This window comes from Cucurbita pepo, chromosome 13 (assembly GCF_057944985.1).
Source record: "Cucurbita pepo subsp. pepo isolate OVF chromosome 13, ASM5794498v1, whole genome shotgun sequence".
NCBI lineage: Eukaryota > Viridiplantae > Streptophyta > Magnoliopsida > Cucurbitales > Cucurbitaceae > Cucurbita > Cucurbita pepo.
Window position 1 is genome coordinate 11,443,379 of NC_141810.1, and position 141,006 is coordinate 11,584,384.

A 141,006-nucleotide genomic window follows, 5' to 3' on the forward strand; every position below is an offset into this window, starting at 1 on the left:
CCAAACGCGAGATTTGATCAATTGCAAAATACCTCACTAATTTTCTTTACGTTAAATAGATTCGGTCAGTAAAGGAAGAATCGACACCGAAGGTGAGATTTGCTAGTGAGGATTATGATATTATAGTAGGGTGTCTTTATAGACAGGTCATACCTGTAGTGTCATTTTAACCTCACCTTTTAATGTTGTTGTATTGAAAATGAAGTTCATAAATCGTACTTCCAACTAAACGTCTTTTTACTTTTTCGAAATGTTTTTAAAGTTCAAACCGGGTTTGAAAATATTGCACGGGGAGAAACAAATTAGCCGATGAAAATTGATTAATAATATGATTCAGATGCATTTACAAAATTTAAAATCATAGAAAAACTTGAATTAAAAGTTGCATTATCAGATGTTAAAGTCATATTACAATGAATTGAACCCACTCATTTCAATTAATGTCAACAAGTTTGTAGAAAGATTGCTATCAAACTAAAAGGACTCGTTCAAAACAAAGTGTTTGTGGATATAAATGGTAGCTTACTTGCCATAGTGAAAATAGGACCCCAAAAAAAAAAAAAAAAAAAAATCAATAATAGACTTATACAAAATATTTTATGAGAAATGGAGTCGGTGGTTGGAGCATATGTCGCTCGTGTCAATAGCGACATTGTGAGGAGACCCCACATTGGTTGGAGAGGGAAAAGAAGCATTCTTATGAGGGAGTCGGTGGCTGGAGCATATGTCGCTTGTGTCAACAATGACATTGTAAGATCCCACATTGATTGGAAAGGGGAAAAAAGCATTCTTTACAAGGGAGTCGATGGCTGGAGCATATGTCGCTTGTGTCAACAGTGACATTGTAAGATTCCACATTGGTTCGAGAGAGGAAAGAGCATTCTTTATAAGGGTATGAAAACATGTCCCTAGTAGATACGTTTTGAAACCGTGAGGCTGATAACGATACGTAACGAGACGAATCGGACAATATCGACTAGCGGTAGGCTTAAGATATTACAAATGGTATCAGAGTCAGACATCGAGCGGTGTGTCAACGAGGACGCTAACCCTTAGGCAAGAGGGTGGATTGTGAGATCCCACATCAATGGGGGAAGAAAACAAAACATTTCTTATAAGAATATGGAAACCTCTACCTCATAGACACGTTTTAAAACCGTGAGAGACTGATGACGATACATAACAGACTAAATCAGACAATATCTACTACCGATATATATGAAACAAAACCCATTCTGTGGAATCCAAGAAAAAAGAGTGCAAACTTTTTGTCTCTTGTGTTTGTACTACATGTTTTTGTTTGTGTTTTGTGTTTTTTGGTTTGATGTTTGTAGAGAGAGAAAGAGAAAAGCAAAGCATAATCATAGATTTGAAAACTTGTACAACTTTATAGAAAAGATTTGACAAATTTATAAATTTAACAACAGATCCCTCCACACATAATTTATAGTGGTAGGTGAGAGACAGTAGAGAGAGAAACACATATATATATATATTTTTAACTTCCTTCTCGAGCTTACTAATGTTTTGTTCTTCGTCAAACCCACTCATAAACTCATATGGACATCCAATCATCCACTCCCTTGCTTTCAAAGCAAGAAGTAACGTGACCATAAATATGGAGATGCAAGAGAACGTCGAAGTTATTAGATGCCAAATTTAGATTCTAAATCTTGGGTACGGGACGTTTAATTTGAACCCTAAACTCTTAATCGAGAGTATACACCTTATACCAACTTCAGTTGCGCTATGCTTATATTGGTCGAAACTTGATGAGCATTAGGTTGGGTGGTTGTTTGTGGGCCAAAAAAGAGGTTTAGAAAAATAAAAATAAAAATATTAATACAATGTTTGAGGAAGGTGATTAGATCCCCAAAAGTGAGCTCACAAAATGGAAATTTTAGTTGTTGCTTTCTTCATTGCTACACTTAATAAACAAACACCCATTTCCTTTCCAATTTTATATTTTTCTTAGTGCCTTCCTTATTTCTATATTTTCTCCAATAGGGTTGCTCGAGTATCATCCCATGTTTCGATTGACCTAAATTAGCTAGAGTGTGTTTGGTACCTTCGAGAACGCAGACACAGGTGATACATGGATGTCGTCAACTCGTTAAGTCTACCCCATTCAATCTTTCCACCTTCACTTCCATCATGGGTGTTATCGATGAGCACCACCCACCACCAACCTTCGCTACCAGCACTCACCTCCAATGTCGCCACCAATACTTGAGTACGTGTTCGTGTAGGTAGCAATTTTGAATTGTTTTTATCTATTTCTTAGTCATCTTACCTTCAGGATTATTTTTATTCGAATATAGTCTCAACAAATATATGTATTTATATATCTTGGATGCAATGGAGTCTTAACTGCTCCGTTGTAGAGGTCCGGTGAATTTGTTAATGATAAGATGTGAATTTAAATTAGTAGAGGTGGGGTATAATTTTATTAACTCTTAGTCCCTTTTTTGAGCTTAGTATATATGGAACATAATTGATAAAGGCTCCTAGTTTGAGTAGATATAGTGTTATAGAGTTGCCTTTACTTAATTATATTTTAAGGTAAAGTAGCCCAATAATTGCTCTTTGTAGATTGACATGTTTTTGGTCGGGTCAATTCAACCAACCTGAAAATAAGGTTAAACTGATGTTTGTGATGCATTTTGACTTGTGAACGTTTGATATTTAAGTTTGATGGGATTTCGAGTTGAGTTGAGTTGGATAGGGTTGAGTCACTAATCCATCTAATTTAAAATTTCGAGTTGATAAAACAAATTTAAGAGAACGGGTGAGAGACGATTCGGAAGAAATAATTTGTTTGGTTGGGAAGAAAATGTTTTGTAATTTAATGTTGGATGTGAAATGTTTTTTGATTTTGATATCTTAACTTTGGTCCTCTCATCATCCAATCAGCTCTTGTTTAGTACTCCTTAGTAGCTCAAATATCCCTGTCAAAATTAAAATGGAAAAAGCAAAATTTTGAAAGGAATCCATAATATATCTACTTGTCCACATCTTACCTTAATCTCTCTTTTCCTGTCCCCTTTCAAACCCTAAACCTTTTTCAATACCCATGTCTTTTGCTTTACATTCAAAATTTAAACGTATCATTTCATAGATCAATTTAGGTCGTTTCACCATAATTTATTCTTACTCACATATTTTTTTAGAAAAATTTCTCAAAAATCGCTCTAACGAAGTGTGCTTAAATTTGAAGTTCTTATAATTAAGTCATCGAAAAGAAAGATGTATATTGATAGCATAGGTTTCTTAAACCTTCTATTTTTCAGAATTGTTCTCATCCAGATGTGATATCGGTGCTGAAGATTAGTTCTTGGGTCTCTTTTCGTGTCTAGAATGGAAAATGAAAAGAAAGAACATAAAAGAGAAACAATGAATCCCAAGATGATTGGTGGAGGTAAGTGAGGTGAAGTTTGTGTTCGGCTAAATTCATACCTGTCTTTACTCTAATAAGAAAGATAGAAAGGGACTAATGAGAGTACTTTGTTTCCAAATAAGTGGGAGTATGGAAAACTCGGTTAATAACAATACGTAACGGGATATGTATCGAGTCAAAGCGGATAATATTTGTTAGCGGTGGGCTTGGGCGGTTACAAATGGTATCAAAACCAAACACCGGGCGATATGTTAGTGAAGACACTGGATCTCTAAGGGAGTGGATTGTGAGGTTCTACATTAGGTGGAGAGAGCAACAAAACATTTTTTATAAGGTGGTGGAAACCTTTTTGTAGTAAAAGCATTTTCGAGAAGTACATGGTTCCACTCGCACGATCTTTTTTAAATTCTCTAAGTGTCGAATAAAGAAATTGTTAGCCTCGAACGTGTAGTCAGTAAGCCAATTAGAAGCTGGCAGAGCGTGATGAGCCGCGTGGGAGTCAAATGCGTGGAATGAGGTAAGGACGAGTGGTGAGTGGGTTGGGTCGGACCATATGTGTATGGGTTGTGGGTTATGTGTTGTTGGGCTATACAACCGAAAATGGGCTTCTACATGCTTGAAGATTCTGATGGGTATTGGATCAATCGAACTGAATCCAAACCCGAATTTTTTTGACCCGTGTGGACTTCGTCTTCTATTTTATTATTATTATTATTATTATTATTTTGTAATTGTTGTTATATTATATATCTGTAAAAAGAACTTTCGTTATCGAAACTAAATTTGACTTTGCAAAACAGCTCGGAGTATTTCTCTCTCATTTCATCCTCTAGTCTCCATGTGACTACTCCTATTTGGTAATTTTGCCACAATACTTTGACGAAAGTTATGTCCCTGGAGTATAGGACCTTCACTTCTCGGGTTAAGATCTTTATTCATCTCTCTTCATAACTTAAGTTCTCATCTATCTAGCACGTAGATTACGTTGGCACTGCTGAGAGGGATGGTGGTAAGGCTAGTCTGTGTGTCACTGGAGGTTTGATGATGCGTGGACTCAGCTTGCCCTTACGTCTAAACTTTAGGACGCCTTTCATTGGAGCCACCATCAAGTATACTTTGTTTCCTACCTCAAACCCAAGCTTCTATATTTCACGTCAACGTAACTTTTCTATTTACCTGGGTCATACGCATCATTGTCCTAATCTTTTGCTTGACCTCATTGGTAGCTTAACAGACCTAGGTCGTGGCTTGGTCTACCTTGACTCTGCTAAATCATTTTATCCCTAACTTAAGAACTATAAGTGGGTTCATGACTAAGGCTCTTTAATGAAATCAATACCTCATATGGTTAATATACGTGGATACTTTCTCTTCTACCTCTATGGTCATAACTCAACATCATTTAACCATGTTTCGAGACATCTAACCTTCCTTAGAGAAATCACTCTCATGCACATACTAGTGTTAAGTAGCTTACAAACATTTTTGTGGGACTATAACTTCATAATCGCAGTATAAACCATGTTAACTATATACATGTTCGAAATCATCAAAACATCATATAGCATTCACATTCCATGCATAGTAAGACATATCGAACAGTGACCAAGCATTTATAGCAAGATCATGGGGCGAGGTCTCTGGTTGAAGTCTAGGATGGCCCAGCTATGCCAAGGAAAAGAATAAAAGAATAGAAGAAGCATCTGACTCCTTCATGCATGCCCCACTTGGCTCGGGGGAATATAGCTCAGTTGGTGAGCTCCGCCCTTGCAATTGGGTCGTTACGATTATGAGTTGGATGTCTAATTACTTTCTAAGCCTACCTTATTTAATTCTTCTCCCTCAGTTTATAACTAATATTTTTTAAAAAATAATACAAAGTGATGATAAAATGATTGAAAAGTTTGAGCATCTTTTTCTTCCCATTTTTGACCAATTTCAAACTAATCATATATTTTAGACAAAAGTGCTCGAAGGTGGAGATTCCTTGTTCCTAACTTATGATATCTACTGAAACGTTCTTTAAAAGTCTTTTTAGTTCTCAACAAAGTTTTGGAGGAATTCATCGTGTCATCAACTTAAATTAGTTTAAAATGGAAAAAAGAGAAGTTCTAGAGTTCCAAAGTACGAAAGAGAGAAATCGGAGCCAACATTTTAGGGAAAAATATTGAATAATCCTGTACATCCCCTGCAACATGATCATACTCATTCCTTGCTTCGTAAGAGTGAAAACTATCCTCGCAGACCAACACGAGTCTCTCCAACATGTTTTGTCTCCACTTACATGCTTCCTCAAAATTTGTAGGAGGTCACCCAATAGAATTATTTCAAGTAAAGCATGTTTAACCATGAAGTTTTTATAGTTGATCCACTAAAAAAATGTATTTTGTTAATATAAGTAGTAACTTTCATTTCCTTTTAAGTCTTTCTTAGTCATCCTATTTTCAAAGCTTCTCTAGTTCAAATGTGGTCCCGATTTATTTATGTACCCTTCATTTGCTCAGGTGTCATACGCCCACCCGCTTCCGCACTGATTCATCCCTAAACCACATCTTATTAGGAGAGGTACCGCTTTGATATCATTCTCTTAGGACCCATGCCCAAAATTCAAATAAGGATTCAAAATCCATATTCAACACGGATGACTTCAACAATCCCCTACAACATAGTTACGTTACTTATTCTTCGCTTTTTAAGAAAGAAGACTATCACTGCAGATCAACACGAGTTCTCGGACTCACATGTATGATTAAGTCACCGAAAAAAAAGTGCACCTTATTGGTATAAGTAATAACTTTTATTTCTTTTAAGCCTCTTTTAGTCATCCTAGTACGAATCCTCTCATTCAGACGTGGTGTTCATTCATTCATGCATCCCTCCCTTACTATGTATCAAAAATTAAATTGAAAATGGATGGAAAATAAAAATTGTGATAATAAAAGTCAATAAATTGAAAGTTGTGATAAATTTCTTAAATATTAATTGCTAAAATAGCATTAAATAAACATGCTAATTAATAAAGTACAAGAAAAGTCTTTATGGCATCAACTTCATTAAAATAATTTATAAGAGAGGAAAATAGAATAATGGGCAAAGGATGAGTGGATTTTTCCACCTTAATTTTATATGAATGTCATCAGATTATACTAATATTTTATGCTAATATTTCTTTAAGAAAATAAATAAATAAAAACCAATCCAGCAATGAGGCTAGTTGTTTACTATAGACTATACACAAAATATTGATTGCATTCCTTCATAACATCACTAGTGAAAGAATCATTAGAACAATATAGTTTAATATATGTATATATACAAAGACCAAAATGGAATTTTTTTTTTTTTTTTTTTTTTTTTAAGAAAATGGGATAATAATAATAATAATAATAAAAAACCAAAAAATTACTTTTTTTAATCCTAGTGGTTACCTTGTATGAGGCCAGCCAATTGAGGTATTAAAACAAGCATCATCAAGCCATTTCATTCTCAACAAATTATACCTTCTTTTTTCCCCTAATAATAAGGAACCTAAAACTGGTTTGCCAAGCGGGCGAGAAAGTCGCAGAAGTTTCCCCACAAGGCCTTCTCTAAGTAAAACACAGACACAGTCAAACAAAGACTTTCAGAAACACAATCAACACACCCAAATTTGGTTAAGAACAAGTTACAGTAGACCCAACTTGAAGTGAACATTGCTCTGTCTCTATCTCTATCTTTATCTCATGGATTGTTTTTGGAGTCATTTGGTGAATGATTCTCCATTGACTGCAAACAGGAAAGAGAACAATGTATTGACATTGGTGTCTGCTAGAAACAGCAGGAGGAACAAATTGCACCATGAAAAACCAGAGCGAAAATGGCAGGGTTGGGTGGGGGGAGGTGGAGCGTTCTCAGTTATCTGAGAAGGGGGTTGCTACCTACTACAGCTTCGACTTATGACAATCGATCGAGGATTCTTACCTAGACTTTTTTTAAGTTACTGACATAAAAGGGTAGGTTGTTCATTTCCAGCCCTTTGATTTCATGGTTAAAAGAGCTTGGAGAAACTGAGAAAAGACACTAATCCCTTGAGTGAGAGTCACCCGATTCGGTTGACTCACTATCTGGTGGGGCAACTCGTTGAGGAAATCATTCTAGCTCAGAAGTTTGATGAATAACAAACAGAGGTGAGATTGAAGAAATGGAGAACAAGAGGTTTAAAGCTCTATTTCATAAGTTCTCTAAGTGTGGGGATATAACAGACTACAGCTTCAAACTATGATTGTGCAAGAAACTAATTTCCTAGAACTCAACGAAGGCATTCAACTGAAACAAAACAAAAAAGTTGAATATGAACAAGAAATGATCTGTGAAGTGTTAAAACAACAAGTTTGACATTTCTAACACAAGTTGATTGAATCTATTCTGTAAGTAACTACATGAATGTGCATCAATATTCAAGCACTGATATTCCCAAATGATGACAGTATGCTACACATTCATTTCTTGACCAGGGCTTTCCACAAGACATTGTATCACTCAAGATCATACAAGAAAATGTCCTTTTATCCAGTTCCAAATTCCACCAATCCTATTCTTTGTGAATTATTCCACGACTAGCGAAGGCAAAACCAGATTAACTTATGAACAAAAATTAGCATTTGAAAGTAGAGGAAGACCATACACCGCAAGTTATTGGGTGGGATTCAACCGTGGTTGATACCAAACTCCCAGGGCATACAGCATGATCACCAATCAAACCCATGAATTACTCTGGAGTCAGCACATGAATGGGGAAGTTTTTGAATCTCTGCAAAGAAGTAGCACTTTAAACCTTCATCACCTGTGCAACAACAGAGATTGAAGAAAAATCTACAGTATCAGAATCGAGGAAGAATTTTGAAGCTCAATCATGTAGGATGGACGAAGACTAGTTAAACAGAACCACTCATTTTCTTCAGAGATAAACATTTAGAAAATGATCTTTATCGACAGAACGAAAGGAGCATTTACCTTGCCGTTTTCAGGTAATTCAGGGACCTTATACAAATCAGCTGTGATCTCCGACAGCCATAACCCAGGAAAAAGCGTCTGCAAAATGGTACAGATTAAACGTGAATTCTCTATTTCTAAGCAAAAATGGTATCTAGAGGCAGATTAGAGAACTTGAATTGGAAAACTACTCGAAACTTGACGAAGAATAAGGGCAATTTGAACGAACTTACATCTAATTGCTTTTGTACGATTCTGGTCCTCTTCTTGGGCCGCCTCGGTGGTCTGAGTCCCACCATTTCCATGAAATCTTCATCGATCTCTCTCTTCGAGAGCGGCACTACCAATTTCACCTTCTTCTTCTTCTTCTCCGTTCCAATTTTCAACCTAGGTGACTTGGCGCCACCGTCACTACGCAACGGGGAATTGGAATTCGATTTCTTCTCATCAAGCTTCAAATTCTTACTTCCACCACCGTCAACATTCGGAGCCTTACAAGCGGCTCTCCTCGTCCTTAGATTCCAAGGTCTGGTCTCCGCCATCGATAACGCAACCGCCGCCGGCGTCTCTTCCATTCCGGCAGAATCGTTCTTCTCTTCCGCCTCTTCTTCGGCCACCACTGCCTCCTTACTTAAAATCGCCTCTTTCATTTTATCGGCCGCCGTCTTCAGATCAAACATAAGCTTCTCTCTCACCGCCTCGATCCCGACGTCATCGGTTTTCTTGATTATCGATTTCGAAACCTTCGGTCTCATCTCCAAATCCTTGAAGAACATCCGCATCTCTGAGCCCGATTCCCGACTCCTACTCTCCGTAGACTCCTCCGATCTCGAGGAGTGAGATTGTCGATTCACGCCGGAGACCTGTACACCATTAGAATTCACCTTCATGCACCTCAAGTGCTTCTGATTCCCCCACTTCAAACACGGCAACATGAAATTATGAAGAGATTTCGATCTCTCGGACCGCATTCTCATCGACCACCTCCGTTCGTCGTCTCAAGAGACCCTCGCACACACCATTGACCGGAGATTCAAAACAGCCGATTACAGACGGAGTTGCCGGATTTCCATAAGACTCTGCTACTACGAATTTCTGGGCGAAATTTGAGAGGAATAGAGAAGTATCGGAGCTTGTAGAGAGAGAGAGAGAGAGAGAGTGGTTAAGGGCTGTTTTTCCGTCGCTAGTTTCTTTGGTCGCTCTCACAGAATATGGCCGGAAGAAAAAAAAAAAAAAAAAAAAACCACCCAAGTTTATACCCGTTGAGAGAGAAAGACAGAGAGACGGACCGGATGGTTTTAACGTTCGGACGTAGGGGTAATTCCGTCAAATCACCTTCTGAATTTGTTTTCTATTTTAATCATCCTCCAAGATTAAAGTATTAAGCTTTGCCCTAAATTTATAGTTATTTTAAACGAATTTTTAATCACACTTTTGTGCCAATTAATTTATAAAATTAATTAATCAAAATGAGCCTAATTTAAAATAAAAAAATATGAACATTTAAATTTAAATCAAAATCGTATCATATAATTATTAATAAACGATATTAAATATTTAGAGTTTACCTAATATCTTATATTTAAATTTAATTTCTTGATTTTTAGTATGCTCAATTAAATAAATTCAATAAATGTATACTCTTTAGAATTATTTATTAAAATAGTCTCCCAACTAAATTTGAATTTTATCTAATACACATCCAATTATATTCATTTCTATTTTTCTAAATTAATATTTTGTTTTTTGTGAACAATAATTAAAACTCTGGTCAGAATCTAATTAAAATATTTTGAATTACAGAAATTAAATCAATTGTTACAATATATATATATATATATATATATATATATATATATATATATATATATATATATATTGTAAATTAAATTTCTAAATTTTAAAAAATTATTATTATTATTTTAGTTTTAGTAAAAATAATAAAAGAAATTAAAATACCATTTTGATTCTTTTATTTTGTCGATTTTAATGGTCTAAAATTAGTTAAAATTAATATTTATTATTAGTTTAAATTTGATTTGGAACAAAATTAGTTAAATAATATTAAAGTTGAACTGCTTAAAATATTTAAATTATATAATGAATAAATAAATAAAAGATTCCTTTGACCCATCAAAATTAGCTATAAGGTATAAATTTAAGGTTAAAAAAGTTCATTTATAAATATAATAATTTTAAAAACATTGTAAATTCTTGAATTTGATTGAAATGATAAAAAAAAAGATAATAATAAATAAAAAATTAAAAAAAAAAAGTATTTTTTATTTTCCTACGCAATATCGAAATTGGAATGGATTCTCAAATTTTGACTCCAAATCTATATTGGAATAAAATTTAAAAATAATGAATATATTTGGAAATATTCTAAACTTAACGTAGATAGAATTTATGCGTTTCCAACTAAAAAACCTAAAATTAATGAAAATTATTTATTTTTGGGAATATTCTTGAATCAACCCATCTTTTTCTCATGCCATTTTAATTCAAATTTATATTAAAAAATGGGGAAGGAATTTCTTTAGAATAAAAAAAGTATTAAATAAATCAAATTATGGCCTCGTCTTTCCATTTATATCCAATTTTGACATGAAATTTCTAATTTCGTATGAAGTTAGAATTCTTGGTCTAGGTCGTAAGGCCCTACGGGCTTGGATTGACCGAATGAACTTGATCTCAATACAAAGAGTTTTATATCGACCAACTTTCCCTTGCTTTGGAGAACGATGACTAAGGAAGCTTGTTGATCTAGAGCTTGGCTTGAGAGGTTGACACAATGCACGACTTAGGAGGTCAATCTCAACGCTCTAGATTTGGCCTATCCTGATCCACGTATAGGTTAAATCTTAGACTTTCCTTCTTCGGATCTTAGACTTGTTTATTTATGAATTTTTTGAAATAGAATTTTAAATGGATAGTCATTTTCGTATAATATATTTGTAATCTAAATATATTATATAGTTTGGCATATAGATGGTTCAAAGAAGACTCTAGCTACCCTCAAATTAAGAACTTTTATTGCCGTATTAATGTGGTATTAATTATGGTTTAGAGACAAAAAGATGTGACATGGCTAGTTTGTAAATGGGTTTGTATGGGCATCCCGATTTTGAATCATTACCTCAGTGATATTTCTATATATACTTCAAACAAAGTATTCATCATTGTTTTTGTAATTATACATATTTTTTCACCAAAATAATAAAATTGGTCGACTTTTTTGAGGTCATCAAAGAGCCTATCTCAACAATTGAATTTACACTACTCAACTCATCTGTCTTCCGTCTCTGTAATTTATATATCATGACTAACTCGACAGTTGATATCACATTGTTTGACTCATTTGAGCTCATATCTTAATTAGTAATGTCATCATGACCTAGCTAACGACCCTAACACTACCAACCTTTCTAATACAACTACTGACATGTCTGTCGAGACAATTTACTTCTTTAACCGACCCCACATTGTAACTTATCAATATAAATATATAAGCAGTGATCTCGTGCATCTACCATCATATAGTCCCTTACCTCAAACCCATGCAAATCTTTACAAATATGAAATAATAAACATATTAAAACTATATTTTCCCTATAAATGATTTAGACTTATTTATTAAGTTTACATTATAAACTATATTTCCTACGGTGTACATGGTCGGGGTGGGGCGGGTTGACGGATTTTTTTTACTCATCCCAAAAGTTCGCGTTGGTTGGATTGGTAACAACTCAACCCTCTATTTTTCGGTTGGGTTGCCAAATTTTTTTTTTAAATTTTATTTATCCACCATTTATAATTTTATTGGGATATAATCTTAGATAAAATATATTAAAAGTTCACAAATAAACCCAAATCAATCTATAATTATTATAAAAAAAAAAAAAAAACAAATTCAGTAAAAACGAGGGAAAATGATAACATATTAACCTACTTTAAACTATTGTATAGGACAAAAATAAAAAATATATAGATATATTTTAATTGAAATATGTTTACTTGAACTTATGAACTATTATATGAACTATTATAAAAATAAAAATATATATAAATTAGGATATAATGATATTACAACAAATACAATAAATACATTAGAATTTAGAATATGCTTTAAAATTTAAAAATAATATAAAATATATTAATAATTATATGAATAATAAAAAGAAATATATATATATATTCGCGTTGAACTTGAGACATATGTTGGTGTTGAACTCAAACGTGAGTCTCCTTAAACGGCCATAGTATCACTCTGGCAAACTTATTAATATGGGAGGATTCTTAATATATTTTATATATTTTTATTTGGCTCGGGTCAACTCGAAGATTTTGTTCCACGAACTCAAAACCGAACCAATTCAGTTCGGATTCAGAAAAATGAATCAAACCCTACTCGAAATGCTAATCCAACCCAACTCTTATAGTTTGAGTTAAATTGGTCCGATTGTCGGGTTGTCGGGTTGAATGTACACCTCTAATATTTCCTTTAAAATTCAAATCCCTAGATACCACACAGCTAAGTTAATTTTAGTTGGATTTTATTTATGATTTTTCAAAATTACTTATTTATAAATTATTTATAATAAATTTTAAAAAAAATATTCTAAACAAAAATTATGAATTTTTTTTCCCTTTCAGCTTTCCTCTCTTGACTTTCTCTCTTATAAAATTGGCAGTTGTTTGAATATTATTTTCAAATCTTAAATATCTTGTTGACTTATGTGATTAAATAGAAAAAAATAAGTTCTTAATGATATTAAATAAATAAAATAATTAACTAATAACGTATATGAAGTAATTATATTGAAGTAATTATATCATGAGCTTACTCGAAACAATTAATTAAAAAAAACAAGAATTGTTTAATGTGTTTTGTTTGATGATAATGAAAAGCATGAGAATAATTAATTAAGTTATCGCATCAAATAGATGATTTTAACGTGTGTTCGTGATGAATTTTTGTAGGAGATGAACTCGATAGACAGTTGATCTAGAGTAGTATAGAATGAGCTGAAGTTGGAAACCAATATATAGATATAATGATATTTTCACAATACATCTTATTTTCTATTATTAGAGGAAATATATTGTTACTGGACAAAATTTAATGGACTTTCTTGTACTCTGGTATTTTCGATTTTATTTTTAATAAATCTTTCCTAATCTTCCCTCCTCACTTCTGATTGTATAAATAGATTTTCATTTTCTAAACAGATATGAAAAGATGAGATTTGATTATTAGATGCTAAAATATTGGATAATGAAATTTAATTATTACATGCTCCCGTAAAATAAAATATTGGATAAAGGAAGGAACATCTGGATTCTAAATTAATTTCTTATAACAATGACTAGAAAAGAAAATTTGAGATAGGATATACGGTAATAACAGACCAAAATCTTTCTTAAATAAATCTATATCATATCTGCATCAGTTGAAAACCCTTTTACATTTTTTCAAATCTGACATTTTTCTGACTAACTGATATTGTGTCGTGGGTTGAGGAGAGAGAATGGGGTCGAGATGAGAGGTTAGTGGAAAGGGGTGGGTAAGTTTTATTTTATTTTATTTTATTTTTTAAATAATCATTTAGTTATTTATTTATTTATTATTATTAATATTTTGACGTATATTTTTTTTTATAATTATTTTTATTTGTTTTTTTGTTTTTTTGTTTTTTTGTTTTTTTCTTTTGCTATTACACATTTGGTTCGTACGTGAATCAGATGATTCATGTATGAGTATTAGTATTGCTATGCCTATAAGGGTTTATCTAACATTCTAATGAGACGTGCAGTCAGTGTCATTTTGTATTTGCTTAGAGGCAATTTGGAGAAATTTTGTAGGTGAGACTTTGTGACATGAAAGTGTGAGAAATATACCTGTAAACATTTTTGTTATAGTGATTGGTTATTACCCGTGGATATTAAAAAAAAATTGAGAATGCGAAAATGCGTTGAAATTCCAATGCTCGTTGGAATCCTCGCATTATCCAGCGATTGCGCTGAAAACATAATTACTATTTTTTTTATACTATTACAACAATAATCAATCAGTGCATACGTGTTCCAACGTTTATATAATTTAAGTCCAAATTGGTATCTCTAAGCTTGATCTGGTTGAACATTCCTAAGTTCAGCATCATGGACGCGGTCCAATTTCACTATATATTGATATTAATAATAAAAAAAAAAAATTAGAACATTTATTTAACTATTTTATCTGTTATTATGTTAGGTATACAAAGATTGATTTAAGTGATATTTTGAAATCTAAATTTTTTTAGATAACAGTTTTCAAATAATTAAAATGAGTCATAATCATCTCATTAAAAATTTAATAAAATCATAAAACATCAAAGGAAAGAATTTCTACTATCAAGCTTGTAATACAGTTTTGAACTAAAAGATTATTACATTAATAATTATTTACTTCGAGCCATAAGTAACGTGGTATCTATTACTTGAAATCTCTTTCAACTGTATACCAAGATATACCTCCTGTAGAATAAAATAAGAGTATTGTTTACTAATCTTTTTAAAATATAATTTAATTTATATGATAATCGTAAATTATCGTAATTTTTTTTAATAATATTTTCTTATTTTGAATAAGGAAGGAAGACGAAGGTACCTCTACATCTCCTTGAATAGCTGCAGGCCTCTTCTTAGTCCTTAACGGTGGCTTTTTACCCGTCATCTTTAAAAAAATCCTCCTCGATCTCAAATTTGGAGAGCGTCACATTCATATTCAAAGCCATATTCTTTGATTGAAGCCTCCTTGATTTGAATGTTTTACTAATTTTTTTCTCTTTTAATTTTGTATCATTCTCCTCCAATATTGCTTTGTTCTCCTCTTCTATCTTGAATGCAACTGATTCGTGTATGGACAATGCTTTTCGAGACGACGTCATGTCGTGCGCCGAAATTGGGGCTCGTTGAAACTCTAAAGCCATAAAACTAGGATCTTTGCAGCTAATAATCTTCCGGTATTTATGTTTCTTCCAGTGTAGTGGTGGCGACGGTGGTGCCTCCAAATTCTTATCGACGCTAGTTTGAGTCGTCATTTACTTCTTTGATCAAATTTTAGTCGAATCAAAAAAAAAATTGAAGCGAACTCAAATGAAGACGAGTAATAAATAGCATTCGAATTTATAGAATTTGAATTATCCTTATCAATTTAGGAATGGGATTAGTTGGGTTTCTTTTATTAAATTAATTTGGACTATTTAATAACCATAGTTGGAAGCTGAGTCTAAAAAGTTCCTCAAATATTGGCCAGCTCGGCCCATTTCAAGAGACCCAACCTAATTATTTGGATAGTCCAAACCACTCTTATTAAATAAGGTTCAAATTAATATTTAATATTTTAAATATTATATATATATATATATATATATATATATATATATATATATATTTTGAGATATCTTATAATATCGGTTGTTTTCAATCTTACTACAACAATAGGGAAAGAAATATCGAAAATAAATAAGACTTGAAATCATTTTGTGTACAAAATTAATTCAATATACATAGAACATGCATGATACCTCCTCTAAAAGGGTAGGATGATGTATACAATACCTTCATGTTACCATGACATACCTTCTTTATAGAGCTAACAAACATAATAAAGACATTTTTTACATACTTTATAACATTTCAATTTATGGTTCTCGAAACTCATGCACATAGTCATATCATCACAATAAAAACATGCATAATCATATAATTATCTTATAACATGTAATAAACAACCACAGTGTTAATCATATAACAAACCCAATAATTTTTAATAAGTTTGTGAGTGTTCCAACTATTACTGAATTCATAATTTGAGCTCTAAATTTTTTTTGTACAAAAAAAAATTGCAATAATACATGTCGAACACTTCATAATTTATTTATTTATTATTTTTTTTTTTTTTTTTGTAATTTTAGAATTATTAAATTATGTTGCCCTTTTTTCATTCATTTCTTTCTTTTTATATTTCGATTTTTTTTTTAAGTTTCAATTTTCTATTTAAACATAATTAAACATTACAAATATAATCACCCTTTTCTTTCTCACTACAAATTTTTAATATTTTTAACGTTTCTTTTGAAAGTTTATGAAAATATTGTTACTTAACTTAAAGAGGTTAGCTTAAGAGGTTGACACAATGTACGACTTTGGAGGTCAATCCATACGGTCAATTTCAACCTTCTAGGTTTTGCCTATCCTTATAATTATAGTTCACGGTATATATTATATTTGATATTTTATTATAAGGCAAATATCTAATATTTTTCTTATTACAATAAGTATCTTTCCATTTATTATTATTTCCATATCCTTGTAATTTATTTGATTATAAATAAGATAACTTTCACATCATTTAAGTGTGGTGGATTAATCAAACATTCTTATGGTATGAAAGCCCATGATCTTTTTTTTCAATGGCTTTTGAAATCTTCTATTGTTCTTCTCCACCACCACTGGCTTTGACGCCGCAGGGGCAGTCGTCATGGCTGCCACATGCAGAGCCAATTGATTATTCTTAGGCTCCACCCTTTTGACTCCAAATCATCCTTCGCCATACTCTGTACATACAACCTCACCTTTTCCAAACATAGCCTCTTTCATTTTCTTCCCAATTTTTTTTTCATCCTTCATCCTTCACATAAACCTAATCTTAGGATTTTCATCAGCGTTCTCTTCGGAAATATACAGATCCTCGACAAGCCCATCAACCTTATGCAAAGATTTACCTTTAGAATCTGGGCGCCGCACTGGCCTCTTCGCCAACCAAGTTGCCTCCGCCCTTCTCGCCAAAATTGACTCCTTCGCCCAATGTGGCGACTCTTCCGGCTTTAACATTGTCTTTGTCCCTTGCTCTAGGTTTCCCCTTCTACTTCTTGGGGTTAGACATATTCTCACTAGAGCCAAGGCAGCATCGTCGCTAAGCGACAATCCCTCTTCATGGATTAGACATATTCTTGCCGAATCCAAGCCAGCATCGCCGCTGAGCGGCGATCCCTCTGCAATTTTCGATGGCCAAGAAAGTATTTCTCTACACCTCCTCTGAACTAGGTTGTTGACATCTTCACAAAAAGTGTTTCTCAACCTCTTTGAATTTTTCAGATCCAAGCTTCACGTTCGTTCAAATTCGACACTCAGCTTGTGGTGGGGTGTAAAGGATATTTAGTAATAAATTATAGTTTACCATATATATTATATTTGATATTTTATTATAAGGCAAATATCTAATATTTGTCTTATTACCATAGGTATCTTTCCATTTATTGTTATTTCCATTTATTACTATTTTCATATCCTTGTAATTTATTTGATTATAAATAAGATAACTTTCACACCATTTAGGTGTGGTGGATTAATCAAACATTCTTACTTATCTACGTATAGGTTAAATCTTCGACTTTCCTTCATCGAATCTTATACTTAATTCATTTATAATTTTTTTGAAATAGAATTTCAAATGGATAGTTATTTTCGTATAATATATTGCAATCTAAATATATTAAGATAGCTTGACTTGTATTCTTTCATCGTTCAAAGAACACTCTAGCTACCCTCAAATGAAGAACTTTTATTGCCATATTAATGTGATATTAATGATGGTTTAGAAACAAAGAGATGTGACATGGCTAGTTGGTAAACGGGCTTGTTTGGGCATCCCGATTTTGAATCATTCTCCTATGATATTTATATATATGTATTTCAAACAAAGTACCATTAAAGTGCTCATTATTGTTTTTGTAATTATACATTTTTTTTCCACCAAAATAATTAGTGTAACCTAAATTCTTAATTGTAGAACATCAATCAAAAGAATATTATGAATAAAACTCGTCGCTTCTTTGAGGTCATCAAAGACCCTATCTCAACAATTGAATTTACATTCCTCAACCCATCTATCTTCAGTCTCTATAATTTATATATCATGACTAACTCGACAGTCGATATAACATTGATATCACATTGTTTAACTTATTTGAGCAATATCTTAATTATTAATGTCATCATGATCTTGCCAACGACCCTAATACAACCAACCTTTCTAATATAAATACTGATCTCTATGAGACAATTTACTGTAACATGTTAATTGATTCGTTTAGGGACCCCACATAATGTTTAAAATATAAAATAATAAAAATACTATATTTTCCCTGTAATCTTTATCGTAAATATAATGTTTAATGTGTTTTGTTTACTCGAAACAATTGATTAAAAAAAACAATAATTAGTTTTAATGTGTTTTGTTTGATGATAGTGAAAAGCATGAGAATAATTAATTAAAGTTATCGCATCAAATAGATGATTTTAATGTGAGTTCGTGATGAATTTTTGTAGGAGATGAACTTGATAGACAGCTGATTAGAGTAGTATAGAATGAGCTAAAGTTGGAGACCAATATATATAGATATAATGCTATTTTCAACATCTTATTTTCTATTATTACAAGGAATATATTGTTACTGCAAAAATTTAATGGAGTTTCTTGTCTTCTGTATTTTCAATTTTATTTTTAAATTCTGTTCACCCAATCTTTCCTCAATCTTCTAATTGTATAAATAGATTTTCATTCTCTAAACCGATATTATTCCTTACTCATATTTATTTTCTAAACAGATATTATTGGTGAATGGATTGTTTGTCTTCTCTCTTAGATTTATAGAACTGCCAACAAAAATCTAATCCATAGAAAATGAGATTTGATTATTACCTGATGAAATATTGGATAAAGGAAAGCAGATATCCTAAATTAATTTTTTATAACCATGACTCTAAAGCAAAAGTAATTGTGAGATAAGATTTACTGTAATAACAGACCAAAATCTATAAATCTGTATCATATCTGCATATTATGAATAAAACTCGTCGACTTCTTTGAGGTCTTCAAAGAGCCTATCTCTACGATTGAATTTACATTACTCAACTCATCTGTCTTCTGTCTCTGTAATTTATATATCATGACTAACTCAATGATCGATATCACATTGCTTGACTCATTTGAGCTCATATCTTAATTATTAATGTCATCATGACCTAGCCAACTATCCTAACACCACCAACCTTTCTGATACAAATATTGACATGTCTGTCGAGACAATTTACTATAAAATGTTAATTGGTTCCCTTTAACAGACTCCACATTGTAACCTATCAATATAAATATACGAGCAGTGATCTCGTGTATCTACCATCATGTAGTCCCTTACCTCAAATCCATGCAAATCTATCCCTATAACGTTTACAAATATGAAATAATAAACATATTAAGACTATATTTTCCCTATAAATGATTTAGATTTATTTAGTAAGTTTACATTATAAACTATATTTCCTAGGGGTGTACATGGTCGGGGTGAGATGGGTTGAGGGATTTTTTTTACCCAACCCAAAAGTTCGGGTTGGTTGGATTGATAACCCAACCCAACCCGAAACTTTTCACAACCCAACTCGACCCAACCCTCTATTTTCGAGTTGGGTTGTCAATTTTTTTTAAGTTTTATTTATCCACAATTTATAATTATTGGGATACAATCAAATATATTAAAAAGTTCACAAATAAACACAAATCAATCTATAATTATTAAAAACAAAAAAACAAATTCAATAAAAATAAGGAGGTAACATATTAACCAATTTTGTCATAGAACTAAAAACAACTAAGTACCATATTTCATGAGAATTGGTTGGAGTAACAACAATATAAGGATAAGTCATAAAATTAAATAAACAAAAATTAGTTTAAAGGTATTGTATATAACCAAAAAAATATATATAAATATATTTTAATTGAAATAGGCTTACTTATACGTGACTTTAGAGAGTCCTAAATTATTATAAAAATAAGAAATATATAAATTATGATATAATAATATTGCAACAAATAGATAAATTATGATATATAAATTAAATATCTTCGAATTTAGAATATGTTTTAAAATTTAAATATAATATAAAATGTATTAATAATTATACGAGGGTTATTCTAATTATATAAAAGAAACTAAACAAAATAATAAAATGAAACAGGTATATGTTGGTGTCACATTGTTAATTTATATATCATGACTAACTCGATAGTTGATATCACATTGTTTAACTCATTTGAACTAATATCTTAATTATTAATGTCATCATGATCTAGCCAACGACCCTAACACAACCAGCCTTTCTGATACAAATACTGACATGTCTGTCGAGACAAGTTACTATAACATGTTAGTTGGTTCCTTTAACAGAACATCGATCAAAAGAATATTATGAATAAAACTCGTCGACTTCTTTGAGGTCTTCAAAGAGCCTATCTCTACGATTGAATTTACATTACTCAACTCATCTGTTTTCAGTCTCTATAATTTATATATCATGACTAACTCGATAGTCGATATCACATTGTTTAACTCATTTGAGCTAATATCTTAATTATTAATGTCATCATGATCTAGCCAACGACCCTAACCCAACCAACCTTTCTGATACAAATACTGACATGTCTGTCGAGACAATTTACTATAACATGTTAGTTGGTTCCTTTAATAGACCCCACATAATGTTTAAAATAGGAAATAATAAACATATTAAGACTACTTTTTCCCTTTAATCTTTATAGTAAATAATTTAGATTTATTTATTGAGTAAGTTTACATTATATATTTTATTTAAAATTGAAATCTATCCCTATAATATTTACAAATATGAAATAATAATGAAGAAAATACGCTTTAATTTAATTTTAAATTTGTTTATTTATATCAAAAAATAAATCCTATTTCTAATTGAATTATTATTCATTTTCAAATTTAAAAAAAAAAAAAAAAACAACAATAACTTAAATCTAATTGGATTTTATTTATGATTTTCCTAAATTATTTATAATAAATTTTAAATAAAATATCCTAAACAAAAAAATTATGAATTTTTCTTTCTCTATCCAACTTTCTTTCTCTAGACTTTCTCTCCCAGTTGTTTTGAATATTATTTTCAAATTTTAAATATCTGGTTATGTGATTAAATTGGAAAAAGATGAGTTTGGGAATGATAATATGTAATAGCCCAAAAATAAATAAATAAACAAATAAAAATTATTATTATGTAAATAATAATAATAATAATAATATTAATAAATAAGTAAATAAAAAAAAACCATTATTCCCTATTTCTCTCCTGTAAGTTACTTCCTCAATAATCTCTCCTCAACACACCTCACAATTTCTGGAAAATGAAACAGCAATGAAAAAAAATCTCTGAGAAAACAGACATGCCTCGTCAAATTTATAGGAGATGAGTTGAAGAGATGATCAAGATTTACATGGGAGAGAGATTTGAGATGATCTCCTTTTCTTTTATCCAATTATTTTGTTTTATTTAGCAATTTTATTAGAAAGATATCAGAAACAAAATAGAATCATTAAATTGGCCAGAAGTAATTGATAACCTAATTGAAAAAGTAACAAATAAAAATAAAAAGAAAGGATTAAACCGATTTAACTGATCAGAACTTCTTCTCGCTTGCAAAAACAAGCACAAAAAGGTTCCGATTAAGTTTTGCTAGTAAGAGATATTTTGGTAGAAAGATATTTTGCTAGAAAGAGATAGTGCATCTAAAGAGGTCAATAGTTTTCTTTTTATTTATTTACTGATATTAAAAGTCATCCTCAAACAAAGAGATAATTAAAAGAAGGAAAATGGAGGGAAGACTGTGAATATAATTGAAAATTATTTGGAAAATGTTAAAAGGGTATTAAACACCATCAGAGAAAATAGAATATCTGAGAAATTTTAATGAGTATTAAATAGTTTGTATGAAAATAATACTATAACAAACATATATAAATATTTCAAGACCTAACTCAAGCAAAGACTCTAACGTTCAAGACTCTAACGTTCGCATGAAGTATAACACATTGGTTAACATAAATTAGAGAAACAATTTTGTAGAAAGTTAAATTTGAAACTGATGTCATGGGCTCACATAGGTTGACTTGGATTTCATTGGACTTTCATTAAGGATAACGACGGAACATCAGCCTAAGCTTACCAGGTAAGTGACCTTACTATCGGCATGGTTATATTTGATGTTGACATGTGCCCTGTGGTTCTGCACGTGTCATATATATTGATATGTGTGAATTCTGTGTGGATCGATATGCTTCCTATATGTTATGTTATGTTATAATATGTGGGTTGTCTGATAATAATTATGGTACGATGTGCTCAATGATATGTTTGAGATAGGATATGAGAAGGATGCACAAAACGAAATGTAACGATAGGAGTAAGATACGTTCATGAAACGTTAGAGTTAGATTACATACCGGAGTGCTACGGATAGGAGAGATTGATGAAAGAATACGGTTAGGTTATGGGTAGAAAAGGATAGGTTTGTGATAGATTGATAGAACGATAGCGTTAGGGTACGTTCTTGTGACGATATGACTAAGGTACGTTACGTAATGATATGTCTGTGATAGGTATAAGAACGTTAAGGCTATGGTAAGTTAGAGAACGATATGACTATGAAGTGTTTACGTTATGACTTGGTTATGATATGATACATTGTATGCTAGATTATTGTGCTTAAGTATGTAGTTATGTGAACGTGAATGTATATTATGTATGCTGCTTGAGGTGATATGTTATGCATGTGACGACGTGTGACCCTTGAACGATTATGGCTTGTTTGTATGAATATTTGAATGTAACTGCATGAATTGTATGACATGAAATACGGTAAATTGCACGAAACATAACCCCGCTAGGAATATGTATGATATGTAACGAAATGAGAATGAGAATGACATGTAAGCATGAAAACGTGACATGGGGTTATGTTCATTAATGATAACTGTAGGACTAGCGGGACCTCATGCATATTGTGTGTTCATGCATTTGGGGGGATACCCCTATCCCATCACGAGGGTACGGACGCGTACATCTAATGGCAGGACAACGATCGTTATGCTCTGCATAGCGCTGTCGTGACGGTTCTAGTTTTAACGGGTCCCGGTATAAGGGCTCCCAGAGCATGCCCACCGGCTAGGGACAGTGGCCCAGCGGTGTGCGAACTAGCTGATGAGCCCATACTCGCACGTATGAGCTGCGTGTAGAGTATATGGTACACGTCCACGATTACCTGTTAGGATTACACCTAGGAAAAACGAAACGAAACGAAAGATAGGTCCCATCATTTCATTGCATGTGATTGTTGCATTTAACCCCAATAGTGGGGTCACTTAGTGAGTATTTCTTTAAATACTCAAGTCATGTGCTATTACATTTTTCAGGTTAACGCAAGGCATTCCTGTACGGCTGACGACGGCATTGCAACTCGAGACCATGACACATGCATAGGGTAGTGGTATTTATTTTCTTAGTCTTAGGCTAGAATAGAATGTTTTTTTTTTTTAAACTTAAACTCTTATTCATTTTATTTAGTCTTTTGTTGTGTCGTTTTAAAGATGTTTTCGAAACACGTAAGTCCATGACTGTGTTTTAAGATAAAGGTTATGTTTTATGGAATTTAAATGAAGTCTTCTGCATTGAATGTTTATGGTATGTATACAGTAGCGACCTTAAATTAAGTAGAAAATTTCGGGTCGTTACATAATAAATAAATAAAATAAAAGTAATTATGTCATGAGCTTACTCGAAAAAATTAATTAAAAAAAAAACAAGAATTGGTTTTAATGTATTTGATGATAATCAAAAGCATGAGAATAATTAATTAAGTTATCGCATAAAATAGATGATTTTAACGTGGGTTTGTGATGAATTTTTTGTAGGAGATGAACTCGATAGGCAGCTGATTTAGAGTAGTATAGAATGAGCTGAAGTTGGAGACCAATATATAGATATAATGTTATTTTCACTAAACATCTTATTTTCTATTATTACAGGTAATATATTGTTATTACACAGATTTTAATGAAGTTTCTTGTCTTCTAATATTTTCGATTTTATTTGTAAAGTCTGTTCACCAATCTTCTGATTGTGTAAATAGATTTTCATTCTCTAAACAGATATTACTTCTACCCATATTTATTTTAAAGTCTGTTCACCAATCTTCTGATTGTGTAAATAGATTCTCATTCTCTAAACAATATTACTTCTACACATATTTATTTTCTAAACAGATATTTCTACTCATATTTATTTTCTAAACAGGTATTATTGATCAATAGAATGGATTGTTTGTCTACTCATCTTAGATTTATAGAACTTAGATTTATAGAACTGTCAACCAAAATTTAATTAATTGGATAAGGAAAAATGAGATTTGATTATGACATTATTAAAATATTAAAATATTAAAATATTAGATAAAAAGAAGAAGATCTTATCTAAATTAATTTTTTATAACCATAAGAGTAAATCTGAAATAGAATTTACAGTAATAACAGATTAAAATCTCTTCCAATAAATCTGCATCAGCTATTTTACTGGTAGATTTTGTGTTTATTAGCAACTGTGATATTGTGATATTGTGTTAGTGGTTAAAGAGGGAGAATGGAGAGAGGTTAGTAGGAAGTAGGAAGAGGATAGTAAGTTTTATTTTATTTATTTTATTTTTTAAGTAATTATTTTTAGTTATTTATTTATTGGTTTTTTTTATTTGTTTATTTTTTAGGCTATTACATAGTTGGTTCTATCTCTTATATTGATAGGATCATAGAATCAAATGATTCAAAGTATTAATATTGTTATGCCTATATAAAGGTTTATATAACATTACAAATGAGATATGGAGTCAATGTCATTTTGCATTTGCTTAGAGGCAATTTTGGAGAATTTTGTAGGTGAGACTTTTTAGTGTGAAAGTGTGAAAAATACATTTGTAAACATTTTGGTTACAGTGATTAGTTACCACCCCGTGGATGTAGAAAAATTTGAGAATGCGAGAATACGAGAATGCGTTGAAATTCCAGCACCTGTCAGAATCTTCGCATTATCCAGTGATTTCGCTGAAAACATAATTACTATTTTTTTAATACTATTAAGCACAACAATATTCAATGAGTTTGCAAGCGTTCCAAGGATGAGTTTATTGATATTAATAAATAAAATATAACCTTTTTTTAACTTTTATTTATTACTAGACATCTATTAATGTTGAGTCTTTCCTGACTGTGAAGTCTCATTAAAGGTGAAGGAGAAGAAGAAAGAAGAAATAGGATCAGGAGGAGAAGATCAAAGATCGGACGGCGTTCAGTCTTGACTTGCTTGTTTTCACTATAAAGTCTCATTCATCTCTTTTACCCACTCGTCAGGTTCAGTAGCTCAGGGAATATCGTACAAGGAGTTCAATCAGTCAAAAGTTCATGAGTAAGTAGGTAGAGGATCAAGATCAGTTAAAGAATAAGGAGACAGAATATATATAATTAAAAGAGGTGATTTATTAAAAAATAATCTTGTAATATTTTCAAATTTTCTAAATATTACTATTCTAGACATCTATTACTATTCTAGACTAGGTTGATTTATTAAAAAATAATTTGGTAATGTTTTGAAATTTAAATTTTCTAAATTTAAATTTGTTTAGATAACCATTTAGTATATCATTTCAAAAACATTATCTCAATAAAAATTTATATTATTATATTTTCATGTAAACTAAAATATATGCTATCGAACATAAAAATAAACAAGTTAAAATAAGTCATAATTATCGTTAAAAATTTAATAAAATCATAAAACATCAAATGAAAAAACTTCTACCGTCAAACTTTGACTTGTAATATAATTTTGAATCAAAATAAATTATTACACAAATAATTCTTTACTTCCACCAATTAGTAACTTTGTACCTATCACTTGAGATCTCTTTCAACTGCATACCCAGATATACGTCCTATAAAATAAAATAAGAGTATTATCAATTTTTAATCTTTTTAAAATATAATTTAATTTATATGATAATTGAAAATTCATAAAAAAAAAATTTATAATATTTTTTTATTTTGAATAGTGAAGGAAGACGAAGGTACCTCTACATCTCGTTGAATAGCTGCAGGCCTCTTCTTAGTCCTTAACGGTGGCTTTTTACCCGTCATCTTTAAAAAATCCTCCTCGATCTCAGATTTGGAGAGCGTCACATTCATATTCAAAGCCATATTCTTTGATTGAAGCCTCTTCGATTTGAATGTTTTAGTATTTTTTTTCTCTTTTAATTTTGTATCCTTCTCCTCCTCTATTGCTTGGTTCTCCTCTTCTATCTTCAATGCAACTGATTCGTGTTTGGACAATGATTTTCGAGACAACGCCATGTCGAGTGCCGAAACTGGAGCTTGTTGAAACTCTGAAGCCATAAAACTAGGATCTTTGCAGCTAATAATCTTCCGGTATTTATGTTTCTCCCAGTGTAGTGGTGGCGACGGTGGTGCCTCCAAATTCTTATCGACGCTAGTTTGAGTCGTCATTTCCTTCTTTGATCAAATTTTAGTCGAACTCAAACAAAAAAAAATTTCAAGCCAACTCAAATCAGAATGAGTAATAAATATCATTCCAATTTATAGGATTTGAATTATCCTTATCAATTTAGGAATGAGATTATTTGGGTTTCTTTAATTAAATTAATTTGGACTATTTAATAATCTAGTTCGAAGCTGAGTCTAAAACGTTGTTCGAATATTGGCCAGCTCAGCCCATTTCAATCTCGAGACCCAATCTAATTATTTGATAGTCCATACCACTTTTATTAAATAATGTTCAAATTAATATTTAATATTTAAAATATATATATATATATATATATATATATATATTTATTTATTTATTTATTTATTTATTTATTTATTTCGAATCTTGAAATTAATGTTGAGTATTTAGTATGTTAGATATATTTATGGTATTTGATACCTTAAATATTAAAATAATTAATGTACATTAAATAAAAATATATATTTGAGACTCAAATTTAATTAAATATATATTGAGATATCTTATAATATTTTTTGTTCTTCAATCTTTCTACGACGGTGAGAGAAAAAAACATCGGAAATAAATAGAACTTCAAATCATTTTGGGTACAAAATTAATTCAATATACATACAACATGCATGAGACCTCCTATAAAATGGTAGGATGATGTATACAATACCTTCATGTTACTATGACATACATTCTTTATAAAGCTAACAAACATAATAAATACATTTGTTACGTACTTTATAACATTTCAACTTGTGGTTCTCGAAACTCATGCACATAGTCATATCATCACGATAAAAACATGCATAATCATATAATTATCTTATAACACGTAATAAACAATTACAAAATACGTGTTAATCCTATAACAAACAAATGATTTTCAATGAATATGTAAGTATTCCACCAATTAGTGTATTTATAATTTGAGCTCAAATTAATATCTAACTTTTTTTTTTCATTTTGAAATTTTTATAGGTTATTTGTAAAATTTTATTTATGATATCTTATTTATTTAGAAAATTAAGCTCTACCATTCAAATTTATCACCTTTTATAATATTATGGAAATCGTGATTATCGATTTTGTGGACACAAAAATTTGAAGTCCTCCACAACATCTCATAAATGGTTAGTATTATTGTTATTATTTTTTTCCTGTTATTTTAGAATTATTAAATTACATAATGATAATGACTTTTCTTTTTTTTTACTTACTACTAATTTTTAAAATATTTTTAGGAGAGTGTTAGCGTTGTATTAATTTCTTTTAAAAATTGATGTGTTTGGTAAAAATATATTTTTTAGTTTAATAATATTATTGAATTTTTTAAAAATTTAATATATCTTCTAAATTGGTTTTCAAAGTATAAGATAATTTTTAAGTAAAATATCAATGATTTTTTAATTTTATTTTGAATGGGGTTAAAAAAAATGTTTTACAGATGATTGGTTTTAAAAATAATATTTTTATTAATTTAATCTCAAACAAAAGATAGTAAGATTTCTAGATTCAAAAAGTAGAAAATGTATTTAATTTTGAAGATTCAAAAAGTAGAAAATGTATTTAATTTTGAAGATTCAAAAAGTAGAAAATGTATTTAATTTTGAATAAGTACACTTGAGAGGTGACATTCATATTCAAAATCATTAAAGCCTCCTCTATTTTAATGTTTATTTTGTTTTTTTTTTTTTTTCTCTTTCAATTTTGTACCCTTCTCGTTATCAGTTGCTTTGTTCTCGATCATTGGAATCTCCTATTTGATCGTTGTTACAATAGTTTCATTTTTGGGTCTCGAATTCCAAAAAAGTTTATCGTTGATGAATTTTTTTTAGAAGAGTCACTTATTTATCATTTTCTAGTTAAAGACAATAGGTCTCATACATGAATTGACGACATCAAATGAGAGGTCATTCAATGAAGTGACACTAGATATTTTCCACATTTATTCTATTGTTATAAATTAGTAGCATCTTCATCTTTGAACCTTGTGAGATGTTTTTTTTTTTTTTTTTTCGTTTCAATTATGTTTTTAACATGTTTGCAAGCATATGAACATTTAAATCCATGCAATTTTAATATAAAATGTTTTTACCTAATCTTCCACACACACATAAGGAAGCAAGGAGTTTTTTTTTTTTTTTTTTTTTTTTGTTGATATGGACAATGACAACAGCCTCACATAGATTCATGCATATGATCTCTAGACATCGAAACACATCGTATCCAATCAACATTGGTCTGTTTGTTTTCATATACAAATAATAATAAAATACACAAAAAGAAGCCAATAGATTTGTAAGGATAGTTGTGGGGAGAAACAAAAGAATCTTTTCAGTATAGAATGTGACACAAATGAGAGTTAGAAATGATGTAATACAAATATGCCTTTAATTGTCTCATTACCATCTAAAAAATAATAAAGACAAAGTTAAAGCTAAAGTTAAAGGGACCCTAATTTGAATGCCCATTACCCCTTTCAAACTCACTTTTGCATTTACCAATTCTTTAAGAACAAACTGGTTGAAACCAATTATTACCGGGGATGATTGGACATAAAATTATGATGAGGCATAAAAAACGAAAAGAAAGAAGGCTCAATCATTAAAACAATAGGATGATTAATTATTGAAAAAGAAAATGAGAAAAGAAAGAACCAACTGGGAAATGAGAGAAAGATATTGAGGATTGTTCGGAGGGAGTCATACTTGCTAATTTAAGAAATGATCGTGTTTAAGGAATATATCTACGTTCTTATAAGTCTTAACGTGGAATAGTGATTCCTAACATGCTAGCAGATCCATGCCCTAAACACCCTAAACGCCCTAAACTTAGTCATGTCAACAAAATCATGAAATGTGGAACAAAAAATTGTGAGTCTCAGGGGTGTAGTCACAAATGGTGTACTTTGTTTAAGGACTTCCGAGGAGTCAAGCCTCAATTAACGGGAGACTGTTCGAGGGCTCATAGGCTCGAAGGAGACTCTATAATATACTTTGTTCGAGAAAAGGAGTGTGAAAAGTCGTGATGCCTAACCACAAAAAAAAAAAAAAAGAAGAAGAAGAAGAAGAAGAAGAAGAAGAAGAAGAAGAAGAAGAAGAAGAAGAAGAAGAAGAAGAAGAAGAAGAAGAAGAAGAAGAAGAAGAAGAAGAAGAAGAAGAAGAAAAGAGAGATAGGTTCTATGGCCATGAGAATGGCATTGCTACTTGTTTTTGTGTCTTCTAAGTTGAACCCTTTTGACTGTTCCTTTTTTGCTCTAACAAGAACATCACTGTTTCTTTTACAGTCTCAAAGATTTATCCAGTTTCAATTCCTCCATGTTCGTTTCAAAATAATATAATGCAATTTCTCTGATTGTCTCAGTTTGCTGAGACTGATCACATGCTTGAGAAACAGAAATCATACACACATGAAATCAATCTAAATCTGTACTTGAAGATTCAGTTCCGAGCAGGAATAATTTTATGAACAAACAATCGAGAGGTGGTTTTTTTTTTTTTTTTTTTTCATTTCTTCTTCTTTTTAATCTTACCATTGCAAAACAGAGAACCGAATCCGAAAAAACTTACAGTTACTTTGGAAATGTATGGCGGAGGAAGATTGAGAAAAGGACTGATTCGAACTCCGTTGCCATTGTTCGGTCCCGAATTCTTCCTCACTGAAGGCTTTTGAGAGGACAAATTTGCGAAATACGAGTTTGCGGATGAAGAAATGGATGTGGATGTGGATGATCTTCTACTACTCGAAATCGAAGGCTGTTTCTGCAAATTCGGTCTCTGAGGATCCTTCGAAGTCGATTGCGATTTCGGATTCAAAGCCGAACCAGTGGAGTTGCTTCTCGAGAGGAAATGCAAGGATCGAATCAAACTCCTACTCTTGGAGCTTTCGCAATTTAGACTACTGCTTCGCTTGAACTGCCAGAAGGATTTGGATTGCGGTTTCTCATCGGCATCGAAACTGGCGGAGAGAAGCTCTTTGAGGCTCTTCTTCTCGGAGGAGACAGAATTTCTGGCAGGATCGGGAGGAACTGGAGAAGGAGGAGGAGATTGGATAGGTTTAAGAACTTCTCTGTTTGGCTCGATCGATTTCTTGATTTCGACGGGGAGAATTTTGCCATTGGAGAAAAGTTCGTCGGCGGAGGAGAGATCTTGCCTAAGAAGATTGCCGATGCAGAAATCGAAGTCGGATTCGAGAAGAGACAAGTCCAAACGCTCGCGATTGCAATCAGAAGAAGAAGGCAACAAATCGGCCTGGTTCAGATCATGCGAAAACGAGATTCGAGGACTGATACCTACAGTAGAAATCTCAGAGCAAACTTCGATCGCCATTAGCATTAGAGCTTAGCCAAATCCAAATCCAAATCAAATTCAAATCAGGACTGAACAGCAGCAGATTGAAAACAGAAATGGTGGGAAAACGAATTTGTGATTCGAATTTGGGGAACAAAAGAGTCCGAACCTGCAGCCTTTTTGCCTTTGATTTCTCAGCCTTTTCCTGTGGAGAAAATCGGCATTGTGAGGATTGAAGAGTGAGAACAGGAAAATGCGTCTGAACTGCGAAATCGAAATTTGAAGAACAACAAAAATGTGTGAATTACGAGGACAGAAAGTGAAGCAAAGAGAATGAAAGGTGTTGAAATTAAGCACCGAAAGGCTACAAAAAGAAGAATCCTAGCGAGCCGGAGAGGGGTTTCATGACCATTTTTATTATTATTATTATTATTATTTTTCTTTTTTATTTACAACGACTATTAAAAAAATTTTACCGAATAAGTTTTGAATGCGATGCTATAAATAGGCTAAGATTCGATTTTCTCATTAATAAAGGAAAATACTATGATTTCATTTCATATTTCCTTTTATACCAAAGTACCACACATATGCAGCTTATTCGTACTATAATCTTTTATTTCCTCTTTTACCCTTATACTTTTAATGAAATTCAATTTTTCTACTCTTAGTTTAACGGGATATGGTTGTTCAAATATGACGTTCGTTACACATCAAATTGATGTACTCATTCACGTATGAGAGTGACTCTTCGAGTATAAATGTCTACTGGTTTCAATAGGTGTAACTGATGCTGGTGTGATGCTATGTTCAAGTATAGGAGTGGTTACACATCAAATTAACGTATTTATTCGCATATAGGGCTTAGGTTGAAAGGAGGTGGATTGTGAGATCCCAAATCGATTGGAAAGAGAAACGAGTGCCAAAGAGGACGCTGAGTCCCGAATGATGGTGAATTGTGAGACCCCACATTCGTTGGAGAGTAGAACAAAACATTCTAAGGGTGTGAAAACTTATTCCTAGCAGACGCGTTTTAAAAACCTTGAGGAGAACTCCAAAAGCGAAAGCCTAAAGAGGACAATATCGGCTGCTATGTATGTTTACGTTCTTAAAAAAATAATTCCCCCTTGTGATTTATTGTTAGGTTAGAATACTCAAACGAGCTAGAATCACATGACGCTAATGATTTGAGGGTGGTTAGAGGAATTTGATAGTATAAACTACTGAGTTAGGTTGTGTGAATCGGATGATCAAGAAAAAACTTAGAACGACTATAAGATTTTTCATTGTAGAGATTAAATTGTTACAAATTAAAAAAATATATCGATTAAATTTAGTTTTGGTGTGAAATTGTTGATAATTTTTAACCTAAGTTTAATCGTGAAAAGTGAAGGGTAAAATGTGGATTATTATTATTGTCATTAATTTTGTCACCACTAGGCTTCATCATAGAAAGCCATATTAATTAGGGTGCACTCTACAACCCCACGTGAATATTAATTTAAATAATTCAAATTAAATGTTTGGTAGATGATATGATTAATTTCAAATGTTATATAATAACTTTATTTTTTAATAATAAAAAAAATTGATTAAGAAAAACTATTGAAAAATCTATCCAAATTATTTGGGACAAAAAAAAAAAAAAAGATATATATATATATATATATTAAACTCAAAAAAAAAAAAATCAAATTGGATCAGAGGAAAAATGGTAAACCGAATAGTTATATTAATTTTAGCCATAAATTTTTAATTTTATGAATATAAACCTTATCAATTTTAACTATAAATTTTTAATTTTTATTGATTTAAATCTCAAATTTAAATAAATATATCCATTTAGGTTAAGATTTTATTTAAAATTTATCGATTTCGAGGGCGTTGCTTTCTCCATTTTGTCTTTTTCATGTCTCGCCTATGTTAAAATATCATCACTGACTCAATTAAGTCAAACTCAATAATTATATCAGTCAATTGTCTGTCGAAATAAATATCTACATATTTTAAAAATAAAGATGTATGAACCGTCGAAAATAGACCTATTAAATTACCTCTAATTTTAAGAATATTTATTTAATCATTACATTTTGGAATGTAAAAATGAATTAGGAATAAAAGTATGGTAGCCAACATATTAAATAGATTTTAACCAAAAAAATGATCAAATCAATACACCTAAGGTATGATAGCCACACAATTTTGACTTTTGTTGGATATTTTTAGGTCATCAAATTATATATAATAATGTCAACTATCTCCATATTTTAATTAGTGATTAAAAGTTATCTATTTCTATTTTTCTTCACGTGGAAAATTTTAATTCATCAAAGAATTTGTATTCTTATTGATTTTCTCTCTCAAATTTGTTAATTTTCTAATTTGTTTTCTTCCGAGAATGAAATAAAAAAATTATCGACTCAACTTTGTGGTCGAGGCATATTGAGTTCGGTAGCAAGTATAGATTAATATTTTGTTTCAATTTGAACTTTAAAAAATTTCATTAATATCTTTCAATTTTTTTAAAAATTCAAAATTACCTTATAGTTGTAACGTGTTTAAGGAACACCTGTAAAATTTTAAGAGTAGCATTAACACGATTTACCTTTATAAAAAAAAGTTTAAAAAATATTTACGATCAATATATGAATGAAAAATTTCTATGGGACACTTCATAGATTATCTACAAACGTTTTAATATTATTTTGAGAACTTCATGAATATTTTCTAAATCTCGTAAGAACGGTAAAGATATTTTTGAAGTTTTTTTAAAAAAAAAGTTGTATTATGAAAATTTTTAAACTAATGTTATTTTTTAAACATTTTTAAAAGTTAATTAGGCATTTTTTTAAACTATTTTGCAAGTTCAATCATACTCTTTAAACATAAACATAGTACTAACCGTTTTTATGGGAAACTATTTTTTTTTTTTTTAAAGTTTAAGATATTATTAAAAAAAATTTAAGTATTTTTTTTTTTGAGACAAATACAAAGTTATATTTTTATTAATTTAGCTTAAATATTATTATTAATTACCAAACTAGTAGCTATAGTGACTTTTTCTGGTCTTATTTACGTCACAAACGATTCCGGGACAATCTAAGATTGGAGCCAAACCAAGCCGAAAAAGCAAACTAGAATTTTTTTTCTTTTTTAAGTTTGACTATAACACAAAGCTTTCAACAATGGATGTTAGAGGAAGAAGCTAGGATAAAGAAGATGACAGACGATATCTAGAATTGTTGATGATAGGAACAATGATCCTCTACGTTGGTATGATATTATCCACTTTGAGCATAAGCTCGTATAGTTTTACTTTTGGTTTCATTAAAAGACCTTATACCAACACTCTAGTGACCCTAATTTTCTACTGAAATAGAGTTGCTATCATATGCATGATATAACCTTTTTTATATAGAAACATTTATTTAAAAGAGTTTCGTAAAACAATGTCATGAACTTATACATTTACATAAAAGTCTTAAAACAACACAAAACAAATATTCAAAGCAAATTAAATGAAAACCAAGGAAAATATTAAAAAGAACAGTGTCCTATACTAACCTAAGACCTACGAAAAATAAATGCAATTACCCTATACAAGTTTCATGGTCTTTGATGCGACACAGCCATCAACCGTACACGGGTGCCTTGCCTTTACCTAAAATATAAGAGTAGCACATGACTTTGAGTATTTTAAGAAATACTAACTAATTCAACTATTGGATTCTGGAGAAACAAACACATGCAACATGAATTGGGACCTATTATTTAAAACTATATTCTCTTAGATGGCCTCCAGTCCGTACAAATTGGAAATGTCAAGACCAGCATTTGCTCGAGAAGGAGCATCATGCTGGATGTTGCAGAAAGATCACGAGGGACATCAGTGCAACGATTGCCACATGAATGTGGTAAAGTAAAAAATTGGCTGAAGTGTAGTGCCAACAAGTCATAGAACTAGTTAAAAGCTTTTAAACTTTGCTTCAACAAGGGATATGGCCACGACAGGAAAATATTGTGACTGCGCTTGCAAGCCTCACTCTGAGGGGTGCACCAATTTGTCTAACTTAGAGAATACATGTGTTTGCTTAGATGGCCATGTTTGGGGAGCGTCCTCCCTAGCTCAGGCGAGGATATGTCGATACTAATTTTACAATGATTTTTCTCGTGAGTTTTAGATCAAATCTGAGAGAAGGGCGAAGTAAGTCTTTAGTGGAATAGCCCACAACCATTGGGTAGTTTGTCGTGCTTATGTTGTAAGTCTTAGAGACCAAGGGAGGGTCTATCAGTGAAATAGATCATATGTAATGCGCATTTTGCGTATTTATTCTGAAGTACATTTATTTCCAGTTAGACAATTAGTAGCGAGTCCGACGTCCGAATTTTTATCAGGACAATCCACGATATGATACTATGTCTATTTTAAGTGAGAGAGAATGTCACAATCATATTATGAAAAACAATAAGTTGTAACCCCAAGGACAGATAGACAAGGTGGCGACATAGGAGTGGGCCCAATCGACCAAGTGAGGGTTGAGACAAGATAAGTGTCGTACAATTAGTGAAGAACTCAGTCATTTATGAGAGTTGTCTGATATATATATATATATACATACGTGGGGACATTATTAATGGAAAATTAATTTTTTCCTTTAAAATAATGCGAAGATGACAAAATATGGATAAATCAACTAAGGAATTGAAGCATGTGCGCATGAATTAACTGGGGGGCAATTGAGTAAAATCACAAGGGGTTCCTTTTTTTTCAATAGACTTGTTCATTCCACATCCATCCATCTCCTTATTCTTCTCTACTCTTTTTTCTATTTCATGTTATAAAATATTTCCCATTTTGTCCCTCCAATTAAAATTTGTCTTGAATTTTTTACTTAATTTTGTGTGTAATTGCTGATATATTTAACATTTTTAAAAAATATTACGAATTAATTAGACTTAAAAATTAAATTTCTATCTATATATGACCTATTTCACACAAAATTAAATTTGTCCAAACAAACTGGATTCAGAGGAAACTCGGACCCGACCCGACCCGAGTGGGATCAACGGCATTCGGAAGGGAGAGGAGGACTGAAAGGCTGACTAGCTCCAGGTATGCTAACGGCTCCCTCTCTCCATCTTTCTCAGTTATAAGATATAACGAACACGGAATCCGAATCTCCTAAAATCCCAAGAGAATCTCGATTTCTTCTTCAAGGGCTTTGGTATTTCATTTCTTGGTTTTTGGGTTTTCATTTGTGACTTACCTCCATTTTTGTGGCTCTCGCTGATGAGCAATGAACGAGGAAGATGATAACAGATTGAAGAAGAGGAAGAAGAAGAGACTGTTAGGCGCCGACAGGAGGAAGCGCCTCCTTCGCCTAAAATGCTATGTCCAAAACTATGACTGGGGGGTTATTGGGTGTGATTCCCAAGTCGCGAGGCTGTTTTCGCTTAATTCAGGTTCCGGCACTCCCGATCCGAGGGAATGTTACGCCGAGTTCTGGATTGGGACGCATAAATCCGGCCCCTCATTTGTTGTTTTTGGACGGGATTATAATAATGCCGCCGCTGCGCTTGGATCCAACGCCGTGAGTCTCAAGGATTGGATCTCCGTCGATCCGGGTGCTGTGCTGGGTGATAAGGTTGCGAGGAAATGGGGAGGCGATCTTCCCTTTCTCTTCAAGGTCCGCTTTCTTTTCCATTAGATCCTTGGGGAATGTGTTTTGTCGATGTACTTGATTTCTTTCAAGATTTCAGAAATGCACACAAATTTCGGGTTATAATTATGCTCTAATTGTGTCGGTGTGGGAGATAATCAGGTTAAATAATCATAATGCTTCATAAACCAAAATTATGTGCTCCAGCTCTGTGAATTGTCTGTTCTTAGTTTCTGGAACCTCAATTACCGTTCTTATTTTCCTTGATGTCAATGTTTTGAGTTCAGTTGGACTGCAACTTGATGATTTCTTATTGGGAGCATAGGTGCTGTCTGTAGAGAAGGCTCTATCCATTCAGGCTCATCCGGATAAAGAGTTGGCGAGAGCTTTGCACGAAGCTCAACCAAGCATCTATAAAGATGATAATCACAAGCCTGAAATGGCTCTTGCATTGACTGGGTTTGAAGCCCTTTGTGGGTTCATCAGCTCTAAGGTACGACAACATAGTAGCAAAGGGAAGTTCTTCTGGGGTTTTTGAAATTCTTCTTATCCTTGTTTTGTCTGTTGTTTAAATGAAAACATCTTAATGATTCTTACTCTGTCCTGTTACACAAATTGCATTTAGAAAGATGAAAGAAACTCAAATCAAAAAGTTGATTCAGCTTTTTGGTTCATTGTGTATGTATCTCCAGATGAGTGAATTCAGGAAAATAAACGAAGAATTGAAGTAATTGATAATGAATGAAGTTTCTTTATAAATACATGTAATTTGATATTACTTATTTCATTATTTGTCAGGAGCTCAAGGGGGTGCTGAGTAGCGTTCCTGAGATAGTAGAGTTGGTCCAATGTGGAGATGCAGAGAAGTTCTCACACGATAGTGGGCAAGATGGGAAGGAGAAAGTAAAACAACTTTTTGAGTCCATATTTAGTCAGATCATGTCATCTAACAAGGGCATAGTTCGCGAGGCTATATGTAAATTAAAAAGGCGTCTAAGTTTCGAGAAAAAGGTAACCGAACTTGGTATTTTTCATCATAGAAGTTGTTATGTTTTAAATTTCAAGGCTTGCTACTTCCCTATAACTTGCGGCATGGATATTAAAACATTAAACACATAGAAGGTTTCCATCTGTATACTGTATGCATATGCAACTTATTGGTGAAAGAAAGCTGCTAATGTGAATTTAAAGGTGGCTGGTGAATACTTTTACATATGATTGTATAAGCAAAGTTGGTAACTTATATTTTGTAGGCGGTGATGCAATGATTTAAATTTTCCCAAATATTCTTATGTAGTAGCAATCTTTTAGTGACCATTAAACATAGATTGTATGACAACCTTAGCTTGCAGATTAACTATTGGCTACAATTGTTTCTGAAAATATTAGTTTTCACTGCCAATTTGTCAATAATCATAGACTGTATGACAGCTTTGGTTTGCAGCCGTAGGGCTCTTCTGCTAAGTTTTGCATCTTCTACGAGAATGTGAATTTATATGTTTTAGCATGGTAAGGATAATATAATATAGGGCACATCTAAAACTTGAACAGCCTAGGATCGATCAACTCCTCATGCTTTCCGATAGCCTGTCCAGCAAATGTTTGGCTTTTAGCATGACAGTTTTAGGTTAGAATGTGTTACTGAGTCTATTAAATGGTCGCCGTTTGGATTATTCTAGAATCCAGACCATGTAGAATCAATTAATCAGCTTATGTTAGTTGTTTGGGGAACAATAAATATCGTAAACCATTGATGGGATTATTGATGTGATGACCTAAACAAGCCAATAGAATTTGTGAGATCCCACATCGGTTGAAGAGGGGAACGAAACATATTTATAAGGGTGTCGAAATCTCTTCCTAGCAGACGCGTTTTAAAAACCTTGAGGGAAAGGCCAAAGAGGACAATATCTGCTATCGATGGACTTGGGCTGTTACGGAATTGATGCGGTGGAGATGAGGTATTGTAGTAGGGTAAAAGCTAATGACAAACAAAGGCCATTTGCAACCGCTCAATTGATTATGTTTTCATCACTGGGCACAAGCCAACCGAATTGATGAGTTAAGGAATCGTGGTACATCTAGGGCATGCTAGCGTTTCCCGTGTTAGCCATCTTGTGCAGTTAAATCTGAGTAGAAAGTAGGATGTGTGAATCTCTTTAAGCCTTTTGCTAATAGATAGTGTCAGCTCAGGAGCAAGATCACATTCTGTTTGAAGGTATTTCAGTTAACATAAATCATCATTAGCAAGTTCTATGATTGAAAGGATACATTTCATAATAAAGCTAAGGCTGTTCTTTCTCACTTCATTGATCTCTGCAGAGTTTTATTCGTTTTCTTTCTTAGTCTTTTTTTGCGACTTCTCATTGTATTACACTCTCTTTGTTTTTTCATCAGAAGAGACAATTGTCTGCCAAAGAACAATTGATTCTCAGACTAGAAGGTCAATATCCAGCTGATGTTGGTATACTAGCAACATTTTTTCTCAACTATGTCAAGTTAAAACCGGGCGAAGCGTTATATGTTGGTCCAAACGAACCGCATGCGTATATATCTGGGGAATGCATCGAGTGTATGGCAACCTCTGACAACGTTGTTCGGGCTGGCCTTACCTCGAAGAAAAGAGACGTTCAAGCCCTTCTTTCAATGCTCAACTACAAACAGGTAATCACAGAATTTATGTTAAGCTGGTGTCTTATTATGCTGCAATTCTAACGTGTTAAAATGATTATCGCCTTTTGGTTCTTGTTTTCGATGTCCTCTTTCTCGAAGTCCCGCCGCAGGCTTACCTGTTAAAGTTAATTAATCTGCATTTTGGATTTTGACCTGTAGTCTTACATGCACAAATATGCAACCACTATTCACAACAGGGTATTCATATTGGTCTGAGCTCACCTAGATTTTCATATGAGTAGTTTATCTTCCCCCCCCCCCCCCCACCCCCCTCCCCCTCCATTTTTGCTTACCAGCAGAAAGTAGTGAAAAACGCCTCAGCCGTACAATTTTGAACGACTTGATTCATATCGATCTTCGTTTTCACCTCCTCTAATCTGCCCTGTCCTACGCCTTAGAGTTTTACTGAGAAGATTGTTCATAATCATTTCATTCAACATACAGGGTTTTCCTGAAATTTTGCAAGGAGTTTCGTTGAACGAATACACGAGAAAGTACGCCCCTCCCTTCGATGAATTCGAAGTTGATCGCTGTATTCTTCCTCAAGCTGCATCTGTGTCTTTCCCTTCTGTCCCAGGACCATCTCTCTTTCTGGTGATATCTGGAAAAGGGACAATTATCACAGGCTATTCTGAAGAAAGTACATTAGAAGAGGGTGAAGTTCTGTTCGTTCCAGCATACATGGAGGTCAGTATAACATCTGGAGCTACAGAATTACATATGTACAGAGCTGGCGTCAACAACAGATTCTTTGGGGACTTGTGATTTATACAAGTACAAATGAATAAATCAAGAATATACAGGAAGAAAACAGGTTATAAGAAGAATTGTTGCATTGATTGTTCTTTGTGATCTGCTCATTTTTATTGATTAAATTGCATCAAAGTTGTGCATATACATTCGTTAGAAGTATAAATAGGGTATTGAGTTATATTCAAGTTCTTCATGATTGCAGATTGCTTCATTTATTTCTGTCCTGTCAGTTTATCAGCTGTCAGAAGTGGATATTCAAAGTTCTTTGTTTGGGAATATTAAATCAAATGCTCCCTTCCCAATCCTCATTTCAGGATAGATCAAGAGGGCACAGGGGTTATGCAGTAGCCCATTTGGGTGTGATTAGCAGTGGTTTTATACAATTCTTTTATAGTTTTCATATGCTTATAAGACTTGTTTTAATGGTATGGATTAATATAATATTAGACGACCACTTTTCATTAATGCGGATGATATAATCTCTTTCGTCTCCGTTTTTTTTTTTATTCTAAAAAATCATGTGATAAATATTTTTACTATTTTGATAGAATTTTGGGGAAATAATAATTTTATTTAAATAATTTTGAGTTTTGAATTGGGAATTTAGATTTTTTCTGATGTAATGTAATTTTAAAGGTTGAATTCTAAAGGGTAGAGCAAGGGAAGGTACGGAGATCGATACCTCACTTCTGTGTATACTTTTTCTTTTTTTCTATTATTTTGTTCACTTCATTAATTTTAGATTTTAACTAAAAGAATAGGTGGACGTGTTGGGAGTAGTTATTGAGCATGACTAGAAATTATGTGGGCTCGGTAAGCGCAACTTCGAATTTGCCTTCATGTTTTTTTATTTTTCTATTACTTTGTTTACAATGATTAATTTTAGAAGCCGGAGTGGATGTGTCAGAGTCGTTATCGAGCCTGACTAGAAATTATGTGGGTTATGCTCGTGTAGGTTCGAATCATGTCACTCACAGGATGAATAGAAATCATGTCCCATGTGGGGTGCCACGGTCGTACATTTTCAACTGTGAGGCGTTGTGATCTTGATATGCTCATGACAAGCTTTGAAGAGGACTCAAGCCCCATTCATATTTTTCGCCCAGTTTTGTGGCTTCGTCAAACCATCGATTAGGTTTGCCTTCTCTAATTGAATATCGCTTGTGCAGAATCTAAGCTTGTTTTGCCATATGTTGTCGGTGCGTGCATATTCAATCATTGTGACACAACAATGTCATATCTCATTGTCATCTTAGTTTCCAACAACATAATCCATGCATCGTGATGTCGTCCCATGTCTCGGGACACATCACTCATCTTGGCTTGATCGGACACATTCGTTGGGAACTGACCCATGTGTCGATCATCTCATACGGACATCCCAAAAATCTATTCATTCGGGTTCACTCGAGCATTGGATTCTCTCATGTCCATGCTAAACCATTTACGACATACGTTCCAAATAGCGGGTGCATAATTCAACCTCCGACACATGGGCTAAGGCGAATGGTAGGAGTGGTTATCGGGCATGACTAGAAATCATGTGGGGCATGCAGTGTGTCACGGTCGTACTTCTTGAACTGGCGTCATGATCCCTTAAGGTGGAACTCAAGCCCCAATTCAAACTTTTCATCGACTTTGTGGTTTCGTCAGGCCTTCGACGAGATTTACCTTCGCCAACCGAACATCTCTTGTGCGGATCCAAGCTTGTTCAACCACACGTGTCGTTCGTGTTGCTCGAGTGATTTTTGGGCATGACTATAATTTTAGATTTTGACTAAAACAATCTTAAAATTATGTGCTCCGTTGGAGGGGCTAACTGAGTGGTTATTAGGCATGACTATAAATTATGGCAAGGCGGGTGTGCCGGAGTGGTTATCAGGCATGACTAGAAATCATGTGGGTCTTGCCCGCGCAGGTTTGAAATTTGCCACTCACGAATGAATTTTTTTCTTCTTGCTTTTTTCCTACTTTCGTATCACGATCCTACTTCTTCGTCAATTGGCGTCATGATCCCTTAAGGTGGAACTAAAGCCTCATTCAAATTTTTCATCGGCTTTGTGGTTTCGTCAGACCTTCAACGAGATTTACCTTTGTCAACCAAACATTACTTGTACAGAATCTAAGCTTGTTCGACCACACGCGTCGTTCGTGCTGCTCGAGTGGTTAATGGGCAGGACTATAATTTTAGATTCTAACTAAAAAAATCTTAAAATTGTGTGCTACGTTGCAGGGGTTGCCTGAGTGGTTATTAGGCATGACTATAGATTATGGCAGGGTGGGTGTGCCGGAGTGGTTATCGAGCATGACTACAAATCATGTGGGCTTTGTCTGCGCATGTCGAATCCTGCCACTCACTTTCTTCTTTTTTTCTTCTTTCAGTGTGTCACGGACTAGAAATCATGTGGGGTATGTAGTTTTTTTCTTCTTTCAGTGTGTCACGGTCGTACTTCTTCAACCGGCGTGATGATCCCGAACTCAAACCCCATTCAAATTTTTCATCCGGCTTTGTGCTTTGTGTTTTCGTCAAACCTTCAACGAAATTTACCTTTGCCAACCAAACATCACTTGTACAGAATCTAAGCATGTTCGACCACACGCCTCGTTCGTGCTGCTCGAGTGGTTATTCGACATGACTATAATTTTAGATTTTAACTAAAACAATCTTAAAATTGTGTGCTCCGTTGGACGGGTTGCTCGAGTGGTTATTAAGAATGACTACCGATTGTGACAGGGTGGGTGTACGGGAGTGGTTATCGGGCATGACTAGAAATCATGTGGGCTTTGCCCGTGTAGGTTCGAATCCTACCACTCAAGAATGAATTTTTTATATCTTTTTTTCTTCTTTCAGTGTGTCACGAACTAGAAATCATGTGGGGTATGCAATGTGTCAAGGTCGTACTTCTTCAACTGATGATCCCAAACTCAAGCCCCATTCAAATTTTTCATCCGCTTTGTAGTTTCGTCAGACCTTCAACGAGATTTACCTTTGCCATCCGATGATCCCGAACTCAAGCCCCATTCAAAATTTTCATCCGGCTTTGTGGTTTCGTCAGACCTTCAACGAGATTTACCTTTGTCATCCAAACATCACTTGTACACAATCTGTGGGGTATGCAGTGTGTCACGGTCGTACTTCTTCAACTGATAATCCCAAACTCAAGCCCAATTCAAATTTTACATCCGCTTTGTGGTTTCGTCAGACCTTCAATTTACCTTTGCCATCCAATGATCCCAAACTCAAGCCCCATTCAAATTTTTCATCCGGCTTTGTGGTTTCGTCAGACCTTCAACGAGATTTACATTTGCCATCCAAACATCACTTGTACAGAATCTAAGCTTGTTCGACCACACGCGTCGTTCGTGCTGCTCGAGTGGTTAATGGGCATGACTCCGTTGCAGGGGTTGTTCGAATGGTTATTAGGCATGACTACAGGTTATAGCAGGGTGGGTGTGCCGGAGTGGTTATCGGGCATGATTTGAAATCATGTGGGATTTGCTCGCGTAGGTTCGAATCCTGCCACTCATGAATGAATTTTTTTCATCTTTTTTTCTTCTTTCAGTGTGTCACGGTCGTACTTCTTCAACCGGCGTGATGATCCCGAACTCAAGCCCCATTCAAATTTTTCATACGGCTTTGTGCTTTGTGTTTTCGTCAGACCTTCAACGATATTTACCTTTGCCAACCAAACATCACTTGTACAGAATCTAAGCTTCTTCGACCATATACGGCTTTGTGCTTTGTGTTTTCGTCAGACCTGCAACGAGATTTACCTTTGCCAACCAAACATCACTTGTACAGAATTTAAGCTTGTTCGACCACGCGCGTCGTTTGTGCTGCTCGAGTGGTTAATGGGCATGACTCCATTGCAGGGGTTGTCCGAGTGGTTATTAGGCATGACTACAAATTATAGCAGGGTGGGTGTGCCGGAGTGGTTATCGGGCATGACTAGAAATCATGTGGGCTTTGCCCGCGCAGGTTCGAATCCTGCCATTCACGAATAAATTTTTTTCTTTCTTTTTCCTTCTTTCAGTGTGTCACGGTCGTACTTGCAAGGGTTGCCCGAGTGGTTATTAGGCATGACTACAAATTTTGGAGGGGTGGGTGTGCCGGAGTGGTTATCGGGCATGACTAGAAATCATGTGGGCTTTGCCCGCGCAGGTTAGAATCCTGCCACTCACGGCCCACATATGAATTTTTTTTCTTTATTTTTCCTTCTTTCAGTGTATCACGGTCGTACTTCTTCAACCGGCGTGATGATCCCGAACTCAAGCCCCATTCAATTTTTTCATCCGGTTTTGTGCTTTGTGGTTTCGTCAGACCTTCAACGAGATTTACCTTTGCCAACCAAACATCACTTGTGCAGAATCTAAGCTTGTTCGACCGCATTGCAGGGGTTGTCCGAGTGGTTATTAGAGGTCGAGTCGTTCGTGCTGCTCGAGTGGTTAATGGGCATGACTCCATTGCAGGGGTTATCCGAGTGGTTATTAGGCATGACTACAGATTATAGTAGGGTGGGTGTGCCAGAGTGGTTATCGGGCATGACTAGAAATCATGTGGGCTTTGCCCGCGCAGGTTTGTACTTGCAGGGGTTGCCCGAGTGGTTATTAGACATGACTACAAATTATGGAGGGGTGGGTGTGCCGGAGTGATTATCGGGCATGACTAGAAATCATGTGGACTTTGCCTGCGTAGGTTCAAATCCTGCCGCTCACGACCCACATATGATTTTTTTTCTTTTTTTTCCTTCTTTCAGTGTGTCACGGTCGTACTTCTTCAACCGGCGTGATGATCCCAAACTCAAGCCCCATTCAAAATTTTCATCCGATTTTGTGCTTTGTGGTTTCGTCAGACCTTCAACGAGATTTACCTTTGCCAACCAAACATCACTTGTACAGAATCTAAGCTTGTTTGACCACACGCGTCGTTCGTGCTGCTCGAGTGGTTAATGGGCATGACTCTGTTGCAGGGGTTGCTCGAGTGGTTATTAGGCATGACTACAAATTATGCTGGAGTGGTTATCGTGCATGACTAGAAATCATGTGGGCTTTGCTCGTGCAGGTTCGAATCCTGCCACTCACGAATGAAATTTTTACATCTTTTTTTTTTTTCTTTCAGTGTTTCATGGACTAGAAATCACGTGGGGTATGCAGTGTGTCACGATCGTACTTCTTCAACCGCGTGATGATCCCGAATTCAAGCCCCATTCAAATTTTTCATCCGGCTTTGTGGTTTCGTCAGACCTTCAACGAGATTTACCTTTCCATCCAAACATCACTTGTATAGAATCTAAGCTTGTTCGACCACACACATTGTTCATGCTGCTCGAGTGGTTAATGGGCATGACTCCGTTGCAGGGGTTGTCCGAGTGGTTATTAGGCAAGACTTTCTCGGGCATGACTTGAAATCATGTGGGCTTTGCTCGCGCAGGTTCGAATCCTGCCACTCATGAGTGAATTTTTTTCATCTTTCTTTCTTCTTTCAATGTGTCACGGTCGTACTTCTTCAATCGTGATGATCCCGAACTCAAGCCCCATTCAAATTCATACGGCTTTGTTTTCATCTTTCTTTCTTCTTTCAATGTGTCACGGTCGTACTTCTTCAATCGTGATGATCCCGAACTCAAGCCCCATTCAAATTCATACGGCTTTGTGCTTTGTGTTTTCGTCAGACCTTCAACGAGATTTACCTTTGCCAACCAAACATCACTTGTACAGAATCTAAGCTTGTTCGACCACACGCGTCGTTCGTGCTGATCGAGTGGTTAATGGGCATGACTCCATTGTAGGGGGTTGTCCGAGTGGTTATTAGGCATGACTACAGATTATAGCAGGGTGGGTGTGTCGAAGTGGTTATCAGGCACGACTTGAAATCATGTTGGCTTTGTTTGTGCAGGTTCGAATCCTGCCACTCATGAGTGAATTTTTTTTCATCTTTTTTTCTTCTTTCAGTGTGTCACGGTCGTACTTCTTCAACCGGCGTGATGATCCCGAACTCAAGCCACATTCAAATTTTTCATACGGCTTTGTGTTTTCGTCAGACCTTCAACGAGATTTACCTTTGCCAACCAAACATCACTTGTACAGAATCTAAGCTTCTTCGACCACACGCGTCGTTCGTGCTGCTCGAGTGGTTAATGGGCATGACTCCATTGTAGGGGGTTGTCCGAGTGGTTATTAGGCATGACTACAGATTATAGCAAGATGGGTGTGGCACGACTTGAAATCATGGGAGCTTTGCTTGCGTAGGTTCGAATCCTGCCACTCACGAGTGAATTTTTTTTCATATTTTTTTCTTCTTTCAGTGTGTCACAGTTGTACTTCTTCAACCGGCGTGATGATCCCGAACTCAAGCCCCATTCAAATTTTTCATCCGGCTTTGTGGTTTCGTCAGACCTTCAACGAGATTTACCTTTACCAACTTGTATAGAATCTAAGCTTGTTCGACCACGCGTCGTTCGTGCTGCTCGAGTGGTTAATGGGCATGACTCCATTGCAGGGGTTGTCCGAGTGGTTATTAGGCATGACTATAGGGTATAGTAGGGTTGGTGTGCCGGAGTGGTTATCAGGCATGACTTGAAATCATGTGTGCTTTGCTTGTGCAGGTTTGAATCCTGCCACTCACGAAAGAATTTTTTTCTTCTTTCTTCTTCTTTCAGTGTGACACGGTCGTACTTCTTCAACCGGCGTGATGATCCCGAACTCATTTCCCATTCAATTTTTCATCTGATTTTGTGTTTTGTGGCTTCGTCAGACTTTCAACGAGGATTTACCTTTGCCAACCAAACATCACTTGTACAGAATCTAAGCTTGTTTGACCACACGCGTCGTTCTCGAGGGGTTATTGGGCATGACTATAATTTTTTATTTTAACTAAAACAATCTTAAAATTGTGTGCTACATTGCAGGGGTTGCCCGAGTGGTTATTAGGCATGACTATAGATTATGGCAGGATGGGTGTGTTGAAGTGGTTATCGGGCATGACTAAATATCATGTGGGCTTTGCCTATGTTCGAATCTTGCCACTCACGAATGAATTTTTTTCTTCTTTTTGTCTTCTTTTAGTGTGTCACGGTCGTACTTCTTCAACCGGCGTGATGATCCCGAACTCATTTCCCATTCAATTTTTTCATCCGGTTTTGTGTTTTGTGGCTTCGTCAGACTTTCAACGAGGATTTACCTTTGCCAACCAAACATCACTTGTACAGAATCTAAGCTTGTTTGACCACACGCGTCGTTCTCGAGGGGTTATTGGGCATGACTATAATTTTTTATTTTAACTAAAACAATCTTAAAATTGTGTGCTACATTGCAGGGGTTGCCCGAGTGGTTATTAGGCATGACTATAGATTATGGCAGGATGGGTGTGCTGAAGTGGTTATCGGGCATGACTAAATATCATGTGGGCTTTGCCTATGTTCGAATCTTGCCACTCACGAATGAATTTTTTTCTTCTTTTTGTCTTCTTTTAGTGTGTCACGGTCGTACTTCTTCAACCGGCGTGATGATCCCGAACTCATTTCCCATTCAATTTTTTCATCCGGTTTTGTGTTTTGTGGCTTCGTCAGACTTTCAACGAGGATTTACCTTTGCCAACCAAACATCACTTGTACAGAATCTAAGCTTGTTTGACCACATGCGTCGTTCTCGAGGGGTTATTGGGCATGACTATAATTTTTTATTTTAACTAAAACAATCTTAAAATTGTGTGCTACATTGCAGGGGTTGCCCGAGTGGTTATTAGGCATGACTATAGATTATGGCAGGATGGGTGTGCTGAAGTGGTTATGGGGCATGACTAAAAATCATGTGGGCTTTGCCTATGTTCGAATCTTGCCACTCACGAATGAATTTTTTTCTTCTTTTTGTCTTCTTTTAGTGTGTCATAGTCGTACTTCTTCAACCGGCGTGATGATCCCGAACTCATTTCCCATTCAATTTTTTCATCCGGTTTTGTGTTTTGTGGCTTCGTCAGACTTTCAACAAGGATTTACCTTTGCCAACCAAACATCACTTGTACAGAATCTAAGTTTGTTCGACCACACGCGTCGTTCTCGAGGGGTTATTGGGCATGACTATAATTTTTTATTTTAACTAAAACAATCTTAAAATTGTGTGCTACATTGCAGGGGTTGCCTGAGTGGTTATTAGGCATGACTATAGATTATGGCAGGATGGGTGTGCCGAAGTGGTTATCGGGCATAACTAAAAATCATGTGGGCTTTGCCTATGTTCGAATCTTGCCGAAGTAATTTTCATCCAACTTTGTGGTTTCGTCAAACCTTCGACGAGATTTATTTTTGTCAACCGAACATCATTTGTGCGGAATCCAAACTTGTTGTATCACACACTGCTCGTGCCTCATTTTCGTCAACCGAACATCACTTGTGTGGAATCCAAACTTGTTCTACCACACACTGCTCGTGCCTCAAGCCCCATTTAAATTTTCCATCAGGCTTTGCGGTTTTGTTGAACCTTCCGCAAGGTTTACCTTCGTCAACTTAACATCACTTGTTCGTTATCAAAGCTTGTTCAACCACACACCTCTCGTGTTGACCTGAGTGGCACTTGGACATGGCTATACTTTTAGATTTTAACTAAAACAATCCTAAAATTATGTGCTCGGTTGGTGGGGCTGCCCTAGAGGTTATTAGGCAAGACTATAGATTATTATAGGTGGGTGTGCCAGAGTGGTTATCGAGCATAACTAGAAATCATGTGGGCTTTGCCTTATGTAGGTTCGAATCCCGCCATTATGGTAAGAGTGGTTATTGAGGATGACAAGAAATTATGTGGGGTATGCGGTGTGTCACGGTCGTACTTCTCCAACCGGTGTCATGATCTCTTAAGAGGGAACTCAAGCTCAATTAGGTAAGGTGGTGGGTGTGCCGAAGTGATTATCGGGCATGCTTAGAAATCATGTGAGCTTTGCCCGCCCAATTTCAAGGATAATTATTAATTTTAAATTTTAAATTTTAACTAAAACAATTATTTGGATTATAATCTTGCAATTATGTTCTTCCTTTTTCTATTATTTTGACAAATGCAATTTCAATTTACAATTAAGAATTAAGCTCAGTAAGAAGCATCCATTTTTATTATTTTAGATTTAACATAATTGTGAGCATGTAATAGGGTTTGAATGGCACATTAAATTATGATAAACATAGCAACTTTTGCTTTAAACTTCTTTAAATATCCTAATTTCTATTATAAATCTTTACACTATAAACTAACATGTTATTTTTATTAAAAATAAAAATTTAAATAAATAATTTGGTTCATTATTTAATAAAAAAGTATTTTATTTTATTTTATTTTAGTTAGAATAACACGTAAAAGTAAGAACCGTTCCTTTTGTCCTGAATTTAAGTTTTTTATTTTATTTTTCAATATGAATGTTTTTTTTTTTTAATTGGATAAAAAAGGATCGCTTGAAGGCCAAGTATTTTATTTTGCAACTTGGGGCTTTGAAATGTTGGATTTTACCTTTTGTATCCACTAGGTCAATGCAGAATCGTGTCCTAAAAATTAGAATCCAACGGCAGAACCTTTCCACCCCACACAGCTCACTGTTTCCTTTTTATTCCCCCTTAGTTTTGTTAGGGTTTATCTCCATTAACTCCACTCCCCTCTCTCCCTCCTCCGTCTTCCATTTGCGTTCGAAATGACGGTGAAAAACGAGAATCTCGACAAGGACAAGTTGCTGGAGCAGTTTCTGAGAATCGGATTGGACGAGCGTACTGCACGAAACACCGTTGCCAACAATAAGGTCACTGCCAATCTCAATGCCGTTATTCATGAGGTATTGTCTCTTATCCCTGTCAGTTTTTGTGATTACTCGATGAAACAAGTGAAATATTAAGGAAATGAAAGAAAGCGATGTGTAATGTGTCGTGGATCATTAAAAGAGACGGATTTATTGAAAAACTTAATAGTTCTGCTATATGTTGTCTTGATTTGACGTAATTGAGGTTTGAGGTCGCGAAAGTTAATGCAAGTTCGTTTTTCATCACTTTTCATCCCTCATTTTTAGGCTGGCGTGCTTGAAGGATGCGATAAGGCTGTTGGAAATCTATTGTATACTGTAAGATTCTCGAACTACTTCTAAGTTCTTGGGAAATGTTAGCTGGACGGGTTTTCTTGAAGAATACTTGATTCATTTAATTGTTTCAGTACTTCTGTAAATATTTGTTTGTACTTATTATATCCTCTAAAGGAAACAAACTTCCCTGAATTATTTAATAGCTTGGCGTTGCATTTATGTTCAGGTTGCGACGAAGTATCCTACAAATGCACTTGTTCATCGACCAATATTGCTGAAATATGTTACCTCAAATAAGGTTTTCTTTCTTAACGAAATAACCATCTCGAACATCCTTGAAATACCTTCTTATTGTGTCATTCCTTGAGCTGCTTGTTTAAGTTGCTGGATAATTGTAACCATACAACAATACGTGCTCTTTTAATATCTTATGTTACTTTGCAGATAAAGATGCCGGCTCAATTGGAAGCGGCATTTTCATTTTTTTCTGCTGCAGGCCAAGAAGATATTAAATTAAATGAATTTGAAGATAAATGTGGTGTTGGTATGATCATATTACTTTTTATTCAGCTTGATCCTTTAGTAGAGTGCACACTTATCGTTGGTTTCTCTCCATGGTTCTATGCTATGTGTTAATAACTTCATTATATTATATGTTCATGCAGGTGTAGAAGTTTCAGTTGAAGAAATTGAGAAGACTGTGAATGAGGTCTTTGAAGAACATAAAAATGAAATTCTGGAGCAACGTTATCGAACGAATGGTTAGTACTTTTCTCATATTAGAGATTCGAAGTGTGTTGCCTCAGAGTTTTTTTATTTTCATTATTATTTGGTTTCTTAAGCTTCTCTTTGAAGATATGTGGATATGGAGAAGAGTGTGGAAAAGTTGTGAGACGAGTATAGACCATTTTATGCCTTTTTTTTTTTACTAGATATGCTTCTAAACATGGTGGCATCTTAGGAAGTTGTAGAGGTAGAAAGAAATTTCAAGTACTTGTCGGTGTTGAAAAGAAAGGTTGGGTAGTTTTTTGGGAAATGATTAGAGATTTTCTCTTAAAAGTTGAGAAAAATCACTACTCATCTTTCATTTATACAAATCATGTTGAAAAAGGATAAATATTGTAGTCAGGGCTAGTCGACTATAATCAACTCCTCAAAAGTTACTCGGAGGTGGTACAAAAGAGGAGATCAGATGCTTCTACATTTTTGGTAAGGAAAGAAAAAAAAAAAAGTGGTAGAAATGAACTTCAATTCTATCTTGGTAGGTTCTAGATTGTTAGCCTTCAACTCTTGAAAATTCACAATACTTTAGTGGCATATTTTTAATCCAAGATTGCTCTTAGTCCCTTCATGGCAGATAAGGTGTGGTTGAAATTGAGTATTGATTTTTTTTAGTTGTAGTTTGATGGCAAGTAGAGGCAAATTGGACATCTTCACCTGAAAATTGAGAAATGGTCTCAAGAACACTCTCATCCAAAGCTTATTGATGGATATTTTTGCTAGATATCTTTGTAGAATTTACCTTTACCTTTTTGGAAGCATTCTTGTTTTGAAGTAATTGGTCAACATTTTTTCTCTTTATTTTGGGGACATATATCATGGGGACTTGTCAATTCCCAATTTTTGCAAATTTAGTGGAATCAAGTTATGATGGATGAACACTTTACTATTCTATTGATGAGTTTTTGGCCACAGATGTTGAGTTGAATTCTATTCCATTGCATGTTCAACCGTAGAAGTTGGATGATTTTTTTTTTTCAAGATAACCTTTAGGATACAACACATTCTACAAATAACGTTTGGTCTTCTCAATCATCTATTTAGGTTTTTATCATTTTCAAACCTACACTTCATGTTTCTAAAATAAAAATTAGACTTATTGAAGCATACCCTTTCCATTATACTCGGAAGAAAGATGACTCTGGCATACCTAAAAATTCAACTATTAATTTGGGCATTTTGGAAGAAGTTTGTGTTCGACTCCTAACTTCCTCTCCAAAGTTTAAATAGCCCCTTTCACAACCTCTAACTCCTTTATACTTTTAGTGATCACTCCTCCTGGATCAAATGTCACTTTAACCAAAGATGTCACTATTTCACTCACCACTAAGGATCCTGTCTCCACTCCAACTGTTCATGATATCAAATCTAATGCAATATTTGATGATAGTATGAGCAATGAGGATTTTGAAGCACATTTAGTTGGTACAGAGATTGATGAATTTTTGTCAAAGACTCTTTTGCAGAAGCATTTGAAAATCTTTTTCTTTATCCTCCCAAATTAGTGATAAAATGAATTTAGTTGAAATTTCGCAATCAACATCATTAATCCCTCCCAAATTCCATTTCTTTATTGAGGTTTGTCGATTATAGATGGAAGAAATCACTCTTCAGTCACCAGAAATTAAGATCCAGTTGTGTTTCACTCACTATTTTGATTACATAGCAATGGGAATTTCTTATTGGTAATCCGGAGGCTTTGAGGACTGTTTGCTTTTTGTGCTATCTGGAAGATCGTGTTCAATTTCAATTTTTTTTATTCATTTTGGAGTTTGAAGGTTGTTGATTGTTTTTATGAAGCTTTGTTTTGGAAGATTATGGAGATATTTATTATGGTGGTTTGGAGTTTTGTACGGTTGGGTGTATTTGAGTTTGTGCTTCGTTGACAGATATTTTATCTTCTTTTTGTAATTTGACTTAAGATCTAATATGAATGAAAAATTATTCTTAGGTTTCAAATCTCTTTCTTCCTTCTTCCTTCTTCAGTCTCTTTTGCTCGCAGCCTGACATTCTTTTTTTGTAATCCTTCTTAGTGGTTTCTTTTCATTCCTGTGTAGAGTTTTGTATCTTTTGAGCATCAGTCTCTTTTCATTTTTTTCCATGAAAATGAACCTGTTTGACTAATACTAATTTCTCTTGTTAATAATTTGTTTTGATTCAATGCTTCATATTGTTATGCTGTACTGCAAAGTGTCTGTGCTTGATTGGTGTTGTTTTCTAATCCAACATTCTTAAGCTAAGTGTTGCTTTTTTCATGGGATAAATTCTTCTTTGTTTTGCACTTCTATTCATTCTTAATTGTTATGTATATGCTTTACTATCAGACAACATTAATGGCCACATAAAACTTTCCTTCCACGCTTGTAATAGATTGCATCAATCTGAATATATGTGTATTCAGTTGTATCTCAGGGTTTCCTTTTCACTTTTCTGATCATTTATGTATCATTATATTATTATTTTTATGTCTGTTGCTTTTATCAAAAGGCATATCCCGGCACAGATCTAGCTCCTTTAGAGGTGACATCTGACCATGAAATGAAAAACAAACCACCAGTTAGCCCAATGGTCCTAATGGTCAAAGAGAGGGGCTGTAAACCCGTATATATTTAAGCTTATAGATTTATGCTTTGTTAGCTACTTAGGATATCTAACATCCATTTGACTTTTCTAATGCCAAATTTGTAGGCTAGGTTTTCCATGAATTTATTGAATCATTTCCTCTTTTACTCTCTAAATTTAGAGAATGGAATTGTTGTAAGCAGTAAGCGCACGTGTATGGGATGAAAGTAAGGGCCAGGGATGGAAAATTTATTCTAGGGGCGAAATTGCACATAGGTTCTGTGGGTTGTCTCTGCACCCTTCTGCAGTGTGTAACTGCCAGATTGCATGCCAGTTGGTATTTGTATGCTGCCTGTTTTATTTAGGATGGAAAGTTCCATGGCATTGCATGCATATAGATAGTTTATATTTACAAAAGTTATTCAAGTTAGTTGAACTATATTTACGTATTTCTTTTGGTTGCAGTGGGTGACTTGTTTGGGCAGGTACGGAAGAAGCATCCTTGGGCTGATCCAAAGATTGTAAAGGTGCTTCTAACTTATGAGAACTTTGTTTTTATGAGTTTGTACTATAACTACATATGATTGCGCCCATTTAATTTATTCCTATTATATATATATTTTTTCTGTTTCTCTAACCCGTTTACTTTATGGTGACAGCAATATATTGATTCCAAATTATTTGAATTACTCGGTGAAAGGACTGCAGCAGATAATGAAAAGATAGTGAAAAAGAAAAAAGAGAAGCCTGCTAAAGTAGACGTGAGTACATCCTCTGTACTGTGTAGTTCCTGTATCTCTGTGTGATGACTAGTCCTTTTGTACCTTATTTTCTATTATAACTCTCGACTCTCTTGCAGGATAAACCTGTTGCTATTGTTTCTGTGGAACAGCCTCCATCTGAGGAAGATCTTAACCCATATTTGATATTCCCCCGGCCAGAGGATAATTATAAGGTAAATTAAATTGATACTTGGTTTTCTATAATGGATTATGTCTCTTTTTTTTCTAAATAATTTTTTTGTACTTTTCTCTTAGAAAACTCATCAGCTATTCTCATCTCTCCATACAAAAGAGATTTGCATGAACTGAATTAGTAAATATGGTTGTGAAGGATTTCCTGGAAACTAGTACACTTCTTAACACAAGTTTCTTTCTTTACAAATTGAAAGGTTCATACTGAAGTATTTTTCAGTAATGGAACTATCCTAAGATGTTGCAACACCAAGGAGCTGCTTGAAAAGCACCTAAAAGCAACAGGGGGAAGAGTTTTGACTCGCTTTCCTCCTGAACCAAATGGTTATCTTCATATTGGTCATGCCAAGGTAGTATCAGCTGTTCTTTTATATGCTTTTTGTCTTTTTTTCAATTGCTGTCTTCAGTCTTTGACCAGAAACTTTCCTCTATTTGTCATTATCATTATGATCTATCAGGCAATGTTTGTTGATTTTGGCCTGGCAAAAGAGCGAGGTGGAGGTTGTTATTTGAGGTTAAATTTCTTTTCTTGTATTTTCAACAATCTTCATATATCTTTTTTATATGTGACTAAGTTCAACATTCTTTTACCTTAAATCTTCTGGGTTCAACAATTTCTGACCGTTGCTTTCAATATCATAGTTTGAACAATATGGTTGGCTGTTTTATTTTTGCTGCTGTTCCAAAATGTGTGCTTGTAGGTATGACGACACGAATCCAGAAGCTGAGAAGAAGGAATATATTGATCATATAGAAGAGATTGTCAAGTGGATGGGTTGGGAGCCTTTCAAGGTGTAATTTTAGTCCACTTTGGTCAATTATTTATTTCATCTGTTCTTTATCTTGATACCATTTACTTGTTTCTTTACCAGATTACTTATACTAGTGATTACTTCCAAGATCTGTATGAGTTAGCTGTGGAGCTCATACGTAGGGGTCATGCTTATGTGGATCACCAGGTCATTATGCAAATTGTGTACTTTTTCTTGTTTCATTTGAATTGCAGTGGCAGTGCTTGCTTCCTTTTAAGATACCATTTGTGAGGCCTCAATATTGATAATTATCATGAGTTAATCAGCTACCTTAACTTTCGTGCTTGTGTCAGTGTTTATTGATCCATGAAAACATTGACATCTGTTTGACTGAAGTATATTTTCAATTGTTGGTTTTAGACTCCTGACGAAATAAAGGAGTACAGAGAGAAAAAGATGAATAGTCCCTGGAGGGATAGGCCTGTGGCTGAGTCATTGAAATTGTTTGACGAAATGAAGCAGGGTCTGATTGAGGAAGGCAAGGCGACTCTTAGAATGAAACAAGACATGCAGAGTGATAATTTTAATATGTATGATCTTATTGCATATCGTATTAAGGTGAGTCTCTTCTTTTGCTCGTTGACACACATCTGAATTCATTAGACACTGATACTTTATATTGCAATTTTCTCATCCAGTTTACTCCTCATCCACATGCTGGAGACAAGTGGTGTATTTATCCAAGCTACGATTATGCACACTGCACTGTGGATTCTCTTGAGAATATAACACATTCGGTATGTTTATCTTGATATGTTTTCATTTTTATTTATTTATTTATTTTTATATGAGAAATGATAAGCTCATCATTCAACCGCCAAAACTTAACCTATCAGACAAAGACTCAAGGAGCCCCCTTCCCAACAAGAGACCAACTACATAAAAACCTTCCAATCTAGGTTGATGAAGAAAGTGGAGTAATTACAAAATAGCTTATGTTGGCTACTCGATCAGAGACTGAACTAAACAAGGTCACGATAATAATCAAAAGATTGAACTTTTCTAAAAAGATTCTACCATTTCTTAAGATTGTAGCCTTCTTTCCTTCCATATCAACTACAAAACACCCTTCAGAATAATGTTGTTCCAAAGCACTTTAGCCTTATCTTTTAAACCCCATCCTTCAGGGATTCCACCATCCAGACATCTATCGCTGAGACTTGCACCAATTCAAACCATACAAGTTATGGTAATCCCAGGCCTTGCTAGCCAAATTGCAATGTAGAAGAAGGTGATCAAATGTGTTCCTCTGGCATAACATATTATTCGGGGAGATAGATGGGTAGGGAAATCTCATTTGAACCTTGTCATAGTATTTATACTTCCGTGAGCTGAGATCCACAAAAAGAACTTAACCATTCTGTTCTCTTGAAATGCCAAATAAGCTGACTTCACTGTGAACACTCCACCAGTTTCTACTTTCTAGACACCACTACAACTAACCATGGATGTTAGTCGGCCTACAACGCTCCAAAATGGAAGACATGTTGCTCCGCTCTTCAAGCTCTCTCTCAAAACACCCCTCCTCAACATCAATTCCCAGTTTCGGTCCATGGAGTTCCACAGCCGATGGCCTTGACTGGTTTTAGCTTTTGAAATACATGTGGGGAACATCACCTTTAGAGGCCGATTTGTGATCCACTTGCCTTCCCAAGGTAGAATTTCGCAGCCATCTCCTATCATGTAACTCTCATTTTCCAGAAAAAACTACTGATCTTTGCAATTTCCTTCCATGGCTGAAGGAACCATTCCTTTTACATTGTTGATAAAGTCTCTAGTTGATTCCACACAAAATTTGCTCTTCATCGCCATTCTCTGTAGGGCATTGTTTTCTTTCTCAAACTTACATAGCCAATTTGTAAGGACAGAAATTCTTTGATTTAAGATTTACCAAACCCAGACCTCCAAGAAAACGAGAAGTCAAAAGTTGGTCCCAACTAATAAGATGACACCCTTGGACTTTGTCAGCCCTCTTCCAAAGGGACTTTATGAAAATCTTTTCAATGTTTCTTCGAATAGCCACATGGATTCTGAAGGGATTCTGAAGATTGACCTCAAATAAGAGGGGATGTTTGACAAGACTATTGATCAAAGTATTCAGCCCTCCTTTCGAAGTGGGGAAGCCCCTCCAAATAGTGGATCCCAGGAACAGCATGCATACAGCTTGCGTCCTGAGTATTTTCATTTCTCGTGCATATTTCTTGATATTTTATTTGGAACCTTGGGCTCTCCTTCCTCCACCTCCTGCAAGAGTATACTACTTATTGGTAGAATACCTTAGTAAATGTCAATTTTACACAGTGGTCTGAGGACTGAGTTATATTAGATCACTGTATAATTACTGATATTTTAGGTATAAAAGAAAGGGAAAAAGTTAATTTACATTCGAGGTTAAATCAATTAAAACCCCAAACTAATAATTGTTTTCCTTTAAGCCCCCAACTTTCCTAAGTTAATTAATTTAGATTTTATTTTAAATTGTTAGAGCATAATTCTCATACGTGCACATGGCTTTCTTCAATGTAGGGATTAACTTAATTTTAGGAGGAAAAGCTCGAATCACATAAATAGTAGTTGCTTTCGTCAATATGATTGAGATTTTTCTTCCCTTTTTTTTCTCTATTTTTCTCTGTTTGGTAGGAATAACTATGCAATAATTTTTCTTGCTACTATGGTATGATTTTAGGAGGAGAATAATCTTATTTAGGTGTTTTTGAATTGTTATAAATGTAATTAAGTGAATTGTTTTTAGAAGATAAATTAAGTGCAAATAGTTCAGAATCAATAACAGAAGGTCTAAATTGATTCACTTCTGAAAGTTGAGGGTTTTAATGGATAAAATTGTTAGTTTAGGATTTTAATTGATTCAACCTAACCTAGAAAGTTCAGTTGTATGATTGACCTTTTCTCCAAAAATTATATTAGTGTCATTTTGTTCCCGTTTCGATCCCAATTGGCTATTAATTCATTTGAATTTATTCATTTTTATAAAATAATTTAATTCTTTTAATTAAGTATATTATATTTTTTCATTGCTTTGAATTTTATATTCACTTATAATTTTTGTTAGGCATTTGTGTTGCCTCTTCAAAAGAAAATATCTTTAGGCAGCTTATTTGTTTAAAAATAATATTGGCGTTCTTAGTGGGAAATATATTTGGATGCTTCAACAAGTATATTGTTCGTTTATTAGTTCTTATAATATTGGAGATCTTTAAATTGGCCAGTGGCGGGTGATTTTTAAATTTTCTGGAGCTTGTCTCTTGTGGCTTGTACCTGGTTCTGGGAGTGGTTATGGGAACATGGAAAATGGAATGTTTCTCTGATTAGCTCAGTTTGCTGAGATCGTAGGTTCCTTGTACCACTATTTATAAATAGTGCATATGTACTGTATTTAAAACAGCCTTGTTCCTCATAAAACATCGGTGCATTCAAGGGAAATGTATTGAGATGCATGAAGAACGTCTCCATTCGTTAGCATAGAGTGTATCTACAACTTGTTTATTTTTTTCTATTCCAAGGTTGTTTTGAGAAGATTTTTTCAACCCCTTGTTGCTTGGGGTAAAAGGTAGAATGTGCCACTACTTAGCTTAGTTGTTAGACTCCTAAAACCCCTGGAAACTGTTTATCTTGCATTCTTATAACTTTCCCCCTCCCACTGTATCTGGATCTTAAACTTGAGTTTGTTAAACCTCCAATTGCGAATGCTTATGCTAGAAGGGGGGAAAAAAGGAAATTTTGTCACAATCCACAAGGATAAGTAGTAGTTATTATTATGCGATTGTTTGTTATGATATATGAATTTTGTGTGTTAGGAAGTTATAGCTTCCTCTGTTGGTTATGTTAAGTGTGGAAGAGACTCTGACCCTTTTGAATTAGTCATAGTTGTATGTTCTCAGTTGAGAATTCTCAAGTAAATTAAGGATTCCTGTGAGAGTTTTATTCTTATTATGCAGCTTGTTTGCATAGTGATGTTTGTTCATCATTTACGTAATTGATGGTCAGAATATGATCTCTGTACATTATTTTATTCTGTTGTCTTCTCTCAGCTGTGTACCTTGGAATTTGAAACACGTCGTGCTTCGTACTACTGGTTATTGCATGCACTGGACCTTTATCAACCGTATGTGTGGGAATATTCTCGCCTCAATGTTTCAAATAATGTGTTGTCTAAGCGTAAGGTGGGTGTGGCATGTTTTTAAATTTATTTTTGAACAACTTAGATATTTAATCTTTTGCTTCCTCACTAACCACATGTTGTCCTTTGCAGTTAAATCGACTGGTGACGGAAAAATGGGTTGATGGTTGGGATGATCCTCGCCTATTGACACTTGCTGGTCTTAGGCGCAGAGGTGTTACATCAACTGCAATTAATGCGTTTGTTCGAGGAATGGGAATTACAAGAAGGTTGGAATTTGTAGTTCCCCTAGTATATGTACATGTAAAAAGAAGTCAGTTGCATTTGATGCTGCATTTATTTTCTATTGTTGCCATAACTATTTGATGTTTTCATTGCAGTGACTGTTCTTTGATTCAGTTCAATCGTCTTGAATATCACATTAGAGAAGAGCTAAATAAAACTGCTGCACGAGCAATGGTTGTCTTGCAGCCACTTAAGGTTCCCATCTTTGATTGTTATTAGATTTCTTGTAATATATTTCTTGTTCGGTGTTTTTTAATGAAATTTTTATGCTCTCAGGTTGTTATTACAAACTTAGAAAATGGATCAATTTTGGATCTTGATGCCAAGAAATGGCCTGAAGCTCAAGCAGATGAGGCATCGGCCTTTTATAAGGTGCACTTGTTTTTTCTCTTTATACTGTTCTATATGCGTATGGTGTCGATTTATAAATAAAAAAATCTCAAGAGGTGTTTCATCTGCCCAACAATTTTAAAATTGGCGCTATTTCAGCTTACTAAGAAGCATTTTTTATCAATCATACTAAGGCGATCCTTAAAATGTGAACCTTATCAATAATTATGTTCGATTTCTTGTAATTTTCATTTGTTTCGTTGTGGATAACTCAACTTTATTTTCAGTTAATATCTCAACTTTTATCAGCATTCTTATGTTGCACGATCCTTATTACATGGTTTACACCACCTTGTTAATATTTTGATTTCTTGTAATTTTATTTTATTTTTTTCAATGGACATCTGCTATTTCTCTGTGATATTTATCTTATTAATATATTTATAATATTGTATACTCCACCTTATTCTTTTTTTGCATTGCTTTTACTACCGAAACTGAATTTATTGTAGTTCTCTTTCTACTTGTTCTGTTACTGCATTAGGTTCCCTTTTCCAATATTGTGTACATAGAACAATCAGATTTCCGGTTGAAAGATTCAAAAGATTACTATGGTCTTGCACCTGGAAAGTCTGTCCTTCTGAGGTATTTAATGCTTGCTATTTTGTTTCGCCATTATATTTGCATACAAACGCATGCCAGAAAATGATAATTTTCTTCTTTGGTTTCAGGTATGCATATCCTATTAAATGTACGGATGTTATCCTTGCGGATGATAAGGAAACTGTACTTGAGATTCGAGCAGAATATGATGCTTCCAAGAAATCAAAGCCAAAGGTTTCTTTTGTTAGGCCAAAGTTTTTTATTGTAGAGTTTTAGATGTTCTTTAAAGCTTGCAGTGTAGTAATCATGTTTCCGACCTATCTTTTTATGCAGGGGGTCCTACATTGGGTTGCACAACCTTCTCCAGGAGTTAATCCGCTCAATGTGGAAGTTAGATTGTTTGACAAGCTATTCCTTTCTGAGGTTGGAATTGCATATGGCTTTTCTCCATGCGTGTTTGTTTCCATGCATTTTTTGTATTTTGATTTCTAATTTCTGGTTTTTTCCATATCAGAACCCTGCTGAACTTGATAATTGGCTTGCTGATTTGAACCCACATTCTAAAGTAGTCATCCCAAGTGCATATGCTGTACCAGAACTTAGGAATGCTGTTGTTGGGGACACATTCCAATTTGAAAGGCTTGGTAAGTTTGCTCAATATGGTTTATGCTTTAGTTGAATAATTATTTTTGTTTTTTGTTATCATTATTGTTCTTTATTTATTATTTTAACTTTGTGCGAGAGTTCTATTAAGAATGATGAAAGAACGAAGGAAAGATCAAACAGAAAATTTTGGCCAAAATGAACGCAAAAAACTCTATTTGGAGAAAACCAAAGGAGGTATTGAAGTGCGAAAATTTTCATCTCTTTAAAGAATCCTACTAGTAAAACCTCCTACTCTTCTACTCCTCTTGAGCCAAGAACGTACGATTAAAAAGGAAAAATAATAATAATAAATAATAAGCTGGCCTGCCTCGAAAGTTTCCAGTATTCTTAAAATGAAGAATGCTGAAGGAAGTCCTTTGTCATAACCCTACAATCCTTGATTAGAGAACCATGCCATCTCAAAAGACGGTAGGAAACTATGCCTCCGCACATTCTCGTCAAAGTAGATTTCCAAAGAACACAGTTCGAAACTTCTGTTGCTTGTTTGCAGCTTGTTTGCAGATAACCTAGCTCCAAATTGTAGGGATGGTAGCGCTACATGTACCTTGTCCCCCCACTTTTTATTATTTTTTTATTTTTATTTTAAATTTTTATGTACCAGGCGGGTTTAGGGAAATCTTTAATATTGAGGATTCTTGCAGGAAAAGTTCTTGTTTGCTTGCATTTTCTTTTCCTATAAATATAACAGTGGAGACCTCTGGATATAATATGTAATCCTAATCCTCATAAGAGACACAAGGAGAATTGGATAGTAGGCTGCTTAAGAGAATTTTCCTCATTGATTTTTTCGTGTTGTGCTTCTGTTTTGACTTTCCAATCCTTCTATTTTCTACATTTTGTCAGGGTATTTTGCGGTTGATAAAGACTCAACTCCTGAGAAACTCGTATTCAATCGCACAGTCACGCTGAGAGATAGCTATAAGAGCAGCAAGTGAGTTGAAAAGAGAAAGAAATGCAATGAAAAAAGTAGAGGAAAAAAAAAAGAAAGAAAGGTGTTTTAGCTGGTAAAGTTATCACTTTAACGATCGTATACGTACCAACGTTACATTTGTCCATCACTCACGTTTATATAGATGTTGTGGCATTCTATACACATACCTGTTTTACATCTCCAAATAGCCTTAATCAGTTAGCCTTCAGCTTCATCTGGTTCTTCATTCTGAAAGTGCCTTGCCTTGGTAGGAAATATTGGGGGCTTTGGAGGTTATTCTATTTAGTAGGCCAGGTTTGATAGACTTGCTCATTCCAATCTATAAGTTTGTTAATCCTGCAGGTTAATCTCATGTCATAAGAACTCGAGTTTTCGAAATCTTCTTTTAAATAGGTATTGGATAATGGATACTAATCAATAAAATCAGTGTCGATAATGTTGGATATGGAACGCACGATAATGTTCGATAAAATCTCAAAATTTAGATTCTAAGCTCAAAATCTAAAAGTTGAAAGAAAAAAAAAATGTTTGGGTATTTAATTTCGAGGCTCGGGTCTTACATTTCCAATAGGGTGGGATGTTTGAAGTAATAATTTTTCTAAATCAAATCACACAAAATTAATCTTAAGATGTTTCGGTTATCGCCTGAATTTCTTATGTTAACTGACATAAACGTATATAAGTTAAACTTGTATTTTAAGTCTTGGAAAGTGATAATCTCTAATCTTCTCACTTACCCAGCTACTAACCTAAACAACAAACTACTAACCTATGGATGGCAAATTTGTTTGTACACTTCAGTCCTTCACCATCTCTCTCTCATCTCCCTCTGCTCAAATTACAGTAATTTCAGAATAAATTAGATCAAATTAGCTAAGAATGTTGTTTATATGCTCCAAAAAAAATGCTCTCCCAATCTGCTAACAATGTGGTCTCAATCTGCTAACAATGTTGTTTAGTAAAGGATATTCACGAGTTTTAAGCACCAATTCATCAACCTTTTATCCCCAATAAGAGTGCCCTAACCCTTTATGACAACAGTAAGAGTGCCCTAACCCTTTATGACAATAGTTTGAGTGACTTTCGACTATATCATATGTATAAGGCTGTGTCTTATCCTAATACAGTTCTTAGAAATGAATTTATCCAAATCATTCGTGTCTAATTCAACTTTTTTTGTCACGTGATACGGGAAGTATAACAATCCAAGTTCACCGCTAGCAGATATTGTTCTTTTTGAGATTTACCTTTCAGGCTTCCCCTCAAGTTTTTTAAAACGCATATGCTAGGGAGAGGTTTCCACACCCTTATAAAGATGTTTCGTTTTCCTCCGTAACCGATATGGGGTCTCACAATCCACCCCTTTCATGGCCCAACATCCTCATTGATGCTGATCCCTCTCTCCAATCGAGGTAGAATCTCACAATCCACCCCTCTTTAGGACCCAGCGAGCATTCTCGCTGACACTCGTTCCTCTCTCCAATCAATGTAGAATCTCAAAGGAAGAGAGCTAACATACTCGATAATAAACAAAAATAGTTAATCCCAACTTGAATTCTTGTACTACCAAAAAGCTAGCATGCTCTAACTTTTGCACAAAAAATTGTTAACCACATATAAAAATTAGGCATGAGGTAATTGAAGGCAAAAGAATTGAAGGTCCATAATGTTGGGTGTTTGTCCTCATTGATATGTATTTTATTAATGATATGTGCCTTCTAGTCTATGTTTTGCTAACACGCTTGTATATCTAAGATCATTTGAGCAACCCCATGCACACTTGTTTCATCTTTTTTTTACTATCTTTTCTAATAATAATTCTAATATCAATTCTCTCTTAGGCTGAAAAATGGGTAATTTTATTTATTTATTACTACAATTTTGACAAATGGGTTTGATTTAGAGTTCCAAAAGTGGGTAAAATTTAGTCAAATTTGTACACAAAAGTATAGGGTTGTAAGATTTCCTACAAAAGAAATTTGAATCTTTACCCATGATGGGTAGAAGATTTTAATGCGCGTCTTATCTCTTGAGTCGAAAAAATGAAAGGGTTACGTGAATCGGATTGGGTTGAGATGCATTGACAAAAATCTTTTTGACCAACCCAAAATATCGAGATGTCTGACTTGGTCACCCGAACAACCTGAATAAAACCCTTTATTTTTTGGGTTATGTTAGGTTGGGTCGTGAGATTGTTTTTTTTTTTTTTTAATTATTTAAAAAATTCTACATATCCACCCTACATGTTACATTAATAACTAAAATTACATAAAAGTTCACACGTCAAATATTTACAAGTCATAACACATCATTAACATCGGTTACAAAGTTAAATATTCTAAATCCTTTTAAAAATAAAGTGGGATTGAGTTGTAACCCTTTGGTGCGAGTTGGTCGGGTTGATCCAACCAAAGAACTAAGGTTATAAATTAGAAACTAGCATACAGCTCTCGCCTTACCAACGAGCCGACAACTAGGGTTCCCATTTCATTACTTCTTTCACAACGAGGGAATCAAGAAAAAACAAAACGACGTTCGGTAACTGATATCGACATTTCTCATTTCATTTCCAAGAATAAGGTTACATTATTAGTTGATGAATGTACCATGAATATGAACCCATCCTTCAATCAAAGACCGTGCATTCACATCAAAGGGTTTCATTACACTTCAATCTCAACCAACCAACCAAAACAAAAAAAGAGTACATTTCCATAAACGAAAGCTTTGGTTGTGAGGTCTATGAAAGGTCACCAATGGCGGCTTCTTCCTTTGCAAAAACAAACCCTTTATAAAGCTTGTTTTTGTAGAGCCATGGGTTACAATGATTTAGAGATGATAAGCAACCATTTCACCGTGGAGAGCTCGAATGAAAGTGATCATTATCAAGGAACAATCATGAGCTCGGCTAACCCTTTTTTCACTGACACCTTTTGTTTTGAAAAGTTTGATCATTTTCATGAAACCCCAAGCTGTGTTGCCCCAACTGCTGCTCTTTGCTCCTCCGCGCCTGCAAATTACTCTTCGTTTCCTGCGTTTAACACAGAAGGTTCCAAGGTAAGAACGAGGCTTTTTTTTATTCTAAGATAGATTTTGAAAGTAAATAAATGATTTCGTTAAGGATATTTAGTATTAAATTATATTATATTTGATTTTTTATAATAGGTTAAATATTTGTCTTCCCGTAAATCTTACCATAGATATCTTTTCATTTGTTGCTCTTTTATTTGATTCTCTAATTGATTATAAATGAAGAACTTTCACACCATTTAGGTGGGGTGGTTTAACAAATATTCTCAGTTTCTAAGAGTTTGGTTTGAGATTGAACAGAGCTCGGGAGGAAGAAAGAGGAAAAGCAAAAATGAAGGGGATGAGGAGAAGCCTAAAGGAGTGATTCATGTGAGAGCAAAACGAGGCCAAGCTACCGATAGTCACAGCTTAGCGGAAAGGGTAAGCTATTTTTTGTTCTAGTGTCGTCAATAGTCTGCATCTTTATGAGCATGTCTATTTCACTTAACCCCTTTTCGAAATAATCCCAAATTGTAACACCTTTCATGTGGATCGCCCAGAAGAGTGTTTTCGTCATGTGTTATTTTCAATCTCTACGAACCCAAGTATATGCATCAATAGGAATTAAATAACGGTAGATTGATACAATAGAAACCTCTGGTAAAATGCTCATCCGTAACCCAACAGATAAAATACGTTACATAATTCATTTTAGGGAGTGGCGACTTACCCATTCAGTGACTTTGGCACTGGACGTTCCAAAAATGGGGTACCATCGGGTTGGGTGAATTCAATAATAGACGCCTATTGACATTCTAGCCTTCCTTCTCCTTTCAAGGCCTACCCGAAAGAGAATCCAGTATTTTTTGGTCGTGAATATCTAGACGAACCACCTCATAGTTTGCTTCAAAACAAAACAATTAGAATTATACTCGTTGAACTAGAATGTGTATTATCCATACGGGGATCTTTCAATGAAAAAGATCCTTGGACGTAGGACGAAGAAAATGGTCTATCTATTTTATTTAGTTATTCAGTTAAACCAATAATTAGTCACACCTCTAGCAATGTTTTATTATAAACAACCAATGTTTTATATTTAGGAAAATTAATCGAATATTTATTAATTGCAAATATAGGTAAGAAGAGAGAAAATAAACCAGAGGCTGAGATTCTTACAGGACTTGGTTCCAGGATGCTACAAGGTAATCCAACAACTAACATCAAATATATATATATATATATTTTATTTATTTATTTATTTATTTATTTATTTATTTATTTTCAGACAATGGGAATGGCTGTCATGTTAGATGTGATCATAAACTACATCCAATCTCTGCAGAATCAAATAGAGGTAAGTTTAAATGATTAGTTTTTAAAAAATAAAAATTATTTTCCGAACCCGATAATAAAATAAATAAATTTATACGTAAAACTCGAGAAAGAAGTGTTTATAACCTTCGATTAAATATGATATCTTTTTTTTCAAGTTCCTCTCAATGAAGCTTTCGGTTGCTAGTCGGTACTATGACTTCAACAACAGCTCGGAGACGGATGAGATTGAGATAATGCAGGTACAAGTTATTGACGAAGGTTCATGTACTTTCGACTTTTGTTCGTTAAGAAGCTTATATTTGAGATAGTTTTTGCAGGCAACAAATGGGTGTGGTTACATGGAAGAGATGGGCGGGAGGGTTGTAGTTAGAGAAGAAGAAGGGAATGGAGGCTCCTTTTACCACCACTCTACTTTGCCACCTCTCTAACTTCAATACAATCTTTCCTCTCAAACCATAACTTTTATTTATTCAACTTATATTAATGTTTTATAATTTCTTCCAATCCAAACATTATACTATAATATGTAAGCGTCACCTTAAATATAAACTAAACATGTCGTTTCCATTTAATTAAGGTTGTCTTAATGTTCCAAAAGTATAGATAGATAAACATTTGATGATTTTGGTCCAATTTAACTGGTTTTCTTTTGTTTAGCTTGATTCAACTGTCTTTTTCACTGTTTCAGACCAGTTTATCACTATTTGTATCCAATTTAAGCCAAGTTTAATGTTCTCTATTCGATTTGAGTTGTCTTTCTAGTAGGATTTCATGAGTTTTAAGGATTATACATGTATGAATTGATAATGATTGGTGATACGGAACTTCACTAGGTTAAATCCAAAGTGTTTATTAACTAACATAAGTTTAAAATTATTGCAATTCGCTAACTGGGTAAGTTTTCATTAGTAACGATTGTTCTTATGTTTTTCATATTTCAATTAAGTGTTTAATCAAGTTTTAACGTTGGAAATTTAGTTTTGGATGATTTGAGTTAAGCAATTAAGGCTTAAAGGAGGATCAATTAAGTAATTCTCGTTTTGAATCCACGAGTTCATCTCGTTATATATTCGATTTATTAATTTCTTTAAAACTTACTTTAGCATCGAGTTGATAGTTTGTTGAGCTTGCAACTAATGTAAGTAATTTTACTGTTCATGACGTGTTCGGTCAAATGAATTAGTTGTTGTTTGTTATATATAAAGCTATGATTTCAAATGATGTATATATAATGATGAAATGTTATATAAAGAGACGATTGCTAGCTATGCTTTTACAGGAAGAATTTATACTAATCTTACGAACGACGAAAATGTTTTATGAAAAGAATGTTCGTGTATTAAAATTAATGTTTTATACTCGTAGGACCTCATGTATGTGTGTGATTCATATTGGCATAAAAAAAAACATTATATTTTCGTATTTACTTCTTTTTACGACTCTTTTTAGGTCACTACCTACCTTAGCATTTAGTTTAGGGTCGATACATATAAAATTGATACCACTTATGTACAACAGTGGAGGTGGTGCATATCCAGCAAAGCCGAGAGATGAGCTTAATAGATTATGTGCGTAAAAAAATGTATAAATATTTAAATCAAAACTTTAAAAACTCTAATACTTTTATTATTTATTTAATCATAGGGGTAGATTAAGCTACCTAATCTCCGACCACTTTAAGTTAATAATTAATTAATCACATAACCATCACCAAACTTATATCTAATAATTAATTAATATGATTGAAGTTGTTGGTCACAATTGTATGATTGTATTACAAGTCATTAGATTCTGACCATATTAAATACTCAGTTAATAATTAAAATCATAAACTTATTTTATTTATTAAGTAAAGGACATTGACGTTCGACTCCCAACAATTCCACATTTTAAATTTATTTCACGAAATAATTAAAAAAAAAATTATAATACTAATTGTCATATTTGTCCATAGGTTCAACCATAATACTGGTTGAAGGTGAGGACAATATTGGTAAATATGAGAGCAAAAGACCAAAGTCTTTATTATTATTTTTTAAATGTATATTTTTTACTTTTAGCTTTTTAAAAAAATTAATGTATTAAAAAAAATATTAATTAACTTTTAAAATATCATCTAAGAAATTTTTCTTTTAGAATTTAAATGGGTAAATTTATTTTAATTTTGTTTTTTATAAATATGTATTTTTCTAAAAATAATCACAAATATTTATGAGCTCTAGATTTGGTTTTTAAATATCATTTCAAAATTTAAAACATAGTTTTTAAAATGTTTTCAAAACATTATCGAAATTTTAATCACCCAAACTATATTATTACAATTTAAGTTTTAAGACCATTTTTATTTGTTTCATGTTTTAATTTTTGTTTAAAATTAAGATTATCTAAATCCAAGATTAAATTTTGTCAAATAATAATTTTATTTTTTAAAAAATTCACGTTATTTAAAATATCTTTAATAAGTTAAATCTAACGAGGTTAAAGCCACCGGCCGTCACAGACAAGTTGGAAAGGATATTCTTAACCGCATATTCTTACAACACAAAAGGTATCTATCTCAAAACAAAACTTCGAGGCCCACCAACATTTGAATAGTGTTCACATTTCAATTTGTTGATTTGTTTTTATTTTTTTAATTATTTAAAAAAATCTAGTATATCTCACATTAATAACTAAAATTTTATAAAATTTAAATATCAAATATTTTAACGAGCCACAATGCATGACCAACATTGTTTAGGTTGAGTTTACCTAATAAAAAAAATGTTAACTCCGAGATGGATCCAAATTTTTAGTTTTTCAAAATCATTCATGTTAAAACAAATTGTGAGATCGTGTGAACACACGTAGCTACCGTAATCTTGAACACCACCGGGCAGTCAGAGACAAGCGGGCGAGGATATTCTTAACCGCATATTCTTACGAGACAGAAGGTACCCATCCCAAACAAAACCCCAAGGCCCACCACCATTGGCAAATCACACAAATTTGGACTCTAACCTCCCCCCACTCACTTCAGAAATCGCAGAAACAGTCACTCAAACTCCGACGCGTGTCACCGTCCTAATGGCGCAACCGTCACCCATCTTCCCACCACAAATTCGCACGCCCATTTTTCATGCTGACCGTGTGACCAATTAGTGGATTTAATAAACCAAACTAATAAATAAATAAAATAAATACTTCCTTGTCGTTTCAAATTGAATTTCTTACTCTCCCAAGCTGACTCGGCAGTCCCAATCTTTTTGTTTCCATCCACCTATTGGTGACGTGGATTAAAAAATATTCCAACTCCCCAACCATGACCTGCCACGTCCCCATTCAAATCTTACATTTTATCTTTCATATTCGCCCTCTATAAAACTCCGCCTATCCCTGCGTATGTTCTACTTTCCCTCTACTAAATCTGTTTGGCAGCCCAGAAAATTACTCTGTTTTTCTTTTCCCTCCGAGAAAATTACTCTGTTTTTCTTTTCCCTCCGAGAAAATTACTCTGTTTTTCTTTTTCTCTTCGAGAAATCAAGAACAATGGAAGTTCCTGTGCTGAACAGGATTGCTGAATTAGGCTCAGATCTGGGTTTGCTTCGAATTTTCACTTCCATTTCCCCATCCCCACATTTTTGGAAATGGGGTGCTGTTCTTATAACTTTGTTGGCCACTTTTAGTGGAATAATCAATCGGCTCAAGATTTTAATCATTGTCATTCGTCGGAGCAGTCGAACCACTCCCATTTCCGAACCTCTCTCCCGATCTCTCCACGGCGGGGAGACTGCTGGTTTAGTTTCGGAGAATCTCAGATCTTCCCTGCTTTCAAGCTCGGAATCGGAAGATGAGAAAGAGGCGGACCGGGAACCGGACGACGGGTCGGATTTTCGAGTCAAAGGGACGGCTCGTTGTTCTCGTCTCCGGCGACGGTACGGCGGCGGAAGCGATGGAGATTCGGTTCCGTGGTCGTGGCCGTGTTTTGGGTCGGAACGGAGCGTAGTGAGGCAATGGGGTGATGTGAAATTGAAATGCGAGTTTGAGAAGTTAAGTGGGAGTGTGATTTCGTTGTACGATGAGAATGAAGAGGCGGAGATCTGCTCCATTTTCAGCGATGGAGCTCCGTTGCAAGTGGCGGCTTTATCGCCGGGGAGAATGGTGGTGGCCGCCGGAGAGAGAGTCTCGTCGAGCGTGTCACTTAAGCTTTGGGATACGCGTTGCCGGAGCCGGACGTCAGTGCTGGCGGCGGAGTGGAATTCGCCGTCCGGAAAGGTCGTCGACGTCTATTCTAATGATGTAGACAAAATCTATCTTAGAGATAACGGAGGCGACAGAATAGTGGTCGGTGATGTTAGAAAAGTTAGGCCAGTGTCGGAGAATTCGTCGGCCGTCGACAGCGGCGGCTGGTGGGAGTCGGAACATAGACGCCGTTTATAGTTTCGTGAGAGAAATTGGTGGTTAGAAGGGTGAGTGAGACGGTAGCTCGATTGGCACTTTTGTAGATATTAAATTTGTTTGATACAATAAAAATTTTGATTTAGTTTCGCTCCACTGTGGTTGTTGTGAATATAATGATAATGTTTTTTTTTTTTTTTCATTAAAGAAGCAATATAAGAGTTCAAACAAAAATATTTCATAAAATTAAATTAAAATATCAAAGTACCCTGAAATAAAAATGGTGGGTCGAAGAAAGTCGAGGGGATATTCAAAGTTTCGCTAGAGTTTGTGGAGTTAATTTTTAGTTTTAAGAGTATAAAACTTCTCCCTATAACGAATTTTGATGATTCTTGATGTCGTAAAAGCACCTCGAAGAGATCTAAAACTTCTATAATTGAGTTGTGGGCTTATTTGGATGAGAAGATCTTTGAAAACATGAAAATCGGAAGGTATAGTTTTAGTTTTTCCACAACTTTGATTGATCATATATTTCTCGCTTCTCCATGAAAATTGACGAAACTTATTTCATTGTATTCTTGGATTGTAGATATACAAGTTTGCTTAACGGAGTAACTTGAAGCAAGTAACTAAACATCTAAAATGAAAGAGGCAAAGTAGCGCTAATTAAAAAACTTAGATTTGGAAATTAATAATACAGTACGATAGCGTGATCAAGGATGTCAGATGGCAACATGCGACAACAATGACGTAAACCTTTAAAGTATGGTCAATGGCTAGCAGTCAAAAGTCAATGGTTAGTTTTGACATCCTCCTCCTTTTAATGATTTTTAAGCCTCTCTGAATTTATTATTTGAGTTGTTTTCCGTGTTTATTCTCTTGAATTAATTTAATATCTATTTGATGAATTTTGAGAAATTTAAATTTTTGACAAGTTCGATCGACATTGAAAATTTGGCCGACCATGTAAGTAACTATTTAGATCTTTTTTAGCAAGAAATACTCGTAGAAATCAACTAGAACTCGGGCATATGGACTCTTAACATGATTTATGAATGAAATGAGTATGAAAATGGATAGTAGAGCTTGGAATTATGAATTTAAGTCATACATAATTTGCCTTTGATAAATTTAAATGTTTTGTCAGGACTATGGCAAACTATGATTGATTGTGCATGTAGTTTGTATGGATATGTATGTTTTTGTGATTTAATACCATTTATACCCCTAGAAGCATGTTACGAAGTTGGAATACCAGCTTATGTCCTAATTTATTTTATGGACGAAATGTTGTGTGTCCTAGAGAATAGGTATAATTTATTAGTGAGCCTTAGCCTATGTGTTTATCTTTTCTTGGTTCTCGAGCCACGCTTAGGGTCCGTTGTGATGACATGAATCAACTAGATCTATGTAAGAATGGTGGGATAATAAGTTAAAATAAATGCATTTTAGGTTGAAACGGTTGAAATAAATAAATTATATTTGATTTTTGAAATATAATATACTATATATATATATATATATATATATATATATATATATATATATATATATATATATAATTAATTTTTTTTAGTTTGATTACTTTAATAATTATTTATGGGTAAAAGTTTATATAATTTTATTAAATTCATTTATTTAAAGAAAATTATTAAAATGAATTGTTGTCTAAGGCATATTATTTATAATATATTTTCAATGAATAAAAAATAAATTAGTTAAAGTTTTTTTTATTGGTTTTGTTAATAAAAATAGAATAACCAACCACAATTAATGATTTAAAATTAGTAATAAAATTTGTTGAAAATAATGGATTAGGAACAAATATAAATATTATTTATTTACATATCTAATTTCTAAACCTCTTAAAACAAAACTTTCAATTAAACCTTTTTTTTTATGTGGAAAATATATAATATTTCAAAAGAAATAATAAAAGGCATTGATTTAAAAATTAAGACGCACTACCATGTCCACTCATTTGATTCGGGTAACCCGATGACCCGAAGTAATATAATGTTGACATGTGTCCAAAGGCAAGTGGAAAGGTGGGCCCTACCGCAGTGGATTGGAGGCTGCCAGAAACAAGATAAGACCCAAAAATGGTCCTAAGAAAAATAAATAAAAGAAAAAGCAAAAAGAAAAAAGAAAAAGTTAATATTCGTTCCCTTTGGTGTCCCCAGAAAGCCTCCATTTTAATACAACAAATAATCTTATCTATTCTCAAATCGATTTATTTATTTATTTATTTATTTATTTTCTCCTAATTTTTTTTAATAATTATATATATATATATATATATATATATTATACATTTATATTAGTAGGAAGAAAAAGTATTCTTTCTCCATATTTGTTTCTCCTTCTTCCATCGTCGCCGCAGTCGCACGTCCGATCGCTACCGGCTGCGCTACCGTTCTTCTTCTTCTTCTCTCTTATCTCCCTTGCGCCACCAAACGGCACCTACACACCGACCTCCATTTCTGATTTCTCTTCTTCTATCCTATCTTCCTCTCTGTATTGCCGGCACGCCTCCACGACAACCCCGTCTTCTGCTGCAGCTCTCCATCAATCGGTCGAATTCTATCTGGTTCAATTCTTTTTTCTTTTTTGTTTGATTTGTTCTTTTCGATTCTACCGAATAGGATAAAGTTGGAATCAGGCCAATTATGATTTTAAATCCTGCTGACCTACTTTGGATAGGGATGTTTTTTTCGGATCAAAACCAGATTTCAAATTCTATTCTCTGGATTCATTCGAACATTTAAAATACTGATTTGAAATCCTTGCAATCCAGGGTCCGAACACAGGGTAAGAGATTTCAGCGCCAATGGCTTTTGGAAGCGTCTCGTTCCCATCTACAGCTCCCATTTCTCATGTTCAGTAAGCTACTCTTTGTATTCTGATTTCTGCTTTGTTGCATTATTTGTGTTTTGTTTTCGATTTATCCAGAGTCAGCTTCATTTATCTTTCGTGAAGTGACAAAAATTAATCATGTTATGCATTCAATCTCTTGATCCCATCTGAATTAACGATGGTTATTTGAATATAATAGGCTTATGCTCTCTTAGAGTTAACCTTCCAGTTTGGCATGAAAGATTTCTCACCATTCTACAATAAACTGCGGCTAGCTACTAATTTTTACTTATGAAGTTTAAGAACATTGATTATAACTTGTTCCTTGTTCCTCTTTTACTTATGTAGAAGATTTCAAGACTTGCAGTCCTTTGGTGGAATAAACCACGTTAAACCATACTCGTCAACTGGCCTTGTTTCTGAGTTAGCCTCAAACTGCAAAGCTAGTAAACTGTTTTTGGGCACCAGGGGTTCATTCCAAACAAGAGCCACAGTGATATCTGGAGAAGGAGGAATTTTGTCTTCTTCCAATGGCAATGCTGTAGTGGCGAACAATATCAATAGTTTTCCCATTGATGAAGATGAATATGATTTTGATCGTCCAACAGAAGGTTTTGCTTCTGTAGCCGATGCCGTTGAAGATATTTGCCAGGGGAAGGTTGTGAATTGTTCTAGTTTTTCTGTTTCTTCAACTTTTTGGCACGTCACATGGCATGGGAGCATTTATTTTTCTCCCTTGATTTTCACCTCTTCATCTTAGTGACATGGAATGTAATGTTGCAGATGGTGCTTGTCGTTGATGATGAGGATAGAGAAAACGAGGGAGATTTGATAATGGCAGCACAAGCTGCAACTCCTGAGGCCATGGCTTTCATTGTAAAGCATGGAACAGGAATTGTTTGTGTGGCCATGAAAGGTGACGATCTGGAGAGGTTACAGATTCCACTTATGGTGAACGAAAAGGAGAACGAGGAGAAACTTTGTACCGCTTTTACTGTGACAGTGGTATGAATTCCTCACTTGGCATTTCTTATAATCGTTCAATTTAACAAATGTAATCCAGTAAGAGTGCTCAAAATTATAGTTTTATGGCCTCTTTCTTCTGCTTAATATTTTTTAATCAGTTTGTCCATGTAGCGTGGTAATTTCCTATAGATTTAATGCTTGAAATTTGGTACAATTGTTTCTTCAGGATGCAAGAGAAGGTACAACCACGGGAGTCTCAGCTACTGATAGGGCAGCAACAGTATTGGCACTTGCATCAAGAGATTCAAAACCTTATGATTTTAAGCGGCCAGGCCATATATTTCCCCTCAAGTACAGGGAAGGTGGTGTTTTGAAGAGAGCTGGGCATACTGAAGCATCTGTCGATCTTGCAATGCTTGCTGGATTAGAACCGGTTGGTATCCTTTGTGAGGTAGTTGATGAAGACGGTTCCATGGCTAGGTTACCAAAACTTCGTGAGTTCGCCAAACAGGAAAACTTGAAAATCATCTCCATTGCTGATTTAGTCAGGTAAATTGATATGTTTCTTGCTAAAGTTTTGATTGTGTTAGCTTGTGTTTAGTTTTTCTATATTTTTAAATACTCTTCATATGAAAACAAGTTTCTTGCTTGGGTAATGATCACAATCTTCATTCCCAGCTAACAACAAAACAATCATTGTTGGTTTGTTTTTTTTTTTCCCCTCATTTATTTTGTCACCCTGTTTAGTAATCCTACAAATCAAATATAATATATGAAGGTATTGACAGATTTAGGAGGAAGAGGGATAGATTAGTTGAACGTGCTGGGGATGCTGCTCGCATGCCGACTACATGGGGTCCATTTCAGGCATATTGCTACAGATCTATTTTGGATGGAATTGAGCATATTGCAATGGTTAAGGTAACTAACTACTTCTGTTTCAAAGGGCAAAGCTTTATAAAAACATTTGCTATTACTGGTGGAAATATATAACGCTTTTGTTAGTGTACACGGTGATCCTGCCCCATACTATTTGAAGAATTAATATTATTCGAGTCTCTTGAGATGGTCTACCTTTTAGTTCCTAAATTCAGCCAAGTACCAAGCTCGAGTGTGTGTGGATGCATGGTGTACTCTAATATGGATTTTCCGTGTCATAATGTATAAATTTACGTCCTACTTGCTTTGTGCAGGGTGATATTGGTGATGGACAAGATATCCTAGTGAGGGTACACTCGGAATGCCTCACTGGAGATATTTTTGGATCAGCTAGATGCGACTGTGGGAACCAGCTTGCTCTAGCGATGCAACTGATCGAGGCAGAAGGCAGGGGTGTCTTGGTTTACCTTCGTGGACATGAAGGACGGGGCATAGGTTTGGGCCACAAACTTCGTGCATATAACTTGCAAGACGCTGGGCGAGATACTGTCGAAGCCAACGAGGAACTAGGATTGCCCGTGGATTCTCGTGAATATGGCATAGGTGCACAGGTACATATAGATTTACCCAGAACGACGAAATGATTTGATTGGATCACATGAGTAAATTCTTTATTTTAACAAAATCTAATCGTTCTCTTCGTGGCTTGCAGATTCTAAGGGATCTTGGGGTGAGAACAATGAAACTAATGACAAACAACCCAACAAAGTACAAAGGCCTAAAGGGTTATGGCTTAGAAGTCTCAGGTAGAGTTCCCCTGATAACCCCAATTACAAAGGACAACAAGAGATACCTAGAGACGAAGCGTGCCAAAATGGGGCACGTCTACAACATGGATGTTGGTGGACGATTTAGAAATCTGATCGATGGGCATGAAATATCCAACGGTAGTTCAGCATCAAGTGATGCTGTGGCTTGAGCTAGCAATGTCGAAATTCAAAAAGAAAAAAAAAACAGTTGGTTATCAAAGGTGTTGGAAGTGAAATGACTGCTGCAGCTGCTGGCTGACTCATAAGATAAAAGGCTAACTTGTTCTGAATATCATAACACTGCGTATTATAATTATTATTGATTTGGTTTCATTTGTCAGGATTATTGTTTGATTAAATTTGGAACAATAGAACCATTGATGATCTGTAGAATGAGTTTACAGTGCTACTCGCTATGGTTCCTAAGCCGTCACTTACTCCTCTTTTTTAAGCCCCTTTTCCTGTTTGGTTTGTCTGACTGCACCAAAAATGCCTTTTTTTTTAAAGCTTTTGATATATCCTTTTCTACTATAAAAGAGAAAAAAAAAAAATCCCCTCCCATGTCTCATTTTCTACTCATCTATACAGTGATTGAATGCCTCCTCTGGCTCACCGCCTGCCGAGGTCAGTTCTCCTTCCTCCCATCTATAGTTTCATCCCTTCTTTCCTTTTCCTGTGTGGGTTCTGTTTGTTTCTTGAAAATTTCATTTTCGGTTTTGCATTGGATAGTGTATTGCCAGATGTTCATTTCTCAATTTCTCTTTTATGTTCCAGCTAAGTGGGAGTCTTTCACTTCCTCCCATTTGGACGACGAGGGAAATCAGCTGAGACAAGGGAGGGTGGCCATTCTGGAAAGCGTCACACTAGAGAGTTCACTACCATTTTCCATATCTTGGGGATCTTGGGAATTCGCAACTCTCTTTGTGCTTGTTCTCTTTCAGGTAATTTGCTGGCCGTTACCTATTGTTTTGTTTCAGTTGATTTCAGTGGTTTCTTTGCATCTATGGAGTTTAGATTTGTCTGGTTCTTGTTGGGAAATTTTTTGAGTTGAGTTCCGAATCTTCTTCTTGTACACTTTGTAATTGTGCAAATTGTGAAATCCTTTGTAATGCTGTGTTGTCGTGTTTATGCGGCTATGAATTGTGTTGTTTATGGCCATCAATTTTGTAGGCAATGGAACTGTCAGACTCATTTTTGGTCTGGAAATTGAGTTCTATGTTCATCTTTTCTGCTAATTGTGATCATAGATTAGTACCCATATTTGTGAATTCTGAATCTAGCCAATTCCATCTCTGTGTACTGCCAGACTTTCTGTCAACCTATTCACACCACCAACAAGTTCATTGCACACTTTTCAATTATAGGAATTTTAGGTAGCAATTGTATGTTGGTTTCATATATTTGATTGCGTCAGAAAATCTTTTTATAACAATTTTGAAGATTGGAAGTATGATCATAGTCCTAAGCGTTTGTAAGATCAAATTGTAGCACAACCACTACGTTTATTTGGTCCGGGCAGAACGTTCTCCATTCATTCCATCTCCATGAGTTATTCTCATTTAGGGGAATTTGAAGCTTGCCTATTAGCTGGATATATGTTTGTACAGCCTCATTTCACATTTTAATGGAACAACTTTAAAATGTTCACAACTTTTCAAATAGGGAAGAACTGTGCTCCTTTTTGTTTTGTTTTTTTTTTGTCCATGAATTAGAGTTAGAACTCTTATGAAGATAAGTTGTGTTCATTGATATAATCACTATAGGCAAATTGATATTTTACAAGTTACTTTGTTATTACAACATGGTCAAAACTTTGTTTACTTTGATAATTATATTTTTCACCTAGGTACCATTCCTTTTGAGCCTGTGAGAGGTTGGGTCCGATTGTTTAAGTCCAGTAGAACTACTCATCTACTTATAGAAAGGAGTGAAATTCATCTCTCAAGATTATATTTCAGCTCTCTATTTGGTCGAATCCTAAAAATGGTAGATATATTAAATTAGCTACAAAAATTATTCTAACCTATACAAATAAAAGGACAAGCCCATATAGGTAAGAGTTCATAACTCATTAAGATTAAGATTGAGTTGCATAAAACCTCGTGAAACATGAATTTTCTTAATTAACAGATTTGTAAAGAGATTAAATATTTTGTAGTTTAGTCTTATAAAATAGAGACCAAAGAACGAGATACACAAAATATATCGACAAAACCTCTTAATACATATGACTGGCACTCCAGAACGATCCTCTTCTATGATCATACAACTCCCGAACACTCTCCTATCTTGACTAGCTAGCAGGCCACCTAAAAAAGAAGAATAAAACATACTCAACAAGTAACCTACTTCAATACTCTAATTGCATTCTTCCTAGTAAGTTTGAGCCTATTATCTATAGCTATCAAAGTTTTTGAGGAGGCCTTGAAGTTACTCGCCACGTATCTAATCTTTTGGGTGAACCTACTTTTTTGTTCTTCAAACTTAGCTAGCCTACACTCCCATAGAAGTGACCGGTATCCTGTATATGGAGACACTACCTCCTCATAATCGTATCATAGGACAGTATGATGTCATCTCTCTGAATATATTTGTGTATGGTTAACTAACGACCCTTCCATAGGAACCATAAAGTCAAATAGTCTAGGAGAGCAACCCATATACCGACTAGTTATTGAATCTACCTGTGTGGTCCCTTGTATCCGCTCAAGATGGGCTCAAGATGGGTTTATGCAGTCGTGACCTTGTTTAGGAGACCCTTGATCCGTTTTCACACGAGATAGAGACACCTTTGTCAACTCGACACACTATCCTATTTAACCGATCAAGGTCAAGCTCGATGGTACAGATTCTTGAATACCTACCGCCCGATAGGGGCACTACTAGGTTGTAGGCTTCACCTACAACCAAGAGTTCAGGCCATTGCCACCCAAACAACCATGCCCATTCTGCAGCCATTCTCCTACAACAATTCTATTATGCTATGAGATATTGGAATATGGAATATGATATTAAAAGGAAGGAAGAAATCAAGTTGGAAACGTTCAAAATAAGTAAATCATGTGAATATTAAGCTTCAGATTTACCAAGATTCTGAAGGATTACGTATACCCATCTTCTTCTACAAATTAGGAAGCTTAGAATATATTAGTGCCTCTAACACACAAAAATAGCCTTGTCTATGCGTTTTCTAGCATTCGATTATGGTTTATCATAAATATTATATTTGACATTTTATTACAGTTCTTTGTAATTTATTTGATATTCTCAAATGAAACCTTAATTTTCAATTATCCGTCTTTTGAAAATGTAACTGCGAAGTCCACTATTTGCTGGTAATATTGTCTTTTATACCAAAAAGTTTGCTATTTATTTGAAATAAATAACTTTTTAATAGATAATTTTAATTTTTAATATAATTTCTAAAAACATTCTAATATTTTTTAGATGAAAATATAATGTTGTATTTAATATAATTTTTAAAAATTCAAAATGGATATTATAATACTGGAAAATGGGGGAGGAAAAACAGGATCCCCTGTGTGTGATGATTCCCCGCCATTAACACAGTCGTCTGCTCCGCCACGCACCTCCCTCCTCCTCCTCCGTTCCGTCTATGTCTGTTTACCTCATCATTCACTTCCTATGACACTTTCCCTCTCCTTCTCCCATTTTAATGCCCCTTTTTCCTGTTCTTCCCGCCGCCCCCGATCCCCACTTGTCCTCTCCTCCTCCTCCTCCTCCTCCTCCTCCTCCTCCTCCCCCTCCCCCTCCCATAATCTCATCCTCCTCCTCGGCGCCACCGGCTCCGGCAAGTCCTCCCTCTCCATTGACCTCGCCTCCCGCTTCCCCTCCGAGATTATTAATTCTGACAAAATGCAACTCTACACAGGCCTCGACATCACCACTAACAAGCTCCCCCTCTCCGACCGCCGCGCCGTCCCCCACCATCTTCTCGGCGACTTCGATCCTCTCGCCGGCGAAGTCTCCGCATCAGCATTCCGCTCCCACGCCGCGGCCGTTATCTCCGGCGTAGTCTCCCGAGGGAACCTTCCTCTCGTCGTCGGCGGTTCCAACTCCTTCATTCACGCGCTTGTCGCGGCGGATTTCGATCCAACCCACGACGTCTTCGGATGCTCTCGGAATCGGGTGTCTACGGAGTTCCGGTACCGGTGCTGCTTTCTGTGGGTGGACGTGTCGTTTCCGGTTCTGAAACGGTACTTGTCGAAGCGGGTTGACGAGATGTTAGAGGCCGGGATGGTAAGGGAGTTGGCGGAGTTTTACGACCCGGAAATTGCCGATTCAGAGACCCGAGTGGGGCTGAGGAAGGCGATCGGAGTGGCGGAATTCGAGGAGTTTTTCCGGCGGCATCACCCGAAAGGGAGAGAGTACAAAGAGGGGAGGGATCCAGTGGTGGCGAGCGCATACAAAGAGGCGGTAAGGAAAATAAAGGAAAACACGTGGAAGCTAACAAAGAGGCAGTTAGGGAAGATCGGACGGCTGAGAAGAGCGGGGTGGGACCTGAAAAGAGTGGACGCGACAGCGGCGGTTGTGGCGGTGCTGGGGTCGGATGCGGCGGAGAAACGGTCAGAAATATGGGAGGCAGAGGTAGTGGAAGCAAGCGTAAAGATTGTGAAGAGGTTCATTGCGTAGTAGGTTTTGCAGCTTTTTCCAGCTATGGCAGTTACTATTTCTTTTTTTGTTCCACTTTTGCCCCCATCTCTCTTTCTCTCTCCTACATTTTCTATAAAAGGAAATAACCAAAAAAAAAAAAAAAAATCAAATTTAAAATCAAATTTTGAGAAAGTGAATGTTGTTGTAAACAATTGAGATCATATGCTACAAACTTAGCCTTTTTTGTGATAATTTTGGTTAGAGAGAGAGACTTATTTTATGTCCTTTTTACCCTAAACATTCTTTTTTTTTTTTTTTTTCTTCTTATTTAACTGATTTTTTTTATTTAGATTCATCCATCAAATTTGAAAGATTAAACTTTTAATTTAACAAAATCAATAAATAAATAAATACTATGAATTTCATTTTATTTTGGTTTTTGTTATTTCAATAATGTTTAAAATATTTAGAGAATAAAACCAAAAAATAAAAGTGAATAAATAAAAAAAATGATGCGTGGTGTACGTGGAGGGCAATAATTGGAAGCCTATTTTTAAGGACAGAGAAGAAGTTTCCATAATTGAAATTCAGAAGCTTCGTTGACTCTCACCCTTCACCCCCTTCATAAAAACCCATACTTTTTATATTCCCAAGTTCGTCATTTTATTATATGACAAAAACACATATTTTCATTTTTTTTTTAGTACAAAAAGAAAAAGAATAATGTCACGAGATTATATTTGAACGAGAGCGTAGTTAAAAATATGATAATTAAAAATATAAAATAATTAAAAATTAATATCTATACTAATAAGATGCACGTTTAAAAATTAATATCTATACTAATAAGATGCACGTTTACTTTCAGTAGCTCTATCATAAAAATTTAAAAGTTAATGAATTTTGCTAGATGATTTTATACAAATTTTTCTAATATGCATGTGAATAAAAATAAAACATGTTAATCTACCGGGATAGTCTTAACTTTGGAAAAGGTTAAAAAAAAATTCTTAATTTAAAAAGATAATAATATAAACTCTAATTATAAAATGTATGGAAAATATAAAAGTATATAGAAAAAGAATAATAATTTAAGCTTTCATTTATTAAAAAAAAAAAAGAAAAAAAAAAGAAAAAAAGAAATTGAATGAATGAATGGGGTTTAGGGTGAAGAGTATGAGAGGCACATTAAGAGCAGACTGGTGAGGGCTTTTTGGGTATCCCTATTCCATTCCCTATGCTTTTGCTGCCACTCTTCTTGCTTCATTTCTTACCACATTCATTAATGTCTCATCTCTTCGCCTTGGGAACCAAGAATTTCATTTCCAAAAACAAAAACAAAGACAAAAACAAACAACCCCATGTCTCTAAGTTCATCAATCCATTCCATGTAAATAAGATTAGTTTCGCACTTTGGTTCTCATCATCCCTGCAGGAGTTCCATAATATTTGGTTCATACCCAAATGATCTTAACAATTTCATCAATCCCTTTAAGACACCATAGATTTCCTCGCTCTGAGAATGCCTCTCATCCAAGGAATAAAACTCAACTACGCTATCATTCACCTCTATCAAGCTACATCCAGGCAATTTTTTGGACCCGGTGTCCCTCATTAATATCTTCAACCGGGCAACGTCTTTCCATCTCCCAACATCTCCGTAAATATTTGATAGCATCACATAGTTTGCAGGGTTCTTGGGTTCAAGCTGAATGAGTTTCTGAAGAGCTAACTCACCCAGATCGATGTTTTTGTGAATCCTGCATGCACCTAGAAGAGCAGCCCAGATGACAGCATCTGCTTCCATCGGCATCCTCTTCACGAACTCGATCGCTCGGTCCAAAAGTCCAGCTCGCCCAAATAGATCAACCATACAACCATAATGCTCAATCTGAGGCACAATTGAGTAGTCGTGGACCATTGAGTTGAAATATGAGATGCCTTCTTCAACTAACCCAAGATGGGTGCAGGAGCACAGCACTCCAATGAACGTGATTCCATCAGGCTTCTCGCCAGTCATCTTCATCTGGTGAAACAAATTCAATGCATCCGCCCCACATCCATGAGTTGCCAAGCCACAAATTACAGAGTTCCAAGTGATAACGTCTTTTGAATCCATGCTTCCAAAAACCTCCATTGCATTCTCGATTACACCGCATTTTGAATACATGTCTATTAATGCATTTCCAACATAAATACTTCCCTTAAACCCGATTGTTGCAGCATATACATGCACCCACTTCCCCAAGTCAAGAGCCCCTAATCTTGCACAAGCGGACAGCACAGTGACGAGGGTGGCATCATTGGGAACAACAAGGCCATCGATTAGCATTCGTTTGAAACAACCCAATACTTCAAAGAAACACCCCTTATGAGCATATGCCCCAATCAATCCATTCCAGGAGAAAACATTCCGCTCAGGCATTTCTTCAAACAGCTGCTCACAAGCCTCAATGTCTCCATTATTTGCATACCCATTCAACATTGTATTCCAAGACATCACATCTCGGTATGGCATTGCATCGAACAGCTTTCTTGCAGCCGCCATATCCCCTATTTCAATATAACCAGAAACCATGATGTTCCAAAGCACGACATCCCGTTCTGGTGCCAAGTCGAAAAGTCGGCGAGCAAACACCACATCATTACACAAAATGTAGCCACTAATCATGGAAGTCCAAGCAACTACATTTCTCTCAAGCATTCCAACAAACACCTTGTATGCAGACCCAATCGCCCTCCCGACAGAGTACACATCGATCAGCGTAGTTGCCACGAATTGGTTCCCTTCAAACCCTCCCTTAATCACCTCACAATGTATCTGTTCACCTTCGACAAACGCACTGATCTTTGCACATGATTTGAGGACAAGAGGGAAGGTGAAGCAGTTGGGTCTCACGTCCATGCTCTTCATTTTCCCAGACAAGAAAATCACTTCCCTGTAAAACTCGTTACGGACATACCCTCTGAAAGTTGCATTCCAAAGGGCTAGTTTTGGGTCAGGAAAATGATCGAACAGATGGCGGGCATAATCCATTCGCTTCAGACCAGCCCATGCAGATACCAGATTGGGAGCTACATATTCATTGTGTTGGAAACCGTGGGTGATTATCCGGGCTTGAACTTTCTGAAGCAGCGCCGCTGTCTTACATGATCGTAACAGAGAAATGAAGTGTTCTTCAAGTACCCGGTGGGGATGATGCTTCTGGACTGAATCTAACAAAAGCTTCGCTATCTTTCCCGAATGAAGAATCTTAATTCAGTTATTCAAACTTGAAAGGGCTAGTTCAATGATCAAACAACATAGAATCAAACAAAATTTTGAAATCAGAAGTAGCTTCAGATCTAGACCTCAAACTCAGAGTCAGAATCCAAACCTGAGTTCGAACCACAGCTTCAGTGACCAAATTCACCCAAATCACAAATTCATTGATGGAACTTTGCCATGCTCGGACGCCCTACAGCTCTTCAGCCCACAGACGCGACCCAGTACCTTCACACCTCAGCCCAATCGAGTGCTGCCCAACCCACTCGATGTAGACAATTCGACCCACAGACACCCTCACAAGTCCAACAGCTTGACACGCATATAAAATTGCTCTCATGAAAACAAAATAAGGTAATAAGTAAAATAACATATCATAAATAAAGGTTACTAATACCACGACACATAGACTCTCGTCATTCTTGTTGGATGATGAAAGTCCCACATCCGCTAATTTAGGGAATAATCATGAGTTTATAATCAAATAATACTCTCTCTATTCGCGTGACGCCTTTTGGGGAAGCCTAAAACAAAATCATGGAATAGCTTATGCTCAAAGTAGACAATATCTATCATTGTGGAGAGTCGTGTTCGTTTTTACTCTATAAAAACTAAAACTTTATAAGACTATACATTTATTAATGAATATGTTATTGAAAATATCTTTTTTTTTTTTTTTTTTTGTTATCGATTCTTTTGTTATCGATAAGACCTATCAATTTGGTAAGATTTTCACGACTATACTATATCTTATACTTGCATATACTAAGAAGGTTCGTGAGGTGTTGAATTTAAAATTTTCATCCTTATCCAAATTCAAAACCCATTCGAATTTCAACTATTATGGAATAGAATATAAGATATAAAACGAGACCGAGAAGAAAAATGGTACTAAGTCTTAAGGAATAAGGATAATAATAGCAAGCGTAGCCCAATAAGAGAGAGAGAGAGAGAGAGAGTTTTGAATTTGATTTTTCTTAAGGGTAAAGAAAGAAATTGGTTGAGAGTGGCTTTGGGAGAGCATGAAAGGTCGCAATAAGGAAAAGGGAGGACAAAGGGCCAAAATGAATGGGTGTGCACGACCGTACCGGATCACACCCTACCCTCAGATTCCTCTATCCTTCTTGGAATCTTCTCGAATATTCTATTGGGGGAAAATTTATATATATAAACTTTAAAAAAAAAAAAATTAAGGAAGCAGATGAATGGGTGGAAACGCGCTACGTCACCGACACTGACAGCACATTCATTGGTGACGAAAGCGCAAACCAATTCAATGCTCACACCTGTACTTCCCTTATCTTAATTAATTGTTTTTTTTTTATTTTATTAATTCAACAATTTAAAAGTCAGAAATAATAGTTAATGTCTAATTAATTCTTTTTTAATTCAACAATTAAATTTTATTCTCATGAAATCAAGAACAGTAATTGGAAACATGAGTTTAAGCTCTAAATTAGATTTATATAGAAAGAAAAAAAAATTAATTTACTAAATTTTAATAAATTTATAAATTCTTTTTTATAAAATGTTTATTTATTTATTTATTTTTGTTAAGTTTGTAATGTCTAAAGTTAAATTTTGTTTTTTTTTTCTCCAAGCATATTTTGCCCACCTAAGAGTTCGAATTAAGTTTGTTTATGCATTGCCAGATATCGGAACATGAATTAATTGTCAACTTAACAACCTGCTTATATGTATTGCCAGATTTCGATTCACAACTTGAATTTTTTTTTTTTTTTTTAATTATGAAAATATATCTCTCAAATATTGCTTTTAGTATCCAGCTAAACCTATAGTTTTCCATAAATTTTTATCGAACATGCATGTACTAAATCATTAAATAAGACATAGAAACCAAAATTATTAGTTAAGTATAAATTAAAAATAATAATATATAATTAAAATTTTGCACAAAATTCATATTGAGACTAGATAACAAATATGAGGACTAATTCAACTAGTTAATATATATATTGAGCCGAACTAAAAATAAATAAATAAATTTGATATCTCCTTAATAAATAATTGTAAGTAGGTCAAAAAAGAATTTTGTAAATTAAAGTATTTAATAATTTTTTATTAAGTAAAAATAAAAAAAGAAAAAAAGAAAAGGGGGCGTTGGGTTATTGAGAAGGTCCATGAAAGAGTATATATTGGTTACACTACGCGACGGCCCGACCATGATATTTTAGTCTCTGCCTCCTCTGTGTCGCCTCCCATAAATTCTCCGTTGAATTTTCCAATTCTCTCTGTCTCTCTGTCTCTCTGGTTCTTTGTTTTGTTTGTTAGTTTGACGATCATGGAGCTTGAGCACCAAGTTTCTTCCTCCCAATGATTCTCTTTTAGATCCCTTTTTCAAGCCCCATTGCTCTCTCTCTCTCTCTCTCTCTCTCTCTCTCTCTCTCTCTCTTTCGATTTCATCTTCTTTCCCATTTTCCGCCAGAAACAGAGGTGTGACAATTATGGTTTACTCCTACAAAATGCAAGAAATTGCATCCACAATGGGCTTCACGCTCTCCGATTTCGCCGATACTTTGGAACAAGAACGCTCCAAAGTCCTCATGTTTCAGCGCGAGCTCCCTCTCTGTTTGCAGATCGTTTCCCATGGTATAAACCCATTAAACCCCCTTCTCTGTTTCTTCTTCTTCTTCTTCTTCTTCTGTTCTGATTTGGGTTTTTTTGCAGCCATTGATTGCTGCAGGCAGCACCTATCGGAGTCGACGACGGAGAATCGTCAATCCGAGTGCTCCGACCAGACTTCCAGCGACATGGGTCTTGTTCTTGAGGAGTTCATTCCAATTAATGGGGTTTTTGATTCTGAACGACCACGACACCTCCATGAAGCTCAAACAGAGAACAACAAGATGAACGATTCTGATTTAAACAATTTGAATTTGCCTCCCTCCGATTGGCTCAGATCTGCTCAGCTTTGGAATCAGACCTCAGATCCTCCTCCTCTGAGTCAGGTAAAATTTTCCCCCAATTTCGCACGGATTTTAAATTAAGTCTCGCCGGAAATTTATGCGTTATTGGGTCTGGTGGTGCAGGACACGCCGGAGAACACGACGGTTGTTGAGGTAAACAGAAATGGAGGTGCTTTCCAGCCATTTCAGAAGGAGAAAACCGGTAGTGGCGGAGGGATGATGTCGTCGTCTTCAGATCCGGTTCCGGCTGCGGAGACGGGGTTAGGTGGAAGCAGCCGACGGGAAGAGAAGGAAGCACAGAATCAGAGGAAACAGAGACGTTGCTGGTCTCCGGAGCTGCACCGGCGGTTCCTTCATGCGCTTCAGCAGCTCGGAGGCTCCCATGGTAAGGAAGAACATGAAAATTGAGTTTATTTTGAAAAAGGAATTGAATTGAATTAATTTATATGGTTTGAATTAAAATGGCAGTGGCGACGCCGAAGCAAATAAGGGAATTGATGAAGGTGGATGGTCTTACCAACGGCGAAGTCAAAAGTCATCTACAGAAGTATCGTCTACACACCAAATGCCCCACTCCGACAATCCACAACAACGAGACCGTCCAACCGCCCCAGTTCCTGGTGGTCGGCGGCATATGGGTACCGGCGTCCGACTACGCCACCACTTCCTCCAGAGAAGCAATCAGCGCCGCTACCACCAACGGAATATATGCACCGATGGTTGCAGCGGCGGCGCCGCAGCCATTACCCAGTACAGTTCAAAAGCCCAAGCCCAGGCCCATGATTCCTTCCTCCTCCGCCGCCGCAGCCATTACCCAGTACAGTTCAAAAGCCCAAGCCCAGGCCCATGATTCCTTCCTCCTCCGCCGCCGCCGCCACCGCCGCCACCGAATGTAATTCTTCTACTACATCTTCCTCTACTCGTACCTCAGTTTCACCTGCTTCTTGAGCTTCGAAGGGTTGAAATTTTGTTTTTTTTTTTTTTTTTCTTTTTTTACTTTTTTTCTACACTTTTTGATGTGTAAAAGTTTTGTTACACCATTTTTTAGAGGCAACTCAAATAATTTTTATTGGTAAAAAATCTATTTATTTAATTTCAAAGATTTAATTTAGATAATACTTAAAAATTATTATGAAATTAAATATAAATAAATACATTTATATATAAATTGTATTTTTAAAAATTAACAGTTTAATTCAATTAAAAGAATTAAATTATTGGAAATTGAAATTTTATAAATACAAAATAAAAATTAAGTATTTATAAAAGAAATATTCAAATATAAAATCATTACAAAAATCAAACAATAATTAAAAGTTTGATCTGAAAAATGAGAAAAAAAAAAAAGAATTAAAGCATTTTTATTGGATCTTTAAAAGAATTATGGCGTCTACAAAACTCAAGAAAATAATAATTCATATAAAGATAATTGAGTACATGCTTGGAATTACTTGTTTCAATTTGTTTTGTTAGGTAATAGGATTTATTTATAATTACTGCTGTAATTTTTTAAAATTATAAATAACTTTATTATTTGGTTTCAAATTTAAGAAGTGATTCTGATATGAATAATTATTTTTTTTGAATTATTAATCCTTTTTTTTTTCTTTTAAATATATATTTATTCAAATATAGGGTCTATTATCTACAAAATAATTAAAATTTTAATCCCACCAACAAAAAAAAATCTATCACTAGAAAACATAGTGAATCTATGTTTGACAACAAAAAAAAATAAAACCAACTAATCGTACCTTTTTGGAAATATGAATGGATATGACTCCAAAATTATTGGTTCATGAATTAATTTAAATTATCCTGATGGTATATTTAAATGCTTAAATAAAAGAAATTGAATTAAATTGGATAGACTTTGAATAAAATTATCAATTGCATTTGTAACCGCCCAAAAATAAATAAATAAGTAAATAAACAAATAAAAAAATTATAAAAAAAACAATTACTTTTTAAAAAAATAAATAAGCAAAAAAAAAAAAAAAAAACAACCCGCCTCACTCCTCTCCACTAATCTCTCGTCCATTTCCCATCATCTCTCTTCAAACCAATTCTTACGTTATAATTTCAAGTTCTAACAAAATGGAACAGAAAACAAAAATGTCAGATTTGAGAAAATAAAAGATTTAGTCAGTTTCTTAAGGTATATATTAAATCTTTCTCTTCTGATTGCAATGATATTTTGGGTTAGGTGAATTCTTGCAATTATTTAGATGGTCAATAATCTTATATGAATTATAGTAAAAGAATAAACAAGGCTAACAAAATCAAAGGAAAGGAAAATGAAACACAGAATCACATAAATACTACTAAAAATAGAATATAATTATAAAGAGAGGAAAGAGGGTGAATATAATTATAAAGAATAAAAAAAAAAGGGGAAGTCAGTAGAAATGTTAAAGAGTATTAAACACAATACGAGAAAATAGAATATTGGAAAAATATTAAAGGGTATTAAATGGTTTGTATGAAAATAATACTATAACAAACCTACGTAAATATTTCAAGACTTAACTCATGCAAAGACTCTAACATTCGCATGAAGTATAACACATGAACCAATATAAATTAGACAAACAATTTTGTAGAAGTTGAACTTGAAACTGATGTTATGAGCTCACATAGGTTGACTTGGATTTCAATGGATAAAATCGAACTTTCATTAGGGATAACTTCGTGACATCAGCCTAAGCTAATCAGGTAGACTTACTATCAGCATGGTTATATTTGATGTTGACACGTGCCCCGTGGTTCTGCACGTGACATATATATTGATATGTGTGAATTGTCTATGGATCGATATGTTTCTTGTATGTTATATATATGTTATAATATGTGAATTGTATGATCATAATTACGGTACGATATGTTCAATGATATGTTTGAGATAAGATATGAGAAAGATGCACAAAACGAATAACGATAGGAGTAAGATACGTTCATGAAACTTTAAAGTTAGGTTATGGGTAGAAAGGGATAGGTTTGTGATAGATTGATAGAACGATAGCGTTATGATACGTTCCTGTGATGATATGACTAAGGTACGTTCACGTAACAATATGACTGTGATAGGTATAAGAACGTATGTTATGTTTTCTAAATTGTATGTATACAGCATGTTATGAATGACATAATATCACGATAAATGAAATGAAATATAACCCCGCTAGAGTTATGCATGATATGAGAACTGAAAAATGAGAAAAGATATGATATGAATGTAAAACGATAGCGGGGTTATACTTAATAATGTAAAAAATGAAAAAATATTGGGATCTATGTATTATGAGTGCTCATGCATTGGGGATACCCCTATTTCATCATGATGGGCAGGGATACGATCATTATGTTTTATATAATGTTGCCGGCAGGGGTACGATCATTATGTTTTACATAATGCTGTCGGCAGGGGTACGACCATTTTGTTTTACATAATGCTGCCGTGTCAATTACTAGTTTTAATGGTGTCCTGGCCTAAGGAGCTCCCAGAGTATGCTCGTCCGATAAGAAAAGTGATCCAGCGGTGTGCGAACTCATTGGTGAGTCCATACTCGCACGTATGTACTGTTGTAGAGTATATAGTACACATCAAAATTACTAGTTAGGGCAGTACCGTAGGAAAATAGATTGAAAGGATATGTCCTGTCATTGCATTCGCATGTTCTTGCATTTAGCCCCAATAGTGGGGTCACTGAGTATTTCTTTAAATACTCCAGTCATGTGCTGCTACATTTTTTTCAAGTTAAGACAAGACATTCCTGTACGGTTGACGACGGCATCGCAATTCGACACCATGGCACATACATAGAGTAGTGATATTTATTTTCTTAGACTTAAGTTATAGGATGTTTTTAATTTAAATATTTATTTATTTTATTTAGCCTTTTGTTATGTCATTTTAAATTAAAGGTGTTTTCGAAACATGTAAGTCCATGACTGTGTTTTAAGATAAATGTTACGTTTTATGGAATTTAAATGAAGTCCTTTCGCTTTCAATGTTCATGATAAGTATATAGTAGCGACTTTAAATTAAGTAGAAAATTTTGGATCATTACATGATTTTCGATATATTATTAAAAAATAATTTTTTTGACAAGTTATAGGTAATCTTTACCGAAAGTATCAACATTAATAAATAAAAATAAGAATTCATACAAATATATTAGATGTGCATAAGGATCATGGTGTTTTATCTGAATTCATGATCCAAAATTGAGAAAATTTAATAAATATTTTTTTCTACAAAATTGAATAGACTCGGTTTAACTCCATTTCAGATTAACATTTGCCTGTCAAAGTCGACATTTACAGAACAGTGATGAATTACTTTTCATTAACAATCTAACTTCTTATAATGGATATTTGAAAAATAGTTGGAAGTTACTAAACTTGTCCACATAGATAGTTCAGGTAGATAGAGATTATTAAATAATTTAAAATTAATGTATAAATTCAACTGTCTTTGTTTTTTTGTTTTTTTGTTTTTTTTTTTTTAAATTTAATCAGAAAATGAAGATATGAAAGCCAACAAAAATTTGGTGTCCACTTTTTTTAACTCTTTCCCAAACCTATGAAACAGTAATATCCATTGGTTGAGGGTTGAAGTATCAGATATATATATATTTCTCCATTAATCATCTCATTTTATGCAATTATTGTTATAATATTTTTTTTTAATTAATAAAATTATTAAACGTCCTTTTAAATATACATAATTATTAAAATTATAAATACTCAAATATTATTATTTTTAAATTTTCATTAATAGCTTGAAGAAAAAGAAGTTAAAAAATGCCTATCAACTTTTAAAAAATTTCAAAACTAGTCTACCATTTAAATGAAAATATTTCAAGACTACTCTTGAATTTTAGATTTCAAGATCACCCTTTTATTTTTTTAAAGCATTTCAAAAATATTATTGAATTTTTCAAAAGTTTCATTAATACATACAAACTTTCTTAAAAAATTTAAAATACGGACAAAAACATTAATAACATTAATACCATGTTCTAAAAATACATATGAAATTTCAAAAATAATATTAAAAAGTTTGGAGATGAATTAGATAACCCGTCCTCGTCCATATATCGGTAAGAACTTTTTATTTTTATCAAGATTAAGAATGTTAATGCTCGTATTTGTGAATGTTTAAAAAAAAAAAAAGTTAAAAATGTATTAATATTTTATTCAAAATTAATTTGAGTTTTTTAAGTTGAATAAACTTTAAAAAATCTAGGAGTATTTTAAAAAAACAAATACAAAATTTAGAGACATTTTTATCAATATGCTACAAATTCAGAGTCATCCCACTAAAATGGTCACCTGCAAAGGCCAAACCCAACAAATAATTATTGATTTAATTTCCTTTTTTCTTTTTTTTTTTTTTTGTGAGTCTACGTCAATATTTGATTATAAATATTTATTTTTTGATGTTCTAAACAGATCTTATTAGAATATTCTAATATTATTGTAAGACAGAAGGAAAATGAAACACACATAATATAGAAGTTTATCCTGGGAAAGTAGAAAGTGGGCAATTAAAGCATTTAAGTTACAAAGCATATCCCATAGTAGAAGACTTAGAATCTTTCAATACATTTGACTAATTTATTTTTGGTAAGGCAGAGTGGGAAAATGGTCCCTTGGTTGAATGAGAAGCCAATTCTGGAAATGCCTCTTTTTTTATCATAAATTGTATTTCTCTACCACCTCTGCTGTGCATTCAACCCCTGAAGCAGACCGATTGTTTGCGCCAATTTCTTCTGGCTGTGCACTTCTAGGATTGACAATCACTTGTTCCCTGCTCATCCATTCCTTTATCACTCCCACTCGCCACTGCACAAACTGTTCTTGGAAGCCTTCGTACCCATTAGGAGTAAGCTAGAGCTGCCAATGGCTTCAGCAGCTACCTCTCCCTGTGCACTTCCCAGATTATGACATAAATGCATAACTAAAGTTGAATGAAAAGAGAAGTCTTCTGTGAACTAAACATTAACATAAAAAATATTGTCATGAACCACTGAAGTGTCAAATCAACCAGTACATCTTTTTGTTTTGAACTGTGTTAACAATGTGATTACTGCAAAGGAATATATCTGATCATCAAAAACAGTTCAAATTTTCTGGGATCCGGTCCAATTGGATAGCCTACATCTTCAATATTTTAGAAATGAGAACTACTATTGCATTGCAGCCCGTGTTCGTCAAAGCGTACACTTATACAGTATCTCTGGTAAAACATGCAGGCTCTTTAAATTGTTCTCAAATTCGTCCAATCAAGAAGAATATGCTGTGCAATATTTCATCAAATCTCCTGCCTGCAAGTGGAAACAATGACTCAGATATAAAATGTGCCAAATTTTTAATGATAAGGGTAAGTTCCAAATGATTTTGTATTTGGTTACGTAGTCATTAGAGGTACTTTTGAAAATTATATAATAAAAAAAAACACAAACAAAAAAAATATTTATAGAAAAAGTAATTTAACCTCAAAGCCAGATTCGAACTTATTCTAAGGCAGCATCTTATGCTGCAAGAACAGTAACCAAAGTTTGCATTTTCGTCAGCCTTTGTCTGACAGGAAGACAAACAGGCTGACATATAGAAACTCTACAATGTAGCTGTTTTAATTTCCGGATAATACCCTCATCAACTGAAGGGTTGGATACTCGTTAGGATCCTAACCCTTCCAAAAGATTCTCTTGTTCTCTTTCTAGCCCTTTTTGTAGTCCTTGCCCCCCTTCCTCTGTTTTATTCTCCTTGTTAAGGAAGGCTAATATTCCCGACATGTCAACGCATGCTTGGCAGGTCTTACACGAGGGGTTAACACTATGGATTGAATTCAAAGGAATTCTTCAATTGGGCCAGCATTAATGCATTCTCAATAGGAAGGCGTCTAAGGATTTGAGCTATCTGCTTTGGAGTTATCAGTTCACTCGTTCTTGAGACTACCTGTACAATGTTTTCAGGATTTTGGCCAATAAAGGAATTGATGTCTTATGATGGAGGAGGTTCTGCTTCATCTTCCCTTCAGGGAGAAGGTGGTAGCGTTCTCCTAAGGGCTGATTTTATGCAATTTTATGGAGTATTTGGATTGAAAGAAGTCTTGAACGGCCTCGGGAGATCTTGAAAGAGAGTTTGGTCCAAGCCAAGTTTAACACCTTACTTTGAGTGCTTGTGTCTAAATACGCTTAATTACTCGTTAGGTCACCCACGCCTAGGATCCTTATCCTTCGCTACATCGTGTGCGTGAAACCTCGTTTAGAGACGATAGGAAGATTGAACTTGATAGATGGTAGTGATGTCAAAATTGCTAACCGCATAGAGATTAGACATAATGAAATAAGAACCATTCCTTTTCATCAGATTGGAGACATTTCTTACATCGTTAGGTTCATTCATGTTTGGCTCCACTCGAGCTACCCTTTTTGTAGGCCCTTTGTTTTTGTTGGCCCATGTTGCTATCCTCGGTTTGGCCGGGAAAGCTTGGTTTCAATCATTTTAACACCACCAAGTCCCATTTTCAGGGGAACAAAAACAGATGCGTATTGGAGTTTCTTATTATCTTCCTGACTAAATTTCTCATTACTAAGGAAGAACAATCATGACAATGACCTCGGCAGCAGGAAGAATATAATATGAAGCCTCTTCTTCTACCGTAGTTAACCAACTCCAGTTAGAAAAGGAAGCTACTTTTGATCATGTGATATAAATTAATAAATAAATACTTGTAAAGACAAAGAACCCCCTACTAATAAAATAAGTAATATCCCTAAAACATGCCAGAATTGAAGCCAGCATCATTACTAACCATAACAAGCTTTGTAATAAAAATTACGGCTCGACAGTTGAGAGGAACGACTGGATTCCAAAAACAATGAACAGAACCCCACCTGAGAGAGCAACCTGAAAAGGAGAAACGAAAATATGACTACGCTGTTCAACAAGAATAACACTAAGTAACTAATACTTCAGCGTGAAAAAAGAGCAAATCAAATGTTGAATACAATTTTCTCAGAGATTTGTGACGCCAAGCTCCTTCCTCCAAGGACTGCAGCAGTTGTACACAATGCCTGTCCCCTGAAAGAAAAGTTATTAGTGACACTTCCAACTAGAAAAACAGGTAGATAACTGTGTTGTTTTCCATTCACATCCAATATGATTATCATCACCAGAAGATAAAATTCAGCTCCTACTGAGACCAATCACTTTCTATAAGCAATAAAATTTTCATTCTTGCATTATAACAAAATTTATGGTTCAAAGCAGTTTGTCGATCAACTTTAAAAATTTTGTCATTTGACGCACAAAACTAGAGGATATTCTTCGAAGAACACAGCCTATCTATTGAGCTTACTGATCGCTGATTATTCATTAGCCAGTATATTTTTTAATAATTGCTACAGCCTGAACAAGTCCAATATGAATGTTAAGACTTCAACAAAAAGAACAACATCAAACGGGCAACGATTAAACCTTTACCTTTTTTTTTTTTTAAACAAGAAATAATGATAGAACCTTTACAATTGTACATAAGTAGGCAGGAGGTTGCCATAATTTAATAAACAATATATGCAATGCAGTTATCCCAGAGCCTAGTCTCCTACAAGTTTGAACGATCACAACCTAATGGGGAATATTAACCACATGTATATTAGATGGTTGAGATACCAGAACTTTCCAAAAGAATCTTGCTTACGATAATGCAGGATAGAGATATCTGATATCATAAGCAATGAGGCCCTAACATGCGCACAATGAATTCCATATATGAATCCAAAACTCGTCTTATGCTCATAGGACAAAGTGGGGTCTCTATTGGGAAAATAATGGAAAGGAAATTTGTCTACTGAAGAAAAAAAAATCAGAGGGAACAAACACATGCACGAAGAATCAATCCAAATAGAAGGGTTAAGTTCATAGGCACAACTTACAAAATTCCACCAAGAACGACACCTAGTGGGTCTTCATCTGCAGCTAAGCCAATGGTCGCTAGCTGACAGAGGCAGTAAAAAATAACAGTACTATAGGTGTGAGACAACACCTTAAGTTAGATAGAAAGGTCATTCTCAGTTCTGATATGATACTAACCTGACTCTTGTCACCCCATTCGCCAAAAAAGGTAATGGAAAATGCCTGCAGAAACTCCAGGGGAAAGAGTTAAGTAATCTTACATTTACATTTTACTGAATTATCAGAGGTTACAAAAATATAACCTTTAGATATATTGGTGATAAGAAATGCAAGAGAATTGACCGATTGTGCTTCTTCACTTCATCATCAACCTGTCATGAGGTTAAGCTTTATGATTCCAAAATACCACATAAGCATCTTATATCTGTAATTTCAACATGCCAATCTAAACATAAAAATAGAAATACTACAGCTTCTCCTTCCTTCTCTAACAAGGACTTCGACCAATTCTATCCCGTAACAAAATGATAAGAATAATAATCAATTTAGAGAGAGGAAGTGACTTCAAAAGGGAATAAAGTATATAAACGATCTGCAAATGGGATTCTGAACACTTAATTGTCTAGGAATAAAGAATTTAAAAGGAAAATTAATTCCCTCATGCAGGTTCACATCATACGTCTAGAAGCTCTCCCAAATCAAGTTGTTAAAGTGGAAATTCTTGAATTCTTTTTATAAACACTATAGGACGGAGTAAATTTTTTGAAATGACTACAATGGGTGACAGTTTATAAGGGGTAAGAGGATGTATAGTCTCTTTCTGATAGTATAATATACCTTATTGCCATCTTTGGAACCTTTTTTGTTAGCCTTCAAATCAGCATCCTAGGCACAAGTAACAGTTGAGGTAAAAAAATGAAATTCCAGCTATGTGTGCAGAAGTGACTTAAAAAATATAAAGAAATAAATAAAACCCTAACCAATTTAGCTTCAACTTCAGCAAGTTCTTCAGACTCCCTGTCAATAAAAAAAATTATAACAAAAAAAAGATGTCAATTGATCAGCCGTTCATTTGGTTACTTAAGTGCACAAAGAAAATTAAATTAATATTGGGAGAAAAATACAAAATAACAAGAAACCATTACCCTCCATTATTAAATACATCCCATAAAGACCACAGCCCAAAACCAAGGAACAAAAGAGTTGTGACATGGTGAGTCAATTTACGTGAGATCTGCAAAAAAACACAATCCATTCACGTGAGATCTGCTAAAAAAACACAAAGAATAACTGGAGAAGAAAATGACCAGGGAGGAACCAAAAATGATTGATAGTTCAAGACAACTAAACAAAGGAGAGCATTTTGCCCCAACAATAAGAAAGATTGTAGCTAAATAACAAAGGATGACATCAAAGCTCAAGGAAGCACTTCACCATTTCAAATTTTAAATTCTTTTGTTGAAAAGAAATTCATTCAGATGAAATGATTTCGTACTCCAACTTACCAATACAACACAAAATACAAAGACCTGATTCCGAACTGCATTCATCTAAAACTACCACCTTTCAAATCAGAGAAAAAAATATGGATCTAAGTGACTTAATTTCTTCAAAACATGTCCTTGATTTCTTCAAAACATGTCTTATTATTGCTTAATCAACAATCAAACAATTATAGTTTATCCCAAAAAAGAAAAACAAAAGCAGCAATTAAATGTTACCATGAAAGAAATTCTCAAGAAGTTCCCTTATCATTCAGTGGCACAAATATGATCCGTGGGAAGAGGAAACCAAAAATAAAGCAAAGTGCAAGCATGCAGATTTATTGGTTTAACTTGAACATTGCAAATCTACTATTGTTGCATCTCACAATATTAGCAAAGATAATCAAATAGCAAATGCAAAATTAACATCTACATCACATGCATACAAAAAATGCGCTTGGTGTTGTCACTAAACCAAGCCCTAGCAGATAAAATAAATAACAGGCAAGAATAAGGCATTCATTTCGAGCGATCAATTTTCTTACCAAATTTGGGGCAGCCCAGCCAACCAGAGCAGAAAGAATGGTCATCACCTAAAAAACAGTAAAACTACTAAGTTAGAGGCATTGATGTTGACCGGGAAGGCGGTGGAGGCACATGCGATGAATAAACAATGTTTAGTAACTTGAAAAAACATACTTACAATCAAAGCTGACAGACAACCAGACAAGACAAGTCTCCTTGGATGCCGCATTGCCATGATCTTTAAACAGAGGATTAAAACATGAGAAAGTGAAAAGAAATTTACGTAGGAAAAAAATCACTGTTCATCCCTCAGAAAACTATTAGGAAAACAATATTCATTCGAAAAGTTGAAAAATAGCACATAAAAACATTGAAGTAAAAATGACAGGTCTTTCTTAGTTGAAGTAGATAGATTTCGACAGTAAATCTTATCAAGGCATAAAGTACAAGGACCCTTCTCTAAAACAAACTATATGATGCTAAATGTCCAATGTTCTCCATGATGACTTCCAATCACCTAGGTCTTTCACATAACAAATCAGACCAAATGTATTATTCCACATGGTGAATATTGTGGTATTGGTATAAGCATCTCATATTTTCAGTAGCTCTTATATAGTAATAAGAATTTTTTTAGTAAAACAACAATTTATAAGATGCGTGATTCTCCTTTGTCCATTTCTAAAACATGAAGGAATGTAACAAAAGAGAAATTTTGACCAACTGGGTGAAAGCGAGGGGAGACAGGCAGCGACAGGAACACTGTTTAGGAAAATCAACCGAATCGCATTTCCATCTCCAGGGAAGCAGGGAGGAAAAGTCATCCGGTTAGAGTAGGAGATCCATATCGCAAACTAATAAATTCACCTTTAACTCGTCTTATATAAGGAAAATATTACAAGGTCCTTAAGTAGAGAATCTCTCCTTGAAAAAAAGAAAAAGAGGAAGAAATAAAATTCCCTCCTTATGTGGGAATCAAATAAGTCTGCACTCCGACCGATAAAACATAATCCGATAACTACAAAACGTGATATTGAAGCGTACTTTAAAATCCACTATGCGAAGTAGCATAACATACACGATACATATTCCATTCCAGGTCAACTTTCGGATGAAAACACATTGCTTACAAGTTAGACCAGATGACACTAAAGACAAATTTATGAAAAGAACAAAAAGAAAAAAAAAAACAGAAATCCACAATTACGGACTAACCGCAGCCGCGAAGAATGTTTTATCGCCGATCTCGGAGAGCACAGTCATGGCAAGCGACTTGGTAAAACCCTGGAAACATAAGGAAATGAAGAAACAAACATCAAATTAAATCCGAGCAGTAGGACGGAAAAATCAAGAAAAAAAAAAACAGATCAAAGACCTGGATGACGGAGGTGGCCATGGGTGGATAAAGGAAGAGGAATTAGGAAAAGAAGGGATCGAAGAGGCAAGGAGAGGAGCGTCAGAGAATGGATTCTCCGACGGGCTCCGGGTCCCCAAACTGCAGTGAAATGAAGCGGTGGATGTGACGTCGTCGCTGGGGTCGGAAGTTCGGAAGGGGACTCGGAGAAGGAGGGAGTGGCGAGGAAGAAGGGCGTGTGGCGTGTGGCGTGTGGCGTGTGGCGTGGATTCCCAATTTAATGATTCTTTTTTTGGCTTCTTTTTCTTTTTTCAGAATTTAAAATGATAGAGATTAAAGACTAATGGTTGCGCTTGCGTTTAACAACCGCGGAAATTATTAAATTTTTTTTTTATATATATATATTATAATTAAATTACTAAAAAATAATAGAATTATACCCCCAACTTTTGAAATTTTCATTTTAACCCTTTATGTTTAAGATTATTTCAAAACAATCCTATTTAAACACAAATATAGAAAAAATAAATAAAGCAAATGCAAACAGTTCATTTTGTCCTCTTTTTCCTAATTTTCTCTTTTTTTTGGTTTATAAATATTTATGGAATCCAAATCTCCAAAATTATTTTCCATATAGGTATAGATTTGAAGACTTTCTTTTGAAAATAAAATAAAAAAACTTCAAATTTCAAAAGTTAAAATAGAGTTGTTACCCCGCCAAAACAAACAATATCTACTAGTAGTGGGATTGAGTTGTTACAAATAGTTTAGAGTCAAATACGCGAGCATGTTGGACCCAAAGAGGTGAATTGTGAGATCTCATGTTAATTAGAGAACGAAACTAAACGAAACTCCTAACAGAAGCTTTTAAAATGTTTAGAGATATTTTTTAGTGGGAAAATGTTCAATTTCAATTTCTACTCCGTCTTGGAGAGTTCAAGAATGCTGAGTCGAAAAAAGCTATTCAAGGCTTGAAATCGTGGTAATTTATTTGATTATAAATAGAGGACTTTCACACTATTTAGGTGAGGTGGTTTTAATAAATATTCTCACCTTAGACATCTAAAGTAGGTACTAGACGTTTTGATAAACTCTTTGTTATATCTCATCAAATTCTTTGCGGAATGCTATTATTTTCTCCATTCATATTTGTTTTTATTATTTCACATAAATTTCCAGTTGATTTAAGCATTACCAGTTCGTACATTTTTTTTTATCTCATTGGTGTTGATTTTCTCGGGCTATAAAAGAATGTCAGTGATTTTTATTTATGAATTATGTAGTATGTCCTGTCCAATAATACATTTGATATCAAAGATATTTGTTGATTTTTGGAGGTATAATTCAATGTAATGGTCTATAGTTTAAATTCTCATTTTCATATTTATTGTTGTCACTCTGATACGACTCATGACAGTGACAACAATAAATAAAATAGTAATTAAAAAAAAAAAAAAAACTCGTCAATCATTGTGGTACAATCGACGACAAAAGGAAATTCGAGGAGAAGTTGAAAATCCTAGGATCCATGATTAGTTTATTTTGTTGTCTCGGTCGATGAAGTAAACCATGCATGATGTGTGTATGTTGCTATGCATGGACGATTAAGAATTCACCAACTAACCCATAATTATGAACTCGACCCAACTGTCAAGGGTCTACATAATAATTTGTATTGTGTGAGAACTTTTAGAGGTTTCCAGTTAACTTTTGGTGGTGAACCGTTCCTAAATGACAAGAGTCTACATTAGTACCTATAAGATATTAGTTTGTACAATATGGTTGAATCTTGAAACAATCAAACCTTTTAGAACCATATGAGTACTCTATGGGGTCAATTAGGAGATTTTCAACTTTCTTTAGACGATCTTATTTAGATAAGGGTACGGAACTACATCGGTAAATGGGCGTTGGCAGGCACAAGGGTCACACCCTCTTTGATGATAGGGACATTACGGATCCTACTAAGGAGACGTCAACTACACCCCTAGTGGAGAATTCGTCTCAATAGACAATGTCCATAACGATATGAAAAAAAACCATGAGTTAGAACCCGAACGAGTTTGTGCATTGAGTACCCTATGATATGCAAGTTGATGACGATCGAAATGGACTAGTAAATAACTAATCAAGATATCTTAGAACTCTAAGATAGACCTCATGAAATAATTTGGTGTTCGATTGACACAAAAGTCGCCCAAGACACACGTATGTGTCACAAGGTAGCTCGCTTAAGCCATAGGGGTATGTGTCACAAGGTAGCTCGCTTAAGCCATAGGGGACATTTGGAGGCATTTTCATTTCTACCCATAGATCATATGGGCGGATTTGACTCAAGAACTACATGTCCAAATTCCCTCCAAAGCTTCGACCTTTGAAGTTAAGGTCCAGGACTCTGCCCGACCCTTCAACAAGCCCATCTCTAACACTTATGGATAGCTAACATCATACCTCGGTACATTTTGAGGCATACCTCCCTATAGGGTACATTTTAAGGCATTTTTATTCCTCCCAATAGGGGATATGGGCGGATTTGACTCAAGAAGTCCAAATTCCCTCCAAAATTTCAACTTTCAAAGTTAAGGTCCGGGACCCTTGCCCGACCCTTCAGAGCAAAAGATTTCAACTTTCAAAGTTAAGGTCCGGGACCCTTGCCCGACCCTTCAGAGCAAAAGAATGTTGAGAGTGGGATTTGAACCCACGCCCTTTCGGACCAGAACCTTAATCTGGCGCCTTAGACCAACTCGGCCATCTCAACGTTGGTTGAGCCATGGCCCTAAACTTGAAAATCTAAACCTAAATCTCAATTGGTAAAATTATGGTAAATCTAATATTATTTCAACACTCTCTTAGTTAGTTTTGTAGGTGAAGTTTGTAATATAAGAGCAATAAATTCTGATAATCTATATTTTATTAAACTCGTAATGTCTGGTAATCCATGGTTAGACATCACAAAATCAAACCCAAAAAACAAAAACATTGATATCTCAACAATGCTCTTACAACTTGTACTGAAAATAAAACAAGAGAGTTAAAAAGAGCTTGCATTCTGAAACCCATCGCTTTCTCTCTGTGTTTTCCTCTTCCAATTTCATCTTTCTTCAGTGCCATGATCTTCAACGAAGGCTCTGTCTTTAAACGCCATTGTTGCGCTGCGTAAAGTCGAGGAAGAAGAAATGGGTAAAAGGAAAAAAGGGTCGAAAATGGGGGGATTGGACGTTAGAGATAGAAACGAAGGTTACGTACAGAGATGGGAGAGAGAAAGTGAATTCTGTTTTACCTCTGGAAACAGAGTATTGGGAAACTAAAATCCCAACTCAGATAGCAATAATGAAAAGTCTTATTCTTTCTCTCTCTCTCTCTCTCTCTCTCTAATTGTAGGACTGATAAGCTATTCTGTTCTTACAAACATACATCAACAGATTTTCTTCCACTGCACAGCGATTGCTTTCTTTCTTCTTCTCTACCCTGAATTTGCTTTCAATTCCTCTGCTTTTGCTACCCTTCTTTACTTGTTTGTTTCCTGAGAAAGACAGGGAAAGTAAAGGGTGTTGTTATTTCTAGTAAAAATGCAGAGCTTTGAAAACCCAGATCAGTTCTATGTCCATTCTTCTTCTTCTTCTTCCGTTGTTCTCTGGTAGTGTAGAATGGTTCTTCAACGACATTAATGGGTTTTGGTTTTTGGGGGGTTTGATGATGTTTTTTTTAACTTCCATGGTGGCTCTCTGTTTTTTTTGTTGTTAAAACAGGGGAGATGACAATGGACGATTCCACACGCGTTTTCTTCCGGATATGGAGCTTCAACAATCCGCTGTTGCTGTTGCTGCTTTTCATCAAGATGATGCTGTTGATTTAAGCCCAAGTATTCTCTCTCCTCTAACTACCTTCTGATTTTAAAATGATTTGGTTTCTTTTCTTGTCTTTTAATATATATTCTTTTTCTCTAGGCTCTGTTTTCCGTTTAAAATCGACCCACAATACAGCTTTTCCAATCCACCTACCGTACGGGGTATTTCAATCATCTCTTTTTTGTCGTTGTATATCTATGAAGCTTTTGAGGGTTAATGGGTTTGTGGGTTTTTGTTGAATGGTTGTGAAGAGCACGGATGTGGGTTCAATAGGAGGAACAGGGTATTTAGACACGGGACAGCAATCGATGCGGTTGAAGAAGCTGGCTCCGCCGCAGACGATGGCGGCTGGGAGCTTTGAGAACTGGGGCGAGTCAGCCATGGCAGATACTAGCCAACAGACTGACACTTCCACAGACATCGACACCGATGAAAGAAACCAGGTGCATAAATTGGAAGAAGAAACAGAGGAAAAAAACTCGTTCTTTATCTCTTTCCAGTTTCTTGCAGTGAATGGTTTTTATGTCTGCTTCTTGTTTAGCTTCAGGTAGTTGCACATGGAACTCTCATGGCGGACTCCATGGGTCAATCTAGAGCTAAATCTGTAGATCAAAAGGTCCTCTCATGAAGCTCTTTCCCTTCCCTGTTTTCCATTTTTCACAATTTAGTGCTTGAAAACTTCAATATGTAACCATTGAATTTGCTCACAGACGCTTCGTAGGCTTGCTCAGAATCGAGAAGCAGCTCGGAAGAGTCGATTGAGGAAGAAAGTAATGCGTTTTTGCTTTTTGAGTGGCTGAAAGTTGTATGATGTCGTTGTCGTCATTGTTGTGCTGTTGTTAAAGTTAGAATTTTGATGTCTTAAGTTGATGAAGGGAATATATTTGGAACATTTATAGGTTTTGGTTTTGGATAGGCATATGTCCAGCAGCTGGAAAGTAGTCGACAGAGGCTTGCGCAGCTAGAGCAGGAGCTTCATCGAGCACGCCAACAGGTGTTTGGGTGATTGAGATTTCCCGAGTTAAATGATTAATGTGAGATCCCACATCGGTCGGAGAGGAGAACTAAACATTCTTTACATGGGTGTGGAAACCTCTCACGCATTATAAAAGCTTGAGGGGAAGCTTAGAAGGAAAAGTCAAAAGATGACAATATCTGATAGGGGTGGGTTTGTTCTGTTACAAATGGTATTAGAGCCAAACACTAAACTGTGTGCCAGCGAGGACGCTGGGCCCACAAGGAAGTGGATTGTGAGATCTCAAGGGAACAAATCATTCCTTACAAGGATGTGAAACCTCTCCTTAACGGACGCATTTTAAAATTTTGAGAGGAAACTCAAAAAGAACAATATTTGCTAGTAGTGGGTTCAGGTTGTTACAGTTTAGTTTGCACAAAGCGCTCTCGTTTCCTCGAATATGGAAAGTTTATTGTGTTTGATTGATAGCAGGGCATGTTTGTGGCTTCTGGGGCTGGAGACCATTGTTTATCAATGGCAGGAAATGGTAAGCAAAGATGAAACATGGTGATTACAGTATGTTAGTTTGTAATATGAACTCCTGGATGAACTAGTTGCGTTGTTTCTTAATATCATCCTTAGGTGCCTTGGCATTCGATCTCGACTACGCGCGGTGGCTCGACGAGCATCAACGGCTTGTCAATGATCTAAGAGCATCTGCAAATTCTCAATTGGGAGATGAGGAATTGAGATTTCTTGTTGATGGGGTGATGGCACATTATGATGAACTCTTCAGGCTGAAGAGCATAGGCGCCAAGGCCGACGTTTTTCACATTCTTTCAGGCATGTGGAAGACTCCTGCTGAGAGGTGTTTCATGTGGCTGGGAGGATTCCGTTCGTCCGAGCTTCTAAAGGTAAAACTGTTTCGTAAGCTCGAGATCGTTCAGTACGAATCGATCGAGTCGTGTTTTAGTTTAACTCACTTCCTGGCCTTGGATTTGAATGAATTCAGATAGTTGGGAGCCATTTGGAGCCTCTAACAGATCAGCAGCTGATGGGTATATGCAATTTGCAGCAATCATCCCAACAAGCTGAAGATGCATTGTCACAAGGGATAGAAGCTTTGCAACAATCTCTTGTAGAAACTCTTTCCACTGCTTCTATAGGTCCAGCCAGTTCAGGGAATGTCGCTGATTACATGGGCCAAATGGCAATCGCTATGAGCAAGCTAACGACGCTCGAGAACTTTCTACATCAGGTTATTAACACTTCCAACCGTTCAATCAACTTTTAGAATGATAATAGACAAACGAGTATGTATGCAGCTAATTAAGGAATCCTTCATGTCTTCTCTTTCAGGCTGATCTGTTGAGGCAACAAACGCTCCAACAGATGCATAGGATATTAACTACTCGTCAAGCTGCACGAGCGCTTCTTGTCATCAGTGATTACATTTCACGTCTTCGAGCTCTCAGTTCACTATGGTTAGCACGACCAAGAGAGTGATATCTAGCTTAGCCATATCGACACCAGACCAAGGGCAATCTACAGCAAGAACATGGCTTCTTGGAACAGAATCATCAAACTTTGAGAACTGTTCTTTATCAATATTAAGGGATTATGGGCTGCAAGTTGAAACCTTTTTTGACCCACTTGGTTTCCACTTTGTTCTGTTACCAAACAAGTGTCCTGTTTTTTGTTTTCTTTTCCATATAATTTTCTGGATGCTTAATTTGGTATGGTTTGATACAGATTAATGTAATCATATCTATATTAATTATTAATTTTTTTTGTTTTATTTTTCAAACCCACCAGAGTTTAGGCTCCACTCTAGCTACATTCTAACATAGCCACGTTACTCATTTGTAATTCTAGTGATTCTTTATTATCTTGGTTCTCTCTTTTTTAGTTGCGAACCGTTTGTCTTCAATTGTTAAGATCACAATTATGAACAGTAAGAAACTAATCTACGACTATGGATATGCTTGGCGGGCTCCGTGCTCATTGTCCTTACTTTTATCTTTGTTGGGCTCCCTATGGCTCTAGCCATAAGCTATGATAGCTCCAACTTGCAACCATAGGGGGGAAGCAGCTTGACTGGTCATGGTGCTACCTGGCCGGGTGGGATTCATGCTCGGAGGGTGTGAAAAGAATGAGAGGTTGGGCTTGGGATTCTAATGCTCGTGCTAATGTAATTATATTTCATATAATTTTCATAGGAATAAATTAATGATTTTAATTAATATTACGTATAATAGAACTCTAAAAAAAGGAGACAAACTAGCTAGTAATGGTAGTAATCGTGACAAGAGAAGGTGTGATCTCTATCTCCAACAACTTCATAGTCATGACCATAATGCCAGAAGCGTTCCTCCATGTCCGGCTCCGGCAAGCAAGCTACGGCGAAATCAGGACGAGAAGATGAAAAAGAACGGTATTGGTGGGCGGCAAGAGAGGGAAACACGGGCGGCCTCCAATCATCATGCTCCAAAGAAGGAAACATGGGGTTGGGATTGTGGTCGTCAATGGTTCCGGGGACTACTTGAGCTTGCTCCGGCGGTGGGTTTTGATCGGCAACGGGTTCGGGTTCTTCCATTTCTTCGACGTCGAGAATCTCGACTCTTCGATTCATCTTCCTCCGGATCTTAATGGCAATGTCGGACGGCCTGAATCTGCCAAACACGATCAGTCTGTGACTCTCCTTCTCTATCAAATGCTTCTCGATCGCTTAGCCATCCAAATCAAAACAACAACAACAAGAAGAAGGGTCAATTTTATAGTGATTTTGATGAACATTTTTTAAAATTTTTGTTTCTCTTATTAATACCTTTCATTTTCAAGATAATCCTTCGAAGTTTTCGACAACAAGCATTGCAATCGACGTTGATTTTCATAACCATACAGAATTGCTGCAAAACAATGGGAAATTTATAAGAAAAGCACAAGAAATAAGGAGGAGGAGAAATGGATTTGCTTGCCTTTGGGTGAGACATGAATTGGAGGGATGTTCTTATGTTGAATTGGAAAAGGTGGAGTTGTTTTGTTTGGATTTGATTTATATTTGTGGAGATGAACAATGGAATCTGATTCTGTTTTGGGGTTTAGGGTTTGTTGATGTCTTATACTTCTTGACTTCCATATTTTTACTTTTTGTGCAAACTTAGCATTGCTTCCTTCTTCTGCCTTTCTCTTTGCATTGCCTTCATGCTACATTCTTCGATCATATTTTCCTTTTTTATTTTAGAAATTATGGTTAAATTGGGTCGAGTTGAGTCGAGTATTGATAAGGATGGTAATAACAAAATAACATTTAGATACAAAATTTGATATGCTCTCAACATGGAGGGGGAGAGCTTTGTGATAGCATTAGGTTATCTTTTGTTATACATACAAAATAACATTTAGATAGCGATTTGATACAAAGACTGACCCCTCTCCCTATGGTTAACATTTCTAAGCTACCAAATTACAAGGCAAAAGCAGGGGGTTACCCAAAAGGAAGGGCAACAATAAGCATCCAATAGATGCAGCATCACCACCCACTTAACAAAACTCAAATAAATTGAACTTATTAACAAAGAAAATATCAAAAAGAAAATCATCATCTCGACATTACCAAGCTTGAGAGAGCAGGCACGACTGATGAAGTGAACAGAGAATCCCCCAGGTATTTGCAGTTCTCATGATCCACTTTCATGGAGTTTGGAGTTGCACCTCTTTCACATGGACTGGAAGAAGTTGATGGAGAAGAAACCGATCTACTCGCCAATGAACCGCTCCCACTGGGTTGGCTTCTTTTTTTCGAACCCGTCCACCGTAATTTGGCAAGCAAACCGTCCTTCGACAGATCTGGAACTGTGCTCAGTTCTTTAGTCTTGACTCGATCGCTTGATTGACTTCGATCTTCTCCTGGTTGTTTGCTGTCACAAACAGCATCTTGAATCAACAAGGTCAACGTCTTGTTAGGGAAGCCATCATTTGCTGGACGGGACAGAATCGAAGTTGCGATATCTGGCCTTTCTTGCATATGCATCCACCGGTTTCCTATCCATTCTCGAGAATGCCTCAAATCGTCTCGGCCAAGAACCAATTCTTGCTTTTCACCTGAACGTATATATTGAAAATGCAATTTAGTGAGGAGGATTCTTTTTCATGGATAGCATTTTTCACTCAAACAAATACGAACCTGGCAAGTAAACTCGAAACTTGTCTTCGGATTCCTTCTGAATTATAATTCCTTCCCACCAACCGTCGTGCCACCATACATCAACGATTGTCCCGACATTGTAAACCGATGCAGCTTTGCTATCCTTACTGGGCTGTGGACGAATAACTAATCGTCCATTGATGCGTAAACCCAATTGATCAGCAGCTGCAACTCTGGATGCTGAAAGCCATTCCTGCAAGCAATGACCATCAAGCTCATATTAAAAATAAGAAAACGAGAAGCCAAAGAGAACCGTAATCACCCAAAAGAAAGCATACCATAAGCTTGTTCGACTCGTCATCGGCATCCTGAAGATTGTGATATTGCACCTTGACCTTCTCTCTGCGCTTTTTTACTATTGAAGCTCTAAACCAACACCCTCGAATACCGCTGTCGTGCGAGAGAACTTCAATCTCTGATCCTACAGATAACTGACCAGAAGAAGCATTGTTCAACTCCTTGCCTATAAAAGTTTTAGAAGCACAACCCCATTTGGGACTGAAAACAACACCGCTGTTCCTGCACACGTCAGGAGAAGAAGATATGTTTCCAGGTTTTCTCTTCTCAGTATTTTGCACGTCATCTTTTCTCAAGCGTCGATACCTCTTTCGAGGCCTCATCTCAGCACTCGTGTCATCTTCTGACTGCTGAGAGTGGGTGTGGGCTTTCGAAGAAGAAAGAGCGTACATGTATCTGAGTATTTCTTGCTTCCAATAGCCTTTGACCTGTGTAATATCAAAGGGTTTGATATCATCATTATCGAATTGCTTCTCACAAACATACGGCTCCAATAAAGTATGTTTCGCCTCGTTCTGGAACTTCTCAAAATGCTGGGGACTAAGAACAGTCGCCGCCCCATCTATGCATTCAACACTGAGATCTTGAAGACAAAGAGAAAAGTAAATCTCTCTGTCACTAAAATTGTGTGGCAAAACAATATCAACCTCATCAATTTTGTGAAACCATCGTACCACAACCATCCTGTTGCTTCGAGAGTCTTCATACATATCCTCCAAATATGCAACAAGACGTTTGCCTTCCTCGGCTAAGACATATACAAAGTCATGAACCTAAAAGATTATGAAAAAGAAAATGCAAGATTAATACAAGGCAATAACAAATGAACAGAAACTTGATTCACTGTTCGGATAGACAAAAGGGGATGTTGGAGAACAAACAGAACTACTCACTGAGATCTTAAAACCATTGCGGCTGAAAGATGGATAGTGCCATCGCTTTCGCTTACAGGTCCATGGAGATCCTAGCCATGAAAAATCTCTGGTATATTGACCCAATTTTATCTGTTGAACGTCCTGAAAAGAGAACTAGCAATAAGAAAACAATAGAACTGGCAAGCTTTGAGGCTGGAGAATGCTAAATAACATGCCAATTTTCAGATACTTGGAAGCCAGAACACATAAATGAATAGAACATGGAACCATCAACTGGTTAAACAAAGAAATAGACCCTCTTAAAGTACTACCTTCTGAGAAACAACAGTCGACGGGCAAGCATCTTCACCTTCTATGTCCATTATACGATCGGATGGTTGTGATGTTTTACGTTGCGAATCTGGTAAAAATAAATAATTGCATTGATTAAACTATGCACAGATGTTGCTAACTCATAATAAAAATGATAAAAAGGCATGAAAATTTCAAATAACAGGGGAAGACTAGACATGAAGATGGATGAACTGGAATCAAAAAGACGAATAGAATTACGGTGCTCGGAATTTAAAATCTTTTCAGGCAGCAAACAGAAGGGTTCACCGGGGAAAACCCAGATAACGAAATGGAATATTAGCAATCAAAAACACATAACAATTTTGGCCATGAAAGATCATAACCTATAATTATGAGGCCAAAAGTATTCCGTTGCTTCAATCAGCCCTTTAAAATTTGAGTAAGTGTGCCTGCAGCCCAGATAACTGTCAGTTCACATGAACATGAACACCAGAAATCCATGGAAGAAATAACAACGGTATTGACGAATCAAAAGTAGCCACATGCGAAAGGGAAAAGGCAAAAGAGATCCTTTGAGGCCAGAAGGAAAATCAAAACAAAGGCGATTTTAGGAGAGATGGATACAGAGTGGCTTATCGACATGCTGCTAAAAGCTCAAAAACAAACGCAACCCGCTGGATCCCAACCATACAGGAAGACATAATCTTAACTGGGAAAGGCATAGTTTCAAGAATTTCGTAAGGAATGAAAACCCCAATGGAGAAACCTCCTGAGCATTCAACAAAGTCGAAGACGAACAAGTCATCCATGGCCCGACCATGTCATGATTTTGATAGATCGGGAAATTGGAGGACAAGAAACTACAAAATTTCCTCTCTCAATAGCACCAAGCCATTCGACATCGTGATATAAAGACCGGTTCCAGAGAACCCACAAATGAACTGACCCCCTCTGTTTTGTGTTCTGGACAAAATTAATCTTTCCCCCAAGATCTTACGACATCCTCTAGCTCAAATATGGAGAAAGATAACGAATTTGAGGGTCGAAAACGAATAAATAGACAAACCCTTCAAGAATCCTTTATAGATTATCTAGATCTGAATAACGACCTCCACAAACCAAAAACCCCTGACCAACTCAAAACAAAAAAATCAAAACAAAACCAAAAATGGAAGACAGCAAGCTAAAATGGAAAAAGGAAGTAAAAAAAAAAAAGGTCGAGGAGAAGAACTTTAGGAACTCCGTGATGGAAATTCCAGAGAGAGACGCGGTAGTACCAGAAACAACAGAGCTTAGCCATTCAACGACCTCTCTGCGAGACTTAAGCTTGGTGAGCGAAGAACTAAGGAAGCGATCCCGCAATGCATAGTGATAAGTCATGTGCCTCAAACTCTTCTCCTTCCCCACGACGGCCAGATCTGAACCCCCATCGCCACGCTTCAGATAATAATGAACCTCTCTTCTCCCTCTATCACTCGACACGAAGACCTCATACCAGCTCACAAACCCACACGCCACCGACGCCATTGTTGTCCTCTCCGGCAGTGAAGCAACTGAACCCACCGCCGACAACCTCTTTACAAACAGAAAAACAGTGAAGGAACCCGCTCGAGAAATCAAAACCCACAAAAATAGACACCTTGGTCGAATCTGAAAATCCCCGATTAAAACCTTGTAATAGAAATTACAGGGGATGGGGCAAAAACCCAGAAAGAAGAATTGGGATATCACTCTGATTGTATCCTCTTCTTCCTAAATTCTTGTATAAAATTAAAGAATCCTGGGGCTGGGCTCCCTTCGAAATATATATAAGAAGGAGAGGGATTGGAGAAAGCGAAATTAAAAGATAGAAAATTTATCGAAATAGTATAAATGGCAGAAGCTAGGGTTTCGAGATTGCGGATTTAGGGATAGCGATGAACGGCTAAGATTGAATCGACGAGGATGGCTCAAAGAAATCGCGCGTATTACTTTCATCTTACGAAATGCCGAAAACACCCCTGTGAATGAGGCGATTTACGATGAGAGCCGAAGCGTGTGTAAGGTGCGGTGTCACGTGCGGTTAGGAGGGTTTTCAATGGTGCGAACAGATGTAGGTTGAGAAATATAGGACCGTTTTTTGAAGGTTGACGAGTAAAAAGTAAAAACCGTAGTTGCCGGTGAGGTAAGGGAAGACTCGCGCTTTGTGAAGCAAAATTAAATTTATTACAATTAATCTAAAATTAATTCATAAATTTATTACATATATTAGATTTAACCTAATCTGTTATTAATTAATTTATAAAAAAATATTTATGTTGGGAATTTTATATAATTATTATCTTACACTCATATAATTTATAATATATTATATTAATATGAAAGATCCGTGAAAAAAAAAAAAAAAAAGTATTTCAACCGCATGACTTTAGGTTTCTTTCTCATGACTTGGTGGTACAACACGAGTTCTTCCTTTCCCTCGATCTCTTCCTCTGTCTTGATATCTTTATTTCTAATTTCTCTATAGTTTCTGATCATCTCTCAACTGATCTCATTCTTTACTTTTTTCGATTGCCATACATGAGGATCCTCTCCACCTTTGTATCTAAATGATTTTGTTGTTGTTAAAGAGTGAAATCATCGAAATAAAGATATAGTGTTTGATGGAGTTTGTGATCGTCTAATGGAAGCTGAAAACAATTGATTTGATGAGCTCACAACCTCTAGGAAAGATAGTCTCTTTAGCACACAATCTATCGATCTACGTCATGTTTGGTTCTCTATTTTGTGTGTGGTTGTTCCGACATGGGATGTAGTTAGCGATCAAGCTTTTCTTTCAACGGCTGACGACTTTCTAGATTGGGGGTTGAAACTGACGTGACATTGATGATTTTAAATGTGCCTTTTATTTAGTTTACTTGAGCTTCCGCTTTATTTTAAAAGTCCATTTGATGCTATGTTTTTAGTAGCAAGTCCCATTCTTCCTTAACCAAACAAAAATAAAATATTTTTTTTAATGTCATTCTATCGTTTAAAACTTCAAATTCAACCTATGAATACAATAGAAACATAAATACAAATAATTCAAAAAGACTTTTCAAATAATTTTAATTACATAAACGCTATAGCTATCAAATATGCACTTTTAGCAATATTCACGTCATCGTCATTCACTTAATTATAACTATCAATTATAGCTTGATATTTGAATGCAAGTTTGGATTAGTTCCTACAATTAGATGAGCTAATTTCCATAATACAGTTATAAATTATGATGTTGTGGAACACCGGTGAAAGTGGAATTTAAGGAGTAGAATTAAGAAAGTTTATTAACTTTAGTTTAGGCCAACTAAGTAATTAATTTTACTATGGGATGCGGCATGGTTGGGTTAATTGGTATGGTTGAATTCTAACTAGTTTGCACAGTTAAATCAATTAAGCTTAGGTGAATAATTGTTACGTTCGAGGGTAAATATAATTGGATGAATAAAGCCTAATAAATAATCTATTATAAAAATCTATAATTTTAATACGTTTTTAAATGACACATGAGTTTCCGCAACATGACTTTGGAAAAAGTTGGATCTAAATCTCAAATTGTTGAACTCGAAAAATAAACAATATTTTATTTCTGAAGTTTTTTTTAGTACAAGAAATTAAAATTTAAAATTTAAAAAGTAATTAGAAAATTATGCTTATATTGCACCACTACGCTCTCTAGTTGAGTATTGAACGTTAAATGTGATGTAATTGGACATGCACAAAAATGAAGCGAGTGGCCCAACTCAATTGATAAGTTCAATTGGTTCAAGTCCATTGGTTCACTCACAATCTAAAGGGTCGAACCACCTAAGGTTTGATTGAAGACCCACTAGAATGAATCGTATGGGTTGGCCAAGAGACCGACCCATCTTGTTACCTAGAGCATAGGAAAAAACCATTTCGTGCTCGATGATAAGAAGATGGTCTACTGTTAGAGTTCCTTATCTATTATTAAATATGGAATTAGTTTAAAAGTCACTTCCTCCTCTATTTTCGAATAAAAAAACATTAAAAAAAGAAAAAACTTTTAAACGAAAAGATAAGGTGAATAATATGGCAACCAATGAATAGTAATTGTAATTTGCAACGTTACGCAATCGACCGCAACGAACGGTCAATTCCGTTTTAAAAAATTAAAATAAAAGAAAATAAAGGAAGAAAGGGGTTGAGAGATAAGAGTGATGACGTGCGAGAAAGCAGGGCCCACACACGTTCAGGCCACGTCAGAAACCGCGTAAAGAATCCACATGAAGAGCAATAGACGTGGAAGCAGACAAGTATATCTCCTGCCATTGGAAATGTCAAAGAAGAATTTAAAAATGGAATGGGCAGTAAGAGAATAATAAAGAAAATGGAGGGGGTGGAAAGAAGAATAAGAGAAAAGTGAGGGGCTAGGGAATAAAGGCAAAATTGATGACGTGAGTGGTTCCAAAATGCCGCCAAAGACAGCTAAGCCGGCCCCACCCTTGGGCGCCGAGCCGCCGGGTTTCCTTTTTTAGTGTTCTTAGATATTTATTTAAAAATTAATTAGAAGTCTAATATTTAATAATCGATCCAATTTCCAATTCGTGGATAAAACGTCCTCCCATTATTGATTTTTTAATTCTATATTAAATAAATAATTAATTTTATAACTTTGTATTATTTCCTTAAAATATAAAATAAACACATAAAATTAAAAAAAAAAAAAAAAAAAAATACCAACTAAGCACAAACTACCGTATTTGAATGAAGTTCTGTCGAGATGAACACCTGGGTAAGCTGATTTCATGTAATTTTATAAATAGTGTTTTAGAAGATATATTCTTTGTAACTGCACGTGCTTGAAATCATTCATTTAAATTTCTAGCTATCATGACATTTACCATTTTAGTGTTACTATATATATATATATTTTGTATTTTATCTCTCTTGTTCTTCGTGTTTTTTTTTATATTTTATATAGGATTGAGGGTGAGTTGCATACTAACAATTGGTATCAGAGTTAGGAGAGATTCATCTCAGATTATGAAGATGGAAACTCAAAGATGAGAATCGAGAAGTTTGATGGATCTGATTTTGATTTTTGGAAGATGATAATGGAAGATTATTTCTACCAGAAATATCATGAACCCTTATCCGGGGTGAGGCCAGATTCCATGACCACGAAATAATGAAAGCTCAAAGATCGACAAGCTCTAGGGTTGATTCAGTTGATGTTGCCTAGAAACGGGGTGTTAACATCATCAACAAGAAAAACAACATCGGATTTGTTGAAGGCTCGGATATGTAAAAAAAAAAAAAAAATAAATAAATAAAAAATAAAAAATAATAATAATAGTCAGCTATAAACAAGGTATATTTGATGCATAGATTGTTCAATTTATAAATGTTTGAGGTAGACTTGTTACAAATCATATAAATGTTTTTAATATTACTGTAATGAGCTATGTGAAAATTAATTTTGACGATAGAATTAAAGCATTAATTTTGATGTCATATTTACCTGAGTTTTCAGATATTGTTGTTCCTGCGATCAATAGTTCCCGAAGATCTAAGAAACTAGGGGTGTACATGGTCCGGGTTGGGAGATCTTTTTGACCCAACCCAAAAGTTCGGATTGGTTGGATTGGTAACCCAATCGAACCATAAACTTTTTACAATCCAACTCAACCCAACCCAACCCGAAAATATATTAAAAGTTCACAAACAAACACAAATCAATCTATAATGGTTGAAAAAAAAAAATCAATGTAACAACAGCAAAAATTGTAACATATTAACATAATTCAACATTGTCATAAAACTAAAAACAATTAAATATCGACATTTTTCGAAAATTGGTTTAAGAGTACTGTATATAACAAAAATACAAGCATAGATTATGAAATTAAATAAACAATAAAAATGATTAGCTAGAGTATTGTATATAACAAAAAAAAAAAAAAAAAAAAAATATATATATATATATATATATATATATATATATATATATATATATATATATATATAAATATTTTAATTAAAATATACTTATTTATTCGTTAATTTCAACTATTAAAAAAATAAATATATATATAAATTGTGATATAATAATTGCAACAAATAGATAATAAATATATTATAATTTAGAATATGTTTTAAAATTATATATATAATTTATGAACATTCATCTAAATAATTTAAACATAGATATAAATTATAATTAATAAACATTTGTATTATATGTATAAAATGTATTATAACTCATTTATATCATAGGTATAAAATGTATTAATAGTTATATATTATTTTATTCTAAATTGTTTTAAAAGTAGTATGAAATATTAAGATATTTTTAAAATATATATATATAAGAAACTGAACAAAGAAATTAAAAAAACATTTGTATTATAGATATAAAATGTATTAATAGTTATATGTTACTTTATTCTAGAGTATTTTTTTAAAAAAATGTATTAATAATTATATGTTATTTTAGACTAAAATATTTTAAAAATAGTATGAAATATCTAATATGAAATGTATTAATAGTTATATGTCATTTTAGACTAAAGTGTTTTAAAAATAGTATGAAATATCTAAATAGTATGAAATATTAAGATATTTTAAAAGTATATAATATAAAAGGAACTAAACAAAAGAAATTAAATAAAATAACAACATAATATAAAAAAAATAAACAAAATGTATATATATAAAAGAAACTGAAAAAAGAACAGAAAAATATAAAAAAAAATATATATATAAACAAAACACTAAAATTAAAAATAATAAAGTAACAAAAAATAATATAAACAAAACAAAGAAATTAAAAATAAAAAAATTAAACAAAATGTATATATAAAAGAAACTAAAAAAGAAAATAAAAATAATAAAATAATAAAATAACACAATAACAAAATGAAAATTCATTAAAAATTAAAAAATTAAAAACAGACGGGAGTGTCCTTAGACTGGACTTAGTACGCAAACTCATTAATACAAAAAATATTATTAATGTATTTTATATATTTGCATTTGGCTCGAGTCAACCCGAAGGTTTTGTCCATGAACCCGAAACCGAACCGATTTAGTTTGGGTTCAGAAAAATGAACCCAACCCTACCCGAAATGCTAATACAACCCAACCCAACTCTTATAGTTCGGATTGGGTTGGTCCGGGTTGTAGGGTTGCCGGGTTGAATGTACACCCCTATAAAAAACTGCAGTTTGATAAATTTGAGATGGTTTTTTAGCAAAAATATTCGCAAACGAGAAATTAAGTCGTACTCTTACTCCTTGATCAAAGGAGAAGAGGAAAATAGAAGGGCCCAAACAAATATGGCCAATAAAAATGGTCCATAATGTTTGGACCGTGGAAAATGGTACATACATATGCTTGGGACCATCTTTAGTTTCATCATTTGGTGTATCTAAGTTATACGTCATTTTTATTGATGATTTAAGCATGAATGTATGAGTTTATTTCTTGAAACACAAGTCAAATGCTTTTGTTACTTTCGAGAGGTGGAAAACTAAAGTTGAACATCAGATCGATTTGAAGATCAATTGTTTAAGGTCAGACAATGGAAGAGAATATGACAAATCAAAATTTAAAAATGTACAAGGAGGGAGTCAGATAAATAAAGACAATTCTCAATAAGGAAAGACAAAATGACATTGTTGAAAGAGTGAACAGAATATTGAAGGAGCAGATAAGAAGTACGAGAATTCATGATGTTGTGAATACAATAGTTTATTTGGTCAATAAAGGGTTGCAGTACTCTTGGGGTTCATGATGCTAGAAGAAGTATGAATAGTAAAAGAGCTCAAGTACTTTTCCTCGAGAACCTTTGCTTGCACTATATATGTTCATGTTGATCCAAAGAAAAGAGACAAGCTTGATGTTAAGGTTGTCAAGTGCTACTTCATAGGTTATGGTTCTAACATAATTGGGTACAAGTTTTGGGATGACAAGTACATAAAAATCTAGAGATATTGTGACGTGAAATTTGATGAAAATGTCACTTACAAATCGTGTTAAATTGTCAAAGGGGCAATCTCCAAAACAGCTAAGTGTGAGCACATGACATTAGTTCCATATGTGTTTCTACCGTTGAGAGCTTGATCTATACTAAAAGTCTGCCCTAGACTTAATATAACACATATGGTGGGAATTGTTAGCAAGTACTTGACATACTCTGGGAAAGAACATTAGGAAGCTATGAAGTAACTTCTAGATATTTAAGATGTACATCTAATATTTCACTTCGTTATGGTAACGACAAAATAGTTGTGCAAGGTTTTGTTGCTGCTAATCTTTGCGAAGTTGTAGACTCCAATAAAAGTACATTCAAATGTATATACATTATAGATGGAACAACAGTGAGTTGGATGTCCAAGCTTCATTTACTGAGGATGAGTACATGACAATAGCAGATTATCTCAAAGAGCTAGAATATTTTTTTACACAAATAATCAAAGTGCTATACAGTTGGTGAAGAACCTAGTCTATCATTCAAAGATAAAAACGCATTAGAAGATGATACCACCACTCACGAGTTGGTGGAAGAAGGTGATATGTGTTTGAAGAATATAGAAGGTGGAAAACAGATGATATGGATGACAGATTATCTAGAAGAGTTAAGTAAGAAGCCACCTAAGAAGATTTTTTTATACAAATAGTCAAAGTTTCATACGGTTGGTGAGGAACCCTATCATTATTCAAAGATAAAACACATTAAAAGACAATACTACTTCACTTGCAAGTTAGTGGAAGAAGGTGATATCTGTTTGGAGAAGATAGACCGTGCAAAAAATCCAGCAGACACATTGACAAACTATGTTGATGTTGGAAAATTGAGATCGTTCAAAAACCTTGGCTAATCTTTTGTAGCTCATATAGAAATTGCATTGGCGTGAAGGCATTGATGATGAAGAGCATCTTTCCCAAATAAAATTATTGAAGCTATCATTACTCAAGTGTAAAAATTGTTAGGTTGTTGTATTCATGACTATATTATAGTAAATTGATAATAAAGTAAATTAAATTATATATATTTTCGGTTTTTGGAGATGTATTCTTAGTAATTGTACATGTTTAAAGTCACCAACGTTGGAGAGTTTACTTTCTGGCCACCTATATTTTTCATTGCATTTTTGCTTTCTTGTTCTTCGTGTTCTTTGGATCGAGATCTTTAGCTACTTAAGATATGGTAGATGTTTTAGCAAATGATTGTGATGCCTCTTAGTAATATGAAGTGAAGAGTGACCCAAAGAAGAAAAATAAGGACCAATTGTGGAAGTTGATGCCTGGACATTTTTGTGTACTTAGATTGCTTCAATGGCCAATATTTTTACAAACATGTATATAGCGAACGGATGCTGACAATATTAGTGTAGATCAAATTATAGTTCTTTGAAATGATTATTAGTGTCTTATTCACTATACCATTGACTATATAACATAACGCTAAAGTCGTTGAAAGCATGAAACACATATTTTCTCCACTAGAGCACGTACTATGCAATAACACTAGCAACTAGCAACGACTATTGAACATCAATGAAACTAAACTAAACTGGGTTCACAAGTTGAACTTCATCCACCTTAGAGCTATCCACAACCTTCCTTTGAACCTCCAAAGGCTTAAAAGTATACATCTTGGCACAAACTATGTAATAAACAAGATTAAAAACCTGCAAAAGGGTAACCAACCAATAGAAATTTTCCAACTTCCCCTTATTAATGTTATCATTCCTTAGCCAATTGTACCCATTGGGGCCAGCGGTGTACTTATGCACCAACGTAACCAAAAGGGTGCTCAAATAATTCCCAGCCGAAATGGATGTCCAAAACAGAGCCATAGCAGTGCTCCTCATGCTCTCAGGGGACTGATCATAGAAGAACTCGAGATGGCCAATGGACATGAAAGCCTCGGCCATGCCATGGAGGCTGTATTGGGGGACAAGCCAGAAGATGGAAATGGGGATGGTGGAGGAGGGGTGATCTTGAAGGCCGTGAATTAAGGCCACATGCTTGCGCTTTCTCTCAACGAAGCCGGCTACCAATGTGGCGAAGATTGAGATTACAAGGCCGATGCCCATGCGCTTGAGGAAGGTAATGCCGCGGTCGAGGCCTGTGAAGCGGCGGGCGATGGGGATGAAGATGCGGTCGTATAAGGCGATGGTTATGAGCATTGTGAGGAGAGTGAAAACGCTCATAGAGCCGGCTGGGATTTTGAAGGAATCTGTGAGTCGTCTGTCCATGGTTGTGCCCTGTTGGAGTGAAAATGTGTACTGTTGGGAATAGGCTGTGATTAGAATGATTCCAGAGGCCCAAATTGGACCCATTCGGATCACGGATTTCAGCTCTTCCACTCGGTGGACTGTGTTTAGATTCCAAAGATTGGGTTTTTCCCCCAATTTCACCTTGTCTTGTTCTGTTACTACGGCTGCTTTGTCCAGAAATCTGCATCGTTTTTCACATGTTAATCTACAGGGTTAACCCATATGATTGTTATGGAGAAAAACAAGAATTACCGCATATGATTGGTATGGAGAAGCTTGCCATCACGAGAAATTGGGTCATCAATGTCATGATTTTGATAAAGCAAGGTTGAATTAGGAACCATTTCGAGTTTCCTTTTCCTAAACGCTGCAACGCTCACTTGGAGCAGCCGTGTAAAGGGGCTGCCAGAGGGGTCCAAGTGCCTATAAATCGAGTACCCCAAAACGAACGTGATAATGGAAAGGAACATAGCGATGGTGGGAATTCCAAATCCCCAACCCCACCCTATGTTGTCCTGCACGTACACCAGCACCGTCACCGCCACCAGCATCGAAGCCCCCATCGCGAAATAATACCAATTGAAGTATTTGTACGTCTTCTTCCCCTGCTTTGGATCCGACTCATCGAACTGGTCTGCCCCAAACGACACCACGCACGGCCGGATCCCCCCTGACCCCAGCGCCGTTAGCAGCAGAGAAAAGTATAGTATTCCCAACTGCTTGCCGCTGGCTTCTTCGCAGATTTCTCCGCCCTTGCACGGCGGCGGCTTCAGTCCAGGCACCACCGCCGACGTCGTCAGGCTTATCATTCCCTACACCCACAAACATTATCTTAGTATAGACATAATTCTAACTAGTAAAGCAGAGTATTAATGCCCAACAAAACTATTCACTTCTAATTGAGTTGAAATTAAAAAAAAAATGGAATATTTTGATTGATTTTCACTAAAAATTGACGTTTTTTTTTTTATTTCCCATGTGTATAAATTTTGTCAAAAAGAAAAAAAAAAATAATCCACAAAAATGATATGGGTTTGTAAGAAGAAAAACAGAGTAAAATATGGAGTGGAAACAGAGGAGTTACAATCTGGTAGAGGATAGAGGCGACAGTGATGGTCCAGAAGCGGCCGACGTATGAGTCGGCGATGAAGGCTCCGATGAGGGGCGTCAAGCTGGCAGTTCCATTGAAGTTGGTGATGGTATTGGCTCCTTTGGTTAATGGCATATGGAGCTGCTTGGTCAAGTAGCTAATCATGTTGGTATTAAAACCAACCACAGCAATCTTCTCGCAGATCTCATTAGCTAATTCAGCATAACAAACCCACAAAAACCAAAATCAAAATCCCCACTTTAAACAACAATTAATTAATCGAAGAAGAAGAAGAAGAAGAGTACCGAAGATGAAGGGCATAGTAATAAGGCCGCCCTTCTTCCTTTCCACATGGTTTCTAGTGCTCTGCTGCTCCTCCATTGTTGGGTTCTTCCACGAAGGCGTTTGGGCAGTGGTGGTGGAAATGGCTTATGGGGAGCTCTCCCTGTTTATAGGCACCTCATCGTTATCACAACATTTTACACTCTTCACAAATCTTCATAACAGAGATGAAGACAAATTCTGGCCACAAGTGACATTTCAGGAATTTTCTTCGATTTATTTTTACGATATATATCCATTTTATTTTTATTTTTTAAAAGAAATGAAATAAATGGGTGTTAGTTAAATGGCTCGTTATGTATGATTGCTTAGAAGTTACAGCATTAATAGGAAGATTACCTAAAGAGAAAAGTGAAACCAGTGAGTTCACCTACTACGTATGTTTTAGAAAGGGAGAGAAGCGGTGGCCGGGAACTCTTTGATAAGAAACGGCGGCCGGTGGCGGTATTGGGCGTTCAAATTTGTTCATATATTATTCTTGTGCATGATTGAAGGGACAAAAATGATTCCATCTTGATTTCCTTTTTATCTCTTTCTTATTAATCCATTATTATTTTATTATTATTGGATTGAAAAATTGTTAAGATGGACAAAAATTTAAACTTGAAATATTGTAGCTGGGACCTATCGCCACTGGATTTGTAACGACTTTACTTTTTCTCTTAAAATAAAATCGATACTACATGCATGTTATGACTATTATGTGTCGCAAACTATTTAAAACATTTCATCTTAAAAGTTTTCGTGGACTTTAGGTTTATAAATATTACCAACTTAGTAAAAGCATCATTTCAGTTCCATGGTTTTCACTACGACGTCGTTATTCATGCATATGTATCTTGCTTTTAACTAAAAAGTAAAAGTAACACTTGATTTAAAATCAGTAAGTGACCCCACAACTAGAGTCAAGAAATGTAATTACATGTAATCATGTTTTGAATCTATCATTTCATAAAACATCATTTCAGCTAAAGGCGTTGTGGGGTCTACTCTAGCTGTAGGCGTCACTGGGGGTGGCACTGCTGCATACGTCCGAATCACAGATCCCTCGCGAACTAGACTCCCTCTACTCTTGCCTCGTTCTCTTGCAGGGGGTACTAAGTCTTCAACCGCTGAGAACATACCATACATATCATAGTCTAGGATTCTCAGCATCATGGTTATGTTAATTGCTCCTCACTTCTAATAGTGAAAACTATACTCACAAACTAACACAAATCATTCGAAAACTCATATGAGGTCACTCAATATAAAATTGGTCCAAGTAGAGCACGTTTAACCATAAAGTTCCTTTAATTGAGCCACCGAAAAGGAAGGTGCACATTGTTGGTATGGATAATAACTTTCATTTAAGTATTTCTTAGTGATTCTATTCTTCGGACCGCTCTCATTCAGATGTGGTTTACGACTCATTTACTCGAGTATCACAACATGCATAAGGTCCTACATCTAAAATCAAAAAGTTTTTTTTTTCCTCCATACTGTTTGATATATTATTTATTTAAAATATATAAAGTTTAGGTAGAAATTTTGGCAAAATATTGGAGAGTTAATGACTTACCCACAAGAATACAAAAATCTAATAATTTAATGGGTTAAATTCAACCTCACTATCAATAAGTAAATAAAAAAATATTTAAATTTAAAAGTATAAATCCTTTTCTGACTCATAAATTTGTGGGGCACCTTGGAAATTTCAAATTCATTTTTCAAACATGTCATAATGAACAAATGATCATTCATCCATCTCTTTTAATCATGTTTGAAACTTGAAAGCGACATTGTTTTTTTTTTTGTTTAATGTCCCTCTCAATTTTTAGATAATCATGTGATCAATTAACGTAAGGACTCCTTTAGTCAAGATTTTGAGTTTTAATTTTCTAATTTTGAAAATTATATTTGTTTTCTTTCGATTTTTCTATTATTCTATTATGATTTTCATATTTCTAATAGAAATACTTGAACTTCTAGTCAATGAACTTTTAATTATTGGCGTTATTGGTTTATTGTACGTGCATATGATTTTGCAATTCATATTAGTTTTCTCCCTTCATGTCGGTTGTGGTTATTTTACATTAGTTCTGATCGATTTAGGAAAATGAGTTTTTTTTGTGCATTGGTCGAATATCTTTATGCAATAAGTGATTGGGATAAGCTTTTAACATTTTGAACTTAGATATTAATTACAGGTTGAGGATGAGATACCTAGCCTTGAATAATATGCTAAATTCTTAATTAGGTTTAGTGATTTTAATTTTGATACTTTGTTATAAGATTTAGACTAAAGTTTGAGTAAATAAATGTAAGGTTCAAACTAAAAACACTTTCTTATTTGGATAACGGCTGTTTTTTAAGGTTTTTAAATGTACGTGTAGGTGATTAATCTATAATTTGTGTGTTTATTGGCAATTATCTATTTAGGCTCTGCATTAATGGTACCACTAGGGGCACTGATTGGCCGTCCCTCGTTGTTGTTTTTGGCCACAACAACACACATACTCAATGAACACAAAGAACAGGATAGAGGAAATGTTGCTAAGGATTTGTATTGATGATTTTGTACAGTAAGAGAGAATATACCGAGAACAACAAGATAGAAAAAATGTAAGGAGAATATTGACTAAGGATTTGTAAAAATGTAAGGAGAATATTGACGACTACACGGATGTATAGTAACAAAGAATACAGAGTATATTTTCAAAGTCCCAAATATATATATATACAATGGTTTAGACGGTATATAAATATAACCATCTACTATATATAGCTTTATTAGATATAGCTCTCTACTATAAATAATTATTTACACAATTTAACTAAGAAAGTATAACCGTGACTAAGCTATAAATAATCCGGCTACCTAACCTAACACATTTTCCATATTTTAGGTATGGTCACACCATGTTGGCCCCCTTTGAATGAGTCATGATCTAACAATTTACTTTATGTTTTCTACTATTTAAAGAATGAAAACATCATTAAAGATTCATATTGTTCTAAGATGAAAACAAAAATGGTATTTTTAGGGGTTTGAAAATATGTTTTTACTGTGCCTAAAGTAGAGATACATCAATAAACTGACATCATATGTGAACGAGAATAATTCTAAAAATTTGATTATTAAAATTACTTAAAAGAATTGATAGTTACTACATGTGAGTGATGATAAATTAATGAACCGTGTTTGTTTATAAGGACAATCTCCACTCGTACAAACATTCAAGATAAGTAGGTAATATGATTTGAGTGAAGCAAAGAAAAGTAAAAAGTAAAGTATGGAAGGAGATGAGAAAGGTTGATGATGTGAAAAGTGAAAAAAGGACACAAAATCTTATGAAGGGACCATAGGATTTAGTTTGGGAAAATATCTGTCATCTCCCATCAAAATTAGGGTTTAAGCTTTTTGAATTTAACAGGAATTTTTGTTCTTATAAAAAAAATGAAAAACCAAATATTTTCCATTTCAAGTGCCTTTCTCTCCAATTATTTAAATTTCCTAAATAATGTTTTATTATTTATAGTTTGTTTGTACATATAATCCATATTAATTAGTATGTGTTTGTCACGACATTTAATGTATTTGTGAAATAGTTCTATTGTTGTAGTGGAACCACATGATAGGTTGATTGTGGACTGAGGTTTCGTTCTGTTTCTGAATCTGTCTCCATGTGGTATGGCATGGCATTGGGTACGACCCTTTGTAGTGCGTTAGTGGGGCGGCCATAAAGTGATGCCTCGCGCGCCCACCCTCCCTTGCATTCCCCTCACCTCCCTCTCTCTCTTTCTCTAGTGCTTACGTTGCGTGTTCATATGTTCAACAACACTTGTCATTTCCTCCACTACTACTACTACTTTTCTTTTCTTGGTTTGGCATGATGATATCAAAACCACACGTTGTTTCTCATTCATATCTTTTTCTTTCAAACCTACTTTCAATCGAGTTGATTTGTCAGGAAAATCTTATGAAACATGTGACGTTCGAGTTTATGATATTGAATGTTAAAGTTCAAGGTGTCAAAATTTGCCACTTATTTTTAATTAAATTAGTTATGGAATATATGATATTCGTATTCAGTTAATATTCGAAGAATATATTAATTAAGGAATATATGATATATTTTCCAGTTAAATTTGATTAATAGTATATTTTATTTTATTCTCAACGTTGAGTTAGTTTATATATATATATATATATATTTTTAGATATTAGTTAGTATTTTGTATCATATTTAAAGGTTGCGAATATCATTAAACCTTACGATCCCAATTCTACCTTTTCATACTTAATTTTCTATTGTTTAGTTCAGTAATAATATTTTCAGATCTATTCACACTTTTTAGTGGTAGATATTGGATCAGTTGGTATCAGAGTCATGCCCTAAACTTAATCATATCAATAGAATCCTCAAATATCGAACAAAGAATTGTGAGTCTCGAAGGTGTAGTCAGAAGTGACTAAAGTGTCAAACAAATGGTGTACTTTGTTCGAGGGCTCCAGAAAAAGGAGTCGAGCCTCGATTAAGGTGAGGCTATTCGAGAGCTCCATAAGCCTCAAGGGAGGCTTGTAGTGTACTTTGTTCGAGAGGAGGATTGTTGAGGATTATTGAGAGTGAGTCTCACATTGGTTAATTTAGTGGAAGTCATGGGTTTACAAGTAAGGAATACTATCTCCACTATCTCAGTTGGTAGGAGGCATTTTCGTAATTAACTCGAATTCAAGGGTATTTTGGTAATTTGCCATTTTAAAAATATTTTATTGTTATTACTATTTTGAAAAAAAAAAAAAAAAAAAAAATCTAAAAACTGTTTATATACCCATTAATTTTCTCTGGACTCTTCTTTTGTGTGGAAACATACCATGAATGAAGATTAAAATAATAAATGGGATAGATGTTAATATAATAAGGGTCAAGGTAAATGAACGAGACATTTAGAAGAATCACTTTATGGGAGGGGAAGAATCTCAATTATTTATTTTTGAAGATTTGTTTAGTCCAATAATAAATTCCCTATTTTCATTATTGAGAAATTAAAGTGAAATCAAAGCAGTTGGAATCAAATAAGTGAGACCCAGGTGTGATGGATAAAGATGCCACATGGAACGTAGTTAGGTCGGGCCCTTCGAACATGATGGATAAAGTCGATTTTAGAATTATAAATTGGTTCTAGAAAATCTTTTGGACCAATCCAAAATTTTGGGTCTTATATTTTCGAGTTAGATTGTCAGATTAATAGTTTAAAATTCGAAATTAATAATTGTATCAATTTAAAATAAGTTTAAACATTCTATTATAATATATATATATATATGAAATAAATATTTATCATGTATTTATGAGTAAAAAATTGGTATGAAAATGGTAAAAGAGAAATAGTCTCAAAGTAACTTTTTTGATTCACTTGAAAATCTTTATTTTCTTTCTTTTTTTTTTTTTTTTTAGAAAAATTAAAGGTATTCATAAATATTAATTAAAATTATAAATTCATGAAAAATAATTTACACGGATCTTCAATTAACCATAGTTTTATTAAAACAATTATGGTAGAGAAATTAGTATTAAATAAAGTTCGCTATGTCCTAAACAACTATGGACAATATCATACCATTGTGGAGATTCGTAATTCCTAATATGGTATCAGAGTCATGCCCTAAACTTAGTCATGATAATAGAATCCTCAAATATCGAACAAAGATTGTGAGTCTTGAAGGTGTAGTAAAAAAGTGACTAAAGTGTCGAACAAAGGATGTACTTTGTTCGAGGATTCCAAAAAAAAGAGTTGAGTCTTGATTAAGGGGAGGTTGTACGAGAGCTCCACAAGTCTCAGGGGAGGCTTATAGTGTACTTTGTTCGAGAGGAAGATTGTCAAGGATTGTTGGGAGTGAGTCTCACATTAACCAATTTAGGGAATGATTATGGGTTTATAAATAATTGAATACATCTACGTTGGTATGAGGCTTTTTGGGAAGCCCAAATCAAAGCCACGAGAGCTTATACGTAAAGTAGACAATATTATACTATCGTGAAGAGTCGTGTTCATTTTAAACCTAAGACGGGTAACCAACAAAATAGAGTGAGAAGAGAGACATGGAAGAGAGTGTTATGATTGAGGTGAAATCATAGGATAAACAAAAAAGAAATGCACGTGATCTTGATTGATCTATGCTCCATGCTCCATGCTCCTCGTAAAGACAAGACCTCCACTCTTTCCCACATCACTGGTCGGTGGTTTCATGAGTTTTCATATCAGATTGTAATTCAATAAATCAAACACATCACTAGACAGGCTTATGATCGACAACTGGGTCTCCTACCTTATGTTTAATTATAAACCTAATTTCCAAATCAGCACTCTTTTATAAATCCACCCATATAAGTGTCTAATCCGTTTCTAATTTTTTTTTTTAAATTTAATACTACTTTCAAATGTCTATAAGAAATTTATAACCTATCAATTTTTTTTTATCTTGGAGATCATATTAAAATATGAAAACTTATTTGATAAAGTAAATTTGAAAGGGTTGAATTTTATTATAAATAGTGTTAAAAAAAATCCTAATAAACACTCCAACAAATAAAGATATCTAGTTATTTTAGAAATAAAGATATTTATATATTTTAGGAAAAATATTTAGATAGGGTAGAATAAAGATACGTGAATAAAAATTTAAATATTTTAGAAATAAATTTAGCGTACACAATGTTGGGATATGGAGCCTGATGACTTGATCTGTTAGAGATATATTTGAAAGATATTTCGGTAAAGATTTGATAGAGATATATTTGTTAGATTATATCTAGTAGCTTTAAATATTATAAAGCTAAATTTAGTAAATTGAAAAAATATATATATATATCTGCTCTCAAAATGTGCTTTTCTCTATATTTTATTTTGTTGTACATACCATCAATAATAAACCTTTAGCCAATCGAGTGTGTGAGTTGTTGAGTGATTCTAACTATTGGTATCGATCCTAACACATAAAGTAGAGTGTAATAATTTCTACCAAATGTGTTGCAATCTCCTCTTAATTGGTAGTGTTAATGGTTACGAATAAATAATCGATGAATTTAAAAACCTATCTAATAGGTTAAAGAGTTGTTAGAGAATAAAATAATTGATTGAATTTTGTAATACTTTGTACAAAAACCAATCTCGTCTATACTTTGAGGGTTTGATAAGTAAGTGTAGCCCACCTTGAAATTGGACCCAACACCAAACCACTTCAATATCGATTCAATTCAAAGAATTAGGTCCAAACCCTAAAATTCAAATGTTTCAATTCAAAATTGAAAATTCACATTTTAACATTTTAAAATTAAATGTATTACATATCTATATTTTTAATTTTAGTAAAATAAAGAAATGTTGTATATTAAAATTGGGGACATCAAAATTCGAAACCACATCCAGAGTCCAATCGTCCTTTTTTTTTTTTTTTTTTTTTAACAATGAATAGTTTTATCTGTACCAATAATAATAATAATAATAATAATAATAAATTATGTGGTCGTTTTTTTAAATGAACCTTCTCCTATTTTGTTTTCCTGTGATAGAATTAATGGAAAAAAAAAATTAAAAATTTACAAACGGTTTGTGGTTTTATATTGATTTTCAGAGATGAGAGTAATTTGTGGTTTTCTTTCTCTTTCCCTCCTAATTCGCCGTCACGAGAAAACGGAGTACACATCGGAATGTTCAAACAGTCCATCGAACGCCACATATTCACTGTCACTGTAGAATCTCTCTCCTTCCTCCAGCTCGAAGCTCGGAATCGCATCTTCAAATCCCCAAATCTCTCCCATCCCGGACGACTCCGACGACGCACGTGTCAGTTCGGCGACCTCCGACTCACCGCCTTGACTGGTGGAGGCGTCGGAAGGTGGGAGACCGAGTTCATCGTCGGAGGCTAAGAGAAGGTACCCGAGCTCCGGCAACGACTCACCGGGAGCCGCCGGCAACGGCGGCGGAGAAGAAACCGGGGAGATCTCGTCGGCGAAACTCTGGATGACGGAATCGAGATCCTGAACGACGGGATCGGGATCGGCGTCGTCGAGGAGGTCGAGGAGATCGTCTTTAAGACGCTTGACCTCCGGAGAGTCGGATTCCGAGTCGACTGAGTCGACTCGGAGGCGTTTGTTTGAGGAAGGATCCTCCATGGAAACGGTAATCGGAGAATGGAAGAGAGAGGGTATTAGCAGAGGTGAGGGTGCGGCGGCAGAGCGGCGAAGATGGATATATAAAGGAGACAAAGTAGAGAGAGAAAGAAGGAGAGAGAGAGAGAGAGAGTTTGGGTTATGATAGTGACACCAGGCGCGTGGTAGAGAATGCGTAGTCTACATCACGGACGCCTCGTCTTCTTTTTCTATTTATTATTTATTATTATTTTTTTTCAATCAACTTTTTGGCTTTATCTTTTTTAAAAGAAAATAATTTTATAGGAATTAATTGGATTGTATAACATCTTCAAGTCCGGTAAACCGGACCCACCGGCTTAGTCAGTCGACCATAAATAATACGGTTTTTTTTAAAATTTCCTTTTTTTCTTTTTCTGGGTCGTCTACACACCATTGTCCTCTGTGCAATTAGCTGGGTTTCCATATGGCATCGTATTCTTTTTATTTTACTTTTATTTTTGAAAAATGTTTATATTCTATTTTTACCTTCCACCTTTCCAGCCGGTCCTCGATTTTTTATTTTCTTTAATTAAACCTCTATTTTAATTTTTGAGATATTAATGAAAAGGTTACACATCTATGGGCCAACCACCATGCATCCTTTGGGAATGGCCAAGTTCCATACAATTTTAAAAAAATATATATTTACAAAATATCCTTTAAAAAAAATAAAATATTTTGGAAGAGGAAAAAAATACACGTGGTCCAAGGGATTCGTTCTTTTCTTGTGACACAAGAAGTAGTACAATCCACGTGTCCTCGCCAATGAAACTCCGACACGTCAATACAAACCAAAAATAATAAAACTTACTTAGATAAGATGGAACTTTATTTTCTTTTCCTTTTTGCCTTCCAATTGCTCCGAAATTTAATGTCAGAATACGTCAAAAGCATTCAAAATGCAAATCGTTTTCTAACATATTCATGTGTGATTTAAAATAAACTATAAAGCTTCATTTTTTTTAATATTTTATTGTAAATTATATATCATATTATACATATTTTAATTTAACCAAAAGAAAAAAAGACAATAAAATTTATGATATGGAATATTGTACTTATTATATATTTTATTTTTAACATAAGAGTTTATTTACCATATATTTTTAATACTCATTTTTTTTTTAATTTCTTTTTCCATAAGATGTAAGAATGTGTGAAGCAAGTGACGTAGGAATTAATGTCATTAAGATTTATTCGTATAATTTACTAAAAAATTTAAACCTAATTTTTAAAACGTTTTGAAAGTAGTTTGAGATTGGAATTGATTCTGAAAAATAAATTAAAAGTGATTACGTAAGAATCTTATCTTAATTTCTTTTTTATCTTTGGTAAAGTCATTTATAAATGAAACTTTGAAAATACACATTCATTCACACGTTTAAAAAAAAATTGTAATTAGCTTTAAAAAGTATATTTCAAAGTGCATTTATGTGGAATCAGATGCCACTTCTTACAAAAATAAAATAAAATGAATGAATAAATAATAATAATAATAATTCAAAAAAATAATGTCATCTTGTTTAATGTACCATTTTTTTCTTACATAAATTAAAATTGAAACCAAATAACATTTATTTTAAATAATCATTTAAATTTGATAAATTCTCAACAAAAAGAAAAATTAATTGTCGTTTATTTTAGTCACTCTAGAAACTCTAAACTAAGCTAAAGTTGGAAAAAAATTAATAAAGTGACGAAAAAAGTATAACCATCAACGTGGCAGCATTTAATTGGCCAAGTGTAGTTTTAATATGGTTGACACACTGCCTTTCCTAATCTCTGACTGTAACATTAGATTGCTTGTTAATACCTTTGACTTTGACTATGATAAAAAAGCTGGCCAGTCATCCTAGCCAATCAAATAGAGCCACGTCATATCTTCTAGATTTATCATAAATACTGTCATATAGTTTTTAAATTATATTCAAATAATGCACAGGCGTTCCCAAACTGTTCCCCTTTGTCCATTTTAAATAGATTCACATTAAAAAAAATTTAATAGTCAATTATAAAAATGAATAAGTGCATAATTCTTAAATAATATAGTCAACATTTAATATAATTATAAAATATAAAAAATTTAAAAGTTTTAGGCTGAATTTATTTTATTATTGTTGAAAAAAAACCTGACAGTGGCGTAAAATTGGTGAATATGATGAAATAGCAAAAGTTAAGTTGACAAATTAAAAAAAAAAAATATATATATATATATTAATATAAAGAAAATTAATTTATAATAAAGAAAGGAAAAAGTAAAAAATAATATTGAGAGGGGAGTGTATAGAATGAAGAGCCGTACGAAGTACCTGAGCGGAGGCGAGTCGGGACTACAAAAAGTACAGCTTTTTTTTTTTTTCTCTAAAAAAATAAAAATAAAAATAAAAAAAAAGGAACCCCACTTGGGCTGCCAAGTGGGGAATCCCACCCACTTTCTTTAAGTGCCATGATAACGTTACCTTGCCCCATCACCCCCCACCCCTCCAGAAAACAAAAACAAAATCTTTTATTCAATAGGGTTTAGATCTACCTCAACCTTCCATCTCCTTCTTCAATTTTTTTATATTTTTTCAAATATTTTAATGTTATAAAGTGAAATACGGGTAAAAAATATTTTTAAATTTTTTTAAAAAATTTAAGGATATTAATATATGGTATAAGGTATTAATGACTTATATTTAAAATTAACAATAAAAATAACATCTCTTTATTTAAAAAAATAAAGAAATACACAATATATGCAATATAAATTTTAACTTGTATATATGTTAAAAATATTATTGACAACAATAAGTAGAAATTGAGATTTGAAAGGGTATCAAATAAAAATTTGAACATAAGCAGAGTACCACTATCTTTGGTCATTTCCAAATTTTATCTAAAATTTTAATGATTTTTTATTTTAATAATATATTTTATTTTTCATTTTATTTTAAAAATATTCTTCCATTGTTTAACTTTAAATATCAAAATTTTGTTTAAAAAATATTCAAAAAAAAAATTAAAAAATATTTGTAAATTTTTTAAAACTTAAAAAAAAAGATATTTACCATTAATAGAATTATCAAAAAAGTTTTTACTATAAATATTAACTATTTTTCAAACTATATATTTTAAAATTTTTATTTTTCTAAAAGATAAAGTATTAATGGTTTTGGTATAAAATCACATTTTTTTTTTTTATTATTTGTTAGAAAATTAAAAATATTATTGAAGGAAATATAAAATAATAAAAAGAATTTATTTTTTTTTTTGAATAAGGAAGTAATAAAAAGTATAATTAGAAGAAAAAGGAAAAAGAAAAAAGGGAGGAATTGGGGAGTGGGTTTGGGGCGCGGTGTCCGGTAAATGAGAACAGTGGTGGGCAGAATCCAGAGGGAAGACAGATGGGTATGGGGACCACGTGAATAATGAATGATAAGTGGGGACCACTCCACATAAATTAATAAATAATAAATAAATGGAAAAGCTGCCACATGATGCACGGGATCTCATTTCATCCTGCGGGCCCCACCCCCTTCTCTCTCCTCTTTTGGTTATTGCTTTTTTCACGAGGACTCTGCCCTTCTTCCCTGCCCCCACTGCCCACCCTCTGCCCCTTTTCTTTTTTAACGCATCTCTCCATTTTCAACTTTTTTTTTTTTTTTTTTATTTACACCCATAAATAAATACTTTTCTCTCTACTTCACCGACAACTTTCTTTCTATTTTTTATTTTTTATTTCATTTCTATTTATTCCAAACTACGATAAATTTACAGTACTCTCCACAATGGTATGATATTGTCCACTTTGAACATAAGCTCTCATGACTATGCTTCAGCCTTTCACAAAAAACCTACCAATAGAGAGATTATTTTTTGTTTATAAACTCATAATCATTCCCCAAATTAGCCGATGTATGACTTTCATCATCCAACAACGTCCTTCACCATATGGTTGCAAGGGTGACGTGGACATGGATAACACGAGCATTATTTGTACCCTACAAACTTTAGTTTACCTAAAAATGTTATGTTATTAAATCAATTTGGTTTATTTTTAAAAGAAATATTTTGAAGAAGGAAATTATTAAAATATGAGAGTTTGGATTTGCCAGGTCAGACGGCACAACATCCTAGACGGCCAGCCGTTCATAATAGACGTTTGTTTTTAGGTTTGTCGTCTTGTAACCGATTTGATTGGTGTGGATTTTGTTTTATTGTACTGACATCTGGACGACGTGTCGGCCGCTGATGTGCCAGCAACATCCAAAAGTACCATTTAATTTCTATCCTTAAATTTAAAATATAATTTACAGTATGTAATGTTGTAGGCCTTGTTTGGAACATTTTTTTTTTTTTTTAAATTAAAGTTGACATAAAAAAATAAAAAGTATTATTAAAAGATGTACTTTATTTTAAAATTTTCTATTACCTTTAAAAAAAAATTCATTAATAGCTTTAAACATTAAAATAAGTTAAATAAAAAATATTATTACCATTAGCATTAATATTTTATTTTAGTAACAAAATAAGTTCTATGCCGAAGGAAATTATTAAAAAAAAAAAAATTCATAAACATTCAAATTTGCATTATATTTTTAACTAAGAAAAAAAACTATTTATTTATACTCAATTATTTCTGTATTAAAAAAAAAATTTAACTTCTTAAAAAATTTTAATTGAAAATAATGTATGAAGTGTTGATAGACAATTTAACTGTAAGCATTTTTTGAACTTCTTTTTGTAAAAATAAAAAGCATAAATGTGACTTTTAAAATTTTATGAGTATTTTTTAAGCATGGTAATAACGGTAAAAGTATAAAGAGTTCTAAACCATGTTAAAAGTTTCAGAGTATTTTAGAATAAAATACTAACCACTAACAAAGTTTTTAGATTTTTTTTAAAAAGTTTTTGGAGAAATTTAAAAAAAAATAAAAATTTTAATGGTATGTTTTTTTTTTTTTTTTTAATTAGTTTAACTTATATTTTGACATTAGGTCTATTTCATCCGATCTAAAATTGTCCATATAAACTAAGAATATTTACTTAATCTACCGCAACATTTATGTGAAAGTTATCCATCTATAATCAAATAAATTAGAAGGATATGGGAAGAGTAATAAATGAGAACATATTTTTGATAAAAGGTAAATATCTCGGTATTTATTTATAGTAAAATATTAAATATGATATACATAATAAACTATAATTTAATATTAAATATCTTAATATAAAGATAATTTTTTATTAGAATTTTTAGCTTTTTATTGTTCACATAGTTTAATGTTTTTACTGATAAATGGAGTTATTAAAGTTATTTTCTTTCCCATATTATATCTGATTTCATGTGGAGTAACATTGGTGGTTGTTTCTTGAACAATTTTCTCTCCCGACCTTCAATGGTGGTCGTGATTGATCGTCGTTGGAATCACAACTACGAGGGAATGAAACTAGCTCATTCGAAGTGAGAAATAGGCACTACAAAGTAAGAGGTTGAAGATGATCGATTCGATTGGACTGATTTAATCAGTTAGTTTAGTTCAGCTAGACTAGTTTTGTCCAATTTGACCCGTTCATACTATTTTCTTCATTTTTCGAGCTATTTTGACTCTATTAATTTTAATATAATTTTAGGTCTAACATATTTTAAGAATCGTAAAAGAGGAAACATACTATTCACACATTTCGAGGTTTATGAGAGGTAAGTAGGAATACCTTTTTAAAATACTTAGACACATTTATAGCAAGTATTGGTAAATATAGGGTTGTGCCTTTGATGCATATGATTTACCGTTAATGTGTGGGAACTATTAGAGGGTCCCCAATTATCCTATAACAACGAACTTATCTAGATTGATAAGGGTTCATATAGTGTATAGTATTGTAGTAGTTAGTAGGTAAATGAGTTGCTCCCTCACATATGATTATAGTATATAGTATAAATGAGTTGGAACAATTACGAGGTCATGACTCAGATATATACCTATGTTTGTTTTTTTCCAAATGTTTTTTTCCAAATGTTTTTTTCCAAATGATTGGAGAGAATAGTAAAAAAACATAACTATAACCTAAACCAAGTGAACCTTATGATTAAGACTTGAAATAAGACTACACATTAGAGGTCAAATAAGCTAACAATATTAGAAGTAAGATTCCAATGTTATAGACGTGTCACGACTTGATTTTCGAGACTTCGAATCTCGAACCGTGACTAAAAAGGCAAGACAAAAGTAAATAAAATAAAATGAAATATGAAAAATGCGATAAAATTTATCCTAGTAAGTTAGCACGGGTCTTGAAAGTGTGGGTCTCGTTCGAGTATCTGAGTTTCTAGGAAAACCTCAAAATTTTGAGCGGTTCTCTTACCTGTTATAGTCTTTGTTGGGGTTTGGTCGAGTTTCCTTTTAGGACTAGTTTACTAGTAAATTCCAACCAGACGATCTTTTATTTTGAGGCCTCACATTCCAATGAAACAATTTCTAGTAAATTCTATTGGATTTGTTGCAGTTTTACTAATAAATTTTAATTTATTATAATTTTCATTTGGTTCTTATTTTTCAAAATATTTATCTTTTATTTTTTAGTTTTAAGTTTAGACTCCAATTAGTTTATTTATTGGATCCATAAGCTTTAGCTAATGCCTACTTTTAATACTTAGTGCTAATTTTGTATTAATTAACTTAAATTAATTTCAATTAATTTAGTTTTCATTATATCTCAATCACTATTACAATTAATTGAAAAATACATCACAATTATTTTAAAATAATTGTTTGAAAGTTAACATAAGTACCGAGCCTCAACAAATGTCATGAAAATAGGAGGTACGATACAATAATCAATATTGACTTTGAATCAATTATCTAATATTTTTTTCTTAGGAACGAAAAGACTCCTTAAAAAATTAAATTTAAAACGTGTTAGGTCATTAAATTAATTGGATGTCAAGTTGGTCCCTAAATATTTACCAATACCACATTTAAATAAGAGCGATACTAAAATAAGATGACTAAAAAATTGAAAGGTACCACGTATACTAATATCTTTTTCGGTAGTTCATCATAGGAACTCCAAAATTAAACATATTTGATTGGGAACAACTAGGTGAGCTAGTCATTTCCAATGTTGTGAGCCATTGTTTATGGGTTCGAAAAGTCTTTCGCATTGAATGGCTTATAAATTTGAGGAGGACTTAAAAAGGGAGTTGGATGAATTGGTCCCATTTTTCTTCCCTTCTTAGGTTTGAAAAGGGGATTTGAAATTTGGTCATAACATGTCTCCTTCATCATACAATAATGGAGCCATCAAAATTCCCATTTATTCCACATTTCATCACTTTTTTTTTTCCCAAATCTATTGAGGAAAAGAGTACAACCCATATGCTATTCAACCTAATTTGATTGTCTTATAAACTTATTTCGATTCAGTTCGGTACAAATAAATGAAAATTTATGGATTAGATTGGATCATGAGTGTAACAGTCCAAACACACCGATAACATAACATACATTGTCCAATTTTACCTGTTACATATCGTCATCAATCTCATAATTTTAAAACACGTCTACTATGGATAAGTTTCCACACCCTTCTAATCAATGTTTCGTTCCCCTCTCTCATATCTCACGAGAATTTTCTTAAAATTAAATTGGGTTGAACCAAACCAACCTAAATTTATTGTTAATTTTAAAATATACATTTTTACTTGTGATAAAATTATATATATATATACATGTATTTTGATTTTATTTTAGATTTATTTTATTATTATTATTTATCCTCCAACCATTATTAAAAATAATTTTTTTAACATATATTGAAATTGGGTTATAAATTAGGTTAGAAAATAAAATAAAAAAATAGATGTTTTATGAATAAATATTTTACTTTTACTAAAAACATTTATATAAATGACTTGAACTATTTAATCCATCTAACCGATATAAATTATGTTTGGGTTGGAATTATTGATCTAAAAACATCTTCATCCGACCTAAAATTACTCCTACTTTACACAAAAACGTTCTTTTTCATTGATGTTCTTATAGCATGCATTTTTGGTACAAGATATACTTGTTTGGGTTAATATCAATATGGAAAAGGGTATTTATGTAATTAGCATACTATAAATATATATTTACAAATAAGACAGGTTTTTAGATCAACGATATGCATTGTTTTATATCGAGAACCTATTCTAACCTCTTGATTTAGAGTATATATTTTATGTTAGTTAATTTTTTATTATTTTGACAATATAAAGTCGTATAATTAAAGGTCTACTTAAATTATAATATAGTATACACGGAATAACATAGGATACATTTATTATATATATATAAAAAGTTACAACATTTTTTATATGATTTTATTGAATTTTTTTAATGTATAAATAATGAGTATTATAATAAATTAATCAAGTCTCACGATAACTAAATTTCGTTATAATAAATTTATTACACATTGCAATAATTAATTTGACTAAAATATTATATTATCCAATTTACATGTAGTTGAATAAAAAAATAAAGCGAATAATAAACAATTAAACAAAATATTCGAAAATTGTAATGTTATTATACAATACTTAAAAATATTAATGAAAATTAAAATTTTATTCGATATTTTTTAGTTTTTAATTTTTAAATATTGCACTTTTTCTCTTTATTTATTTACAATAACTTTTATCTCTTCTAAATAAGTATTTGAATTCATACTCAAACAAAAATAGATAAATAAATAAAAATATTAAAAAAAAACAAAGAAATCTATCAAAGTCAAATGTTTGTTGAATTAAAAAAAAAAAAAAAACATCGACATTAAAAAAAAAAAATAGAAAATTTCCCCAATAACTTAGATGCAAAAAGTCAAAATTAGATTAGAAAGAAAATTCAAAATGGAGACTACCACTTGGAAAAAAAATTGCACTCACCATCTCATACCATCATACATTGTAAAGTTCTATTATATTTTTTTTTTAATAAAAGGAGAAAAAACATGCATTCATTAAAAAAAAAATTTGAAAGTGGAACACCATGAAAGTAGCTGTTGCCTTTAGTTGTCATCCATCATCTATGAAAACATGTTCATTGTCTACCAAAATTATGTTTCTTTTCTAAACAAAAAAATATTCATGTTTTGTATTACACCTGATTAAATGAGAGGTATATAAATAAATCGGAATTTTGCATCTTTGTTTTTCGATGGTTCAATCAAAATTAAGTATGTTTTGATTGGATCAATTCTATATTGAGTGACATATTAGGAACTTTAACTTTTATTGGCATGTGAGGATAATATTTACTCCTAAAAACGAGAGGTAGAAGTAGGGATAGTCTCCACAAGGAAATATCAAAAGCCATCAAATGCGAAATTAAGAATGAAATGCCAAATTAAGAATGAAGAGTGTTTTTATTTTAAAAATATATTATAAAAAAATTTGGATAACTATTTTTAAAAATAATGTTTTTTTTTACTCTATAAAAAATAGCTCAATGGGTATTCCCTCTTATATTTCTTGAAGTTAAAAAATTTGGTTTATTTCTTAAAATTTATTTTTGACAAAGTATTAGCATTTACAATAAAACTCTATATTAATGTTTTAAAATAAAGCTAAGTAATACACGTAAATTAGCTTATATCCAATCGAGTAAGGGCGTTAGAAAAAGAATAAAAAATCAATTAGCCATTTGTTTTAGGGAACTTAGGTTCATTATTAGTATCAACTCAATTTAAGGTATGTTATTATTATTTTTATTTTGCATACCTGGAAATGGAGGTTAGTTTGGTATGGGAATTAATGAGTAAATTATGTTCCAAAATCAGCTAATATTTCTTCTTTTCTTTTAGTTCACACACACCCACCACTTGCCTTTTTTTTTTTCTTTTTTTCTTTTTTTCTTTTTTTCTATTTTTAAATAAATAAATAAATAAATAAATAAATAATAGGGGAGTAGTTTTTATGTGCAAGTTAAAAGCCAAAATAATTGTGGACCAAAAAAAGCAGATGGGCATAGAGATTTCCCACTTGCAATACCCAACAAGATACTCTTCCCTAATTTCAAACCTAATTTTCATACCTTTCTTTCCAAACTCATTCATAATGCAAAACTCACCCCAACCCGATATGGGACTCATTCCCTTTCTTTAATTAATATGGGATCCGTCAATCCACCTCCTTCGAGATCCAGTGTCCTTACTGGTACACCACTTCGTATTCATCCCTTTTGGGACTTAGCCTTTATTTGTAATAGTGTTTGACTCTAATACCATTTGTAATAGTCCAAGCCAAATGCTAGAAGATTATTTACCCTCTTAAAGTTTTTCCGGTTTCCATTTAAGATTTTTAATACGTATCTTTCCTCTTTCCAACCGACTTTCAATTTCATTTCTTATTTGAGTAAACTTTATTTTTAATTTAGGAAAAGAAATAATATGTAAAAAGATAGAAGGGAGGTCCCCAGGAGCACATGATTGGGCACATGGGGAGGGCGAGAAAAGGACGACAGCTTTTACCATAATTACTAATTAGTGACCCTTCCAAATCACCAAATCACAAAACCACCAAAAAAAACAAATCAAAATTCCACTTCCATCCCATTTTTTGTTTGCAACCCTAATTGACTTGCCTCTATATTAGGCTAAGTCATTTGGCTCGACCTTATCTCTACTCGAGGCCAAAGTCTCTCATATACAACATCGTATCTCATCATATCACCTTGGTTTCCAATTAACATGGTCACATGTCTTGATGTCATCCCGGTTGGATGAAATTCCCACATTGGCTAATTTAGGGAATGATCATGAGTTTATAATCAAGGAATAGTCTCTCCATTCGTATGAGGTCTCTTGAAAAGCCCAAAAAGCAAAGTCATGAGAGCTTATGCTTAAAGTGGACAAAATATCATACTATTGTGGAAAGTCGTATTCGTTATTTCCACACACAAAATGATTATGTTATGATGACGATAGCAACTCTAAGTAAATAGAAATCTAGAGTCGTTACA

General features: G+C 34.2%; 16 protein-coding genes and 3 non-coding genes across 32 annotated transcripts; 10 read left to right on the plus strand and 9 right to left on the minus strand.

Moving 5' to 3' along the window:
• Positions 1–7,753: 7,753 nt before the first annotated feature.
• On the minus strand, positions 7,754–9,608 carry LOC111807980 (uncharacterized). Its single transcript, XM_023693727.2, has 3 exons — positions 8,602–9,608; positions 8,390–8,467; positions 7,754–8,219 (listed from the first exon to the last, which is right to left on the minus strand). Exons 1-3 carry the CDS (start codon positions 9,343–9,345, stop codon positions 8,205–8,207), a joined length of 837 nt encoding a protein of 278 aa, XP_023549495.2. The 5' UTR covers positions 9,346–9,608; the 3' UTR covers positions 7,754–8,204.
• A 20,542-nt stretch (positions 9,609–30,150) lies between these two features.
• On the minus strand, positions 30,151–31,560 carry LOC111808723 (uncharacterized). The gene has a single exon (XM_087116695.1). It carries the CDS (start codon positions 31,162–31,164, stop codon positions 30,337–30,339), a length of 828 nt encoding a protein of 275 aa, XP_086972821.1. The 5' UTR covers positions 31,165–31,560; the 3' UTR covers positions 30,151–30,336.
• Positions 31,561–36,130: 4,570 nt separating this feature from the next.
• LOC111808100 (mannose-6-phosphate isomerase 1) lies at positions 36,131–40,552 on the plus strand. Its single transcript, XM_023693906.2, has 5 exons — positions 36,131–36,806; positions 37,105–37,272; positions 37,578–37,790; positions 39,177–39,443; positions 39,897–40,552. Exons 1-5 carry the CDS (start codon positions 36,417–36,419, stop codon positions 40,215–40,217), a joined length of 1,359 nt encoding a protein of 452 aa, XP_023549674.1. The 5' UTR covers positions 36,131–36,416; the 3' UTR covers positions 40,218–40,552.
• A 3,571-nt stretch (positions 40,553–44,123) lies between these two features.
• TRNAS-AGA (transfer RNA serine (anticodon AGA)) lies at positions 44,124–44,205 on the plus strand. Its single transcript has one exon. It is a non-coding gene; the product is annotated as a tRNA-Ser (tRNA).
• Positions 44,206–44,306: 101 nt separating this feature from the next.
• Positions 44,307–44,388, plus strand: TRNAS-AGA (transfer RNA serine (anticodon AGA)). The gene has a single exon. It is a non-coding gene; the product is annotated as a tRNA-Ser (tRNA).
• Positions 44,389–49,736: 5,348 nt separating this feature from the next.
• OVA9 (glutamine-tRNA ligase, putative / glutaminyl-tRNA synthetase, putative / GlnRS) lies at positions 49,737–62,508 on the plus strand. Of its 2 annotated transcripts, XM_023694744.2 has the most exons (23): positions 49,738–50,010; positions 50,242–50,292; positions 50,477–50,548; positions 50,695–50,794; positions 50,916–51,011; positions 54,058–54,119; positions 54,252–54,353; positions 54,452–54,547; positions 54,764–54,916; positions 55,025–55,080; positions 55,268–55,358; positions 55,439–55,525; positions 55,739–55,936; positions 56,017–56,115; positions 59,428–59,559; positions 59,649–59,785; positions 59,897–59,996; positions 60,078–60,173; positions 60,676–60,776; positions 60,863–60,968; positions 61,068–61,157; positions 61,249–61,378; positions 62,244–62,508. In XM_023694744.2, the coding sequence occupies exons 1-23, from the start codon at positions 49,873–49,875 to the stop codon at positions 62,333–62,335; spliced, it is 2,385 nt and encodes a 794-aa protein (XP_023550512.1). In that variant the 5' UTR covers positions 49,738–49,872; the 3' UTR covers positions 62,336–62,508. The 2 variants fall into 2 exon arrangements, with proteins under 2 accessions (XP_023550510.1, XP_023550512.1); XM_023694742.2 differs by having other exon boundaries at positions 49,737–50,010; positions 54,764–55,080.
• Positions 62,509–64,825: 2,317 nt separating this feature from the next.
• LOC111809259 (transcription factor BEE 3-like) lies at positions 64,826–67,410 on the plus strand. Of its 4 annotated transcripts, none has more exons than XM_087117037.1 (6): positions 64,826–65,388; positions 65,662–65,781; positions 66,480–66,545; positions 66,629–66,697; positions 66,849–66,917; positions 66,987–67,410. In XM_087117037.1, the coding sequence occupies exons 1-6, from the start codon at positions 65,074–65,076 to the stop codon at positions 67,104–67,106; spliced, it is 759 nt and encodes a 252-aa protein (XP_086973163.1). In that variant the 5' UTR covers positions 64,826–65,073; the 3' UTR covers positions 67,107–67,410. The 4 variants fall into 4 exon arrangements, with proteins under 4 accessions (XP_086973163.1, XP_086973164.1, XP_023551453.2 ...); XM_087117038.1 differs by having other exon boundaries at positions 64,830–65,388; positions 66,996–67,407; XM_023695685.2 differs by having other exon boundaries at positions 64,834–65,388; positions 66,834–66,917; positions 66,987–67,405.
• Positions 67,411–70,054: 2,644 nt separating this feature from the next.
• LOC111808968 (uncharacterized) lies at positions 70,055–71,211 on the plus strand. Its single transcript, XM_023695228.2, has one exon. The coding sequence runs from the start codon at positions 70,060–70,062 to the stop codon at positions 71,095–71,097; it is 1,038 nt and encodes a 345-aa protein (XP_023550996.1). The 5' UTR covers positions 70,055–70,059; the 3' UTR covers positions 71,098–71,211.
• Positions 71,212–73,365: 2,154 nt separating this feature from the next.
• Positions 73,366–76,998, plus strand: LOC111808559 (bifunctional riboflavin biosynthesis protein RIBA 1, chloroplastic). 4 transcript variants are annotated; one of them, XM_023694635.2, is made up of 8 exons: positions 73,366–73,645; positions 73,853–73,938; positions 74,263–74,569; positions 74,695–74,916; positions 75,104–75,426; positions 75,666–75,798; positions 76,071–76,367; positions 76,469–76,998. In XM_023694635.2, the coding sequence occupies exons 2-8, from the start codon at positions 73,886–73,888 to the stop codon at positions 76,733–76,735; spliced, it is 1,602 nt and encodes a 533-aa protein (XP_023550403.1). In that variant the 5' UTR covers positions 73,366–73,645; positions 73,853–73,885; the 3' UTR covers positions 76,736–76,998. The 4 variants fall into 4 exon arrangements, with proteins under 4 accessions (XP_023550403.1, XP_023550401.1, XP_023550402.1 ...); XM_023694633.2 differs by having other exon boundaries at positions 73,367–73,645; positions 74,260–74,569; XM_023694634.2 differs by having other exon boundaries at positions 73,367–73,630; positions 74,260–74,569.
• Positions 76,999–77,343: 345 nt separating this feature from the next.
• LOC111809068 (adenylate isopentenyltransferase) lies at positions 77,344–81,272 on the plus strand (the record flags this gene model as incomplete). The annotated part of the gene is made up of 2 exons (XM_023695402.2): positions 77,344–77,506; positions 80,458–81,272. Coding segments are annotated over 2 exons (924 nt in total), but the record flags the coding sequence as incomplete, so codon positions are not given.
• A 1,269-nt stretch (positions 81,273–82,541) lies between these two features.
• Positions 82,542–84,748, minus strand: LOC111808286 (pentatricopeptide repeat-containing protein At2g20540). Its single transcript, XM_087116672.1, has one exon. The coding sequence runs from the start codon at positions 84,214–84,216 to the stop codon at positions 82,603–82,605; it is 1,614 nt and encodes a 537-aa protein (XP_086972798.1). The 5' UTR covers positions 84,217–84,748; the 3' UTR covers positions 82,542–82,602.
• Positions 84,749–86,596: 1,848 nt separating this feature from the next.
• LOC111808365 (transcription factor HHO3) lies at positions 86,597–88,464 on the plus strand. The gene is made up of 4 exons (XM_023694295.2): positions 86,597–87,054; positions 87,133–87,413; positions 87,495–87,756; positions 87,840–88,464. The coding sequence occupies exons 1-4, from the start codon at positions 86,910–86,912 to the stop codon at positions 88,265–88,267; spliced, it is 1,116 nt and encodes a 371-aa protein (XP_023550063.2). The 5' UTR covers positions 86,597–86,909; the 3' UTR covers positions 88,268–88,464.
• Positions 88,465–93,347: 4,883 nt separating this feature from the next.
• Positions 93,348–99,943, minus strand: LOC111809139 (GDT1-like protein 4). The gene is made up of 13 exons (XM_023695501.2): positions 99,684–99,943; positions 99,524–99,592; positions 98,487–98,546; positions 98,329–98,376; positions 97,445–97,533; positions 97,280–97,316; positions 97,137–97,184; positions 96,602–96,670; positions 96,477–96,521; positions 96,320–96,381; positions 95,393–95,465; positions 95,197–95,291; positions 93,348–93,703 (listed from the first exon to the last, which is right to left on the minus strand). The coding sequence occupies exons 1-12, from the start codon at positions 99,702–99,704 to the stop codon at positions 95,220–95,222; spliced, it is 693 nt and encodes a 230-aa protein (XP_023551269.1). The 5' UTR covers positions 99,705–99,943; the 3' UTR covers positions 93,348–93,703; positions 95,197–95,219.
• A 2,396-nt stretch (positions 99,944–102,339) lies between these two features.
• On the minus strand, positions 102,340–102,420 carry TRNAL-AAG (transfer RNA leucine (anticodon AAG)). Its single transcript has one exon. It is a non-coding gene; the product is annotated as a tRNA-Leu (tRNA).
• Positions 102,421–103,042: 622 nt separating this feature from the next.
• Positions 103,043–106,249, plus strand: LOC111808144 (transcription factor TGA2.3). 5 transcript variants are annotated; one of them, XM_087116743.1, is made up of 11 exons: positions 103,043–103,299; positions 103,412–103,524; positions 103,610–103,671; positions 103,762–103,953; positions 104,058–104,126; positions 104,221–104,280; positions 104,427–104,504; positions 104,955–105,012; positions 105,108–105,379; positions 105,478–105,723; positions 105,825–106,249. In XM_087116743.1, the coding sequence occupies exons 1-11, from the start codon at positions 103,232–103,234 to the stop codon at positions 105,969–105,971; spliced, it is 1,365 nt and encodes a 454-aa protein (XP_086972869.1). In that variant the 5' UTR covers positions 103,043–103,231; the 3' UTR covers positions 105,972–106,249. The 5 variants fall into 5 exon arrangements, with proteins under 5 accessions (XP_086972869.1, XP_023549727.2, XP_086972868.1 ...); XM_023693959.2 differs by having other exon boundaries at positions 103,048–103,299; positions 104,958–105,012; XM_087116742.1 differs by having other exon boundaries at positions 103,049–103,299; positions 104,052–104,126.
• Positions 106,250–106,687: 438 nt separating this feature from the next.
• On the minus strand, positions 106,688–107,558 carry LOC111809131 (uncharacterized). Its single transcript, XM_023695491.2, has 3 exons — positions 107,444–107,558; positions 107,293–107,374; positions 106,688–107,192 (listed from the first exon to the last, which is right to left on the minus strand). The coding sequence occupies exons 1-3, from the start codon at positions 107,456–107,458 to the stop codon at positions 106,750–106,752; spliced, it is 540 nt and encodes a 179-aa protein (XP_023551259.2). The 5' UTR covers positions 107,459–107,558; the 3' UTR covers positions 106,688–106,749.
• Positions 107,559–107,774: 216 nt separating this feature from the next.
• LOC111808604 (Agenet and bromo-adjacent homology (BAH) domain-containing protein) lies at positions 107,775–111,983 on the minus strand. 2 transcript variants are annotated; one of them, XM_023694692.2, is made up of 7 exons: positions 111,416–111,492; positions 110,522–110,587; positions 110,156–110,244; positions 109,863–109,985; positions 108,951–109,742; positions 108,652–108,865; positions 107,775–108,569 (listed from the first exon to the last, which is right to left on the minus strand). In XM_023694692.2, exons 3-7 carry the CDS (start codon positions 110,204–110,206, stop codon positions 108,067–108,069), a joined length of 1,683 nt encoding a protein of 560 aa, XP_023550460.2. In that variant the 5' UTR covers positions 110,207–110,244; positions 110,522–110,587; positions 111,416–111,492; the 3' UTR covers positions 107,775–108,066. The 2 variants fall into 2 exon arrangements, with proteins under 2 accessions (XP_023550460.2, XP_023550459.2); XM_023694691.2 differs by lacking the exon at positions 110,522–110,587 and having other exon boundaries at positions 111,416–111,983.
• A 7,550-nt stretch (positions 111,984–119,533) lies between these two features.
• On the minus strand, positions 119,534–122,301 carry LOC111808870 (Major facilitator superfamily protein). Of its 2 annotated transcripts, XM_087129515.1 has the most exons (5): positions 122,181–122,301; positions 121,805–121,944; positions 121,494–121,711; positions 120,662–121,221; positions 119,534–120,590 (listed from the first exon to the last, which is right to left on the minus strand). In XM_087129515.1, the coding sequence occupies exons 2-5, from the start codon at positions 121,878–121,880 to the stop codon at positions 119,696–119,698; spliced, it is 1,749 nt and encodes a 582-aa protein (XP_086985641.1). In that variant the 5' UTR covers positions 121,881–121,944; positions 122,181–122,301; the 3' UTR covers positions 119,534–119,695. The 2 variants fall into 2 exon arrangements, with proteins under 2 accessions (XP_086985641.1, XP_023550855.1); XM_023695087.2 differs by lacking the exon at positions 122,181–122,301 and having other exon boundaries at positions 121,805–122,051.
• A 7,017-nt stretch (positions 122,302–129,318) lies between these two features.
• LOC111808724 (uncharacterized) lies at positions 129,319–130,077 on the minus strand. The gene has a single exon (XM_023694874.2). The coding sequence runs from the start codon at positions 129,998–130,000 to the stop codon at positions 129,509–129,511; it is 492 nt and encodes a 163-aa protein (XP_023550642.1). The 5' UTR covers positions 130,001–130,077; the 3' UTR covers positions 129,319–129,508.
• Between the last annotated feature and the right edge of the window lie 10,929 nt (positions 130,078–141,006).

Bases quoted from the DNA above. Each gene is read 5' to 3' on its own strand.
- LOC111807980 (XM_023693727.2), bottom strand. From the start codon at position 9,345: ATGAGAATGCGGTCCGAGAGATCGAAATCTCTTCATAATTTCATGTTG. The intron at 8,468-8,601 runs GTAAGTTCGTTC...ACCATTTTGCAG, and splicing joins TCGTACAAAAGCAATTAGAT to ACGCTTTTTCCTGGGTTATG.
- LOC111808723 (XM_087116695.1), bottom strand. From the start codon at position 31,164: ATGCTAATGGCGATCGAAGTTTGCTCTGAGATTTCTACTGTAGGTATC.
- LOC111808100 (XM_023693906.2), top strand. From the start codon at position 36,417: ATGAACGAGGAAGATGATAACAGATTGAAGAAGAGGAAGAAGAAGAGA. The intron at 37,273-37,577 runs GTACGACAACAT...ATTATTTGTCAG, and splicing joins GTGGGTTCATCAGCTCTAAG to GAGCTCAAGGGGGTGCTGAG. The intron at 37,791-39,176 runs GTAACCGAACTT...TTTTTTCATCAG, and splicing joins GTCTAAGTTTCGAGAAAAAG to AAGAGACAATTGTCTGCCAA.
- OVA9 (XM_023694742.2), top strand. From the start codon at position 49,873: ATGACGGTGAAAAACGAGAATCTCGACAAGGACAAGTTGCTGGAGCAG. The intron at 59,560-59,648 runs GTGGGTGTGGCA...TGTCCTTTGCAG, and splicing joins ATGTGTTGTCTAAGCGTAAG to TTAAATCGACTGGTGACGGA. The intron at 61,158-61,248 runs GTTGGAATTGCA...TTTCCATATCAG, and splicing joins ACAAGCTATTCCTTTCTGAG to AACCCTGCTGAACTTGATAA.
- LOC111809259 (XM_023695685.2), top strand. From the start codon at position 65,074: ATGAAAGGTCACCAATGGCGGCTTCTTCCTTTGCAAAAACAAACCCTT. The intron at 65,389-65,661 runs GTAAGAACGAGG...GAGATTGAACAG, and splicing joins TTAACACAGAAGGTTCCAAG to AGCTCGGGAGGAAGAAAGAG. The intron at 66,918-66,986 runs GTACAAGTTATT...TATTTGAGATAG, and splicing joins ATGAGATTGAGATAATGCAG to TTTTTGCAGGCAACAAATGG.
- LOC111808968 (XM_023695228.2), top strand. From the start codon at position 70,060: ATGTTCTACTTTCCCTCTACTAAATCTGTTTGGCAGCCCAGAAAATTA.
- LOC111808559 (XM_023694633.2), top strand. From the start codon at position 73,886: ATGGCTTTTGGAAGCGTCTCGTTCCCATCTACAGCTCCCATTTCTCAT. The intron at 73,939-74,259 runs GTAAGCTACTCT...TTACTTATGTAG, and splicing joins GCTCCCATTTCTCATGTTCA to AAGATTTCAAGACTTGCAGT. The intron at 75,427-75,665 runs GTAAATTGATAT...AGGTATTGACAG, and splicing joins TCCATTGCTGATTTAGTCAG to ATTTAGGAGGAAGAGGGATA.
- LOC111808286 (XM_087116672.1), bottom strand. From the start codon at position 84,216: ATGGATTATGCCCGCCATCTGTTCGATCATTTTCCTGACCCAAAACTA.
- LOC111808365 (XM_023694295.2), top strand. From the start codon at position 86,910: ATGGTTTACTCCTACAAAATGCAAGAAATTGCATCCACAATGGGCTTC. The intron at 87,055-87,132 runs GTATAAACCCAT...GTTTTTTTGCAG, and splicing joins TTTGCAGATCGTTTCCCATG to CCATTGATTGCTGCAGGCAG. The intron at 87,414-87,494 runs GTAAAATTTTCC...CTGGTGGTGCAG, and splicing joins ATCCTCCTCCTCTGAGTCAG to GACACGCCGGAGAACACGAC.
- LOC111809139 (XM_023695501.2), bottom strand. From the start codon at position 99,704: ATGGCCACCTCCGTCATCCAG. The intron at 98,547-99,523 runs GTTAGTCCGTAA...CTCTGTTTAAAG, and splicing joins AAACATTCTTCGCGGCTGCG to ATCATGGCAATGCGGCATCC. The intron at 97,185-97,279 runs GTTAGGGTTTTA...ACTTGTGCCTAG, and splicing joins CTGAAGTTGAAGCTAAATTG to GATGCTGATTTGAAGGCTAA.
- LOC111808144 (XM_087116742.1), top strand. From the start codon at position 103,232: ATGCAGAGCTTTGAAAACCCAGATCAGTTCTATGTCCATTCTTCTTCT. The intron at 103,525-103,609 runs GTATTCTCTCTC...CTTTTTCTCTAG, and splicing joins TGCTGTTGATTTAAGCCCAA to GCTCTGTTTTCCGTTTAAAA. The intron at 104,505-104,954 runs GTGTTTGGGTGA...TTTGATTGATAG, and splicing joins TTCATCGAGCACGCCAACAG to CAGGGCATGTTTGTGGCTTC.
- LOC111809131 (XM_023695491.2), bottom strand. The intron at 107,193-107,292 runs GTATTAATAAGA...TGGATGGCTAAG, and splicing joins GATTATCTTGAAAATGAAAG to CGATCGAGAAGCATTTGATA.
- LOC111808604 (XM_023694691.2), bottom strand. From the start codon at position 111,665: ATGGCGTCGGTGGCGTGTGGGTTTGTGAGCTGGTATGAGGTCTTCGTG. The intron at 109,986-110,155 runs GTAGTACTTTAA...TTCTCTTTTCAG, and splicing joins CGACTGTTGTTTCTCAGAAG to GACGTTCAACAGATAAAATT. The intron at 108,570-108,651 runs GTTCGTATTTGT...ATATACGTTCAG, and splicing joins GTTTCGAGTTTACTTGCCAG to GTGAAAAGCAAGAATTGGTT.
- LOC111808870 (XM_087129515.1), bottom strand. From the start codon at position 121,880: ATGGAGGAGCAGCAGAGCACTAGAAACCATGTGGAAAGGAAGAAGGGC. The intron at 121,222-121,493 runs GTAACTCCTCTG...TTGTGGGTGTAG, and splicing joins CCTCTATCCTCTACCAGATT to GGAATGATAAGCCTGACGAC. The intron at 120,591-120,661 runs GTAATTCTTGTT...AAAACGATGCAG, and splicing joins CTCCATACCAATCATATGCG to ATTTCTGGACAAAGCAGCCG.
- LOC111808724 (XM_023694874.2), bottom strand. From the start codon at position 130,000: ATGGAGGATCCTTCCTCAAACAAACGCCTCCGAGTCGACTCAGTCGAC.